At 38.2% G+C, this 144,179-nt stretch overlaps 7 protein-coding genes across 10 annotated transcripts in view; 3 read left to right on the top strand and 4 right to left on the bottom strand.

Moving 5' to 3' along the window:
- The window catches only part of ptn (pleiotrophin), a 61,006-nt gene extending 32,537 nt beyond the window's left edge, over window positions 1-28,469 (bottom strand). The window contains exon 1 of the mRNA XM_059326253.1: window positions 28,313-28,469. The gene's annotated coding sequence lies outside the window, so the exon portion shown is untranslated. The remainder of the gene's footprint in view (window positions 1-28,312) is intronic.
- Window positions 28,470-66,705: 38,236 nt separating this feature from the next.
- On the top strand, window positions 66,706-72,463 carry LOC131960661 (zinc-binding protein A33-like). Its single transcript, XM_059325923.1, has 7 exons — window positions 66,706-66,786; window positions 66,967-67,417; window positions 68,566-68,661; window positions 68,752-68,982; window positions 69,079-69,101; window positions 69,999-70,117; window positions 71,472-72,463. The coding sequence occupies exons 2-7, from the start codon at window positions 66,992-66,994 to the stop codon at window positions 72,014-72,016; spliced, it is 1,440 nt and encodes a 479-aa protein (XP_059181906.1). The 5' UTR covers window positions 66,706-66,786; window positions 66,967-66,991; the 3' UTR covers window positions 72,017-72,463.
- A 483-nt stretch (window positions 72,464-72,946) lies between these two features.
- On the top strand, window positions 72,947-79,887 carry LOC131960840 (protein mono-ADP-ribosyltransferase TIPARP-like). Its single transcript, XM_059326109.1, has 6 exons — window positions 72,947-73,226; window positions 74,398-75,201; window positions 76,080-76,248; window positions 76,332-76,519; window positions 77,477-77,731; window positions 79,352-79,887. Exons 1-6 carry the CDS (start codon window positions 73,219-73,221, stop codon window positions 79,782-79,784), a joined length of 1,857 nt encoding a protein of 618 aa, XP_059182092.1. The 5' UTR covers window positions 72,947-73,218; the 3' UTR covers window positions 79,785-79,887.
- A 2,045-nt stretch (window positions 79,888-81,932) lies between these two features.
- On the bottom strand, window positions 81,933-112,919 carry tulp3 (TUB like protein 3). Its single transcript, XM_059326267.1, has 12 exons — window positions 112,584-112,919; window positions 109,513-109,554; window positions 102,356-102,407; window positions 95,892-96,054; window positions 94,976-95,236; window positions 90,322-90,449; window positions 88,615-88,806; window positions 87,876-87,988; window positions 84,812-84,929; window positions 84,623-84,721; window positions 83,650-83,821; window positions 81,933-82,483 (listed from the first exon to the last, which is right to left on the bottom strand). Exons 1-12 carry the CDS (start codon window positions 112,637-112,639, stop codon window positions 82,350-82,352), a joined length of 1,530 nt encoding a protein of 509 aa, XP_059182250.1. The 5' UTR covers window positions 112,640-112,919; the 3' UTR covers window positions 81,933-82,349.
- A 6,259-nt stretch (window positions 112,920-119,178) lies between these two features.
- On the bottom strand, window positions 119,179-121,307 carry rhno1 (RAD9-HUS1-RAD1 interacting nuclear orphan 1). Its single transcript, XM_059326071.1, has 3 exons — window positions 121,169-121,307; window positions 120,817-121,010; window positions 119,179-120,487 (listed from the first exon to the last, which is right to left on the bottom strand). The coding sequence occupies exons 2-3, from the start codon at window positions 120,979-120,981 to the stop codon at window positions 119,753-119,755; spliced, it is 900 nt and encodes a 299-aa protein (XP_059182054.1). The 5' UTR covers window positions 120,982-121,010; window positions 121,169-121,307; the 3' UTR covers window positions 119,179-119,752.
- A 119-nt stretch (window positions 121,308-121,426) lies between these two features.
- On the top strand, window positions 121,427-130,003 carry foxm1 (forkhead box M1). Of its 4 annotated transcripts, XM_059326248.1 has the most exons (10): window positions 122,063-122,523; window positions 122,734-122,768; window positions 122,928-123,404; window positions 123,497-123,639; window positions 124,630-124,821; window positions 125,726-125,854; window positions 126,014-126,073; window positions 126,523-126,571; window positions 126,701-126,873; window positions 127,958-130,003. In XM_059326248.1, the coding sequence occupies exons 3-10, from the start codon at window positions 122,966-122,968 to the stop codon at window positions 128,777-128,779; spliced, it is 2,007 nt and encodes a 668-aa protein (XP_059182231.1). In that variant the 5' UTR covers window positions 122,063-122,523; window positions 122,734-122,768; window positions 122,928-122,965; the 3' UTR covers window positions 128,780-130,003. The 4 variants fall into 4 exon arrangements, with proteins under 4 accessions (XP_059182230.1, XP_059182231.1, XP_059182229.1 ...); XM_059326247.1 differs by lacking the exons at window positions 122,063-122,523; window positions 122,734-122,768 and adding an exon at window positions 121,427-121,581; XM_059326246.1 differs by lacking the exon at window positions 122,734-122,768 and having other exon boundaries at window positions 122,064-122,523.
- Window positions 130,004-130,155: 152 nt separating this feature from the next.
- si:ch73-352p4.8 (cystine/glutamate transporter) lies at window positions 130,156-137,843 on the bottom strand. Its single transcript, XM_059326250.1, has 13 exons — window positions 137,710-137,843; window positions 137,389-137,624; window positions 135,855-135,981; window positions 135,632-135,747; window positions 135,410-135,535; window positions 134,528-134,627; window positions 134,399-134,443; window positions 134,170-134,293; window positions 133,262-133,365; window positions 133,064-133,160; window positions 132,190-132,339; window positions 131,925-132,102; window positions 130,156-130,921 (listed from the first exon to the last, which is right to left on the bottom strand). Exons 2-13 carry the CDS (start codon window positions 137,612-137,614, stop codon window positions 130,857-130,859), a joined length of 1,458 nt encoding a protein of 485 aa, XP_059182233.1. The 5' UTR covers window positions 137,615-137,624; window positions 137,710-137,843; the 3' UTR covers window positions 130,156-130,856.
- Between the last annotated feature and the right edge of the window lie 6,336 nt (window positions 137,844-144,179).

The raw sequence follows: 144,179 nt of genomic DNA, 5'->3' as shown, positions 1-144,179 counted from the left end.
ATGTGTGTTAATAATGGTAATAATGAGTTTATAAGCTACATTAATATGTGTTATACATACATATATATAAATATTATTGTTATATAACTGAATATAGTAAATTAACATAGGGAGAAGGGGTGGGATTTAATAAGCTTTGGCTTCTTCCCACTCCTTTTGAACACAAATAAGTGTTGAGTCTTGTTGTTGTTTCATTTTGTGTTGTTGTCTTGTATTTATTGTTGTTCGTTTGTTTTTAAATGTTCATCTTTTATTTTGTGTTCAAATAAATTCTCAATCAATCAATCAATCAATCAATATGAACACAGTGTATGAATATAGTGCAGGTATGAATTGAATATGCTATAGGATATATACAGTACAGGCCAAAAGTTTGGACACACCCATCTCATTCAATGCTTTTTCTTTATTTTCATGACTATTTACATTGTAGATTCTCACTGAAGGCATCAAAACTATGAATGAACACATATGGAATTATGTACTTAAAAAAAAGTGTGAAATAACTGAAAACATGTCTTGTATTTTAGATTCCTCAAAGTAGCCACCCTTTGCTTACTAGAATATAAGACATGTTTTCAGTTATTTCACACTTTTTTGTTAAGTACATAATTCCACATGTGTTCATTAATAGTTTTGATGAATTTACAATGTCAATAGTCATGAAAATAAAGGAAAAACATTGAATGAGAAGGTGTGTCCAAACTTTTGGCCTGTACTGTACAGTGAATGAATATGTTATAGAAATATATACAGTAAAGAATGTACAGTAAAGCAGCAGTGCAGGTAGATGAATGGATGGTAATAAATAGTCATAAATAGTCAAAAATGTGTTTTAGGTGCTTTCCTCTCTGTTTGGGTGCCTTTTGATTGCTGGAAATAGCTTATAAGGTTTGTTCCCTTTAGATCCTGGCTGTCTGGCCACTGGACCTATTCAGTCTGATCCCCCTGGTAGCCGCTGACAGCCCAGAAACAGAGCTCCGTCCCTCAAGCCCCACGCTGTTAGCATCAACAGTCAGCGCCTCGCTCTCTCAGACGCTCTCTCCTGCCTCCTCTCCGAAGGCGCCAATTTAGAGGTGTCTGTCTAATTGAATAGGCAACATTTATCTTTATGTGAGTGTGCGTCCGTGTGTGAGTGCTGCTCTCAGGAACCCGCTGAAAGCATCTTGAGTCACTTGTTCATTAAAGTATGCTGGATGAGAAAGCCTTTGCACACAGCGTGGGCAGTTTTGTCCGCCTGTTGATTAAGCCATCCTCACTTCCTCCCCCTTTTCTCTCTTTTCCATCCTGTCTCCTGCTCTCTCCCTCTGTTCCTTTCTCCACTTCTTATTCATTGTATTTAGCCCAGAGATATAGAGGGAATTTGTATTTCCGTCCACCTGAGCAATGCCGTCCATATCTCTGCTTTTTTAATTTTGCTTGTAAACAGACTGTGGATTTTCTTATTTGGAGTGGAGCGGCACTGACAGCTTATTCAGGAGTGTAGAAATCACAGTCTCCTTAAAAGTGAAAATGCACTTAATATGCTGTCGAATGGGTAAATAACGCCGTAGCTGATATGACTCCTCCATGAATACCACAACAAAATCCAAAGTATTAATAACATTTTTATTTAGAAAGTTGAATATAACCCACAGGTTTGTTTGGAGGTTTATTTCAACTGTGTAGATGTGTTCATAAAGCATTTCTGCGGTCTCATGCTGACGTCAAACCAAACATTTCTGCTGCACCACTTGCTCCTTTGATGTTGAAGTTATAGTCCTGCTAAAATCTGTCCTTTGCAATAACTCCTCCAACCCATACAGCCCTTTTAATACAGACCTGGGACCTTTGCGACCTGGGGGCCACGTCCGGCCCGTATGAGGTTACACGTAAATTAGAAATCAATTCAACTATAGTGATTTTTTTACTGCTATATCGTCACCCTGTTAAAATAATCGCCAAACTCATTTTTTCAAGTTTCTCAGGAAACACAAAAACTTCACCAAAAGTGTAACATATGACATTTATTGATCATTTCACTCAAAAAGGATGCAACAAAGGATGGCTATTGGCTTAGTAATAACACTGTGTGTAAAGTATGTAACTTAAGAGAAATAAATGACTTAGGCAATTTTTTGAACATGCCTTTGTGACTTAAGCAAGATTTGGTAACACTTTATTTTGAAGGTGTCTACATAAGAGTCACACAAGCCTGTCAGAAACATGACATGACAAGTATCATGAGCATTAATGTTACTTCAAAGTGTCAATAATGTTCATGACACATCGCATGTCATGTTTATGATCATGTCACTCTTATGTAGACACCTTCAAAATAAAGTGTTACCATATCTTGCTTAAGTCACAAAGGCATGTTCAAAAAATTGCCTAAGTCACATTTTATTTTGACCTAGGCATAATAAATCCGCGATTTTACCATAGGTGGCCGGTGTCATGAGGAGATGATTTAGGCAAAAAAAACAATGCTGACAAAAAATGACTTAGCACTCCAAAATGCATTTTAATGAGGCTGAAAAGTTGACTCTCAGAGGCCGCAAAGGCCCCAAGTTGTCTATATGGTAATTACTTAGTGGTAATTTCATTAGTTACACATTTGTGGCCCTGCCATAAATAGCATCCCTGCGTCAAATCTAGTTGAACTACTTTTGATATTTCGGTTTATTTTAATGCTTGTATGGAGCATATCTTTAACCCTGCAATGTTTTTTTGGCCACTTGGGGGCAGCGAAAAACAAGCTGCAAACTAAACATTGTGGTAAAGTTGTTAGCAGACAGTTGTTTATTTGCACATCCAGCAGTTGTTCAATATGAGCAAAGGAGAAAGTCAGATGTCGTAGTATAAAGAGTGACAAAGTCACTCTCCTCCTTTCGCTGACTTTGTCACTCTTTATACTATGACATCTAACTTTCATTCATAACAACTTAACTTGTAATTGGCATAGTTATCAACATGAACAAAAAACATTGTCACTAATCAGCAGCCTCCAGGGTCAAAGTCCTGTTTCTGAATAACCATTCCTCCTTTAGCTGACTTTGTCACTCTTTATACCACAACACCTGACTTTCATTAACAACTGCATATCAAGGAATTTGCATGATTATCAACGTGAACAAATGACCCTGGAGGCCACTGATAAATGACAATGTTGAGTTATTTTAACAAAGTCCTGTTTTTGAATAACCATTCCTCCTTTTGCTGACTTTGTCACTCTTTATACTACGACACCTGACTTTCTCCTTTGCTCAAATCATAATTATAATGGCCACTAGAGGTTGCTGCCCAATAATAAATGTAAATATGTCTCATAACAAGCAGCTCTAAAGACCTATGAGGTCATTTTTGGGGGGAGGACAGTCTCGTCCCCACTTGGATTAATATGTCTGCAATAAAGTTTGTAGTCATGCAAGCGGTAATGAGGCGGCGGTGTCACAGAAGCCAGGTCATTTTCAGGTAAAACCGCCATATGGGCATTGCTCTCGCACATTCTCTGCTCAGGTCACCATTACTCCACTATATCTCCACCCAGTAAATATTCGTTAACTGCTGTATTAATGTCCTCAATGTCATGTACCCCACCTGTAAGATTTGTGCATCCATAAACTGAACACCTGCTCCTGCTGCACAGGAGAAAATTTGAGGTTGAGGTCTGTGTGGAGTTGCAGTTACAATAAATTCAAGAGCGACAACTTTTATGTCTTCCACAAGAATAAGAAATGTCTCTAGAAACTTTTCAAAGCACTCTTGCAGCATAATGCGACTCTGTGCTGTCGCTCTGTATGCTGCTTCCGTCTCAGTCATAACGCACAACTCTCTTATGATTACAAAAAGATGCATGTCGACGTGGTCGCCTCTTCTTTAAGAGAGCAGTTTTAGCTCTGCACAGCTTTTCAAGTCACTCTTAGTACAGCTTGGCAGTGCCAACCTATACCAAACTATTTAACACATTTAATTCTTTGTTTCTATGAATTAGTACAGAATTAACAGATTTTAGGCATAGACTGATTAAAAAAACTGGAGAACAAAGAGCTCGGGGACAAGGCTCGTGTTGGATCTTGTCTCAAAGAAAAGTTGACTTTGAGAAGAAAACTTTTTTGCCGTTGAACTCACTAGAGTTAAGATGAAGAACATGAATAAAAGTTTCCCCTCACACAGACAACAAAAGTTTGACTGATGATGATGCAGTCATATCAAAATAAAAGCACTTGCGCCAAATCAATAAAACTTTAACTATCTGCAGGCTCCAGAGCTTTCTTTGAGTGAGAAGCTGAGAGACTTTTTACTGCTTTAAAGTCTGTGCACCCATCCATCACCCCGATGTGCACAGCTGTGTTGTCCCAGTGTTTGCATGTGAGCGACAAAACCTATTTTGTCAGTTGATTTTTCAACAAACAAAACCTGTATTTAGTTTTTGGGATGTTATTCTTGTGGAAAGAACCAATATTCAAGCTTAACTATAAAGATACATCAAAATTCATAGGAATTCAACAGCATTAGCCATGTGCACTTTAGTTTAGTGCACACATTTGGTTCAGTATGGCACAACATGTGTGGTTAGAATCTCAAAATATGTTATTTAACCGCAGATTCTGAAAATAAAGTGTGGCAGCAAACAAAACTTCTACAAACAAAAACTAGAATTGAAAAACATTTTGGTTAACTGAAATAAAAATAAATATGAGTTTTTAAAAAATGATAATTAACTGAAACTGTATTTTGTGGTTACAAAACTAACTAAAACTAACTCAAATTTAAGAATGAAAATGATAAAATGTCCTTCACCCAACAAATACCCCATTACAAAAAACTAAAACTAATAAAAACTAAACTAATACTAAAGCATTTCAAAACATAAAAACAAATTAAAACTAGCAAAGTCACTCTAAAAACTAATTAAAAGTAACTGAATTTGAAAACAAAAATTAACAATGAAATTAAAACTAAAACTAATGAAAAATCCAAAACTATTATAACCTTGCAAGGGAATTCCCAATTCCAATGAGGGCCCTCACAAAGATAGAAGTACGTGTGTGTGTGTGTGTGTGTGTGTGTCTGTTTCTGTGTCTGTGTCTGTCTGTGTGTGTGTGTGTGTGTGTGTGTATGCCAGATATTCGTCCATATTGTCTGAATTTTGTTTTTGAAACTTCTTGTGTTGCTGCCTCCAGCTCGCCTGCATCCCACTTGCCTGTTTCTGCTTCTTCATTCCCCCTGCCACATTCCACCTGCCTTGCAAGTTTCAATGAACTGAGAGACACACTTTTTGGGGGAGATTTTCAATGAGCAGCCAAAATTAAAATGTTCATATCTTGCCCCGCCAGTGACCTTTAACCCTTGTGTTGTCTTAACTTTCTGTATACACCTCAAAAATGGCCCACCTTCACTAAACCCCTTAAATAAAACAGCTTGATTAAATTTTGAACCCTAATCTATTTTGCATGAAGAAACAACCATCACAAACTTTGTGAATATCGAGGTTTTCCCTCTTACAGTGCAGAAAAACTGGATTTAATCAGTGGAATCCATCCGTTTTAATTACAGCACACCTGTCATAATTGGTTGAAATAGGGGTTTATTTTATTTATTTTTTCATTGCTGAAGGTACTGTATAGGTGTTAACGTAATTATTTAGCAAGCGAGCATGCATGCATAGTTTTTATAAGACATGAGCCCTAGCCTCATGGAAATATGAACAAAGGCAATATTAACTTTGTCTCATGTTGGGTTCATTCTAGGAAAAGTCATTGAATTTCAAGTTGAAAAAAGGTAATTCGGGGGGTTTCCTCCACTGTTAACCCATAAGAACCCACAAAAAAAAAGGGATATACCACAAACCAAGTGAACCACATAGAACACATTAATGATGTTTTAAAAAAAAAATTCTACCCCTAAATGTCAAAGATCTGTGATGTGACATATACGATACATTGGACGTTTATGGTATTTATGTTTATGATATTTCTTAGACACCTTTTCTGCTTACAGAGACACAAGTTTGCCTTTTTCTTTGCATCTCCACAACATATATCAAAATTGTGACTTTAATTTGTTCAGGAAATATGGTCAGAGCAAGTTAAATGGAATACAGGACACCCTATTAACATATTAGAAATGTTAAATGGGTTTAAACTTAGCCTCGTAACAAAAAATAAGCTTTTTGAAATTAGCTACTTTTTCACATTTCTGTTTCCAGTCACAGCCACAATTTGCAGAAGTCACTTCTTGTCAAAGTCACATGACCACCACACCAGGGTGTTGAGTATGTGTCACTTAGGGATTTAATTAGTTAATGTGAAGCATAAAGCTGAATATAGGAGATTCTAGAAGATTTAAAGTGTGTGTTACACGGGTGTCACCATGGGTTCTTATGGGTTTAACATGGTGGCAGGTCATTTTTGCAACACAAGGGTTAAAATGTGTTATGGTCCCAACAAACCCCAAATTTTATTCAACATGCATAGGATGTTACTTATTCTAAAGCTGCTCACACACCAGTGTGGCAACTACCCTAAAAGTGTTCCCCCAAAAAAGAAGTGTCTTCAAAAGACAAATTTGTTAAAATATTTGCTGTTCCCCCATCTCCACCCCACCAGAAAAGGACATTTGGGGACATACTTCCATTATAACAAAACAATAATGGGATTTGCGAGCCCCCTGGCCGCTGTGGGATACTAAGAAGCAATATGTTTCCCTTGTGCAGGCATTTGAATAATAATGACAGCGGGCTGAAAGCTCGGTGCAACACTATATACAGTATAAGCATTGCATACCACACACCAGAGAGGAGTTATTGCTCATGCTCTGGATTTAACCGTGATTCCAGTCCCATAACCTACATCTACCACCTACACACACGCCAACATTTTCCCACAGAGGTTTACCACCCACTGCCCCCAAACCAGGCGCCACACTGCGAGGCTGAGAGGGAGCACGACTACAGCTGCTGGTGGAGAGATAAAGCCTCCAGTTACCTGTAATCCCACTCCAGCGCCTCACGCACAGCATCATGGTCACAGCAACACGTGCAGCAGCAGAGTGCAGCACCGGGATTAACTGAGACTGAGCATGTACTGTACGAGTCACATACAGTGAGATATTTTTGCTTTATACTCTAAGAATTCTTTCCTGCACTCCACTTCCCTGAGATCTTTTCTTTTGAATTTTCTCCTCAAGTTTGAGCTCCTGCAGGTGGCTTTCTTTTCCTCAGATCATCTTTAGTTTACATCAAACAAGCCTAAAACTTAAGCAGGATTCCCCGCCCCCCCAAAAAATCCAACTGCTCCAACAGATACCTGCTGTTCGGAGCAGTAAATCTATGCTTTTATGAGCCGAGTAAGGGTGAGGAGCATAAATCAAAAATAATTTATATGAAAATTTGACACATTATTACTTTGTAGGTGCACACACTCCCAGGAGGAGTTCTCTTTATTCTACCCACTGAGTTATGATGCTCGCATCAGGTACACATTTGCATATGTTCACATTGAGAGTTCTACAAATAATGTTGTAGTTTTCTGCAACATGACACACGTCACTACTGTGCCTCCTAGATGATGACGAGCCAGATGTAACATTCACTGTGAGGACATGACCCTGAGTTGCCAAGTGTTAGAGATATCCGCTGTAGAGATGTCTAGACGGTACTTCACTTGTGGCGCTTAAAGCAATGTCTCAATGTGCAGAAAGAGGCTTTTCTCATTCACTGTTAGCAGTTATACTGTACCTATGAAAGGAACCTCCTGGATAAATCATCTTGCCGTGAGCCAGGACTTAATGCTTATGACGACGCATGATATTTATTGTAGGACAATGACCTGGCTGTAGTAATTATGACAGGACGGGAGGAAATGAGGGAGTGAGGCAACATGGTATAAAGAGCAAGAAAGTCCGTTTAGGGTCGATGGTGGTTGGGTTAAACTAGCCCTGGATTTTGCCCCAGAAAACCAGTCCATTTTAAAATAGAAAAAAATAGAAATGGTTTGTTTATTGACCCTTGTATGGTATTTTTTCTACCTGAAACTCAATGGCCTTAGCTTATTTTCTGTGATAAACATGTACAAACAAATCAAAAATTTGAACACACATGCTACTTTGTTCTAGTATAGACTAATTGCAATCATTAAACAAATATGTTATCTTAATTGTTTGAAATTGAGATAAAGACAATATGTTAATGGCTTATGAAGTAAAATTTAATTTCAATATTGTTTTTAAAACCTCAAATATGTCCTGGGTCAAGTTGTCCCAAAAGTGAAGACAATACCAGAGTTAAAGGCATACTGCGCAGGAACAGTCGCTTAGCGTTTGTAAACATGACAACAAAAGTGAAAGGAAAACCCCAGGTTCACTCTTATTTTGCCGTCTTGTTTTGTGATTTTTGCATTTTTTTCAGTGCTGTCTTTGCTATTTTTGCCCAAAAACATTCCAAAATGCAGCCATATGAAAAGAGAAAAAAAGCGTAAAGTCTCTTCTACTGAGTCAAAAGTGATGATTAAGATGATTATTCCTATTTTAAGGAAAATCCTGCATAGCATACCTGTAATTTACCTGTTAATGACATCTGTAGATATGTACCTGTCAATGCCACCTACATTGCTCTGTCCATTAGTAGTTATTTCACCCCAAACCCTGATCTTTTTCCTAACCTTAACCATGTGTTTTTGGTGCCTAAATCGAACCACGTAGTTCAGTTGCACAATGTTAACCACGTGTTTAAAACAGCGCTTTAAATGTTTAAATTTAATTCAAAATGTGCGTTTCCAGAGTTTTCACAACATATCATGAGGATAAATTCTTCCCACTGCTCACAACAAGTTCTGTGGGTTATCTTGCAGTAACCAAGTCATGATTTCTGGAGAGATATATTGGTGTTGAGTGTTACTTGGCGCTCAACAAGCCACAAGCTGAGAACTAGACGGTTCTTTTGTTTTAGAGACAAGGCAGACAACTCCAAGGCTAATAACTCCGGCAACTCAGGTTATTATAGAGGGGAAAAAACGTACTGTTCCTTTTTGACATAATAAGAGAAAGACAACTTAATACAGATGTCATTTTGAGAGTTACACAGAATCTTCAATGCACACAGGGAAAAAAGAGAGCCTCACAAACCAGATGTTTCTGTCAGTGTGAAGGAAAAGGTGTTCTGCAGCGTGACGCCCACACGGTCTAAAGATCTGTGTCAATTAGAGCCAGCCACCACTGTTCACTTCATAGTGTAAAACAGAGCTTCAAGGTCAGTGGTTGGAGATTTCACAAGTGCCAAAGAGCTGTGGGTGCAGGATATGTGCTGCTCTCTGCAGACAGAACATAACATAACCTACGTCATTTGGTGGATATTTTTATCTGAAAGGCATTACAGCACAGACAGCTAGATTCTGCCAGACAGGCTGATTAAACAGCTTCATGCATCAGGTTTGTGCGGAAAAATGTCAACTAATACGAGACAGGAAGTTCCTGTCAGCGTGCTGTTGTTCTTTGGCATATTTAAAGGCAGAATAATCTGATTTATACACTTGTTTTCATTTCTGCTTTATTGTCTGGAGAGTCTCGCGCAGTGCAATATGCAAGTTCAGAGAGAAGATGTGACTGTCAAAGGATTCATTAATGTCTCCTCCCTTCCCCTTCTCTCACATTCCTGCAGATTTCATCTTTGGGGGGAAGCAGTGGTGACAGTGGTGGCAACATTAGCATGCTAAGCCGCGCTGTCACCGTGACACGGCGTGCGAGATGAGAAGTTTTGACTGTCTGACATCGATGCAAGACAATAACTGCAAATGTGTGGGCGGATTGTGTTCGCTCACTTTGGCAAAACAAATTGTTGTGGACAGTTTTGACAGTTCTTCCCACCATTTTTTGAGGACATGCAACATCGTGTTTACAGTATTAGTGTCACACTGCTGGCACGGAGACCGAAGAACAACATACAGTATATGCGATGTATATTTACCTATCACATTGAAAAACTGGTGCTCTCTCGAGCCCACGTACTGTGAATCAGAGATTCTTTAAGCCTTCTTGAAATAGGCATTAAAGGTGCAGGTCCACGGTCTCTGAAGTGGAATAACAAAGATACAGTATGGCGTGTTTGCTTTTGCTGAGGCTCTTCAGTCCTGTTGGTTCCCTTGTAGCTTGTGTGGCAGCGGAACAAAGCTTGACTGCAGATTACGAAAGCCTCACAAAGGCAAACAGTTGTACATTTCCCTGCAGGCTGAGGCTCACCTCGGATCACACGGCAGTGGAAAGTGGAGAGAAATAGTTACAGCTCAACATCTACACGTCACACACTCTCGGCCAGTCAAGCTCCCCCCCCTCCCCACTCCCCACATGCCTAAAAAAGAGCCTATTGATTTTAAAATAACAACAATAATCTGTCTCTACAGCCCTTTGAGTCGCAGCATTACCTCGATATCCGTCCAATTTCAGGGATGACTGCAACCGAGCGAGTTTAGGCCTTTTAATCACTAACCTGTGCGATTTGGTAGAGAGGCAATCATGAGTGGTCATTTTCAACTATTTTCTCCCAAGGACATCAGACGGTGACCCCTCAGTGTCCCCGACACATCGCTGTCAGCTAGTCCACACCAAGGTTATTATAGTTCACGAAAACTGACGAAATAACGAAAACTAGAATTGAAAAAACATTTGGTAACGCTTTATAATAAGGTCCTTAATAACCATTAATTAACAAGTAATAAGGTGTTGTTCTCGCTTTAGATCCGGTAGTTGCAAAAAGCATAGTTAACTTATAATAGATGAGCAATAAAGTATATTTTAACATTAATAAGCAAACAAAATAAGATTAATAAAGGCATGGCAAAGACATAATGGGTGGGTCATGGGTGTTTGTAATGCCATTATTAACACTTATATAAGCTTATAAACACACAATAATGTTAATAAGCATCTTGTAAGGACTTACAAGGGCCTTATTACTTGTTAACTAATGGTTATTACAAGGACCTTAACATAAAGCGTTACCAAACATTTTTCGTTAACTGAAATAAAAATAAAAACTGGAGTTTTTTAAAAAACGATTTTGAAAAACTGTATTGTGTGGTTACAAAACTAACTAAAACTAACTAAAATTATAGTGAAAATGTCCTTAGTTTTTGTTTTTGTCAACTTTTTTCTTTCATAATTCAGTGTTTCTATTTGAACATGCAACACATTGGTAAATATGTTTACTGAGACTGGGATGTCTACACTCCAACCAAAATTCAAAACACCTGGAACTGTAAGAGTTAATAACCTTATTGCGGCTGAGATGGATAAACCAAAGGAAATAAAGGCAAAATTAATTATGAACTCTTTGAATCTGGCACCCAACACATAGCCCATTACAAAAAAACTAAAACTAACACTAAAACTAATAAAAACTAAACTAAAACTAAGCTTTTTAAAAAAAAATTAATAAATAAACTAAAACTAGAAAATTCACTCTAAAACTAATTAAAACTAACTGAATTTGAAGACAAAAATTCACAACGAAATTAAATCTAAAACTAATGAAAAATCCAAAACTATTATAACCTTGGTCCACACACACCCACAGCCTCTCCTAGAGTCTCATCTCCCATGTCGGCAATGTTTGGTAGATTAATATTCATTTGCATGCTGCTCCCAGGTGGACCACCCACAGAGACGGGAGTTTTTTAGGTGTTCAGTAACGATGTTTCTCTGCTGCTGCTTCTTCCTGCAGTTTTTCTCCTCAAACATCCCCACAGCCTCTCTGAAACTACAACATGGCTAGACAAGAGTTGAGGGTGAAGTTTTATTTTTGTACAAGCCAACATTTTCTGCAAAATTCCTGGCTGAATATAACAAGCATGTGAAATGGATTTTTATTCCCTCACGAGGAGAAATAATGAAAATTTACAGCTTTTTTCTCCTATGAATAAAACAGCTTGAGATTTGAAATAGTGCCGGGAAAAAAAAAAAGAATAAGTAGCTTAAATTATTCATTTAAATGTCTGAATGAATGAAGTGAAAAACTTTTTAAACTTTTGAAATTGAAAGTTAAAGTTCTTTGTCTTTTTCCTTTTTTGCATATTTAAAAAAGAAATGGCAGAAACGGGGAAATACAGACAGAAATAAGAGATTGTGGGTGCGAAATCTTTCACAATTTGAGCAAAAATGAATATAAATGTGTATGTGTGTGAGGCTGAATGAGTCATTTGGCAGAGAAAAGAGCATCTTTTTTCCGCAGCTTCACACCTGTAAAAACGAGGCAGTGCAGGGTTAAATCACCGGTCACTCCTCAAGCCTGTTAACAGCTCCAGCATATTCATATTGTTATCTTTATATCTTCCACGCCTCCCCTTTGATCACTAAATCAGTACTTCATTTCTTTTACAGCAGTAGGTGGGTGTTTGAAATAAGATTTTTAGTGCTAAATGATGATTAGAATTTCCCAGTCCCACTTCAATTCTCCACATGAAGGAGAGAAAAAAAACAAAAAAGCAGCTTATTTCTGATGATTCAACCACGGAAAATAATCACACCTATTCAGTACAGTCTATTCTTCTTCTTAATGTGCGGCAGCAATTGGAAGCAGGGGACTTTGTTTTGATGGTGATATTGGTTTCTTTTGATTTAACTGTCAGCAGAGGGCTCTCATGATCTATCCATAATGGCCCTGACCTCTCATCTGCACTACATTGCAGCAACTGTATTCAATGACACCCACCATCAGTGTCCTTTCATGATACTTTCATTGAGCAGCTTTTCCCTCCCACTCACCGTGTTTTTCTACTTCAAACAATGGCGGTAGATGGCTTTAATGTTTACCTTACTTCACTGTCAAACACTATTTGTCTCTTTGTTTCCTGCTACTCGATGTCCCATTGATTTACTAGCAGTGATTCTGCTTAGACCGAACTAAATGATATGCATGCTCCCCCTCTTCACTGTGACCTCCACTGAAGGTGCTCAAAAGACTTTTTTTTTAGCTGTCATATAGAGTGGATGACCTCATCAGCTGCACACTGGCCTCTACTGGGTGATAGAAGTTATTGCCTGAGGAAAAAGGAAGCATAGAGATGCTTTTTGGGGAAATTCAAATGGGTTTTTTTTCATGATTTTCATGTTGATGGGTAGTTTTGCAGCAGAGCCGAAATGAGAAAACCACGTTTCTTTTCCGCTACTCCTTGTGAACCCCGCGCGTCTTCTCATCTCCCCAAAACACTCTTTTGGCAGGCTTTGAATTACCTGCACTCATCCCTGCCTAAATTGTTCAAATATGTTAGAAGTTGATCAAACAGAAAGGCTTTCGGAGCGCACGGCCGACAGAGCTTCCCCCTGTGGGCTGTTGGGGATCAGACATGAAAACAGGGAAAGAACAAAGGCTTGTCGGGACTGTTAAAGACGTCTGGACCACAGCAGCCCATCAAAATTCATTCAGTGAAACAGGCATGAAATACCCGCCAACTGCAGGAACCTCTCAAACATGTCAAAACTCTTCTGTCTCTCGGAAAATATGGTGGAACAGGAAGATAGTTACACATGAGACACCAAGCCCTTTCTTCCTATTGCTCTGAATAAATATATATATTATAAATAGAGTCTCTGCAAGTCGGGCTTTTTTAAATGAACGCTTCACAAACATTTACTCATCATTGTCATTTTAACTGATTTGTGTATTTTTGGGATGTTAAAAGGAAATTGATGCAATTCTCAAACATGCACTTTTAAGCTAGAAGTTAAATATGAACTAGGAACAAATATTTTTGATTTTAACAATCAATCAAATAACTACTTATTAGATCAAAGTGGCTTCTTGTTGCGACACAACTAAGTTGCAACCTCCGGTTTGAAACCTGCATTATTTCTTATGGCCAGCAGGGGGCAACTTCACTGTCTCGTTGTATTGGAGTCTATGAGAAAATAACCCTATATCTGACTTGATTTTTTACCTCAGGAAACATTTTTCTCACAAGTTTTAGATCAAAGTGGTTTTTTGTTGTGACAGTATTAATAGGCAACCTAAAAGTGAAGCCAAACCTGCATTATTTCTTACGACCAGCAGGGGGCGACTTCACTGTCTCGTTGTATAGGAGTCTATGAGAAAATAACCCTACATCTGACTTGATTTTCTTACCTCAGTAAACATTTTAGTTTATGGTCTAAATATCTAGTTTCAAGTCTTCTCCAATACAGCATGATGCTATTTTAGAAATTGATGGTCCCATTTAGAGTAAAATAGACAATAAAGCAGGGTTTGCTTCAAGATGTTGCTACCTTTGGAAACCCACTGTACACTGCTATTTGGTGGTGGGCAGGTAAACAATAAGTTAGCGACTAGATGGTGCATTTAAATGCTAAAAAAGCAGATGTTTCCTTCAGGAATTGGTGCAAACCAAAACAAGAGCTAAAAGTAGAGTGAATATTGGATTTACATTCATCAGGTGACCAGAGACATGTTGCTCTTTATCTGCTGGATGTCTGAATGGGCAAAAAGTTGCTAATATATAAGCCATTCCAACTTTATTTGGGATGATAAGTTTCTTTTTAGAGCTTATTTTTCTGCCCCCAAGTGGCAAGACAAAAATCTATTGCTACTTCTTCCAAATTTGTGATGATTTATAGGGTTTTTGTATTATTCATGTTGTTCATTTCTTTGTTTTTGTCAAGAATTTACTGGTAAATGTTGGGAAATATTCTCTCATATATAAAAGTAATTAAACAATCATTCATTATTAATTTCACCAGCAGAAGCGTTGTAATAATGAGCAGAAGAGTTACAGAAGTAGTCGACCTAATTAAGATGGAAAGGGCTACAACTCATTATAAGATCCGTGTCTTAATGATTTCTACACTCTCTGTGTTGCTGTGGTTCGTATACAATAACCTGCTTATCTTGTTCCTCAATGCAAAATGTGAGAATCTTCTTCTACGACAAAGAGAGACTGCTATTTTTAACTTGTTTACTCCAGTTTGCAATGATAGTGTCACTCAGTTGCTACGCTGCCAGGCTCTGCGCGACCCTCAATGAATCAAGCATCGCTTGCAACGCACTATATTCCCAGACCCGGTGACAGTCTTATTTCCAGCCATCGAGGAAGCAGGGGGGAAAGTTATTTACTGAGAACGGTGGACAGAGGAAGATTGGACATCCCTGATCTGTCAAGGACATGACTTTTGGCCGAAGCAAATCCTTCACTTTTATTGCATTGTCTTTGGGGCCATTTGGCACGAGTAGATGGAATTGGGAGGCTAACATGGCGCATTGCCTTCATCTAGCACTGTCTTCCACTGCTAAGTTTCCCGGACAGAGATAAAGTCCAGTCTATAACCTGTTGGAGTCTGGAAACACTCGAACAATCCCTCACACGGTCTGGCCTTGCTCTCCGGAGCTGAACTGCTGATCTGAAACTCACAATCGTTACACCAAGCAGTATAAGACCATGCACTTACTTGTGATAGCTGCACAAACATCTTAAGCAATAATCTTTAAAATATCTCTCATAGCAGCTGGCGGAAAATTAATTGAACACCTGTTTTCCCTAAGAGAAATCTTTGCCTTAACACCAAACTCAATAAACATGTTAATATCTCTTTTATACGTGATGTCCTTGACTCGGAAAGAGAGAAATAGATCTTTAAAAATAGATGGTAATTGTTGTGAATTCGGCATGGAGGTCCCAGAGGTTCAGCAATCAGCGTGTACGTGTGAGAGTTGGAGTTTTAAGTGGAGAGCAGTCACCGAGGAGGGCACGTGCAGCGCCGCAGAGATCCGCCGCCTGAGGTCCTCTGACGTCAGCTGCAGAGGCTGATGGGAATTCAATACACAGCATCCACACCGCCTAATTTATTCCACAATAAAAATCGGCTGCAGCTTGTTTTGTCTGCAGTTCCATTGACGGCTCGGGCCGATGAACGTCACTAAAAGTTCACTCAGAGATTCTTTAGCTAAAGAGGTTTCTGTGAATCTCCTTTCACTTATTTGTAAAGCTGCTAAAAACGAGTGCTGAATAGCAGAATACCCACTGAAAGCAACCGTGAATTTGAAATACAGTAAAGCCACGGTTCATTTAATGTGTTATGTGCTGCAGTGGTGTTATAAAATAGGACATTGAACAATCCAATATTCCAATAAGCCATATAACTAAAGAGTGTTGAAACAAATAGTCTCACTGTAAAGGTAGCCACTGTATAGTAATAAAGTTGATTTTGTCCTATTTTCCAACCAAACTCATTTAGTTTTTGTTCCTCACACACAACATAATGCCCTGTTTGCTGATGTCCACCCCACAAAATCCATCCAATCACATCCAATTCTCCATCACCCGGCCTCTGCAGTAAGCTATTTCCATCCATGGAGAAAGGCAACCCACCAGACTTTCTGCTGTCATTGTCTACATTCATCTGCACAAAACACTATTTGCTCCGGCTTTATTTACCAAACCGTAAACGTGGCGACACTGTATGTGGCACAATTTACGAATACATAACGGAGCCTATTTTACTGCATGGACAGATCCAATCATTCCTGTTTAAAAAAAAATGAAAACACAACTCAGAGGTGCTGTGCGAGTGCCAGTAGCCCGTCTGTGACAGGGCCAGGGCTCAGCTGTTATGTGTGGTGGGTGTAGGGCTGCAGGGGTGAGGGGGTTGGGTGGGTGGTTGGGAGAGGGGGGGGTTGTTCTTGCCCACAGTCACAGGCCAGGGCATTGAACGTGACCTTTCAACTTGCCACTGAGCATTAGGACAGTCAGACGAGACATCGAGTCCTCATGCACCAACACCACAGAGTAAAGGGCCTCTGACTCCGCCATCAACACCCTCTTTTACTTTGAAAGTGTGTCACACGAGCCTCTGCAGTCAAGGTAGTTTCAGCCTGATTTTTCTGCTCATGGATCCTAGTGTTATAACATCTTCTCTTTTATTTATTTATTTATTTATCTGCTACCATTTATTAAGTATATATATATATATATATATATATATATATATATATTGTCTTTTTGTTGTTTTGCTTCTCTTTTGGTCATTTTAAGTGTCTTTGTAGTTGTTTTGTCTCTCTTTGTGGTCATTTTAAGTTAATTTTAAGTAGATTTGTGTCTCTTTGTGGCCATTTTATGTCTCTTTGTAGTTGTTTTGCTTCACTTTTGGTAATTTTAAGTCTCTTTTTAGTAGTTTTGTTTGTCTTTGTGGTCATTTAAAGTCTCTTTGTAGTTGTTTTGTGTCTCTTTGTGGTCATTTTAAGTTAATTTGTAATTGTTTTGCTTCTCCTTGTGGTCACTTTAAGTCCCTTTGAAGTTTTGTTTCTCTTTGTAGTTGTTTTGCTTCTCTTTGTGGCCATTTTTAGTTAATTTGTCGTTTATTTGTGTCTCTTTGCAGCTGTTTTGGATCTCTTTCAAGTTGTTTCTGTCTTTGTGTAGTCTTTTTAAGTCATGTTGCTGTCATTTTATGCTTCTTTATGACAATTTTTAGTATCTTCTTTTTGTTACGTGTCTTTTTGAGTGACCAATTGTACATTAAGGCCGGGGATGGGGCTTTGTGCCTCTTGGTGTGTGCCTGTTCGATCCATCCATGACCCTGTGTAAAAAGAGCATGCAAGTGCCCTGAAGTGGCATGCAGTTAATTCGATAACTCAAGTGCCCATCTGGCTGTCTCTGCAGAGCATAAGTCAAAAGAGATACAGTAGATTGTTTTTTATAATAAAAAGCAGAATTGTCAGGCTTCTGACAAACAATGTATCATACTGACGGCTGGCAATAAACTAAATAAATGAGAAGTGCAACAGATGCTCATAACAAATTAATGCACTCCACAAGTTTTTTTGGAAATAAAGTTGGCAAAAAGTCAACTTATTTCCTTTGTGATTCTCTTGTCCTTTAAATGGAGGCAGTCAAGAAAAAAAATCAGATCTTAGGTATTAGATTTGGAATTAATAGGCCCTCAAGAGAGCAGATGTGTGCTTTTTTTATCGACCATGAAGGTACAAAGTAGTTTTGGATGCCGATTCAGCCTGAATTAAAAGTGACTATTAAATGTCATGTTCTTAATGTCAGTTAAAGCAGCACACTGATTGGGTAACCTGGGTGGTACACTGCAGAGATTGGGGACCAATTCTTGGCAGCAGTGCTTTGCCAATTTGCAGTGTTAGTGGGTGGGAAGCTGGTGAGGGATCAATCTCCTCTCTTTGTTTAGTTTACAGGAGTGGGAGACAGCAGCATCAAGGACTGCAGAGTAGGGGGAATTGGCTATTCAAATTAAGGCAGCACTCTGATTTCCTCCCTCATGATTATGTTTAAAGGTCACACGGGTACATAATTGAACTTTTCAAGGTACAAATGGCAGAGGTTCAAAATCTGAGATGCAAGAAAGGGTACTTTAATGCACTTGTTCAGGGTGCTGCCCCTGGGACGAGCCTTTTGTGCTCTAAAACAGTGCAACACTGCTGCAAGAGGACATCTCACGGTACATTTCCATCCACCTGTTTTTGGTCCCATTTTCAATTTGTGCTTTCGAGCCTGAGTGGAAATGACGGAAGTTCAAAGAGAAAGGACAAAAGCTGAGATGGAAAAGTTGGAATATTGAGAAAGGAAATTATGCAAGTGACGGAAAGTGATTGTGACACTGTCGGACTTGCTCCTGTTCCCTCTACTGCATTAATATCATGCTGCCACTCTCTGTTATATGCCTACACCCCACCACAAAGCCCAAAAGATATGGACTGAAAAGTGCATGGTGTTCTGGGCTGCACATCCTTATATTTTAAATTTCAGCATTAAATTATCTATCTGTTGTTATGTACTTATATATTTTCCCATATATGTTCAAACCAAGAAGCATCTAACCCCCCTTGTGCATGTGTCAGTGGTGTGATTTACTTTTTATTTATATTTAAGTCACATTTAGAGAGACATTTTTAGCTCTTGGTGGTTTTGAACTTTATGTTTACCCAAGGATTTCAGTTATCGGACTGAAAGTGACGATAAAGAAACATAACATGACAACAACAAGGCATATAAGGGCTACAAAGAGACCTAAACAAGTTGAAAGAGATTGAAAACAGCTGTAAAGAGACACAAATCAACTATAAATTAACTAAAATGACCACAAAGGGAAACAAAACAACTACAAAGAGACTTGAAATGGCTACAAAGAGAAACAAAATAACTACAAAGAGAAACAAAACAGCTACAAAGAGATTTAAAATGGCCACAAAGAGAAACAAAACAACTACAAAGAGAAGCAAAACAGCTACAAAGCAACTTAAAATGACCACAAAGAGAAAGAAAACAGCTACAAAGAGAAGCAAAATAATTACAAAGAGACATTAAATGACCACAAAGAGAAAGAAAACAACTACAAAGAGACTTAAAATGGCTACAAAGAGAAACAAAATAACTACAAAGAGAAACAAAACAGCTACAAAGTTTTGAACTATATGTTTTTTTTAAAGTTATCGGACATCTGGATCGCAAGTTCTTAGACAAACAAGCTGAGCAAACATAAATGGCAGCTCGGTTAGATGCCCCTCTGCTGACAAGCCAAACAGAATCCGAGAAACACAGATTTTTTGAGCTGAAACTGCTTTTATTTTTTCACCGGTTTTAATCACCTGGGCCGTTTGTTTTGGGGAGGAGGAGGAGACCTCGGAAGATAATTCTGTTCCCTTAAAAAACCTCCTGCACACTGAATGAATTCTAAATAGGAGAACTGACTGCAATGATGGTAGAAAATTATACATTGCACATTTAAATCTTTTGGGGGGGGCCTGGGTGCACGTCACCTCCATCTCTGTAAAGCATAAAAAAGGAACATTTGGAATCAGAAGAGACAAATTTATTCATTAAAAAAACACGAATGCCATCGTAGGTGAGAAGCAGCAGTGAGATGTCTTAATGTATCAGTTACTCATGCTCCATTAATTATATAATCTTGTCATCTCCTTATGAATATTTTCGCATAAAGGTAGTTAAAGCTCTCATTTACATTTGCAGATGAAACATTTTAATGGAAAAAGATGACGTCAAGGGTGCTGTCAAAGCCTCTTTATGCTCAGGTTTGTGTGTCAACTGCCTCCTCGTGGGAGCACTGGGACTTTTCAGTGATAAACTGCCGGGTAGGAAAGGGAAAAGAAGGTGGCGAGCATGTGAAGAGCGGACGTCTGAAGGGTGGAAAGATGCCCCCCTCCACCAGACAATGCATCAGGCTGCAGAGGGCGTCTATCTGAAATGCTCAGAGGACCAAACATCAAGAATTCACATTGTGTTTTCCCTCTCCCAGGCCGCAGCCTTGCACTGTACTGTCCTCGTCGTGTACCGAACAGCATGTGAAATGTTGCTTTACTAGCCCCGCTAACATCTCTAAACTCCAGCGGAGACAGAGGGCAAGGCCGCAGCCCTGGCCTGGTGTTTGTGGTCAGATGGAATGTGAACTCCGGGTGAGAAAAAAGAGGGGAAGTAATAATGAGGCATCCCCCCTCTGCTGGTTGTTTGTTTGGACAGACCGGCTGTCTCACAGCACAAGCTGTGGATGGAATACTAATGGATATGACTAATGATTCTCTCTCTCTCTCTCCCCTTTTCTCCCGATTCCTTCCCACTCGACTCTCACTCCTCCTTCTCCCTTTCCCTCCATGTGGATGAAACTTTCAGAGTCGCAGCTTCAAAATGCATAATTCAGTTAAAGGGACAGCTGTGACATGCACGCACATTTCAGGGTATTTAGGGCAAGTAACAAGTGCCTGACAGGACGTTTTTTCCCTTGCGGGCTCTGTTGAACACACCCCCGCCCGTACAGATCCTGGTTTCTAATCACTTATTGGTGGGTGGACATAAAACCATGTGTGCAACCATAAAGTGGGCCTATCTAATCCTCTGCACATCCATCTTAGGTGTTTAACTTTCCAAATCATACTTTCTCCAGAATGTGGTGCCTCAAGGGGGAGGGGGGGGCAGGAAGAGCTGCAGTAACTCTCCACTGGGCCAGATTAAAACCTGCTGAGATTTAACCAAGGATTAGACACCCCCTTTGGCGGTAGGAGGCTGTTTAAACTGTTTAAAATTATTTTCGGTATTAAGTATTGAAGATGTGGCCCTTTTAAGCAGCCTGGTAACCACCGCTTGGCCTAATAAAAGAAGCTGCAAGAAAAGAGGCAAAAAAGCTGATATTTTCTATCCTAAACATAATTTCATTGAAGAGAGTAATGTTGTAGAAATCGAATCTCTCTTTCATGTGCACTTAAACCACGATTGAATTGCATGATTAACTATTCAAACCCCTTCTAATCAGAGAAGTTTGTCACCCCTGTGCAACATTACCATTAGCAATCCAATTAGCAGTGGGATTGGAATGGAGACACTAAGTGGCAGACGGTGTTCCACAGTGATGCTCGCGATCAATTTAACTTTCCATTCAACATCAGTGGCCACATCACAACAAATCCCTGCATCCCTGTGTGTGTAAGAGTGACCTCTCTCTCTCTGAATGTTCTCTGTTTGTGCCTTGCAAGAATCAAATTCTCTCTCTGTAGAAATGATTATAATATCGCTGGCTAATAACTCTACTGGCTGGGTCGAATCCACTCCCGGCTACCTATCAGCCAAAGAAGTGGCTCTAAATAAAATGAGATTGCATTGATTGAGCCAATAGATTTCAGCATTTAGGTGGTGCTTTGGCAGCATATTGGCTGTATGTTATTTAAAAGTCCCCGCAGGGGTTTTACCTCTAAGCCATTTAGCAAGGTCCTTCATCGGGGAGAAAGTTTTCTGAGTCAATAACTTACTTTTATTCCTGCTGCACCTGTAATCATTAAGAGAGGGACTAGTGGAACAATGACTACATGGTCAATATTTGACCCCTGTTTTGGATTACAATAAGTCAATTTGTTACATAAATTTAGTTACAGAGTCTTTGGTAATCAACGTAAATAATTTAAAAGTTTACTTTTGGTTTTAACAAACAATAGTTTTCTGTCTCAGAGTCTTGTGTTTGTTTGATGGATCAGAAAGATTGTAAACAAGCCAATAATTTACTGCTTTATTCTAACTTTGGTTGGGAGCCTTGGCGTCACTTTTGAATGCACTGGGTAAGTCAATGTATCAAACTTTGTGTGCTCCATTATAGTCGCAGTATTAAACACTTTTCAAACAAATTCAAACAAAACTAGGCTTCTGGCTTAAGTGAAGGAAACAGGTCATGTTTTGGGCCAATAATGAGTCAGTTTGTTGCGTAAATTTAGTTACAGAGCCTTTGGTCATCAAGCTTAAAGTTTACTTTTACTTTTTACATGGGATATGAACTGTGGTCTTCTGTCTCAGAGTCTTGTGTTTGTTAGTTTTACCCACCTATACCATCAGTCCACCTCCCTATGCGGACTTTCTCGCTCTTTATACTACGCCACTTCACTCCTGGAGGACTTGATCATGCACTTCAGTGTCTAATATTGCAGTGGATGGGTTTATTTTGGAGTAAGTTGAATCTCATACGGATGTGCAGCATCACTATCAGACACCAAGGTATTGTCAAAGCGTCTGTATTTGACGACCTGGGAATGAGAACGGTCTGTTTACTATGAGGTAAATCTAAAACTAGAGGCATCCAAAGTGGTGGTAATAATCCCCCATTGCACAAGAAAAACAACCAATTTCAATTTCCATACATAACACTTGGAACACGAAGTAAATGTTGCGAATTCAAACTAAACTAGGCTACTTGCTTAAGTTTAGGTCAGTTTGTTACATAAATTTAGTCACAGAGCCTTCGGTAATCAACGTAAATAACTTTAAAGTTTACTTTTGGTTGACACTTGACTTGAACAATGGTCTTCTGTCTTAGAGTCTTGTGTTTGTTAGTTTTACCCATTTGTACCCACAGTCTACCTCACTATGCGGACTTTCTCGCTCTTTATACTACTTGACTCACTTGACTCCTGGAGGACTTGCTCCAACTGTAGTTTCAGGCTCTGTCTCTGATGACATGGTGCGTGAGAGAGACAGCATCATCCCTCAGTTCATTAGAGGAATACAAACACTACCCTCTCCCCTGTGCTCTCTGAGGCCTGTGCACACACAAACTAGGGGTGGGAGGTGCACCCTCAGGTCCTATATTTCCTGTGTGACATTTGCTATACACAAATACACTGGCTCTGTCCAAAGCCTCTGCTGCAGCTTGTACTCTGCAGGAACTGGTTAAGCTGCTTGGGAGATAATCGAATAGCACACAAGCTGATACGTGCATTTGTAAGCCCCTTATTCAGGCTGTTCCCATTCACTTTTCTTACTCATACCTAGGGATAAAAAAAGTAATGCACTATATAACCCAAGGAGGTGCAGCTTATTACCACACATATTGATGTCTGTTGTTGGGACCAGTGTTCGCGTCTCAACATTCAGGTTTAAGGTGTAAACTGTATTGGGTTGTATGTAAAACTGGGATATAAACATATTAATTCCTACCCCTTTCATTATTTATATATACTGTATGTTTTTACTTCTTCTTACTCCTTTTTTGAATATGAAATATTTAAGTTTAAGTGCCTGAAGAATTTGTTTATTGGGAGTGACATCAAGGTTTCATACAGGCTTTCCTTTTTTGTGCTTTATTAGGATCGTTACATCATTTGTATTGTTTTTAAGCATGTTCAAAATAAAGTCACATTACACTACGCAGCTAAGGTTGGAGGTTAAAGCTAAGTCATCAGCTTGTGCTAACCAGGTAGCTTGGTTAGCGATGTGCAAAACCCAAAACAGACAACATGATTGAAAGTGACTATTTTACTCTTAACGGGACCAAAAATGTACAAAATTAACATCATGTTGCTTTGAAGAAGATTTGAAAGTAGCAACTAAGACCATAAACTCATTAGGAAAATGTTTAATTAGGTTAGTAAATCAGGTGAGAAGCAGGATAATTTTCTCATAGACTTCTATTTAATCGGACTTCTTTTTGTGACTGGTCGAGTCGCCCCTGCTGGTCATCAGAAAGAATGGAGGTTTAAGGCACTAATAAATGACTGAACTTAAACACAGCTTCCTTTAAAAAATACTGCAAAACAACAAAGTTAGTTTGGCAAAAAAAAACAAAAACCTGTGTATATATATATATATATATATATATATATATATATATATATATATATATATATATGTGTGTGTGTGTGTGATTATATATGTATATATATGTATATTTGTGTGTATATATATGTATATATATATGTATATATATATATATATATGTATATATATGTGTATGTATATATTTGTACATATATATCCATATATATATATATATATATAGTTGATGCCAGAAGTTGTATTCAAAACATGGCTTGCAAATTAAGTTATAAGTGATTTGTACTGATCTTGCAAAACTACTAGCATGCTGGTTTAAATGTTAATATGCCCCAGATCAACACTACAAACATCCAATTAAATCTTAGAGTCCAGTTTTATATTAGTGCATGTTTACTCTCTCAGAACTTATGTTCCAGCAACGTGACCTTTGCCCTCTCTTCTTTCAGTCACCTACCAGCAGGCCTGGGGACAGTCTGCATGTGTTCCTGCATATGTGTGTACGTGTGTGTGGGTGGCTGTGTGACTGAGTGGGACACTAATGAGCTGACTGATTACAGTGGAAAGCCTCGGGTTATCATTAGCTCTCCGAGGATCAAACACCAGATCACGCCAACAGCAGGGCGGAGAGATGCAGACCACAATTAGATATTTGTTTTTCCACAGGAAAAGCAGAAAATCTGTACAAATCTATGTAAAGAAAATAAGCTCCTTTTTAAGGGTGCAAATCTACATGGGGGAATTTTGATTCTGATCAAAAAGCGCCTGTGCACAAGTGCAGAGGCATGTTGTGAATCCCTCGATCACAAACCTCGACTGGCGTATTTAAATCATCCACAAAAGGAATTAGTAGCCCCATCAATGGGCTCCCTCAGACAATCGGGACCAGCACCACACAAGAGTAACAATCTCTCATCACCGGCTTAGAGGTTTTGCAGACAGCTTTGATTGTCTCGCCCTTGCCTGTAATGAGATAGCTGCTTGCTTGACGTCTCCATGAGAACGTCTGCATTTCAACACATTACTATTAACTCAACAGACTCAGGAGCAGTCAATGCCCATCACCACAGCTAAATAAAAGATTAGGGACATCAAACTCATGGCCTGTGCTGCTCCTGAAAGTCTACATGGTGGCTGAAGGTTAATTCCTCTTTAACACAACATTTTTTGTAGTTTTGGTGATCATTTTTATCTGTGACTGAATGAGTATTCTCACCAAAATTGATGGATCAGAAAAATTGTAAAAAAGTCAATAATTTACTGCTTTATTCTAACTTTGGTGTCACTTTTGATTGCACTGGGTACATCTAGGTATCAAATGTTGTGTGCTCCATTATGGTCGCAGTATTAAACACTTGGAACACAAAGTAAATGTTAATTGTTTTAAATGTTAATTCAAACAAAACAAGGCAACTTGCTTAAGTTTAGAATAAAGGTCATGTTTTGGATTACAATAAGTCAGTTTGCTATGTAAATTGAGTTACAGAGCCTTTGGTAATCAACCTAAATAATTTTAAAGTTTACTTTTGTTTTTTTACATGGGACATGAACAGTGGTCTTCTGTCTCAGAGTCTTGTGTTTGTTAGTTTTACACCCCTTCCACCTCCCTATGCGGACTTTCTCGCTCTTTATACTACATCACTTGACTCCTGGAGGACTTGCTTTTCTCCTTCAGTGTCTAATATTGCAGTTGATGGGTTTACACTGGAGATAGTTGAATGCCTGGTGCATCTTATACAGATTTGCAGCATCACTATCAGACACCAAGGCATTGTCAAAGCATCTGTATTTGACGTTCTGGGAATGAGAACAATCGGTTTATTATTATTGAGGTAAATCTAAAATCAGAGGCATCCAAAGTGGTGGTTATAATCCCTCATTGCACAAGAAAACAGCATATGTTCGTAACTATGGAAATTAAATGACAGAAAAGATTCTTCTGAGTTTCATTTTGGGAAGTGTGTTTTTCGAGCTTGGTCTATACTAGACACCATGATTTTAGCCTCTGCTGCCTTGAATTTGATGGTTCTGTTATAAAAATCTTAAACTTAAACTTAATGTTTCTTACTCCTAGTCCTTTCACAATGTTCCAAGATCTCAGTAAATAGCTTACTATCAATAGGACTTGTGACCTAGAACTAATTAAATAACACCAAAGTTGTACTATACTAGAATTGTCCTTTATATATATTGAAGTTTATTTTCGTAGGATAAGCCCCTTGAGTTGTCACAACTCATTTACGAGGGGGTCCTAACACAAAACATCAAGACATAACACAACTCAGCACAATACAATGAAAGGAAACAAGACAACACAATACAATACAGACAATAAAATAAAATAAAAAACAGATAAGACAGACATATACAAAAATCACTTAGACGAAATTGCAACCAGAGTTTGAACAAATATTAGATGAAATATGGTGACAGAGTTAATGAAAGCATGAGCAAGGTTTTTAATAGTCATGTCATTCCCTTTTCCAGTGCTGCTTTACTGCAACTTTTGAAGTTTCTGCGATATGACGCCTACAACTGGATGCAATGAAGGATGGTTCCTTGACAGGCCTCTCTCCTGGCATCTCTCCCCTCTTCTTTTCTTCTATTCCTCTCTTTATCCCGTCCTCCCTTTCTTTGGAGGCCCTCCGGACCCCATCAAGCCTCATTCTGTTCATCCCACATGTGAGGGGTCAGTGCGTACCCCACAAGAATAAACCAGCCACTCAATGTGAGGATCTTTGTGTATGTTCTCATCCCCCCTACCCTCCTTTTTCTCCCCCTCTCCCTCTCTCTCTCTCTCCCTCACTTACTTGTGCCCTATAGATGAGAATTGGCTCCATTCACAGCTCTTCCCTCCCCCCCGGAGCGGACTTCTCAGGGCCCTAACAGCGCAATTCTATGCCTTATTGCTCCAGCTCCTCCATGGAGAGGAGTCTGGTCAAAGCATTTGTGAAGACACAGAAGGAAATGAACTGGCTTTGTGCTTAGTCTTGACATATAGGCGTGAGGATCACGTGGTGGAGTTTGTGGGGCAAGATGTTTAACAAGGGAAAAGGGCAGAATGTGTAAAATGTCTCTTAAAGGCCTCCAAGTGGCCATCCCGGAAAGGAAAATGCCAGGACCTATTTAGAAATGAAGCAGTTTTATGAGTTTGGCCCTGCTGGCTGTCATCCAGCTTAATCCACATTGTGTTCTGACTTCCTACGGACCCAAAGCTGGTTTCTCAAGCTCATCTCCACCTCATGTTTAATCTCCCCCAGCTCTTTCATTAGGACCACACCATGTGTTGATTCTAAAGAAATGAAGCGGACACCTCATTTCGAGCAAGAATGAGCCGGAGAAAGCTTTTGTCCGCAGCAGGAATGCCCATAAGACAGAGAGGAACACTGTTTGGTCTGACTCGGGTTGCTATACCAGTGCTGAAGAAAGCCATGGCAACGCAAGCAGAAGGTCTGCCGGACCACATAGCTGATACAATACGGCTGCACCGGGTTTGTCATTCCAGTCAGGCCTGACCCAAATTACGACATCCTCGGCAAAAGTGCCCTACTTCAACCCGCACACATGCACAGACATACTTAATTGGGCTTGCATATATTTGGCTGATAGCGATAATAAACAAAACATATGGATGTTTGAAGTCTAATCACTGAGGAGACGGCCCTGTTAATGATTTAATACCACAGTCCATAGCCTATGGCGGCTGGATTATTGGGACTTTCCAATTGTTTACCCAATATGTCTACAAGCCACTTTCCCATCTGCGGTTATAATTCTCAGCATTTTAAGCTTAATAGTCTTTTATGTTTTCATATGTTTATTATCTCTTATCAACAGCCTCGGGGCAAAATCTGCTTAAAATGGGAAGAGCAACAAAAAAGCGATTAGGACCATGTCTACAGAAGCGTTTTGGTGAAATATGAAACAGTAAAAGGCGAAATATCATGAAAAACACAGAAATGTAAAACATGTTTTGATCACCAGAGGAACTTTAAATGAGTTTCTTTTCACCCAAAGTTTGTGAAATAAAAGAAAACTTGAACACACAAGGGGGGGTCGGGGGGGTGATGTTGGACAGTGTGAAAATCACACACACTAACGCACACACGCAGGGAAACACACACCAAAAAATGGCCTTGGAACCATCTTTTACTGCCGAGTCTTTCTGCACGGAACATAGTTGAACTCCAAACTTTTTCTGCTCAAGTAAGCACCTCACCATCACATTACACCTGCCCCACAAAAGCCATGCATCAGTAAGTGTGTTACCAGAAATGAAAAAATCCACTTACTTTATTTTGGAGGTCTGGTAGTTGTATATCAGAGCTGGAAGAAGTATTTTCTCTAGGCTCTTTTCATCTGCACCTCTGCCCCGCTGCCCTGCCTCTCCAATACTATTTCTCTTTGTGGGCTGAGCATGCGATAGCTGTGTAGTTTTTTTTCCCCTTTTTTGTGTGTTGCATGGGCCGAGGGGAGGGTGGTGGGTTGGGTGTTGAATGCCGGGTTTCCTGACTCGTGATCAGGAGCTCATTACCCCCAAGGTCACTCCAGGGACGCCCTGCCTGGCACTCACTGAGACACCAGAGAGTAGATGTGAGATTTGCCGACGAGAGTGTGAGAGAAAGAGAAAGGAAGAGAGCAGTTAAGAGCCAAAGTGCCTGGGAGATCCGTGGGGACGAGGAGAAAGAGCCGAGACAGAAAAGAGAGACACATAAACAGAAAAGAGACGGTGGAGAGACACCGATCCTAATGCCAACAGAGAGGCAAATGTTCAGGAGGAGCGAGCAAACACATCAACAAAATGCGGCTGTAGGAGCTTCGATGAGCCTACGGAGTGTGTGGTTTGGCTTGCTGCTGTTCCCAGCCTGCTCAGAGTTATATAAAATATCTTGTTGATCCATGGAAAAGTGAGTCCAACCACGGCAATCAATAAAATATTGACAAACACCAGCTGGGCTCTGCATTTGTTTTTCAGCTTTTTATACGGGCCGGCACTGCAAAAAACATATTTCCTGCGTCTTGTGAATAGCATCTGAGTATATTACTAAACGCTGAGTGTTTTAGTAGCTTCACTGAATGGTTGTCCAGCGTTATACAAGTTGTTTTTTATATACTGGTTGCAGTGGTGGAATGTAACTAAGTGCATTTACTCAAGTAACGTACGTAAGTACAGTTTTTTTTAACACAAGATTAAATATTCTGTTTCAATTGTACAAAGTGTCAGTACAAAACTTCATGGAAAAAGATCCAATAGTTTGATACAATCACACTGCATTGTCAACTAAACCTATGTGTTAAGGGAAATGTGTTTTCTTCCGGATTACTTTTTTTTTTTTGATGTATCAAATACACAGATTTTTCCCCTAAGAGACATTGTTTGTTTTTTATAACTTACATACATACATTATCTTATTTAACAAACATACTTGAACCATGATCTTTTACTAAACCTAACCAAGCAGTTTTGTCTCCCTTTACAACATTAACCACCTATTTATGTAAGGAATTTGTTTTGAGGCAGGCTTGTTTAACCCTCTAAAGAAAAAGTCACCAAAGTCAGTAGGATTTATCATCTTGGAACCATGAATGTTGAATATTACTCAAGATGATTAAAAACAACAATCTGATTTTCATGTAATACCAAAGTCAAAATCATTAGGTTTCCTCTTCTGGGGACCATGAATATCTGTACAAAATGTCATCGCAATTTATCCAATAATTTGAAACAATCACACTGCACTGTCAACTAGGCCTACATGTTAAGGGAAATGTCTTTTCTCGCGGATTACATTTGTTTTTGACGTATCAAACATGTTGATGGAAAGGTCAAACAAACACAGATCTTTCAACCGGGAGACATACGTGAGTTATCTTATTTAACAAACATACTTAAATCATGATCTTTTACTAAACCTAACCAAGTAGTTTTGTCTCAATTCACATTAACACCTATTTAAGGCTGCAACTGGAAATAAGTTTGCTTATTGAGAATGCAGTCTAAAGAAAAAGTGAGAAGATTACCAAAGTCAGGGATTTATCATCTTGGAACCATGAATATCTGTACTGAATTGTGCAATAATCCATCTCGTAGGTGTTGACTATTACTCAAGATGAGTAAAAACTTTGACCTTGGTATTACATGAAAGTCAGATAATTGCCAAAGTCATTAGGGTTCTTCCTCTGGGGACCATGAATGTCTGTATAACATTTCATGGCAATCCATCATTAACCAAGTGGAAGACAAGCCAATTACTAAAGCATGGTTGACCCAGAAGACATCTGATGTGGATGCTTTGGAGTTGCATGTTAGACATAATTAGTAATGTACAGTAACTAAGGACTTTTGCTTATGAGTAGGCCTAATTAGTAACGTTATTGATTATATTTTTCAAGTTACTTGCCCTACACTGATCTTCTGTTTGACTAATCAATGACTTGGCTAATGGTTTAACCCTGTGGTGTCTGAGCCTATTTGCCCTTTATATACCACATACAAAATGTGTACTATACCCTTGTCTGGTATCCATTTTTTCAGCACATCTTCACCATGATCTGACTCTTTTTTTCACTTTAACCCACTTTATTGACATATTGAGCCCGAATATACACAAAAATTATAAAATCTGAAATAAAATTATACTATTTTTTTTACAATAAAAACCACAAATATGCTCAATGAACTGTTTTGGACCTGTAAATGTAAACATAGGTTGCAAATATGAACATATAAAGATGAAATTCAAATATAAAATAACTATATACAATAAATTCCCATAAAAAAATGTATATTTATAGGAGTAGTGTTAGCTGATTTTGTAAAATGCACTGCCTGCCTCGTCCCATCCTACTTTTACGCTTGAATAAATATTGTTCTACTATCAGATTTAAACGATCATATCTTTGGTTTTACGTGACCGAGGAGCATCAAACAAAAAAATGATGAAAGTTTCAAGTCTGTAATTTGGAGTGAAGTTGAGAACAGCGATTCACGTGACCTCGGTTTTTTTTACCGCGCTTTCAAAACACGGCATGATCTGATCACGCCGATGCGATCACAGACCCCCGAGGATTAACCAATTTAATCCCACCAGTCACAATAGTGACCGTAAAAATATTTCTTAGTTATTCCTGAAGAATATGTCAAACAAAGCTGCCCTGAGCCAATAGATGTTCTCCTCCTCCCATCACATTGGAAATGTCCAAAAGTAAAAATGTTATGTCTGTTACAATAAAGGAACAATGTTGAGTTAGACTGATAACTGCTTTTTTTGTTTGCTCTATGTATTGTCCTCTCAGTATTCATATTGGTATAGTTGTATATTTGATAATGTAGGCCAAAGTCACACTAGAATGTTATTCTAGTGGCAATTTTGGAGACTACCAGTAACAGAATTCTACATTTGCTAATAACTGGAAAGGGAAATATAATATTTTTATGACTGCATAGGAGAAATATATCAATATAGTCTATAAATCAAATAAAAAAAACAAAATTACTTTATTTATCCCCGAGGGGAAATTCAGTTTGTCTGGTAACTCTGAAGAATGAGACAGCCTGATGGGTAAATGGTAGATACGACATCTTATCCCACCAGTCACTATTGTGACAGAACATAAAGCACACTTTTTTACCTATTTTTCCTTTTACATTTTTTTTAAAGTAACGGTTGATTATTTCAAAGGAGTACTAATGACACATGATTTGGATATTTTCATGTCTGGGAAAAATTTGGGATTAAATGGATTAAGGCAAACACACACAAACACAGTCCTGCTTGTTTATAGATCTGAGCAGCTAACTTAAAAGTCATCACATTTTACAGTAACAGTCACAGTAACAGTTATGAGGCTCACTTGAATTTAGACAATTAATCCTCATGTACAGCTATCTGACAGTTAATCTATAGTCTGTTTTATTCTGTCCTTGTCTTGTTGCATCCGTTTTAGTGCTCATTTGTGGCCCAATATCCTCTTAGAGGGAGTGTGGTAATAAGTTGTGTATACTCTCAGGGTGTTTGGATGGGCAGATGGCTGGAGATGACCCTATAGAGAAGCCTCTGCCGCAGCTGGACAAGCCCGGATTGACAGATTACAGCACACACGATCAATAAAGCGCACCATTAGTTCTGTCCACAAAGCCCTGTGTACAATACTGATGTCAGACCGCCTCTGTAAACTCTCTGTAGTCCACACACAGAGAAATGGCCTTATATTCCACCTTATAAGGCTGTCTTTCCTGGCTTGTGTTATTGATTGAGTGGCTGGCACGGATTCATTCTGCACTAGAGAGAAAAAATACCTCTTGGTGCCAAAGCAGCAGCTCTTAGCTCATTATTATTAGATAACCCATTTTAGTGCCGGAGTCTGTTGTTAAGGTGATACTCAGAGCTATTCACAATGTGATTATAATGCACCATTTCACTACTTTAATGGCCATTTACAGGTGGGAGCATATTCAAGAACCATTAGAGAGCGTGATGGAGCCTCGCCATTATTAATTCAAAGAGAGGGACACAAATTAGAATTTACTCTCACGAATGGTCAGCTTTGTTTCATGAAACTAAAAACAAAAATCTTCCCACCAAAGCTTTTTAAGTTTTTCAATCGAGTCGCAGTATACTTTTCCAATAAGACACAAATCCTTGAGGGTAAAAGTAAAATCCTGATAAGCGAATCTCTGAAAGATTACCATTCAAATGATGCTGAATTTGAATATTTTTCCTCTCAAAGATGGAGAAGTTGAGTAGACATTATTTTTTGTCAAAATCAGTTTAGCGGCTGTTCTGGAGCTTTTGATCATATCTCATTATGCTCATCAGGAGAAGGAGTTTGCCAAGAGTTGTCGTGACATTATGGATGTTCGTATTTAAATTTGTTCTGAGCACTTTAACCCTCCAGAGTCCATGAAAGCACCGGCACATTACTTCTTCATGACGTGAAGACATAAAAAAGAAGCAACATGTAGCCTCTCCATCAGCATCCCTCTAAAGTTCTGGCTTGAAACTCCATGATCCAAGATTTTTTTTTGATTATATTCGGCCAAGTAAAACTGGAGATGATGTCAAATATACAGTATTTAGTATAAAAATACAGAACTAGATATTATCCTCATTTTACCTGTTATATGTAATATATGCAACCTGTATTCATATTTGCAACATTTAAAATTCTGTGTTTTGAAATATAATTTTCAAGATCAGATTTTATGTTTTCCTTTGTTTCTTTTGGGTTCAACATTTTGATCAAGTAAGTCAAAGTTAAAAATAAATTACCAGGACATAGGTGAGGTAACGCTGAAAAAATACCAACATGGCATGGTAAAGATTTTTTAACAGATTTCTTAAAGGACATAATAGCCAAAGATTTCAGAGGGTTAAGGAACTGTCAACAATGTTCAAAGTTCATTCTTGAAAAATGTCAATATAGGGCATTTGTAAAGGCAGCAAAATACGACTCATATGAACGTATTAGACTGTCCTCTGCTGATATCTTGCTGACGTAGTAGTATTGATTGACAGCGATGTAGAGTTTAAATGAGGGATGCCACAATCAGGGAGGGACGAAAGTCGGACTTTCACCCAGGAGAATGGGATTACTACTTATGTAGCTCACTTTTTGTAAATCACGTTTTTTGTTTTTTTTACGTAACTTGTGTTGTTTACATAACTTGTGTTGCTTACGTAACTTGTGTTGTTTACACATTACACATTATCTTCTTCCGAAGATGGTACCGTATTCTTTCAATGCACAGACTTTGGAGTTAAATATCCAGGCTGTTCCCATTCCCTGTTCGTAATTATACTCACAAGTGGTGCAATGTCATTAATAATCCACGTAATTGTTAGCCGGGGGGCACAGTGTATTATGGCCCACATTGTAGTTGTGCTAGGCGATGACCTTTAATGGTCATAAGAATTATGACAGGAGGAAAAGAGGAAGTGAGCCGACCAGACCTGCAAGACCATCAGTGCATTATACAAAAAAAAGTTTTCTATCTTCCAGGTTAACTTCTGTGTTATGTGATTCTCTGCGCAGATCGTTTGATGGGGAATGATGAGCAGGGGACGTCCAAGTTCTTAGTTTTTACATTTTATTACAATGTGCAGTTACTGAGTCTCTGGATTCAATCTACACGTCCCTGACATCACATTAGGCTGGTCAGTTCATGGAGGTCGGACCCCCTTCTGTCCCTCGAACCCTTTTTTATAACCTAACAATGTTTTACTAATATGTGGGTAGATCTCTCCAGAAGTTGCGTCCCTCTCAAACCGTTGATTCGTCAGTTTTAATCAATGTTGTGGACACGTCATGTCACCATGTTACTGTAATTTCCCAGCTTGGGATAAATAAAGTCTATCTATCTATCTATCTATCTATCTATCTATCTATCTATCTATCTATCTATCTATCTATCTATCCATCTATCCATCCATCCATCCATCCATCCATCCATCAAGAAGAGAAGATAATTACAGAGAAGATAGTTACCTCCTCTCCTCAGCACACTGTGTCCATGACCTTGCCTGTTCCCAAAACATTCAACACAACATCCTGCCTTGTTATGACTTGCAGAGATATTAGTGGAGACACAGATGTTGCAATGTGCACATAAAATACAAAGCATACAATATATCTTTTTGTGATAACAGAATCTCAGTTTAAGCAGATGGAATAAATGTATTTAGAGTAATCATAGTTTTAAAACAATATTAGCACATGATCATTGTATCAAAAGCATCTTACATGATTAATATATAAATGCATAGAGAGAGGGCACACACACACTTAGTGAAGTGAATTACGCAGGCACAGACAGTGAGCTAGTCAATCAGATAGTGATACCCATGTACAGAGACAGAATAACAGAGACAGATAACAGAAACAGAATAACAGATTATTTCTAAAATGGCCCACTGAAGTAGTTATTTTAACCCTAACCAGGATCTTTTTCCTTCATATAACCAGGTAATTTTGTTGTCTAAACCTAACCAGGTAGTTCTATTTCACAACATTAACCATGTGTTTAAAACCATAACCAGCAAGTGTTGAAACGAGCGATCATTTGATAACTTTACAAGCTTTTGAACAAACCATTGCAGATATGCAATATCCTACAAACCGCTATGCCTGTTGCTGTTTTGTTTATTTTCATTGTTGTGTTGTTTTTTGTCACGAAATTAGAGACTTTTATGTTTAACAGCAGTCACGTAGCAGCCAAGTAAGTAGCACATTTTTCTGATATAAGTCTTCTGACTCAAGTCCAAGGCTAAAAGTCAGCTTTTCACTACAACACTGTAAAACTCCATTCAGGCGTGGTGTGGAAAAAGTATAACAGGGTAGTCTGAAGAGGTGAGAGCTAAAACTCGATGTTATATATTTCAAGAGGCCGCCACTCAATCAAAGGTATTCAAGCTTAAAGTTCAAAAAGGGGGATGAGTGTTGCAACTCAAACACATATTACCTCGCAAGTAAAGCTTGTTTTGCAAGTCATCAAAGAGATGCTGTGTTGAAAAAAGCAAAGCATAGGCCAGCAGCAAAATAATGGATGAGTTAGTAAAGAGCCTTTGGGCTGTTTGGTGCATCTGCCCCACAAATATATGTCTTCATCTAAAGTCTGAATTAAAGGCATCGATTTTTAGGCATGAGGAAGAAAATTGTGAACTTAGGCATCAATTCAGTGTGCCAACATGGCTAAAAAAAGCAATATTGTAGCATCCCTGGCTGAATAAATGAATCAATATTTATTCACAACTGTAGCACCATGAATTAAATATAAGACATTCCTTGGCCATCTTATGAATTCACCATAAGGGCTACGAGATGCCTACAATGCCGCACTTTCCAGTGTTTCAAATATTTTCAAATAAGATTGCCACCACCAGTGTAGGTTTAATTAATCTGATCTACTTGTGAAATTTAGTTTATGTACATGGAGATTTACATGTCTAAATACAATACGAAAGTAACACTGATGAGAGAAAGTAGTAAGATCGCTCGGGCGACACAATTCTTAAAGTACATCTTTATTTTTACTGTACTGTATTTTATTGTGAAGGACAGAAGTACGGTGTGTTAAAAACGATAGTTGATAATGGTGATATTTATTTGGCTTACCCAGAAACAACCAATTTCCCCCGAAAAACTCAGCACATCCAAGTGTCCATTGTGGGATACAGTTAGCACACGGCTAATTCACCAACGTTATCGTCCTTAAGCCGACTCTGGTAAACCCGAGCCTAACGTACACGGTTAAAACGATACACAGTTTGAAAAATAAGAAATTAGACTCTAGTTTCACACCACTTAATTAATTAGATGTTAATGTGAAATTTTGATGGAGTGTGGAACCAAAAACTGACAGAAGAAAATTAACTTCAACAAACCTTGTGCCCCTGTCAGCCAGGCACTAAACAAGGCACTACATTTTTGATACTTTATGTGGATAAAGAACCATACCGTTCATTTTTCATTTTACCGTTCCCCTTTTTTATTTCCTGTCACTACCTTTCAGAATAAAAGCACCCGTTTCACGCGGACACCACCATTTCAAAATAAAAGCATCAAAACATTGTAAAACAGAAAATATACAAACATGAAATACACAACCTTTCAAAATAAAAGCACCTGTTTCACACTGAATGGCACATTTTCAATATAAAAGCACCAAAACATTGTAAAACACCTAGACAAACATAAAAAAAAAAAACAATATCATACAAATACACCACGAAGAACCTTGCTTAAGGTCCTTTACAATATGTTTTCATAAATTCTACAAATAGAAAGTGAAAGTCTTTCCAGGCAACATTTCACATCATTCTAACCACAGTATGCATCACCGCCTTGTGTTCTTTTAATAATTACCCTGCACTTTATTCCATTGTTCATTCATGCCGCCCAGCCTTCGAATGTAATGGTGGAGCTGCAAACACTGCAGTTCCACATGTTGAGCATCATGTTGCACTGTTGGGGGATTTGAGCATCAGCCCCAGTGATGGCCAGTAATTAGTATGACTCATACCCCCCGCTGATAACGATATACCATTCCACCGCTGCCGTCTCATATTCAACTCATTAATAATACATTTCATCCATTTGCAACCCCCCTCCCGCCCTCCCCTAAGTGTGTGATATGCTTTAGTGCTATCCACCAGGAGCATCTCCAATGATATCATTTCCCTCATTTGATTAAATGAGATATGACAAACTATGAAAAAATGATGAAAAACGATCCTCGATGGCCGATAGATTTTCTGTTGAGCTGAAAGCAGAAAAGAAGCTTCAGAAAAACAGTTTTCAGATATAAAGGTTGAGTGAAATATGATATTTATATAGAATCCAACAGCTCTCCTTCTTATTTTTTCTCACTTTAGACTGGCTGCTGTCGTTGTGAGCCTGAACACAGCTGTGGATGAAGTCGCCGTTAAGCCCCACTAACCCTGCTCGTTGACTATATGTCCGACGGCAGCCCAATAAGAAGGCGGCAGTGGCTGGGGCCCGTCTGCGGTGGGAGTCTGATGAAACCAAATGAAATCAGCCTGTCAAAGTCAGCCACAGTCTCTTTTTTTTTAACCACAGCTCCTTCGGCTCTGCCCCTCAAACGCATCGTTCCCCGACACAAACACCACAAAGTATCCGCCAAGATGAGAGCACCAGGAAATGGCGGAAAAGTCATTTTTCCACACCTTTATTCAGTATTCAATTTGCGCAACATGTCCGGAAGGAAATAGAGAGAGTGAATTTATGGCTGTAAGAAAAGGACAGAAAATAGCTCTGTCTCATAACTTATATATAATCATACATAGCATAGAACCCTCCATAATAATATATACCAAAGTCAAGGGCACATATGTGTTTTCTTTACTGTTTGGATATATTTCATTCATCATACATAGATAGTGCATGAGGACAAACTGCAGGAACAATATGTCTCGTCTGTGGGATTCACAGGATGAACTCCGCTAGGCCACAAGTCATATCAGACACAGGACAAAACACACACAAACACACACACACACTGAACATCTGCGGGGCCATGACCGCCATTTAAATCTGTATCCGGCTAAACACTGTATCCAGCTGTCTACAGTACACCTAATGAAACAAGTCAAGTTTATTTATATCGACCTCAATCACAAGTTTGTCTCAGAGGACTTTGTGATATAGACAGGATATAACGGCCTCTACCCTCACACCTTTGATTCAGATAGTGCTGCACAAAAAGAAATCTCGTCAGAAAAATGTGAGACAGGCATTTAAGATGAGATTTTCCGTTATTAGTCCCACAAAGGGGAATTTCTAGTATGATAGCAGCAGCAAAGTGGATAGCAAGATAAAGAGGAGCTTCGATAAAAATGACAATAAATAGTAAACAAGCGGTATAAACTAGAAATATAAAAAGGTATTAGCAATTAAACAAGTAAGTAATGTAAAAATGTATAAACAATTTACAATTTAGACATGTAGAATATAAGCAGAATTAACAATTTAAACGAAAGGAAAATAAAATTTAGGAACATTATGTACAATGTAGACAGAGTCTAAACATTGTACATAACACACATTGAGAATATTGCACATATAAATTAGTGTTTATAGTGCAGTGATATACATATATAGTGCCGTGGTGAATAGAAAGAACCACCACTATCAGGAATTACAATATAGAGAAATTGAAATATAGTATACCAACTGTTCAAACAGCTGCAAGGTACAATGTTACAGACCGAGAATGTTAAACAATTTCAAACAAAGTGTGAAGGTGTGTTCACACCAGGGGCTAAGAACATGTTTACATGGTGCAATTATATACAAATTCAATGCAAATATGCATGCAATACTTGTGCAGTTTCATGCAGGTTGAAACTGTGCTACAAAAATCAATTTGCATTGATGTTGTCCTGCATAGTTTAGCTCTGATTGATCTTAACTTGGAAAACAAGCATTTTTTTTATAGTTATTTGAATGTCAGTCTTGCAGACAGACCCAACAACACAGATTTTTCACACATCTGCACTAAGATGTTATTTCGGCATACTTTTGAGTCAGTTATTGCAAGTACAGGGTGTCAATAAACTCTCTTTACAACTTGAAACATTGGTTACAAAAGCAAATGAACCGACAAATATGTGTAAATTATTTCAAAATCAGGAGTAGATACTTGAAGTTTATTTGCCTCATTTAATACATCTCTACCATAGACTGTATATAAATAATGGACATAGTCACTGTGACGTCACCCATTGGTTTGTGGACTGCCCGTTGGAAGCCTCGAGTTCAGCGTTACACTCGTCACTTTCTTCTAAATGGGGCCATTATTAGAACTATTGACATCAAATTGTCTTGAAGATGATTTTTTACTAATGATTGAGACCATAGTGTTGTCCTAAAAAAATTTCCGAGGTAATAAATCAAGTGAGAAGTTTTCAAATTTTGCACTGAATTGAATGGGCAGATTTTTTTGCCGCCAAACTTAACACCCCCTGCTGGAATTTTCGGTGGATTGCAGGCTTAAGGCACTTCCTGGCTGGCCTCCATTGTCAGACATGGAGATTGCCACCTGATGTTCACCAGCTTGTTGCTTATGTTGCCGGGTAGATCTGAGAACTTTTTTCACTGATATCAGCCTGCAGCTGTTCAAAGCTAGTATGATGAAATCAGTGAAAGAAATAGTAAAAGTTGTCGGCTGGAAAACCAAAAACAATGGAAACACTCCATAGACCTGAGGTTAATTAAAGATTTGGGTTATAATTTATCTTTACCAAGCAAGTAATTTACCCATTTGTTATCAAAAAAATTGATTGCTGCAGCTTTCAGAAATAAAACCCACTTTTTTAAGTAATAGTTGATCAGAATAAACACAATCTTTCACAGGTTTCTACCTTCTAACTCGACACAAACACCTCCGTGAGTCGCTTCTCATCACAAATCTTTATGAAAGCACAACCTTTATCTCCTGATGAAGTTTATGGGCTCTCATCTATTCAGCATGAGGAAATGAACGGTATCCCATTATACCCATTTAATTTCACAAGAAGCTCAGTTTCATTAATAAAGCATAAGCTCTTGGTTGAATATTAATATTTATATGCCTGTGCCCCAGCTAATAAAAGTAAAGAGATTTTTACTTTCCAAAGACTATCCTCGGCATTCCCCGTGGAGTATGATCAGGTTTTTTTTTTTCTGTTGTTGTAGCAACTTCAGGCGAGACTTTTTTTCACACTTTCGTAGTCAACCAAAGGTTTATCTCTGATGCTTGTACGACCGCAGCTGCAATTGTTATTCAGGCCTTAATGCCGTATTTAATCTCCATTTAAAATCCATTTGATGCTAATTAGTCATCATACACTTTTAGCATCAGCAGTGTAATGGTGAAAATGTATTGATTGGCAAGATAATCAGACTGTTAATGAATGAATGCTGATTTATTAGTCTGATACTTCTGTATGATAATGTGGCTCTCCAGTGATCCCCAATGGATCTGAGAGGAAAGTTTTCAGTTACTCTTGGACTTTGGAGGCTCGAACCAGTCATACGAATGGAAATCTGATACAATACAGGCAGAGGGGTGGACTCGATTAAGACTCAAGTCATGAATTTGATGACTTTTCACTCGACTTGATATAATGTAAAGAGACTTCCAAATCAACTTGGACCAATAACTTGTGACTTCACTTGGACTTGGGGCTTTTCGACTTGAAAAGACTTGCTACTTTCCCCAAAAACCAAAAAAGATGAAAAAGTATGTTACTAAGGAGCGCTCTGTCTCTCTGTGTGTAAATGTTTGTGTCTGACGTGTCCTGTCGGCTCAACATCCAATCAAATTCCATTCACGTTATTTTGATCCAACAGCATCCATCCAATCAAATTGCAGGACAACCAATGAAAAAGAACTGTCAAAAAACGGTGCCAGTTGGCAAAAATGATACCAAAGTTTTGTTCGGGTATTAAGTCACGTACACACGTACAAATGCTTACACACACACACACACACGAAAATACAGTGAAAGAGTCAAAGTTATGAGACCAAACCGGTAAACGTCTGTTTTTATATATATATGTATATAACTTTATTGACACGTTCACGCGTACTCATGGTTCTGCTTCTCTCCTGATAACGGCTCACCTTGTTAGTGACCTGTCAATCAAAGGTAGCCACGCCGCAAATGATACAATTCTTTATCTCCTATTTTCTTCTAAATGGGGCCATTATTCACACTCTTCACATTTTTTTACTAGCGATTGAGACCATAGTGTCCTAAAAAAAATTCTGAGGTAATTCAAATCAAGTGAGAAGTTTTTGCATTTTGTATTGAAATGAATGGATCCAAATGCTTCTGCAGCAGCTGCCATCAGCGCCCCCTGTTGGAATTTTCAGTAGAATGCAGCTTAAGGCACTTCCTGGTTTGCCTCCATGCTCAGAGCCAGAAGTTGCCGCCTGGTTTTGCACTTGTTTGTTTTTTTCATAATGTGTTTGAAGAATGTTCTTGCCACAAGACGTTTTAATGAATAAATACAGATTTTAAAAGCACACATGATCCATGTAAATATTATTACTCTGTTGTTAAAAGGACTCAAACTCAAACAGTAGGACTTGGGACTTGAGGGCAAAGACTTGAGACTTTCTTGTGACTGGCAAAACAATGACTTGGTCCCACCTCTGAATACAGGGATCATTTTGCTGTGTACAATACCTCAGAACTTTTCGAGCTGAATTTTAATGCGATTCCAAGCAGACAAATCTCCCACGCTCTCTCCTATACTCATGTATAACCACGTCAGAGAAAGCCCCCCGTCCTGGCCGTCCTGTTTGAACACCGCAGAACTTAATTTATGACTGACAATTAATCTGAAGGAGCCAAAACACTCCAGCGTGGCTGGCAGAGCGTGACAGGCAAAAACAGCTCTCCCCTGATTCGTCTCTCAGCCGTCAGTCTGGCCCCGTCGCCCAGCGTTTATCTGCCTCCATACGCTTCTCCCCAAAAACTCATTAATCTCTAATGGCTTAATTCTGTGTTCCCGGTATGGCCCGCGTATGTTCTCATTAATAGCTTTTCAATCTTATGCTATAGAGCAGAAGCAAGATTATAAAAATGTTCAGTTCTCGAAATAGAAAAATGTACGTGATCCTTCTTGTAGTTATTTGATGGCGGGAGCTGCAGATAATCGAGCATGAGATCGGGTACGGGGGGGATGATGACAGAAAATGAAAATGTAAAAGATCTTCAAGCAAGCAGCGGTTCAAACACCAAATTAAGAACTTGTGAAAGACACTGAAAGACACGGGCCGCAATAAGTTTATAGAGGGCAAGAGATTTTTTTGCAGAACAATATGTCTGGAGGGAAAAACAAACGTTTGAGCGATGTTGTCTTAAACTTTTCCTATTTCCTAAGTGAACAGATTCAAAACCTCGACATGAGGTGACGCATCTCTCAGTGGTTTTATGTCTTTTTGAGATCGTTTGTGTCATTTTTAAGTCTTTTTGTGCCCCTTTAAGGTAATTTTGTGTCCCTTCAAAAACGTTTTTGTCTCTTTGAGATCATTTTGTATTCCTTTGAAGTCATCTTGTGTCTTTTTGAAGTACTTTGTGTCATTTTGAAGTCTTTTTGTTCCCCTTTGAGGTCATTTTGTGTCCCCTTGAAGACTCTTTTATTTCTCTGAGATCATTTTGTGTCCCTTTGAAGTTATTTTGTGTCTCTTTGAGATAATTTTGTGTCTATTTGAAGTACTTTTGTGTCCTTTTCAAGTCTTTTTGTGCCCATTTGAGGTGATTTTGTGTCCCTTTGAAGTCTCATTTGTAATTGTAATTTTGTGACTCTGAGATCATTTTGTGTCTCGTTGACATCATTTTGTGTCCCTTTGAAGTATTTTAGTGCCCATTTGAGGTAATTTTGTTTCCCTTTGAAGTACTTTTTGTCACTTTGGGGTGTTTTTGTGTCCTTTTGAGGTTATTTTGTGTCTCTTTGAAATAATTTTGCATCTCTTTGAAGTACTTGTGTGTCCCTTTGAGTACATTTTTGTCTCTTTGTGATAATTTTGTATCCCTTTGAAGTCATATTGTGTCTCTTTGACATAATTTTGTGTCATTTTGAAGTACATTTGTGTCTCTTGAAGTCTTTTTGTGTCCCTTTATGTCACTTTGTGGTCATTTTGCATCCCTTTAAAGTCTTTTTGTGCAAACTTGAGGTCATTTTGTGTCCCTTTTGAAGTCTTTTTGTGTCTCTTTGAAGTAATTTTGTTTCTTTATGGTTGTTTTGCCTCTTTTTAATCATTGTTTTAAACCTCTTTGTGGTGTCTTTGCTGCTGCATTTTTCTGTTGTTTTGGTCTCTTAGTTGTCTTTTTGCTTCATTATGTTTGCTTGTGGTCATTTTTGATTCTCTTCCTTTTTGTTACATGTCTCTTTAAGTGCCATTTTATAGGTGAGGGCCAGGGCAGAGGGCGGACACTTGAGGCCACTGGGCCTGTACCTGTTAGGTCCCTTCAGTACTCCATCCATGATCAAATGGTCCAGAAGTAGGTCTGGCCTAAAAATACTTTTTAAAACAATACACGTAGTTCTGGTGTTTTGTTGTTAACTGTTGTTGGGATTATGGATTCTCACTCTCCCCTTTGGGTATTTGCTCTGTGCTGAAATAAACACACTCTTCCATATTTTATTCCACAGAAAATACATTCCTCCAGATTTCCGGGTTCTCAAAGACAAGTGCACAATTCAAACTTTCAGTTGTCAAAACAAACCAAATTCTCTAAAAGAAAGAAAGTGTGCGACTGAATGCATTTCTCATGCCTGGTAGCTTTGAGGCCAATTAGTGAAGGGATTGCTGTGGAAAAAAAAAAAGAAAAACTATAGACAGAATGTGGGCCGGAGTGAGAGAGGTGAGAAAAACTTAAATGACATATCATCTGCCCGGTTCTGCAAAAGAAAAACTTTGTGTCATCATCTAAAAAAACACAGAGCTGTGTGCTTGTGCTCGGAGCGTCTCCGTGTTCCCGGCAGTCACCTTTAACAATAGGATTAGTGCCAAGCTGAGTAGCAAAAAAGGCAGGGGAAGGGAGGATCAAAACTGCCTGGGATCACTGCTATCACTGATGGAGCCTGAACCCCCGAGGGAGCACTCGTCTTTCTGTTTGATTTGTTCTCTGTCATCTAGTCTGTAGCCAGTGGGCTGGGGGCTGTTTGCTTGGCACCACACAGGCCTTTTATCTGCCGATTGAGAGAAAGAAGGAAGGGGAAATAGCTCTGTGACCAAATGCTGAACCTTTCTCCTGCACCTCCTTCGAGGGAGCGCTGAAGGAAAGCCGCGCTGACCCGGGGACATCAGGCTCGGCTGCCACATATCTGATGTCCCTGTCGCCTCGCGTGATGATTGGACTTCTTTGTGTGGACACCGCACTGATGCAAACATCCGATTCCGTGTCATGCGACTTGTGCCTCGCCTCGGCATCCTTTACGAAGATGACCTACCTGTGGTACTTAAGTGAATTTAGATAGAAGTCAATATCCTCATAATAAAACACCTCTGTCTCACTCCAGCTGATCACCAGTTGTCAGTGTTTGGAAGGGCCTGCAGTCCCAATCGATGAGAAAATAAATTACCACTCGCAACCTCGCCAGATGACTGAGGAGAGAGGTTGAGCCACAGCTGCAACTCAGCCCTGTTCCCGCTTTCCAAAAAAAGATTGAGAAATACTTCCAGTAATGAGACAGCATCTGGGTGATAGGGACCATATGCAAAAGTGATGGATTTGACTCGATTTTTTTTCACTCTCTCTTCTTCGGGGGATTTAGCGGGACAGCTAAAGTGTTTGTGATTGGCACTGGACCCCTCGGCCTCATTTCTCCAGTCGTGGGCTTCTCTCCGAGGCGGCCAAGCGTGTAAACACACATCAGCTTAGCGGGCGCTGGTCCTGCCCTTTGCAGGTGCTCACTGTCAATCCAGGAGGTGGTAAAGTAAATAAAAGTCCATCTGACAACACAGCTCGGACCATCTGCAATCAGTGCTCTCTACGCAGCAGATTCTCCCCTCAGTTAGCCTCCATATAGCACTTGTAGTCATCACAGGAAGTACATTATTGAAACAGGAACAGCAGGGAATTGTCTGTCTTTTAATTAAACTTGAGGATCTGGTTCAGTCTATCTGCAGTCTCGACAATTTATTCCCTTCCCTCAAAATATCCAATCAATCTCGATGAACATGATGGATTTGTATGGAAGAAGGAGTAGGGTTGCAAAATTCCAGGAAACTTTCCATGGGAATTAACAGGAATTTATGGGAATTAATAGGAATAAACCGGGAATTTAATAAATTGAAGGTTGGCCCGTGACAGGGAACTTAAATATAGTTGGTTAAAATATATTTTAGCATAATTTTGACTAAAACAACCAGATTTCATGCACACAAGTTCACTTGAATATCTGCTATTCCTCAATCACATGCAGGGCTGCTGAGGCCACGCCCCCTGTCGAGGCCACGCCCCTCACATGTTCAATTCATAACATGTTGAATGGGACTTTTATGGAGGGAGAGGGACTCTTTTCATTTAAAATTTTTAATGGGACATTTTGGGTCATTTTACTTTAAATGTTCTGAAATGATTCTGAATATTTCCAAAATTCCTCAGCTTAACTTTCCATGGAAAGTTCTGGGAAATTGTCCAACCCTTTGCAACCCTAAGTAGGAGCCACATTTATCTACTTATAGATGAAGCTGGCAACTTCCACCATCTAGAGGCGCCATTGCATCAAAAAATACACTCAAGTAAAGTAATAACTTTAACTCAAACTATGATCTTTCCTAACCCTAACCAAGTGTTTATGACCTCAGCGCTGTTGCACCATGAATCTTTTTATTTTCTGTTCAATTTAACAGTTAATGTTAACGGGTTCAGGAAAATCGTAAGGCCGACAGTCACTTCACATCCACAACTCAAATGTGTATTTTTTGGACTTTTGGGCATTCGGAGCAATGAATTTTTGTTTTCTGAAAAAAAAAAAAAAGGTTGTTTTGGACTAAAGGTGTGTTTCGGGCCAATTGGACATTTTTCATACTATTGGAACAATGAGCAGTGCCCTTATTATCTGCCACAGTTAACAGCTAACTTTCCATGTTAAAAAGTAAAAATTCTGTCCCACTTAACATACGGCTGCAAAAGTTATGGTTTGACCGTGTTTTCATGTGAGTGACTGTGTTCATTGGTGACTTTCAACCACATTGTTGCTCATAGTAGGCTAAAAAAAGCCCCCAAAAATTAGCTAATTTAACTTCTGTCGGCTTAGAATTGATCTTTTCTGCGCAACAAATTATCCCTGGCTAAAAAAACTATTATATTATTGTTTGAGTTTTTGAAACCACTTGACATTGACATTACATCATTTTATGCCAAATTTATCTTGTTTTGCTGCCAAATTTGTCTTATTTTGCTGCATTCCCAACATCTTTTGGCATGCAATTCGATACATTTCTTTATATTCTGTGAAGTTTAAACAAACAATTAATGACATTTACAAACTCCACTCTCTGTCCATGGTGCTGAAATATGCATCAAAATAGATACGATGAAAGGCGTTTGCATTGGTCTCTCAGAGCGGACCATTGTCAGCAAACATTAGGCATTGTGAATGTGAAAATGAGCTATAATTATGATATATAATTACATACATAATTGTCTTTAATAGCATAGTGGGTCCACATTGCCATGCCGTGGTGTCTGCTGAAACGATGCCCCTGTGGTACGTCCCTGGATTCGTCTGCAGCCTCCATCCTGCTGCTGAGAGGAAGCTGCAGCAGCCAGAGAGAGGCACGACTGTCCGGCTCAAATTAGAGACGTGACAAAGTAGACTCTGTGTAAATAGGGACTTAACTTTGATCACAATACTCCTAGCTCATTTTGATTAACATCCATTTTTAATGAAGCCACATGCAGCAGCCGCGACGGGAATGTGCCTCAGCAGTGAACAATTTGTCATGGATGGAAAAGGACATTCTTGCAGAGATAAAGTGTAAGGATTAGCCTTTTTGCATTGCTGTGCCCCATGTTTAATGCTCGCTGATGAGTTTCCATCTATCACAACAGAGGTATACCAACTCTGTATTCTCATTAGCGAGCATTAAATGGAGTGCATTTTAATGCAGCCTCCTAAATAGTCTACATAATTGTAATTGGATGAGTGGGTTTTGTAAGTTTAACCACAAAAGCAACATCTTTTATACACTTTTTTAATTTCCCTGAAAACTTCTCTGGCTCTGAATGCTTTTTTATAAGATAAGCCTTTGACTTCATTCCGGCTTGCATCAGGCGTATGAATATTGATCACAGCATTAAAAATGAACCATTCTGAGCTATTTGCGTTTCACAAGTTACATTTTATGACTGGCACCGTGTGGAAAATCAACCCGAGCAAAGCAGCTGCAGCGACGTGCGTTTCATTTGTGCTTTATTTGGGTCAATTTTAGCCGAGCAGACGGGAGCAGAGCGCCAGCCACATTGATGTCTGTATTAGTGTCTCCTGGAATACAGATGAGGATTCGTCTGGTCCAAGAGGAGCTCTGTGATTTCCACTTAATGAGGTTGAGAATAGCCCCAGTCCAAGCAGGTAAGGCCAGACTGTTTTGACCTTTAACACCCTAAAACCATCAGTCACGAGAGCCTGACAGACTGCAAACAACTGACCCAAGCACTGGCTCTAGCTCATGCATATTACTCACAATGAACCTGTCAGCAAAGCAGAGAGGACATCAGGGGGAACTCAATTCCCAGTTAATCTCTATGCAGCTATTTATCCATACAGCAACTAAAAACCAACGGTACTATTTTATTTAAAAATATATATTGAAATGACATACTTTGAAACATTGTTGATAGGAAAATGGGTGTTCTAAACAAAATTTACATCTCACCATTGTCATATTAGAATAATCAATCTTACACAGCCACAAACCGATACATTATCCTGCTTTAGCTGTGTCAGGAATATTGGGGGAAAATTTGGTCTCCACATGCTATACATATTGAAGTATTTGCATTTTTGCAACCTGTCCTGTCCTTTCCTCTCAGATCTGTGAAAACAGCCTGCAGTTCTGTCATTTTTTTCAGTGAATATTTGTCACTATTTGTAACCGTTTCACCCAGCAGAATCAATCACGGCTTCCTAGTTGTGCTGAGGAGCGCATAATTTAATGTTTTTAACAGGATTTAGTTATTCCAACCGGTTTATTTTTGGCAACGTTTCAATTGAGACATGTAGAATAAAAAAGTGATTTTGATGTCCTTTTTGGTTCATTTTTCTAATGGAAACTATCATAACCTATAATCCATTCAAAACTGTTGGACAGTTCAAATTCACACGATGAATGCCCGTTTTTACGATTTCTTTCTATGATAAACGTTATATATTTTTGGCGATCTTTCAAGAAAACATATGAATAAAGCTATATAAGTTTCAAAGTTTCAATCTGGTGGGGTGATGGGTTTCAGGGGGTTAATAAAAGAAAAATAACATTTAAAATAAGTTGTCTTTCTTCCACTTGCTTTCGAAATAAATGCATGTGCTAGTCTTTTTACTTCTTTATATTCTTTTTTACGTCTTCGTACAAAACACTTTCTGCTGCTACACTACTGTGGAATATAAATATTCTATTTCTAACAGTTTTATATTTCATATTTATACTTTATTTATGACATGTGATAGTACAATCACTGTGAGCCAATGTTCTGGAATTTTGTTCAATGTGCATATTTTTATGTATAATTTAATGACAATAAAGTCGAAGTCTAGTAAGAAGAAAACACTACCGCTTTTGTCCAGAGGGGTCGCCAAAATCAACACAAAATTAAATGCAATATAGCTGTTTAAAAGGATCTTAGGGCTTAAAAATAAATATTTTTACTCTGATTCAATACTACCTATGTAGCTTATGGTGTCTCTCCCCCAGCTTCTGCTCCCGTGGCCTTAAATCCAATCGAATCTCCACTCCGCCTGTCTGCCAGCATTATGATAATGGGACTTTACAAGCCACATTTCCAACAGGCTCGCTGAATGGGCACCTGAAAACACTAAAATTCATTTCCCCTGACGGATTAGCTCCCGTGCCACCTCAAGATTTCACAAAGATTCTTTCTCTCTCTCTGTATATTTATGAGCCGTTTCTGCGCGGCGTGAAAAATATAATATTCCACGGCCACAAACAGCTTTGATCGATAACACTATTCCACGTAACTGCATGGTTATGGTTGCAAGTGCTGCCAAACACTCAATAAGGCACGACCTTCACCGAGGGCACAGTGTGGTCAGAGAGGGAACACCAACAAAACAATTACCTCAGCTCGTTTCCCCCACCGCTCACCCACCATACATCATTGTTTTATCAAAATCGAAATGGCCTGACTGAATACAGCTTCTCCTCTGTCCGTGGATCGATGGCTGATTATGGCTCCTGCTGTGGTTTAAGCACCTCTTATCGCAAGCCAAGTGCAGCACTACACCAGCATGAGTCAATACAGATGTTTGCCATATTATAAGCCACATTATAGCCATCATAATAATAGGGTGAGCTTGAGTTATTGTCTCCTTTATGTGAGCCTAAAACGAGATGGAAAAGATATGCTGCTGTAAAGAGGAAGTTGTGTTTTTCTGTTGTGAGGAAGCAACTGGGAACAGAGGAACCTCCTTCAGATGGATGGGGCATTCATTAGATTTAGGCCATCGCAAAATTAAATTATCCCTGGTTAAAAAAAACAATTGGAGCCTATTTATATTGCAGATTTTAGTTTTTGTGACCATTTCATGTTACATTAGTAATGCACAGCTTTCCACCATTTAGAGGCACCATTGCTTCAAAAAATTCACTTAAGTAAAGTAATCATTTTAAACCAAAATATGATCTTTCTTAACCCTAACCAAGTGTTTTTAACCCTAGCGTCTGTTAAATTTAACAGTTAATGGTAAGGGGGTCAGGAAAAGTGACACATCAACAACTCAAATCTGTGTTTTCAGACTTTCTGCGTTTTCTGAAGAAAAAAAAAGGCTGTTTTGGACTGAAGGTGTTTCGGTCAAATTGGACATTTTTCGTACTCTTGGAACAATGAGCACTGCCCTTATTATCTGCCACAGTTAACAGGCTGCCAAAGTTTTAGTTTGACCATGTTTTCATGTGAACTGACTTTGTTCATTGGTGACTTTCAACTAAACGCGTCCATTGTTGCTCATAGTCGGCAATAAAAAAAAAAAGGCTAATAAAGGAAGTAATTTCACTTCTGTCGCCTTAGAATTGATCTTTTCTGCACATCAAATTATCCTTGGCTAAAAGAAACAATTGTTGTATTGTTTGAGTTTTTGTGACTTCTTCATGTTACATTAGTAATGCACAGCTTTCCACCATTTAGAGGCACCGTTGCTTCAAAAAATTCACTTTAGTAAAGTAATCATTTTAAACCAAACTATGATCTTTCCTAACCCTAACCAAGTGTTTTTAACCCTAGCGTTCTTGCACCATGAATCTTTTTATTTTCTGTTAAATTTAACAGTTAATGGGGTCAGGAAAGCCGTAAGGACACTCACTGCACATCAACAACTCAAATCTGTATTTTCAGACTTTCGGGCATTCGGAGCTATGGATTTTTGTCTTCTGAAGAAAAAAAGAGGCTGTTTTGGACCAAAGGTGTTTCGGTCAAATTGGACATTTTTTTCGTACTATGAGCAGTGCCCTGAATGTCTGCCACAGTTAACAGCTAACGTTCCATATTAAAAAAGAAAAAAAAGTTTTTTTTGGACTAAAGGTGTTTCGGTCAAATTGGACATTTTTCCTACTCTTGGAACAATGAGCAGTGCCCTGAATATCTGCCACAGTTAACAGCTAACTTTCCATGTTGAAAAAGAAACAAAGGGCTGAAAACACACTCAATTACCTTAGCTTAAGCCTTTTTATTAGTAAGCCAAGACTGCGAAAAAATATTGTATAGTGGGGTCAAAAAATAAAGCAAATGCTTCACGAAACTTCATCATTCCAGGCAATGTGGATGTGAAAGAGAGCTATAATTATAATATATAATGATATACATAATTGTTTTTATTAGCATAATGGGTCCACATTGCCATACCTTGGTTTTTGCTGAAACAACGCCCCTGTTGTACGCCCCTGGATTTACACCAGCATGAGTCAATACAGGTGTTAGCCTTATTATAAGCCATCATATTAATAATAGGGGTAGGGGCTTGAGCTCGAGTTATTGTCTCTTCTTCATGTGAGCCTAAAAAAAGATGGAAAAGAAATGCTGCTGTTGAGAGGAAGTTGTGTTTTTCTGTTGTGAGGAAGCAACTACTGGGAACAGAGGAGCCTCCTTCAACTAGATGTGACATTCATTAGATTTAGGCCATCGCAAAGTTATTAATATTTGAAAAGAAAGGGGGGGGGGGGGAGCAGGACCACAACAAAGACTTCAAACATGGCATTGTTCTGACTCGCCCACACTAAACCTGTGATTTTTCAAGTCGAGAACTCAGCCAAGCTTCAGGATAGTCTCATTATGCAATTGCTATCATCAAATGCACTCAGTCGGGGCTTCACTTGAAGAGTTTGCTGTGTCTCCTCTTCTTGAAAGGAGCCGCAGTGATAAAAAGAAGGTCTCTTATCAGTTTCTCCGCTACTTCCACAATCTGCAATTTCCAAGACTGACTTTTTTTTCTCCCCCCCTCCCACTTTCATAAGCATATTAAAACATGTCAAGACATAAAAATCATTAGCCCTTGTAGTCTGACATTTAAATGCAGCCAATTCTCTGAGTCATCTGGGGACACTGTCCTCCTCTTGTAGAAATGTCAGACTAACAAGGTACAAACAGCCGCCGTAATCCGATTCAGTGTACATCCATAAGCGTAAGATGCAATCAATGCATCCAGCTCTGTGGTTTCCCAGCAACATGTCTGTGTCTCTCTTCCCCGAGCCTCTAAGTCTTTTCTGCTAACCTATACATAAGGGAGTAGGAGGGGACAGGCTGGTTACTGAGAGGAATGCGTGTTCAATTCTGCCCGGCAGCTTCTGCAAACAAGATGTTGATGTTCAAAGGACTAGCACTTTTGTAAAACTCGGTCACTTTAACAGGTCAGGACCTGAGAATATGTCAGTGTGTGCATCCTCTGACATTTACGGCAGCAGTACTGGTACTGATGCAACACAAGAAGAGTGAAACAGTTTTTCTCTGGATCTTTGTTTAGCACCTCAACTACCAGCATGTTTATCAGTCTCCTTGAATATTCAATATATTATATATATGTCTAGTCGGTAACACTTTACTTGAAGGTATCGTTATAATAGTGACATGATACTGTCATAACTGTGACATGACACAGTCATAAACGTGTTCGGCATTCGGTTTTTGTCATGACAAGTTGACATTCCTTGGGTTGTCTTGATTATGACAACTTGACTTTAATCAAAGTGACATTACCACAAAATGTCTTTGTCATGGCAACTTGACATAAACAAAATATGTTTCTATATTTGTGTTTATGGCAAGTTGGCATAATGATTATTATAATTAGATGTGCAAGGTTACAGACCAATTCTAGCACTTGGTCATAGATGTTTGACAGAATACCGACAAGATACCCAAAACTGCTAGAATAAGAAATCTAATTATAATAATTATAATGTGCCTGTGATTTCCTCCAGGGTATTTTAAGGAATCCTTGTCTGGGTTGGTCCTTAATTTACTTTTTGAATATATTTCACTCTTGACCTTGGAAATGTCAGTTTGACAAAACAAAGAAATCCATCAACTCAAGGGCCACTTACAAGCTTTTCTGAAGCTTTCAAGTGCATCACACAGGCCTCATCGCCTCATCTCCCACTTACACTTAAAGATTATATATATATATATATATAAAACATATTCATATTCAAAACCAAGAGTAAAGTCAAGATAATTCAGTGTTAACTTTATAATCTGTCTCATTATTAGCATTATCTTTTTTTTATCTTTTTATCGAAATTTTATGGTTTTTACTTATTTTATTTATTAGCTTTTATCTGTTTTACCTATATTTTATTGTTTATATTAAATTCTAATTTGGGTAATCATCGACCAAAAAAAGACACAAAATTATTAAAAAAAGACACAAAATTACCAAAAACACAGAATTACCACAAAAGACACAAAATTATTTTAAAAAAGACACAAAATTATTAAAAAGGATACAAAATTATTTTTTAAAAAGACACAAAATTACCAAAAAAGACACAGAATTGCCAAAAAAGACACAAAATTATTTAAAAAAGACACAAAATTACCAAAAAACACACAGAATTGCCAAAAAAGACACAAAATTATTTAAAAAAGACACAAAATTACCCCCCAAAAAAGACACAAAGTTACCAAAAAAAGTATTTAAAGTGACCTTCCACACACAACATGGTAAAGTGACATTCATATAAAACTCACATTAAACTTTCATATCAAAGTTACAGCCACAAAATATCATCACGAGGGCTGCAATTGGCCCGCGGGCCGCAAGTTTGAGACCCATGCTTTAGGTGATACAGTGACAGCTAGAAAATCTAAGATCTACAATGTGCATATTTACTCTTGTGTTCGTGTATAAAACTCACAAGCACAAACGTTTGAAGACAAAGGAAACTGATTACTATTGAGCTCTAACAGTCGCCTGATGATTTGAGCCGAGGACAATGGGCTGCAGGGAGAAAGTGGAGCAGTGCGAGGTGGGATATGATGACAGACGCGCTGTGGGTGGAGGTGTTGCTGGTGTGGCTGGTGGCAGCTGTAGTCTTAATGGCAGCGCTGTGTTTCTGTACCAGCCTGTGTGCATTGTACATACTGTAGTAAAGACCTTTGCAGTGTTGCTGACTGCCCAGATTACAGGATTACTGCCGTCACGGACACTTCGACACCTTTAAGTCTGGAAAAAGCTCCAATTCTTTTTCCTGCAACGGGGATTTATTTCATTCAAATCCTCCCTGGAGCTAAGATAAAAAAATATTAATATAATCACAGAATTGTCACTGGCTAAAATCATTCTGATGTGTACAGCCCCAGGAATGTTAATTACCACTGAAATGAAGAAAGAAAGTTCGAGCTGCAGTTTCAGGCCCCTCATTCTTTCGTGAGAGTGCCACATAGTTTGCAGGATAAACAAATGCATTTCTACAGGAAATATGGCTGAAATTGAAACGGCGAGTCAAGGTGAATTGAGGTGTATTTTGAATGCTAAATAAAAATTATAGTGTCTTTTTAATTGCACAGTAAAATGAATGATAGATATTTCCATATTAAACATACTTTAAAATTGGTCTTTTGTAATATTACATTTTTTTGAGGCACTGAATTTTAGGTTTTCATTAAATGTAAGCCATAATCATTCTAATTAGAGAAAATTAAATAAATTAAGACATGAAATGTTTCTTTCTGTGTGTAATGGATCTATATAATGTGTTATTTCCACTATTTTAATCGAATTACTGACTACTGACTACTTATATAACTGACTACTGACTACTATATATATACATATATATATATATATATATATATACATATATATATATATATGTATATATATATAAATGTTGGTCTCCCATCTCGAAAGACAATCACATTTTTTATTTTCTTGTCCTTTTTGTTTCTTCTACGTTGTTGATGCAGGTTTCTGCTTGTTGTTGTGCTATTTGTTTTTGTCATTAGTCATTTTTGTCAGAGATTACTTTTTCTTACTTTCTGTAAAAAAACAAACAAAAAGGAGTCATCATTGTCGATTGTTAATTTCTTTGTTAATTGTCTGACTTCCCAATAAACATATTCAAAACAAAAATGACAACCCAAGCAGCTCACGTGCATCTTTATTCTGCCACGGTTTTTGTCCAGGCTATCGGGTCGTTTATCAAGCGAATTATGTGCATCAGAGTCTTCGACGTGTTGGCCTTTTATCACTCACATAACACACACATGTGCACACACAGAGGACTCGTAGGGGTCAGCGGGGGATTGTGCAGCTCCATCGAGCAATCCATATCTTATATTTGCCCCACAACGTGGAGCGATCGAGGGCGGGGTATTTGTCGCCCAGATTGGCTCTTAATGTGCGCTATCACGTGACACGGGGCCCTTTGGGTGTCATGCTGGCAGAGCAAGCACATCCATCTGAGCTTTAAAGAGACCCATGCCTCCCTCCAGAATGAAATGAAGGGAAGCCTGAGGCCAATTTATTCCTGGAGAACAAACCACCCCCCATATAGGCTTTTCACTCCAGTCCTTATAAAGTGGATTTTGATACACCAGATAAAGTCCACCGTGATGCAGGTGATGATCACAATTAGTCGAAGCGGCTTTCCGAGCTCGATAATGTCACGCTGCCTCTTCGCCACTTAGATCCCTAGCTTCGGCCCCGCAGCCTATCTTGTCATGCCACAGCCGATTTGACACATCGATGGTGACAGGCGGCTGTGGCCTGAGCTGAGCCAAATGACCCACATAGAGATGGTCAATGCATGATGCTCCTCCTGCTCCTGCAGCCACCACAACTTAAAAAAGTCCACTGTTTGATCTGGTTGAGTTCATTTTTTATATGACTCTTTATAGGAATGAAAGAAATTACATTAATAACCCATTTCACCTTCTCAAGATGATGTGAAATCCTGAGAGGATATTTAAAAAAAATGTGGTCAGACTGAATTGCAGATACAATTGCGTATAAAAGTTAAAGGGGACCTATCATGCTAATTTTCAGATACATATTTATACACTAGCGCTCAAAAGTTTGGGGTCACCCAGAAAATGTCTGTTGTTTTCAACAAAAAACCAACTTTATTCATGAAATGAGTTACAAAATGAATCGAAAATATAGTAAAGACATTGACAAGGGTAGAAATAACTGAAAACTGTTGAAAGAAATTTTGAGTGTGCTTGACTCTGGCCCGTGACTCTCACCTATACATTATTGACTGTCCGTCTGTGTCTCTCTGTCTGTGAGAGAGAAGGATAAAATGGCCGACATTCAAATGTATTATTGACAGTCTTTGTTATTATCTATGTATAAATTATTTCTGTAGAGTGGCATCTGCAACCTCGAGCGCAGTTTCCAAATTAATTTTTTGACACATTTTTCTCTCCCTCTCCACTCTAGCTATGATGTCATTCACTCTAGCCTCTCCATAAGGTAACATTGAAGGGATTTTTTGGTGTATTTTTGCAGAATAATTTGAAAAACGTTTGCTGAAGCCCTTAGAAAAGTTATAGCACACTTGTCATGGCCAAGCCAGTCGATTTGATACCTTTTTAGTGTTTGTGCACCCAAAACTCTGGGATGAGTAGTCAACCACGGAAGAAACGGAAGAATAATTGGAATCTTACAAGCACACTCAATAATTTTAACCTTTACAAATCTCCAACTTCACCTCTAGATACTCAACCAGCCTGAGGAAGGATCATTTTATTGCTTCTCAAATCAGTACAAAACAGTTTAACATAATACTCAGGTGTTATAATGACCAATAAGCCTTTCAACACTATAAACGTGGATTAACACAATGTGCCACTGGAACACAGGAGTGATGGTTGCTGACAATATATAATAGATATTTCATAAGAAAATCAGCCGTTTCCAGCTTTAATAGTCATTTACCACATTAACAATGTCTACACTGTATGTCTGTTATTTTAATTTTAAAAAATAGACGGCTGTGGCCTGAGCCAAGCCAAATGACCCACATAGAGATGGTCAACGCATGATGCTCCTCCTGCTCCTGCAGCCACCACAACTTAAAAAGTCCACTGTTTGATCTGGTTGAGATCCATTTTTTATATTACTCTTTATAGGAATCAGAGCAATTCCATTAATAATCCACTCCGCCTTCTCAAGATGACATGAAGTCCTGAGACGATATAATAATAAATAAAAAAAACAGTAACAAGTAACTCAATTCCAACAGATTGTGAGCAATTCCCAGACATGGGAACCATTTCCTGACACACTCTATACCATTTTAGATAGCAGAGGGGGTGAGAAAAAAAAACTTAATAAAGATTTGGGTCATCACAGACAGCAGATTCATCCGGCTAAAACAAAATTGTCATCACTCTGCTTTGCTGAGCTAGAGTTTAAAGGGAAGGGAGGAAGCCAGCAGGGGAAATGGGTTAGCAAAGAGATAGAGAGAGCAGCTGTGTTGTGGTGTATTGCGCTGTCCCTGTCAGGCCGGGCTTATTGAATTGATGTCACTCCTTTAAACTCCAGTGGGTTGGGTCGCTGCGTGCAGGTGTGTGTGTGAAGGAGAGAGAGTGGGGGAGGAGGGGAGGGAGGGAGATACTGATAACTGTGGTTTTCCTGTGAATCTGGAGAGGACCTGGCGACCTTCCAGATACTGAAGGAGGTTTTCTGAGCCCCAGGCTTTTTCAGCAGCTTCTCCAATAAGATCGACTTTACCTTCAATTCAGTGCACATTTGTGTTTGTGGAAATGTCGGGGTACTTATGTGTCGGCACGTTCTCGTGTGTGTGTGTGTGTGTGTAGTTTCAGTCAACCCCTCCCACACACCTCCACACTAAAAATAGCTGCCAGGGAAAAGACCTAAACCCCCTCTCTCTTATATATATATTTTTTTACTACCCCACACATGCCTTGCAGTGTCAGTGTGTCATTACCAAAGGGGAAAAATCAATGTGACCAAAAAAGGAAAAAAGGGGTTCCTGCACTGTGGCGAGAGTGCCTTGCAAGCCCTGGTGAAATTGTGCATTTAATCCAATTTATATGGAGTACTCAATTCATGTGTGAAAGGAGAGACAAAATGAAAGCATCCTCTTATGAAATGTACTGTAGCCTTTCCCCTTTTTGACGACGATGGAGCTCGCCGCTCACGAGTCACAATGTGAAGAGCATGAAAATGATTTGTCGACGCGTCGCGAGTGTTTTAATCGGAAAAGATCAATTGTTGATATGGCGGAAAGTGTCTTTCAGTTCTGGTGCCCTTGTCCCTTCTCTCTTTCTCTTGTCTCTCGGGTAGCAATTACAATTACAGCTAAACTAGGAGATTAATCTTATAATGTGTTCTCTGGTCTAGTACGCACTGACTGCTGCTGTCTACTGCGGCAATTTCAATATTCAGAGGAATGGACAAGGAGGACACTTGTATAGTAAATGAGGATATTTCACAATTGGAGTCATAATGCAGCTAAAGTGTAATTTCATATACTGTGAATGTAGTGTGGTCAGACTGAATAGCAGACACTTCTATTATGTATAGTATAGTATACTTCACTTGCATAGAAAGTTAAAGGGGACCTATCATGCTCATTTTCAGATACATATTTATATACTAGTGCTCAAAAGTTTGGGGTCACCCAGATAATGTCTGTTGTTTTCCATGAAAGCAAACTGTTTTATTCATGAAATGAGCAACAAAATGAATTGGAAATATAGTAAAGACATTGATAAGGGTACAATAACTAGAACATTTCTAAAGAAATTTTGAGTGTGCTCGACTCTGGCCCGTGACTCTCACCCATACATTATTGACTCTCTGTCTGTGTCTCCCTCTATCTATCTGTTGCTGTCTCTCTGTCTGTGAGAGAGAAGGATAAAATGGCCGACATTCAAACTGTATTATTGACAGTCATTGTTATTATCTATGTATAAAACATTTCTGTAGAGTGGCATCTGCGGCCTCGATCGCAGTTTCCAATTTATTTTTTGACAAATTTTTCTCTCCCTCTGCACTCTAGCCATGATGTCATTCACTCTAGCCTCTCCACAAGGTAACATTTTGCCAAATAATTTGAAAACCGTTTGCTGAAACCCTTCGAGTCAGAGCACACTTGTCATGGCCGAGCTGGTCAATTTGATACCTTTTTAGTATATGTGTGACCAAAACTCTCAACGCACACTCAAGTACAAATCTCCAACTTTACCTCTAGATACTCAACCAGCCTGAGGAAGGATCATTTTATTGGTTCTCAAATCAGCACAAAACAGTTTTCAGCTGTGCTAACATAATGCTCAGGTGTTTTAATGATCAATGAGCCTTTCAACACTAAACGTGGATTAACACAATGTGCCACTGGAACACAGGACAATATATAATAGATAATTCATAAGAAATTCAGCCGTTTCCAGCTTTAATGGTCATTTACCACATTAACAATGTCTATACTGTATGTCTGTTATTTTAATTTTTTTTAAGTGCTTTTCTTTCAAAAATAAGGACAATTCTAAGACCCCAATCTTTTGGGCGGTAGTGTATGTTGGGTTTCTTTGAGAATATTTTTTACATTACAACTTTGTTTTTCTCATACTGCCCGTGGCTGCTGTTCCTTTTATCAACCTCTATCTGAGACGATGTGTTGTAGCGCCTGTCTCTTTAAGCCCCCCTTCTGGAAAAGCCCAGTCTTCTCTGATTAGTCAGTTTTCCCCGGTATTCTGTTGCTCTTGTCGTTACCGTACCTTCCAGCATTGCAGCTGCAGAAGCCAGCTGGTGGAATGACTATAAGAGTATAATATAAATTTTTCTTCTGTGAAAAATCAACATTTAAAAAGCCCCGAAACCAATGAGTGTGATGCAGAACGAAGGAGAAATTCTGCTAAACATCTGCAACCAAGATTAAAGGTTTCTCTCACGTTAGCATGTAGCTACATGTAGCAGTGGAATGACTGTTTGTGAAGACTTTCTGTGGTGAAAAATCACAAACAAACGCTTCTAAATCTGAATCAATCTGAATTTTATTCTTCCTGTAAGTCGCTTTGGATAAAAGCGTCTGCTAAATGACTAAATGTAAATGTAAATGTAAATGAATCAAAAACTACTTGTTCAAGCAGGAATGTGATCAGAAAAAATTGTGATAAATTTACAACATCTGCAACAAGACCGATACAACAACCAAATTTCCTGATGTTAGCATGTTGCTACATATTAGCATATGTAATATAAACACTTCAGTAAATTGCATGGAGCAGATATAAAGCAACCCGGTACAAACTAAAGTCAGTGCAAGCTGAGAATAGAAATACTGTTGGAGAGGGAGCTTTCAGAACGGTCGGAAATTTGAGGTTTTTGCTAACCGGGATTACTACGTTTACCACATTATTTGAAACTTTGGCCTCATATAATATAAGCATCTACATTGTATGTATAACAGAAAATAGGAAAAAGAAAATTAGGTTTGCTTTAGAGTTGTGATGCTACAGCTAATGTACAAAAAAAAAAAAAACAGACTGCAAAGTCAAATTCATGTGATTACAGAGAGGCAAAAATTAGCTTAGTTCTCAAACTAAACACACCTTTGGAGGTTTAAATGTGCTGCCTCTGAAGGGTTAATGAGTAAAAAGTAATTAAAAAAAAGTGATAATATGTTGGTGTTTTGATGCAGCTTGTTTCTGCTGCCCCCTAGTGGCCAAAAAATTAAGTTAATGCAGGTTTAACTAAGTTTTGTGTTTCAAAATAGCACTCACTTTCATCAACAATTCATTGACTATTAAAAAACCCATTAGTCACAACTTATAAAACCTTCAAGTGTGCATAATTAGGAAGTGGGGATGCCATTTTCACAACAGGAGCCAGAACAGGTGTTGTGTAAGCATACAGTCGATAATGAAGTGGAGCGAAACTCAGGGGAGACCTGCTGCCAGCGCCATCAATCTACACAATAAAATCTCTCTATATCTTTTTCTCTACCTCTCTCTCTCTCTCTCCTTCCCCGTACGGTCTCCAATAAGTCACAGGCTTTGCTTCACTTTTACTGTCCAGCTTAACTGTGCAGCACAGCAGAGTAATAGACTATTGACTTTTTGTCATATATTTGCAAATAGGCTTGTACAAGGATGAAATAAATATGAAACGGTTACGCTTCGCTGATAATGTTTTTAATGCACCTTCTTAGCCGCAGACATCAACGTGAATGGAAGGAGCAGTATCAGTCAAAGTGATGCTCTCTGTAAAGTATCAGGCCCAGAGACAGGTCTGACTGGGGTTGTCTCTGCTGTGTGTTAGCCTGCCCGTCCTCATTAGACGCTGAGAGATTGACACAGCCGCCCCCCTCCTCTACCCCCCTTCCCCCTTCCCCCCCTCAGCCCCGATGAAGCTCTGCGAACACTAGCAGGGTGTGAGCAATAATGAATCACTATTAGCCTGGGTCACACAGGCTGACAACCAATTTACAAGGAGGGAGAGGGTGCAGACTGTGACATCCAGGTAAATGTGAGCATTTAACCGCTTTATCCAGAGGTAGCTCAGGTATTTTCAAAGCACCTATCGTGGAAGGGGGAAGACAGATTACATCTTATCTCCTGATATTCGTCTGTTTACCTCAAAGTCATTTTTGATGCAAAGCAATTGGGACACTTCTGCATGAATGCTGCAACACAAGTTTAGTGGCTTTTAGCTGACTTCACCATCCGTGGGTACATTCTGACATCTAGTGGTGCTCAGAAATTACAACATAAAGCGAGCATGGTGGCTGGTTTTATTTCAGTATGAAAGTGGTGTCAGAGTTTATTGTTTGAGGTGTCATGTGATTAGCAAGAAATTAACTTTCCCTTCCAATAAAGTAGGATGCAAACTTGCAGTTACATGCATCAAAAGTGACAAATACTGCACGTTCAGAAAAGCATTATATGCTCCATGTAACATATCCTTTTAACGAGAGACACATATTTACATGACATGTGGCTCATAAAGACTTACGAAGCAGTGTGAGCAGTATAACAAGCATAATAACTTTATTTTATGATGCACAATGTCACAAAAATCCACTAAGCACTTATATATTCTAATTATAGTGATTGTGATAAATGCACTGGTGTGTGATGTAAATTACTGTACGGACAGGCTTGCAAATATTACAGCGTATTGACGATGTTCTATTACATCAACAAAGTAAATGCTTCATTGGTCCCACTAAAGCGGAGCTCAGCGTGCATTTAAAAAAAACAACTCTGAGTCATTCCAGGAGGGAAGTGAAGAAATTAACAACCAGAGCATCTGCTGGAAACTCAAAACCTCCTTTATGAATGACAAACAGACCATCTGCGTCCCTATACTCATGTCAAAAAAGCATCGAGGCCATAAGTGCCTTCAGCTGAAAAAAAGAGGGGAAAAAATGGAGCTCAATTAAAAGTTTGGAAAGCTGACTTTATATTTACATTCATCTGGAAGGCGACAGGATGGCCGAGTGCAGAATACTCCATCGAGTCAAGGGAACAAGACTTAAAGTTTGCAAGTCTGTATTCCAATCAGTCATTAAAATCAGCTTCTGCAGCTCTGGGTCAAAATGAAAAGTCTCCGTGGCATACCAAAAAAAAAAAAATGATGAAGAAGTAACTAATGAACCACTAAATTATTGCATGAATAACACAGCCGATAAAATAAAGATTAAATGTAGTAAAAGCTGAATTGTCTTGGAGGCTGTTCCTGGCTGACAGTGGAGGGTCGTTAGCTGATTAAGCTACCTGGGCCCTGAGGCTATAAAAGCTGGCTCATGTTCTCACTCTGTTTCGCCCTTCCTTCAGCTGACATCCACCCTGCATTACTTTCCTTTGATTTGCACCTTCAGCACCTCCTTAGCTCTGCTTTCCCTGCTGACATTGCTTATCTACTCACTCCCTCCTTGTTAAATTCCCTGAGCCAGTTTGTGAAAACAACAGCAATTACCTTGTTTGCTACAATAAGCATTGGCCACCAAAGCTACTGGTCATACCCCTAGAAATAAAAGCAGTGGATGTAGCCTCAGGGTCTAAAAAAATGAGCCAATGTGGAGGTGCCACTGCTTGGAAATTCAACTGTTTGCATAAAGAAGAAAGACTGTACAGAAGTCTATGAGAAAATTACCCTACTTGTCACTTGATTTATTGTCTTAGTAGAGACAAAGAGCAAGTTAACATAATTGAAAATTACACTCATAATAATTTGAAATTCGTGCACAGCACTTGGTGGCAACTTTGACAGTGCACCATGTCAAGGTTAGCCCTTCGCCTGATAACTTAGTGTTTGCTATATGCTAATGGTAGCCTACCACACCACCAGGTTTGTAGCCTTGGTCTGGTTCCAAAAAATCTAAATGATGACAGACAAAAAGCCACACCTGGGACACATGAATAGCTAAGCTAGTTTCAGCTAACCTAGCACTTTAAAGCATTTTTGAAAATGTGTGGGCGGCTTTAGCTGTTAACTTAGCATTTATTATGCTAACGGTACCTCAAGGTAGTGCCTCACCTAGTTGAGCACCATTGCTCTCTCTATAGGAAAACAATGGCACAGCCACCAGAGAGCAGTTTTACTACTGAAATATTGGCCTATTGTGTCCTTTAAAAAAAAAAATCAGTTAAAAAATCTTCACTGTGCCATGTTGGTATCAGTTATCAGTTTTTTCAGCGCAACTTCATCTATATGTCCTGATAATTCATTTTTAACTTACTTGGTCAACATTTTGAACCCAAAAGACACAAAGGAAAACATAAAATCTGATCTTGAAAATGATGTGTCACACACAGAAATGTACCTGTTGCAAATATGAACACAGGTTGCAAATATAACATATAAGAGGTAAAATGAGGATAATCTCTAGTTCTATATTTTTATACTAAATATATTTGACATTATCTCTGGTTTTACTTGGCCAAAGCTGATGGCAAGGCTCAATGTTGCTTCATTTTTATGTCTTCACGTCATGAAAAAGTAATGTGCAGGTGGTGTCATGGACTCCAGAGGGTTAAAGGAGCAGGATTAGTTATTTCCACTCCAAAAAGTTACGTAGTCTCCCATTACGATCACCTCATACCACATCCAAGCAATAAATTTAGACAGTGACTCACACCACAAATATAGCCTCTACAGAAAAAGACACATTTCCGCTAAGTCCGATTGTAAGTCATTAATTTAACTGTTTTCTGGGGGAAATGTCTTTGTTTTCCACATATTAAAAATAGCTCTTGTGTTTAAATGGAAAGCTGGTGGGTGGATCCATTATTGGGATGACTAACTGTAGCTTTAAGTGTTTTGTTTCTCTATAAGTCAGGTTATTATGGTGCTGACCTGGTGAGGAGTAAATGGATCTAATCAGACACCAAAGAGGGACAATAGGGCCAAACAGAGCACATCATCAGGTTTCAGCTTCCTGAGTTCCTGCAAGTTACAATCACAGAAACCTTTTTCCAGACTGTGGACGGGTACAACTGGACTGAGTGGACAGAATGGAAAGTTAAGATAAATAGAGTCTGCACACTGAAGTTATACAATACATTCATCAAGGAGCAAGAACCAACAGTGAGCAGACGCTATTTTTCTCTGTCTGTTTGTTGTTGTTCTTTGGAACATAAAAATAGCAGCACATACAGGAAAGAAAGGCTTTCTGGCCAGTTACAGCACACTGTGTGATAAAAGAGGATGAGAAACCTGGAGAGAAAACAAGAGAGAAAATAAATACCTCAGTGTGACTTTAACTCTATAACAGACCTATGAAAAGATACATTCATAGAAAAGTTTATAGCATTAAAACCAAACGATCTGAGTATAATTTGGATGCTACAAACTGCTGTATGTGCTGTTAAATGAAAAAAAACAAATTAGGGTGCACAGTGAACCATCATAATAAGCAAAAACTTAATGTGCAAAGTGATTACATTGCCCGTTCGACTGCATAATCTGTTTAGCAGTTGGTATTAGTTTTACAGTGACCATAAAGCTTTTACTGTAGTTTGCCACTAGATGGTGACAAATGCTGAAAGCCCAATAAAACCTTCCTGGAGACAGATGATCTATCCAATAAATAAGATCTATAGAGGCTTTACCTTTAGCTAGACTGCAATTTTGAATAAGAATTTGTTCTTAATGACTTGCCGGGTTAAAATAAAGGCCCAATAAACAAATAAATCTAATTTAGAACATTTTTTACAACCTTTTTGGCGTATGGACCCTTATATTTAAGTAGTGTCTTCTTGATCAGTATGAAGCAAAAAAAAGGGGATTTTTCTGTGATTTCATGTGAATAAACAGATCAAAAGGATGCTGAAATAACATGAAGCTGATGTGGGAGAAGTCTGAGTTCATGCTTTGTCAGGTCTGTCTGCAAGAACACTGCTGTTAAAATGATGGTTTTCTCAATGGAGTCTGGTTCAGCAGAGTTATAAATCAATGTATATATTAGGGAGGTTTTTTTAAGGATTGTTGAACAGTTTGAAGCAGTTCAGCAACATATTCACATCATATCACATCTTTTTCAGATAGTTTTATTTGATTTTTAAAGCACTGGAGAGGTGAAAAAAAGCTGTATTTTAAAAGAGAATGGAAAAAAAGAAAAAAATAGGGTGGGGGAATGAACAAAAATACTATATAAATACTATAATATATTTTTTAATCAATTTTTTTATTTAATTTAAAGATAAGTATAGATAAGTGTGTGCACATATTAACAAAAAATTGATAGAAAACATATATTCACATACATATACTTATATACACTGCAAGTAAATAAACAACTAAAATAAAATAAAAGTAAAAATAATAGGAACCATAAGTCAGAACCCCAAATATAACAAAATCACCTATTTGTACCTATTTTTGTATCTATTTGTACATACTGCCTCACTAATTACTGGGCAAGAAAAATAGTTTATATATCCCAATACATAGTAAGTCAAATATGCCAAAAATACAAAAAGCTCTACTGCATCCAGCCACATTTTGCATTATGCAAACCAGCACGCTTTTATTGCTGACCCACAATCCTCTGCACAGCACATATAAGTATTATGTCCTGATTATATGCAAACTGCATGCAAAAGTGCATACTTTGTAAGAGCAGCTTCACTATGAACTAAAAAAAATACAAATGAATGTTAAATAAGTGTATGATTTGAAAGGCTGAACAGGTTTTAACCCCTTTTTATTGAAAATTCACTTGTTTTCTTTACAGTAATAACTCTATTTATATATGATATGTAGACAAGCTGAGAAAGCCAGTTGAAAGTGCAAATCATAGGAGCTTTCAGTGTGCCATTTATGTTTCTAGACCTTTTTTAAAATGTGAATTTTCTGTCTACAATGAAAATTATAACTATTTTTAATTTACGTGCAAATAGACTGTTTTGTAGTTTTATTATATATTTAAAGATAAGTATAGATAAGCAAAAATTAATAGAAAACATATATTCACATACATAGACTTGCATACATATACTTAAATACATTGCAAGTAAATAAGCAACTAAAATAAAATCTTCTGCATTTTGTGTTTGTGTGTGTGTAATTCCTGTTGTGTTAAGCGACTTTGAGTACCTTTATAAGCACTATAAAAATGGAATGTATTATTATTATTATTATTATTATTATTTTTCTGCTGTTTTTGTGTGTATAAATGTAAAAAAAAAAAAAGGTACATTTCCATAGACACCTGTGTCTTTTGTTTGTTTTTTGGGTTCCTGGCAGCTTTATACTTTGTTAATTAAAACAAAATGGAAAATCTGACTGATAGCCAAGTTTGTGTCCAGAAAAAGGAGCCCAGCATGTGATGTAAGGACAGACTGAAAGTTGCTTAACAGAGACAGAAATGAATGCATAGGAAGTTGACAAATTTGAACCAAAATCTCCTGGACTTCTGAGGTTTAATCTCCTTGGTGAACCATTGATCTGCTCTGTGAGACGTTGGGGGTGAGTAAAGGGTTAAAAGTGGCTGCTCTGCCTCTAAGACTCCACCTCCTTTGGATGACTCAGCACAACAGGAAGCAGGAAGTGCTCTCATGTAAGCACGTATCTCTGTCACAGGGCTTTTGGTAGAGAGGTATGTTTGGCTCTAAGTTTCCTTCGATGACTGTTAATCACTTAAAAGGCTTTAAAGGTTGATTTGTTTTCCACAGGGTGAAGTAGATACACTACGCAGAAAGAGGTTGTTGTTATAAAGAAGGGCTTTCTCTGTGTTTGACCAGTGTTTGCTGCACCTTTGCCCTACTTTCACTTTCAGAGTAAACAAGGAGTGAGGTGTCAGAATGGCCGGCAGGATGTCTCTCCCAGAGGTGGACCTCTCCTGTCCCATCTGCTGTGACATCTTCAGGAACCCGGTGGTCCTCAAATGCAGCCACAGCTTCTGTGCACCCTGCCTGCAGGAGTACTGGAGCGGGACAGGGGCACGGAGTCGAGACTGCCCTCTCTGCAGGTCCCAGAATCTGGACGAACCCGTGCCCAGTCTCACCCTGAAGAACCTGTGTGAGTCTTACATCCAGGAGAGCGAGGGTCTGGAGGAGGCAGGAGCAGAGCTGTACTGTGATCCAGGGGAGATGTGTCCTCTCCACGGGGAGAGGCTCAAGCTCTACTGCGTGCCGGATAAGATGCCAATCTGTGTGGTTTGCCACACCTCAAGGAAGCACAAACAGCACGATTGTTGCCCTATCAGTGAGGCTGTGGCAGATGTGAAGGTAAATATTTGTGTAAATATAGTGTTAACTAGGGTTGCAAAGGGGTGGAACATTTACAGTAAATTTTTGGTAAATTTCCAGAAACTTTCCATGTTGGAAGTTAGACTGGAGAAATTTGGAAATATTCAAAATTTAAAAAACCATGACTTTTCAACAGATTTATTTGTGAGTAGAACTTTATCAAGTTTTTATTATTTCATTGAACAATACGATGCAAATTTATTTATAGAGCACATTTAAAAACATTGACTAAAGCAGTGCACAACAAAAGCATTGAATTACAAAATACAGAATACAGAATACAGACAGAGTAACACAAGGATTCAGACCACAAAGCAACCCTCTATCAGACAGAGACTTCGAAGGCCAGGGAAAACAGATGGATTTTTAAAAGAGATTTAACCCTTTATCAGGCGAAGAACTATATTTGGTAACTTCAGTGGATATCAAAATGAGGTCTCCATGTCTCTCTGTGAGACGGATTCCTTCCAGCTAATCAGCAAAGATCAGGTCACAGATGGTGACACCATGACATCTGACCAATCAGTATGATAATAATATAATAATAACTTTATTGACCTTGACCTCCAATGTAAAAATGAAAAATTTAGAAAAAAAATCTTGTACAAACAGAGTTATTCTTCAATGACTTGTACGAGGAGAACTTGACTATGACAGCATATTCGGGCCAAGTATGAATAAAAAAAATATATATATATAAACCCGGCGGAGGGGGGTAATATTTCGAGAAAAAAGTTGCAAATTTCCTAGATTAAAGTGGCAAATCTACAAGAAAAAAGTCGCAGATTTTAACAAAAACATGATTGTTGCATTTAATATTACTCCTTTGCTCGTTGACCCGACCCATTAAAAAAATTTGGTAAAATGACCCCCTCTCCCACCAAAAAGACCCATTCAACATGTAAATGAATTGGAGGAATGCACAGTTTATTCCCATAAATTCCTACTAATTCCTAATGGAAGCTTTCCAATTTGAAAATTCCCAGTATTTTGCAACCCCAGCGTTAACTAAGGTGGAATAATGATGTGCTTTTGCTTGAGGCTGCTTTTCTTGAACAGCTGTCACCAGTTTTAAAGCTGAACTTCAACAGGCCTTCAAATTATCTTTGTGCTAATTATCCTCTCAGGAGCAGATGAAGTCTGCCCTCAGCTCACTGCAGGAGAAGAGGGACACTTTTGACAAAATGAAGAAAAACTACGAGGACACAGTGGCACACATTCAGGTGAAGTGCTGTTTTTGTTGATATTTCTACTAAAAATCCTGCACCTCGTTGTCAGTTTGAAGCCGAGCTTAAAAAAGGGTTCTGTTTCAGGTCCAGGCTCGGTTTGTGGAGAGGCGGACCCGGGAGGAGTTCGAGAAGCTTCACAGCTTCCTTAATGCCGAGGAGGAGGCGAGGATGGAGGCGCTGAGGAGAGAGGAGGAGCAGAAGAGTCGAGCCGTGAGGCAGAAGATCGAAGAAATGACCAGAAATATCGAGTCTGTGTCTGAATCCATCAGAGGTTTAGAGGAGGAGATCGCTCTGGAGGGCATCTCCATCCTGCATGTAAGTTTGGAAATCTGAAATCTGAAGAGATGCGTGGATATTTGCATAAAAATACACTTTTTATCTCATTTGTTTCCTCTGTTTTTTGTTTTTCAGAACTGCAAGAGGACATTGGCAAGGTGAAAAGAGCTTTTATCTTTTAAACGGAGCCTGGTCAATAGGAGATTTTGAGGCTGATAACAATGTCGAAGAAGAATGTAATTGATTACCAATATTATGACGGGCTGAAAATATGACACAAATATGAGCTGAAATGAAAACAGACCTTCTATGTGGATTGTGCACCAATTTCTGCACAGACATGATTATGCAAAGGTACTCAGAAGGATGATTTCTCAAACAACTTATTGAAAAATCCATCCGTCCATCCATTTTCCTCCGCTTATCTGGGGTAATAGTAGTATGATATTATTGCGATTTTTGTTACATGCAAATATTACATATTTTGTTATATGTTGCAATTTAAATCCCCTTTTTTTTAAAAAAAACCTTCAAATTATATCCCCCAAGTAAAACTTTGTCAGTTCACTTCTATCGCTTTTATTGCAGCAAAAAAAAAAAAAAAAAAACCCAACTCTCACAAAATGGGATTATCAAGCAGCGAGACTGACCAACACTGTCATAATAATTTCTAGAATAAAAGGTACATACTTGGTGTTGATCAAGGTATTGATACAATATTGCTTGATTTTTTCCCCCCGCCCCTAATTATTATATTTTATTCGGCTACATAAAATGGACTACATTTTCAACCAATACTAGAAATTAAAAAAGAAAATAAAGATGAAAAATAAATAGCTAAATTAACATGAGTACTGTTTGATTACCATTTAAATAAAGAAAATTTAAACAGTCAACATAATTTCTAAACTATCCCAAGCATTGTTTTCTGCACTATATGTTCTTTAAAAAAGTTTTCATACGGTCACAAACAGTCAGGCTCTTCTTTGAAACTTTCCTTTTCTCTACTTTTATAAAAACAAAAAGCATAAACTGCATATTTCTGCTTCCTGCAGCGCTGAAAGCCCAGTGGAAGATCCAGTCATGGCTCCAGAAACACTCTTAGATGTGGCCAAATATCTGGGCTCTCTGAATTACAACGTCTGGCAGAAGATGCATAAAATGGTCAAATACAGTGAGTACAGACTGCTGTCTTTTACAGGTGCATCTCAATAAATAAGAGTATCATAGAAAAGTGTATTTATGTCAGTAATTAATTTCCAAAAGTGGAAAAAAAGACATTATATAGATCCATTACACACAGAATGAAACATTTCATGTCTTAAATTATTTGATTTCTTATAATTATAATAAGTATGGCTTATATTTAGGAAGACCAAAAATTCAGTGTCTCAAAAAAATATTAAAAAGTGTTTAATTGGAAATGTTGGCCTCTGAAAAGTATGTCCATCTATATGACTCAATACTTTGTTGGGGCTATTTGACTTGAACTACTGGAAATGGACTTTTCCATCATATTCTAATGTATTGAGATACACCTGTAAACTTTCATATCATGTGTTGCCAAGGCCGGATTAACCATATGGGCAACTGGGCAATTGCCCAGAGGCCCACGGCCTCTAAAGGGCCCAGGGCGGTCTGGGCACAAGCAACATATCTGCTTATCTCTCGTTTATATGTGAAACTGTCCATCGGAGCCGTTGCTCAACAATGAATTTTGAGGTGACAGGGTGATTTCTATTTAAAATGAGCTGAGGACCAAAATGCTACTTAATTCTAGATTCGTGCATGCATGCTGCTTTACTTCTCCAGTTCTTGCTTTCTGCAAGATTATTTATTTTCACGCCTTATTTCCCCCTCATGCCATTCAGCCACACACATCCACTGATTTTATGGTCAGTAGACGAGCTGCTGGGGGTCTCTGGGCGGCTCCGATGTCCCCCGGGTCGTAACGAGATCACCGGCGTTACAGCAGTGAGCGGTAGCGGGGCTAGTTGGTAGATTAGGCTTTGGCCAAACCTGTAAGAAGCAAGGCTAAAACATCCTTTTTGGTGGTTAAACAGGAGTTTAAAGTCAAACGTTGTTCTTCTTTTAAAATCAACTTTGGCTCTAAACTATAGACGGAACTCTGTCTACAGCTAGATCGAAAGAGAGTTTCGCGTCTGCTGCAGCCATGTTGGATCTGTAAGAAAACTACAAAACTACAAGCTTCTGTCTGTCCAGTAGTACGCGTCATCGTCTTGCTGTCCCTCCCCGCTCTGTGATTGGATCCCTAAAACAGGGCTAAGAAACGGCCGTCGTTGCCAGACTGTCTGCAGGTTTGAAATGAAATCGAGCGCACAAGGCAGTATGGGTATACCCAGGCTAGATATTTATTCTGGATTTTACCAGATTATGGTGATTCTGGGGTCATGATGATGGGGCATTTGAATATTGTTGCCCAGGATACAGCAAAGTCTTAATCTAGCCCTGTGTTTCGCTGATGTGAAGAAAAGCTTGTGAGTGACAGTCTGTCCTGTTTCCTTCAGCTCCAGTGACCCTTGACCCCAACACGGCCGCCCCGTGGCTCGTCCTGTCAGACAGCCTCGACAGCGTCCACGACAGCGAGGAGAAGCAGAAGCTGCCCGACAACCCGGAGAGGTTCGACCCCGACACGGGTGTCCTGGGCCGCGAGAGCTTCACCTCGGGGAAGCACGCCTGGGACGTCAACGTGGGGGACAACACGGCGTGGGTGGTGGGCGTGGCCAAAGAGTCCGTCCAGAGGAAAGAGAAAGTGTCCTCGGTGCTGAAGAACGGCTACCTGTGCGTGTACTTCTACCACAAGATGTACTTCGCAGGGACGTCTCCGCTAACGAGGCTGAACTTGAAGAGGAACCCGCAGAGGATCAGGGTGCTGCTGGACTGTGACAAGGGCCGGGTGTGTTTCTACGACCCCCACGACAACACACACATCTACACCTTCAAGCACGCCATCGCTGAGAGGGTCCTCCCGTACTTCTGGGTGGGCTGCCAGCAGTGTCCTCTGACGGTGGAGCCGCAGGAGCTCTCTGTGTGCCCTGTTAACTATTTCTGAAAGGAGAGGGAACTATTTTTGAATTTCATATGAAGAGAGAACTCTAGAATCTAAAATCAGATTGCATACAATTCACACTTTCTTTCCTGGATCAATACAATATCATACTTTTTTTTTCAGTTAAAAACATAATGAATACTTTTCCTGTGCACTTTACAGTACGTATTTGCATACTTCAGTTCTGATCTCTGCACTTTAAATCACTACAAAAATGTCCTGCTATTTCCTTAACATTGTTTTTGCAGTATGATAGTATAGTGTGTGTGTGTGTGTGTGTGTGTGTGTTTTTAAAAAATCGGAAATATGTCTGTTTGATGGATCAAAAATGACTCAGAATTTGCATGTAAAACTTTAAATGTTGCTTGGTTTAATTTGAAATGGATTGCAAAATATGCAGTGTGTGCAAATACTAGTGTTAATCTAAAAATAAATAATTTGCAAATATAATGACTGATTTTGATTTTGTGCAACCTGCAAGTCCTTTCTGTAGTCTAGACCTGACAATGAGTGTTTTTTTTAAGTAGTAACATGAAGAAAAATGTATAAAATTTAACTAATATATATCAAACTATAGATCAACTCCATAGTGCAATGGAAGACAATAGAATGAGGTTTGTTTTTGTTATTACAATTTAATGTAATAACTAAAGATAAAGCTGGCTTTTTACAATATTATTACAGTGGACTTATTCTCACTGCTGCAAAAAAGTAGGAATTTATAATCATAATAATACATTAAATATATTTTATGTTTTTCTAAACGTCTAGAAAAGCGCAAAATAATTTAGGGGGGGCATATTTTTGTATATTGATATATTGAAGAAGATTATTTTTTAGGGGATCTGAATTATCGTTTTATTCTGACATATTATATGTTACATTTTATTTTTTATTAACACGTATAGATACTGTTAGTTTACTTTAAATTGATAGTTAGATGTTGTATAAATGATTGTTTTTCTTTTCTTCCTTAGTTTTTTTTTCTTCCATTTTTTGAATGATGCCCTCCTGTGAACGTAACTGGGCACGTCACTCTGGTCTTTTTCGCCGAGAGCACGCTGCTGCAGCGTCCTTACACTCTTTAATGAACTTTTTTGAACAAGTCGTGAGAAATACTTAAATTTGTATGACTTTCTGAGTGCAGTTACGTTTTGCAAAGCTGCCTTTTTCACAGCAAAGTTCACCGTGAAAGGCCTCAAAAGATGTCACGGTAAGACCAGCCAAATATCAACCTGTTATTAGCGTCAATTAGCTCGTTATAGTTGAACGTGCATGAACGTGCATAAATTTAAGAAAAGTTAGCTGTTTCATAAGTTTCCATGTCCAATTTAGTGCATCAACCCTTTTCCAGCAAAGGTTAAAAAAAAACACCTCGACCAAATGTAAGTTTTTGCAGAGGTTTTTCAAATTTTGCAGTTTGCATTCAGCATTTTTAATGCAATATTTTGTCTTTAATGTTTTTTTGTGTTATAATTGTCATTTTTTGTGTGTTTTTTGTAATTTTTTTGTGTTTTTGTGCGTTTTTTGTGCTGAAAATGTTGATCTAGTAAGTCAAAATGAAAAAATGATCATGGTGTGTTTTATTTGCAAGGATCTGTGCAACACAATCTCTGCAGCACCAAACACACATATTTTGCATTTAAGAATTATTGGGATTTTGATTAAAAAAAAAATTCAATTAATTGTGCAAAGGGTTGCAAAACTCTGGAATATTTAAAGTTGGACATGTCCATACATGTGCCTTCCTCCATCACATGCACAGATGATATCTAGATCAAGAATATTGAAGCCACACATTTGAACCCATGGACTACAGAAAGTTACATTTAACCATTTTTGTTTACATTTATGTTTGGATATGATACAGTTTGCTTAAATTACCCCCAATTTCCAGTTTCTTCCCATAAATGTCCATACATTTCCATAATTCACATTTTTAAGATAAGATCAGACATTATTTATCCCGCAGTGGGGAAATTTAGTTGTCACAGCAGCTCCAGATACAGACATAGATTTTAAAAAACAGAATAAAGAATATAAAAATAAGACATATACATACATTCTACACACATTATATACATACATTTCTGCTATTTGACATTTATTATTGATGTATATTTTTGTGTTTGTTTGTTTTCCTAAAAGTACTTTGCATTTTACAGATATTGCACATTAGAAAAAATATATTTTAGCATGTTAAATATTTCCGAAAAGTCCGCAGCTTAACTTAAAGTTTCTGGTAATTTACCAGAAATGTTCCACCCCTTTGCAGCCCTAATCGTGCAGCCCTGATTTAAACTGAGCGAAACTCAGTTAATATAAGCTTCCATCATGTCATTTGTGCTGCTCCTGTCATTAAATGTTCACAATATTTCTTACAGGAAGCCTCCCAAAAGAGGGGCGAAGAGAAAGTTAGCAGTCAGTAATGTGATTTTAGAGCAACAGTCCAAATCATCCAAAGTCACCTTCCTCAGTCCGTCTCTGATCCTGCTGGAAATCCCCCCCGACACCAACACCAGCCTCCCAGTGTGGGAGGCCATGAGGTCCCAGCAGGTCCATGTGGCCTGGACTGTCCACCCTTACAGCGTCAGTGTCCATTTAACCCCTGAGACCCCACAGCGAGGGACGACTTCCAGCAGCCGAGGTAAAAACACTTCGAGTGGAACCTCAGTGCCTTCTCCTGGGACCCTGCAGCCCCAGATGGTCCTCCAACCGGTCACGCTGCAGCACGGAGTCATCCAGAACTCCTGCGTCCTGCTCACCATTCCCCAAAACACCACCCAGTTGCTGCCGAGCCTCCCAGTCCAACCACAGCCCATGCCTCCAGCCCCGACGCCAGCCACCTTCCTGCCTCTGGTCATCACCCAACCACAGCCTGCCGTTCAGCCCAGCACCCCTTCCAAGAAACTGGTCCCCATCATTTCAAAAGCCACCGCCACCAACCCGTCAGTCCCCGCTGTGTACCACACCAAGAGCTCCCCTGACATCGAGATCTGTGACCACTTCCTCCTGGGGTCGTGTAGTGAAGCGGCGAAGTGCAAGCTGCACCACACGCCCTACCCCTTCCACTGGCAGCTGTGGTGCCTCAACAGCCACCGCTGGACCAGCATCCCTCCGCCCTCCCAGCTCCTACTGGAGAGGTTGTACTGTAATGTGGACCAAGAGTCAATCAGCATCAAGGACGGGTGAGTAAAGTAAAATAACTACGGTAAATGTTACTGCATGTTACTATAAGACATGGGTCTCAAACTCGCGGCCCTCGTGACAATATTTTGTGGCCCCCACCTTGATATGAAAGTTTAATGTGAGTTTTATATGAATGGCACTTTAATGTGTTGTGTGTGGAAGGTCTCTTTAATTACTTTTTAAAATAATTTTGTGTCTTTTTTGGTAATTTTGTGTCTTTTTAAAGTAATTTAGTGTTCTTTCAGTCATTTTGTGTCTTTTTTGTAATTTTGTGTCTTTTTTGGTCATTTTGTGTCTTTTTTTTTGCCATTTTGTGTCTTTTTAAGTAATTTAGTTTTTATTCTGAAATTTTGTGTCTTTTTTGTAATTTTGTGTCTTTTTTGGTCATTTTGTGTCTTTTTAATTTAATTTTGTTTTTTCTTCTGTCATTTTGAGTGTTTTTTTTGTAATTTTGTGTCTTTTTTTGGTCATTTTGATACTGTCTCCAACGGCCCCCAGGTAATTAGACCCCTGCTATAAGAAGATATTTTCTACTGATAAAGATCATTATTTTACTGATAACTCCAAACCAAACCAAAAGTTAGTATATTTGTGTGTTTTAAACTCTTCAAAGGGGACGGAATTAATTAATATAGTTAAAAATGTAATTCTGGGAACTGACATCATGACACATGGACAAAATTGAGCTCACTGGATCTTTGTATCAATAGGACCATTTTCATTCAGACAAGGTTTTCCATCACCAGAAATGTTGCGTGACTTTGGGGGGTTATTTCATTGGTACCAATGGATCTCCTAAAGGTTCTACTTTCATATCGTTATCTTCCCTTTCGTTTTTGTAACCTTACAATGCTGTTTTGTCCATCACTCCCTTCAGGCCACATCGCTACAATCTCCACTTTGACTCAATGGATCTGGAAGAGTTTGAGAAGTATGATGCTGTCAGACGACTGACGAACTCTGAGAGTCCTCTCAAGAACCCTTACTTCCCCAGCAAGTGGAAGCTCTACTGGTGGGACATCCATTACTGGGCCGAGTACGGCCAGGTGAAATATTTTCTTTTTTTTTTTTTCATTTTCGTTTCTCAGCAGCTTCTATCTTGTCCACTGATTGGTTCCTCTGTTCATAGGACGTGTCCACAATCCTGCTAAACAAGATGAAAGAAAAGGAGCCCGAGTGTTCCTTCTTCATCGGCTCTCAGCAGTACAAGGTGGACTTCACCGTCATGACCCAGACCAACGTCACCACCGGGTTCAAGAGAGAGATCCGCTGCAGACCCGTATACCGCTCCCCTGAGTCCATGAAGCCTCACCTGCAGTCAGTATCCTTTCCTCTGTCTCCTTTTCACTCAGGCTTTTAATTAAAAGTAAATAGTTATTAGAGGTAGACCGATATTTGCGTTTTTTAACTGTATCCACATTGGCCGATACATGCGATATAGCATAGTATCGCAATATTTTGCGTAGCAACATTATATCGATTCATGGTCGCCAAGTATCGATATTTAGCGTTCCGGTGGCCGTCAGTATTTAGGCGTTTTTTTGTTTGTTTTGTTTTTCAAAGGTCGTCGCGGGCTCACTTTTAGGAATATACTGGAGATACTGGCACCATGTGCGTCAGGATATATTGTCCGGGAGTTGACGAAATAAATCTGCAAAGTTAAGTTAAATATCTACTCTTTCTTTTTTTGATTATTTTTTACTTATTTTCTGTTTAAGTTGTTTGACCTCTTCTTGTTCTGTAAATAAAAATAAAGTTGTCCTCCAAAAGTGGGGTGTTGGTGGTGGGCCAAAAAAAAAAAAAAGGAAAAAATTAAATAAAATAAAAAATAAATGTGAAAGTTCAGCTTTTTAAAAAATGTTTTATTCAAAAAAAATCTGAGAAATTAATCTTAAAGTTTTTGAAAGTTTGATAAAATGCTGCAGTTATGTGTGTGCGTTCACCGATCAATAAGCTCATTTCACTTTTCAAATTTTTGTTTAAATTGAGACTTGTGTAACATTTGTTATCATTGTGTCATTTTTATCATGGAGGGAGAAAAGGCAATATCGGCTTCAAGAATCTGCCCAAAAAAATCGGCAGCACATATCAGGGACCAGTTAAGACTGATGTCAAAATAATCGGTATCGGCCTTAAAAAACCCGTATCGGTCAACCACTAATAGTTATTGTGATTGTCCACAGCTGCTGCTACATTGACAGTTAAACACAAAGGAAATGGTTTGGGATTTGTCTTGATCACATAAACACCGTCCCTTCCTCTCTCTCTACCCAGGACGGGACTCCGTACTGACCCCCCTCCTCCAGGGAACAACTTCAGCCTGGACCCTCTGGCTGAGTTCAGCTGCTGGTACCCCCCAGTGTGGTGTCTGGCCTCGGAGCAGGACTACAGCCTGGTGGAGCTTCCAGCCGGCTCCAAGGCCTACCGGAGCGTTCAAAGTTTCTTCTATGAGAGTCTGCCCGAGACCAGGGTGGACATCGTCAACATCCAGCAGGTCCACAACCGCCTCCACTGGGACAAGTATCAGAGGTTAGTATGAGGTATGAGGTATAGTATGAGGTACTTACACATAATCAGTTTGATGAAGGGGGCAATGTATTTTAAGCTCCTTTCAGAGTGCTGTTTCAGGCCGCTATATTTACGCTCCCTCCAGTCTGAATGTCCCAGAGGTGTAATGGGGGACGTAAAGGGCCGTTAAATTGGTGAGATGTGATCAATGCTGGGCTGCAATGTGAATGAACGTCAATATTACAGTCAGTATGAACGTCATAAGGCAAAATGGCAGCAGAGCTCATCACAGCACTTTTGTGGAAATGTAGTATGAAAAGGGCTTTAGCTGCGTAAAAAAAACTTAATATGCATCTTTTTGAATAAGTAGTAATAAGTAGAGGCCGGGAAAAAATCGATACAGCAAAGTATCGCAATTGTTTGCAATTTGCAGGGCAATATTATATCGATTCATGGTCGCAAGTATTGATATTTAGCGTTCCGGTGGCCGTCAGTATTTAGGCTGTTTTTTTTTCGGAGGTTGTAGCGGGCTCACTTTTAGGAATATACTGGATATACTGGTATCATATGAAACTAGAAGATCTAGGATCAAGAAATCTATAGGCACCATGTGTGTCACGCTATCATGTCGGGAAGTTGTCGAAATAAAGCTGCAAAGTTCAGCTTTTTTTATTTTTTATTAAAAAAAATTCAGAGCAGTGAATCCTAAAGTTTTTGAAAGTTTGATAAAATGCTGCAGTTGTTGTTGTCCATACATGTTTGATATCAGTTCAGTTCAGTTTGACTGAATACTTTGTTGGTCAGTCTGTGGGTTTGACTCTCATTGTGGAGAAACAAAAAGAGATGAATAGACTGAGAATTTTCTCTTATTTGACTAAATTCAATGAAGAATTTTTTTATTTTGTGCACACAAAATGCAGTTAACCCTTTGATGCACAACATATGGACAACCCTCCTAATGCACAACATGGGTCAAAAATGACTCGTTCATCCAAATTTGATTTAAAATTAAATGACCTAATACTATAATAATAATAATAATAATTTGTTTCAAATAGTTACTTTCCACACTCATATATTTAACATGTTTATGTATCATTTTGTCACACATACACTGTGTCTGGAAGGTTTTCACAGCGCTTCACTTTTTTCCAAATTTTTTTATGTTTCAGCCTTATTTCAAAATTGATTCAATTAATTTTTCCTTAAAATTATACACACAATACCCCATAATGACATTTTTGACCCATGTTGTGCATTAGAAGCGTAGTGATAAAAAAAGGGTTTTTATGCAAATGAAAAACAAAAAAATAGGATGTATGATAATCAAAAACAAATTGATTGAGGAAAACCTGGAATACTGAATGATGAAATTAATTTATTGCAAAGATATAGAAAATTAAAAACTCAGTCGGGTCACTTTAGACCCATGTTGTGCATCAAAGGGTTAAACAGTTAAATCACATTATATTGTATCGGAATACTAATCGCAAAATGCTTAAAATCGCAATAATATCGTATTGTGACTCAAGTATCAGGATAAAATCGGATCGTGGGGCCTCTGTTGATTCACACCTCTCGTAATAAGTAAATGTGAAGTATCCTTTTAACTTTGTTGCTGTATGTGCATTGTCCTTCTAGGCAGAAAGCTCACATGATAAAGGAACACCACACAGCGGAGCCTCTGGAGAGACACGTGTTCCACGGGACGAACCAAGAGGCCGTAGAGGGAATCTGCAGGAACAACTTTGACCCCCGTATGGCCGGGGTCAACGGGACGTCTTTCGGCATCGGCTCCTACTTCACCACGGACGCCTCCTATGCACACAAGTTCTCACCAAAGACTCCATCTGAGGTCTGCCACATCTTCCTGGCCAAGGTCCTGGTGGGGAACGTGTGTGTGGGGCGGAGAGACTACCGCCGCCCGCCCAACTCCAGGTCCAAGAAGCTCACGCTCCACACGTGCGTGGACAACATTAACAACCCGACAGTCTTTGTCGTCTTCGACAGCTGCCAGTGTTATCCGTATTACCTGGTCAACTACAGAGACCTGCCCGGGGAGGTGGAAATATAATGAGGAGAGTCTTTGATAGCAGGGGAGCTAGTTGATGCTTATTGTTCAGGCATAGAGTCATGGAAAAAAATATTAGATCACCCTTTTTCATCAGTTTATTCTTCATTTTAATGCCTGGTACAATTAACTTACATTTGTTTAGACAAATATGAGCTATTTCTGTTGTTATCATGATAAGAGTTTAATTAAAGAGATGATATCTAGCCATTTTCCATGGTTTTTCTTAAAAATTGTTTTGGTTATTATCAAGGAAACCATGGAAAATGTCTAGATATCAGCTCTTAGATTAAACTCATATAATGATAACAACAAAAATAGCTCATAAGAGTTTAATTTAAGAGCAGATATCTAGACATTTTCCATGGTTTCCTTGATAATAACTTTTAAGAAAACCATGGAAAATGTCTAGATATCAGCTCTTTTATTAAACTCTTATGAGCTATTTTTGTTGCTATCATTATATATGTCCAAACAAATGTACCTTTAGTTGTACCAGGCATTAAAATGAACAATAAACTGAAGAAAACAAAGGTGGTCTAATAATTTTTGTATAGGTATCCAGTTGTAAGATGAGCTGAAATGTTATTAAAATATGCTCAGTTCGCTCAAAAATGTGCAATAAAGTTCCGCACAACAGTAAAGAAAGAGCAGTTCAAGCTTACGAGGCACTTTATTTTTTTCAAAATGCATTTATTTTGGTTATTCAAACATTTTACATCGATGGAAATAAGTACTTTTGTTTTTCACTCAAAGGTTTTTGTCTGATTTGAATTTACATCTGTTGTCGTGTTTATGAAAATAAACTGTTCACTGAATACATTCATCTCTTTGTATTTCCACATGATAAACAAGTTTTGATCGCCCAGTTTTATTTTCAAATGATAAAATACAGCCATATACTTTTTTTGCATTTTTTTTTTCAAATGTCAGACTGGAATGTGTTTCACCAAAGTAGCAAAGGCATACAGTATTTATTATATTTCAAAATATTTTTTTATAAATTCTTTTTTTCTCTCTCTGCAAAACACACAAAATGACAAAACTGGATTTTCATAAATTGCTGGCACACTTGAAAATATTTTTTCACATCAATTTCCTTAAAATTAGGTATTTGTATCAGTTTGAGTATTTTTTAACAGTAATTGAATCTATCCCTGAAATGTATTGAATGCTTTTATTTTGAAGGATCCAGATTAGACGGTTGACCCTGAATGTGTTTGTACCACACAGATGTTTTCTGTTTAATTTCCATGTCCCTCACAGACATACAGTACACTGAATTAGCAAAATATTAAGGACATTTAATGATGACGTAAAGGATTCTTTCCTTTATTAATTTCCCTTAAGTTTCCCTTATAATTAAAAAGGGAGAAGATGGAGATGAAGAGAAACAGGCAGTTATAGTGTTGAGGCTTTGAAAAAAATGTAGACTGTACAAAATTGCCTCCAACTCCATCTCCACTCAATAAAATGATGATAAAACTTATATTCTGAATACTCAAATTTAGGAATGAAAATATAAGCTCTCTTGTGTATCGACGCTTCACTTTAAAATTCCTTTCTTGAAATTAGTATTTTATGTTTAAAAACAGCTTGAAATGAGCAAATAAGAAGGCATTTTATATACAGAATGTTTATCCTTTCTATTTAAATGTGCAATTCTGCATTAATGTTTTCTTTTTCATGATAACCCAACTTGTTATGACAAAAAAATCACAGTCACAAGATAAAAATTACAATTATTCACAAGTAAAACACAAAAGCCATAAGACAGACAGGCCTGTTCTGAATAATAATGCACCTTCCACACAATAATAAAAAACAAGTGAGTTATATGGAGATGGCAGTTAAACCACGTAGCCACATTTAAAGATGTAAACAAGGCTGAAATTGTGTCGCTAGTGGAGAGAGTGATGCCCATGACTTTACTGGAAAAAAGACTGTTGGATGGATGGAAAAGAAAACTTTCTTCCTTTTTCTTTGTCCCTTATTACCAAATAACTCTTAAGTTTGGCCTGAAGGTGGCGCCAGAGGAAAGGTAATTCAAAATGTTTCATGCCCTGCAGAGTAACATCTCAGCAGGCATTTCCATCCTTTAGAGTTAAAAAAAACACTGAATGAAATCAAAATTAAAGGCAACAGAAAAGACATCACCGCCCTTTAAACAATGACTAAGTGATAAATTTAACATCAGTTCTGCACCAGATGTCTGATAAAGAGTCTCCAGCACAGATGAGAATGGTGTGATTTTCTTTTTTCCCTTTTTAGGTTGTTTACATTTGTACACACACACACGGTACAAAAACTGATATTGAAATAACCACACTAAAGTGAAAAAAATAAGGAATCCGTTCAGGGATCGAGGCGTGTTGGTTCGGCCGACAGAGCGCCAACATCTCAGATCCTCTCGCTCTTATTTTCAGTCTTCGTGTCTTGACTTCTGGGTGAACTGGGTTCTCCGGGTGATGTGAGCGGTGTAGCTGTCGGCCTCCAGGCGGTCCCGTGAGAAGAGATTCGGGGGGAGGAAAGGAAAGGTGGCGGTGGTGTGGAAGTTTGATGGGCGGTTCACTCACAGGCCAGCTTACTGTCGAAGCTGGACAGGCCGATGGCGAAGGCTTGGAGAGCGCACATGGGGTAGTTGAAGTCCAGAGTGAAGATGTCTTCAGCTACTCTGCCAAACTGCATGACGATGTAGTCAGCTGGAGAGAGAAGAAACAGTTTATAAACAAGATGTTAGTCATATTATTTCATGGTGTTGTTAAAACTTGACTCTGATTGGTCAATTACAGAATTCTACAGCTGCTTTTGGAGCCCGTTGGGATTTTTTTTTGAGACTGATACTGTATTTCAGAGTGAAAAATTACACTGTTTAACCACATGATGGCCAATTAAGTGAATTGGATTTTAAGTGAGCTGGACTGAAAATAGACAATTTCTTTGTGCATTATGTGGATAATGAATAAAAGAATATTCAACATAAGACATTACTATACATACAAAACATCACCATCACCACCATCACACCACCATCATCAGTGCTAATCAATTCTAGGAATGAAAACTGAGCATATACATTTTTTTTAAATAAATTCCCCCAAAAATGTCAGTACTCACCATTAAAATAAAGAATAAATTAAAAATAAAATAAATAAAAATCAGTGAATGTTCAGTAGCAGTGACTCGCTGACCATTTTAATAAGGAATATATGCATATTAATTATAAAATTAAATAGCTTAATAAACATCAGTGCTTGTGCAGTATCAATGGATTGCAGACCATTTAAAAATAAATGAATAAAACAAAATAACAAATATATATAACAAATAACAAAAAAAAATAGCTATTACCATTTTTGAATCATACCAAGCATTATATGTTCTGTAAAATATCTAAATAAAAATATAATATATATATATATATATTTGTAAATAAAATAAAATAAAAATTACCATTTCTAAATCACCCAAAGCATCATTTTCTGCATAATCTGTTCTGTAAAATATTTGTAAAAAAAATATTTGTATAAAAAAAAAATATCAAAAATAATAACACTTAAAAAAAAGTTGTAAATAAAAATATTAAAAAATAATTATATAAATATTAAATTTTATTTATTTTATTTACTAATATTTGCTAAAAAATACAAATAAGCTATGACCATTTCTAAATCACCTCAGGCATAATTTTCTGCATTACATGTTCTATGTGTTATATGTTCTGTAAAATATTGAAATAAAAAATATTTTATCCACCAAAATGTCTTTAATAGGCCAATATCAGCCACTAAACATTATCCCTGACCTGTAAGCCTGACCAGTTGAGAAGAAGTGTAAGGACAAACAGTAAATAGTTGGCAGTACTTACGGTCGTTGTCGTGAACTATCTGAAAGTTTTTGACTGATGCTTGAGTGACGCGGCCGTGGAAGTTGAGCACGTACGACTGGGTGTCGTCGTTCCACACCGGCGCCTTGTTGTGCAGCTCGATCAGGTTGTCCAGCGAGTGATTCTGCCACCTGCTCAGCAGGCTCTCCTGCTCCTGGAACACAATCACATTCATGTTCAGACCATTCACTGGGAGCTCGTGGCTGATTCTCATGAAGCCAGTCTAAGTTATGTCTGTGAACATTATAAGGACATACTTTATTAAACTAAATATAGTTCACTTTTATATGAGTGAACAATATAGCCAAAATGAGGCACAATTCATTGTTTTGTGTTAAAATAACATTTTCTATATTTTTAAACATATTTTTGATTCACAAATTCATTACTGTAATGCGTCCAGATAAAAATGTCATGGTTTCCCCCACACTTATATACAATAAATATTTAATAAAATGTATTAAAAAAAGATATACATTTGTTTAAAAATGTGTAATTTAACAGAATATAATCAAACATGATGGTTTTTAACAATGTATAAAGAACAAAATCTGAATGAAAATTGATGAGAAAAAATGGTTAAATGTTACGGTAATGATAAAATTGTTTGCATTAAAATATGTGAATATTTTAATAAAAATACATTTTGATGATACCTGCTACCTTTGAGCATATTTAAGTGCATGCAAAAGAAAAAAAGACCTTTTGTTTTTATCTAAAAATATGTTACGGTAATGAATTTTGCTCACAGTGTCTCTAAAAATGCCAGAAAACACCTTAATATTTTTAAATAGAATATAAATTCATATTAAAGAGTGACTTTAGATTGTATATGTTATAAAGGGTCAAAGAAAATATGTATTCAATGCTCTTGGATTTTAGCAATGAGCTGTACCATCTTCATGAGAATTACCCTTGTGTTCAGAGTGAATGACTCGGGCACCATCAGACTCACATTTTGAGGCCTTACGGGGACTCGTTCAAAGTTCATGTTCATGCCCGGGATGATTACAGTCATCTTCCGTGGGCCTTTGAATCCCAGCACGTTGGTTTCCTGCCAGACGGTACAGAGAGTGTGACAATTTAATCTAACGTTATGAACGAACAGGGAAATCTCTTGTGTGTGTCTTTGTCCTTTACTCACGTAGCAGACGGCGGCTAGCTCCTGCCGTGTGTTGCTCTCCTCCAGCAGGGTCCCGGGGTTTTTGCAGGGATTGGTGCCGTTGTCATAAACTGTGAATTTGGTGCCCATGAGGTTGGACCTGATAGAAGAAAAAACATCATGTGTAGTTCAGGGTTCGTACCAGGCGGCAACCTCCGGGTCTGAGCAGGGAGGCAAACCAGGAAGTGCCTAGAGCTGCATTCTACCAAAAATTCCAGCAGGGGGCGCTAAGTGTGGCTGTAAAAAAATTCTGTCCATTCATTTCAATGTAAAATGAGAACACTTCTCATTTGATTTATTACCTCAGAAATGTTTTTTAGTAGGACACTATAGTCTCAATCGCTAGTAAAACATTTTTTTTAAGAAAATTAGATTTTAATAGTGTGAATAAGGGCCCCATTTCGAAGAAAACAGAAGATACAGAATTGTATGATTTGGGGCGTGGCTACCTTTGATTGACAGGCCACTAACAAGGCAAGCCATCATCAGGAGAGAAGCAGAACAATGCGTATCCACAAACCAATGGGTGACGTCACGGTGACTACGTCCATTATTTATATACAGTCTATGGTTTGCACACTTTAGCAGTGGTCAAATTCAAGCATTTTTCATGGACTTTCAAGGTAAATTTTCAAGCTTTTCCAGTATCTTACACCTGTTGTAAATTGCATGTTTTAGATGAGTACTTACATACTAAAAGGGGGAGATTTTACTGAACCACACCAACAGTGATGGTATTACACTTTTAGGAGGAACGGTCTTCATTTCAGATAGGCTACTCATTATTTTTTATATTGAACATGTGATTATCTATAGTCTATAGATGGATATAGTCAGATTGCAGGAGAAATACTGTTAGAATTTCAAGCATTTACAAGCACTTTATCCAAAATCCAAGCACTTTTTAAAGTTCAAGTTCAAGTTACTTTATTTGTACCGAGAGGTAGATTTTGTTTGCAGTATAGAACTTAAGACAGTGGGAGTTAAGAAATGGCAAATTAAATAAAAATTAAATTAAATTAAATTAAAAATTAAAAGTTCTTACAGGTCCAGACTATACTTAGATATTGATGTGAACTAAATTATGAATAACAAAAAATAAATAAAAAAAAATTAAAAAAGAAGAAGAAAGAAAAAATAAATAAAAATAAAACAGCAAAATAAAATAAAACTTGTTTAGGTTGTAAAAACATAGATAAAGGTTAAAATGTATATATAGAAATAGTAAATACATACATAAAAGCAACAATAAATAAACACCTGTGCAAAGCATAGCTATGACTTGTTCCTCAGTGTAATGGCTGAAGGGACAAAACTGTTTTTGTGTCTTTATGTTCTACACCTAGGGATTGTAAACCTACGCCAAGAGGGGAGAAGATTTTTTTTTCAACATTTAAATTTAAGCATTTTCAAGGATTTCAAGCACCCGTATGAACCCTGATAGTTGCACTACGGTTGCTTAAAACCAATCAAACTACCACTAAAATGTGTAATTTCATACTTTGTGCACAGTTATGTAATCACAACAATGACTGAGAGTTGCTCCCAAAGGTCTGAAAGCTAAACATAAGTATAATTAAGTCATCAGCAATCAGCAGTGTTTATTTCCCTCGTTCATTTATTTAACCACCACCGTGACATTTGCACATATCCAAGAAACCCTGTTGATATTAAAGTCTTTATTGTGATTAAAAGTAGGAGGAGTGTTTCTCCCTCCAACAAGAATAGTTGGCTTTTGTTTTGGGCATGCATCTCCACCGCAGCCTGCAAACTGTTGGCTAGCTGGTTTGTGTACAACCTCAATAGCTACAGACAGAGCTGACTGTAAACAAGCACAAGGCAGTAAGCTCTCCCACACTTTCATAAACAAGAGACAATTGAGACATATATTTCCGATTCAACTTAAAAAATGTCCAAAATAAATGCTCCTAATACCCAAATAATATCTGCATAAAATGCTCAATTGATAATAAAGTCTGGATATTCAATTGGTATATGCTGTATACATAATCTCTGTTAGCTGTCACACACTTTTGTAAACAAGACCCAGTTGAGACACATATTCTGAGTCCACTGCTTCAGAATCAATTTTAAGATTCTTTTACTGGTTTATAAATCTCTTAATGATCTTAGTCCAGCCTATTTATCTGATTTACCTTTATCCTTTGAACCCTCGAGGACCCTCAGGTCTTCTGGGAGCGGCCTTTTAATAATAATATTATAATATAGTAATAATAATAATACGTTTGTGGAACAGGCTCCCTGAAGACCTGAGGGCTTCAGAGACTGTTAATATTTTTAAGAGCAAACTTAAGACTTATCTTTTTAATTTGGCTTTTACTTGAACCATTTTAAAATATTTTTCATGTTCATGCTCATGTATCTTAGGGTTACAACATTTTCTCATATATATATATATATATATGTATATATATATATATATATATTATTATGCTTTACTTTAAAATCTTTTTTATCTAGCTTTATTACGTTTTATTGTTATTATCATTATCATTATTATTATTATCATAATTTACTTTTGTTTTTATTTTATCTTACCTTAGTTTTTAATCATTTTTTAAAAATCTTTTTTATCTAGCTTTCTTACTTTTTATTGTTATTATTATTATTATTATTATTTACTTTTGTTTTTTATTTTACCTTACCTTACTTTATTTTTATTCATTTTATCGAATTAATTTCAGTGTTTCCTCAGTGCTCGACGTTGAGATGAAGCTTTTTCAGTTTGTGCTTTGTTTATAATGGGATGGGATGTTTTTTTTTATGTGAAGCACCTTGTGTTACATTTCTCTTATATGAAAAGTGCTAAACAAATAAAGTCTCATTGATTGATGATTGACTGTAAAATATCCAAAGAATACTCCTAATACCCAAATAATATCTGCATGTTCCCCACCTTTACTGAAAAATGCTCCATTCAGAATAAAGTCTGAATATCTAATTGGCATAATGCAGTTTACATAATCCCTGTTAAATTCAGAATATTGTCATATTGGGAATAATAGAAGATAAAGTGTGGTTTTACCTCAGTTTACCTATGAAGCTCTCCCCCTCTCGAGACAGATCAGTGGCATCCACTGAAATCAGGTAGTTGGACGTCTTACTTTTCTTCCTCTTCCTCCCCGCCAGCAAAAACACCTGGAAAAGATACAGAAAGAAACACACGTATCTGTGGCTGTACTGGAGATGAATTTCTGAATGTATCTTTTATTTTATTTAGTGACTCTTTAAGATACATTTTATTAGATAAGATTAGATTATATTAGATTATACTTTATTGATCCCACAATGGGGAAATTCAATTGCCACAGCAGCAAAAACAGAAGAAAAAGGTGTGAATATAAATTACAGGAGGAAATAGTAGTAGTTTGAATGAAAAATATAAATACAGATCAAGATTATATAAAAGCTATGGTGAGTAGTTTAATGATAAGTGCTGGAATATATGTTAAACTAAGTTTCACTGTTTGCCCTGTTGTTGTTTTTTGCATATGGTTGAAAAAACACACCTAGAGCTTCAGCTAATGATTATTTCAATTGTGCATAATCTCCAAACTATTTCTCAATTGATGTATTGTTGATAAAATGTTAGAAAACTTAATCGACAATACGATTTTAAAGGCCTGGTTTAACAAAAAATCCAAGGATGTACAGTTTACTATAAAAAACGACAAAGAAAAGCATTAAATCCACACATTTGAGAACCTGGAACCAGCCAAAAAGTTTGCCATTTTTCTTTTCTATACCCCACAGTCCTCACTCACCCTCTTGCCATCCTCTCGCTCCATGTGCATGAAGTAGGTGGGGTAGAGGCCGCGGTCCATGCCCTTCTTGTCCCGGGTGATTCGACATTTAACGGTGACGCCACGTGGAGCCGGACGCAGGACGAACTCCTCTAGATTTGCCACGTCCCCTAGTGAGCCCTCTGCTGTGGGTGATCCGGGGGTTACCGCCTCCTGGGTGCAACACAGTGCAGGAACGATCGTTAAAAACACAGCTTTTTTACACAGAATTCAGTTTGGGGGTTAGTATTAGGGAAGGGAATAATTAATTGATGAATAATGGTCATTAAGAATTTGGTCGATCGTGTGGAATTTTTAATAGATCTGTGTATTTTTTAATTTTAATTTTCTCTATGACTGCGCATCAGTATCAGTGAACTGAAACACGGCCGATCGTTCAGTTCTGCGGCCGTACGTCAATGAGCCAATGAGCTGAGAATTAAGTTGGATAAAGCTACAGTTTGCAAACTGAAAGTTGCAATAACAATTATAAAACACTCAGAAATACAAGAGGATTAATTTGAGCAAAATGATCTTACTGTATCAAACCTTGCTAGCATGAATGATTAATTTTATCCAAAGGTTATTTAAACACAAAACACATTTAAATATGCAAGATTACTGTGAAAACTAACCTCGTGCCTCTTCAGGGGCTAAAACATAAAACATTGAACTGCTTGACTTTATCTTTACAGTTTAATCTCACTTGAGTTAGTTTTACAATCGACAGGATCAAGTCTCTTTTCATCCTTTTAAAATAAAATCGTCCGTTATCAAAACAGGCTTTTGCATAGTGCTGTCCAGTCATGGAAAAAAATATTAGACCACCATTGTTTTCATCAATTTCTTTTCAATTTTCCATTGTCCCACGTTTTTTTTTTTTACAATAACCAAAATTATGCTCAAGAAAACCATGGAAAATGTCTAGATATCAGCTCTTAGATTAAACTCATATGAGCTTTTGTTGTTGTTTTCATTATATTTGTCCAAAAGAATGTACCTCTAGTTGTACCAGGCATTAAAATGAACAAGAAACTGAATAAAACAAGGGTGGTCTAATAATTTTTTACAAACATAAAACATTGAAGTCCTTGATGTTATCTTTACAGTATCATCTCAGTTGAGTTAGTTTTACGATCGACGGGATCAAGTCTCTTTTTGTCCTTTCAAAATAAAAGCATCCGTTATCAAAACAGGCTTTTGCATAGTACTGTATATATATATATTTTATTTTGCCCATGTATGCATGCAGCGATTAATTGATTAATTGATCGTTAACATTATAGATAATCAAGTTGACAGGTTTCGGTAACGCTTTATATTAAGGTCCTTGTAATAACCATTAATTAACAAGTAATAAGGCCCTTGTAAGTCCTTACAAGAACATTATTGTGTGTTTATAAGCTTATATAAGTGTTAATAATGGCATTACAAACACCCATGACCCACCCATTCTGTCTTTGCCATGCCTTTATTAATCTTATTTTGTTTGCTTATTGATATTAAAATATACTTTATTGCTCATCTATTATAAGTGAACTATAATTTAACTATGCTTTTTGCAACTACCGGATCCAAAGCGAGAACAATTCCTTATTACTTGTTAAACTTCCAAATGCCCATCCCTAGTTGGGATTGTTTAGTCTGTGTTAGAAGTTTATTGGTGAGTGCATTTATTGCACTACTCACGTCCTTGCCGCTGGCAGCAGAGGAAGGTCTGGTGGTGTCTGCGTTCGGGGACAGAGAACGCACTCGATCTTCCTCCGCGTCGTCCTCGTGCTCGCTGGATTCATCAAAGTTCATGCTGCCAGACAGACCTGACGGATAGGAAAAGATGTGAGAGAGCTGTAATGCTACATGAAGGTTTTTACATATTCACACAAAACAGAAGAGGAAAATAAATCCCAGAGGCTGTGTGTATTTTTCCCAATAAAAAGGAATCTCTAAGACATTTTAATTCTTCCTAGGGTTTTCTTAGTTTTGGAACCAAATTGTCCCTTAGGTGGATTTCACAGTTTTTCAGTTCATCTATCGTCTTTGATACATGAAAACTAATTTCCCCAGAGCTGATGCAATATTAAGCAACGGTTGAAGCAAAAATAGTTGAAAACATGCCTTATTTCTTTTACACGAGGGAGACTTATGTAAACTCTTTACAGCCAAAGAGGAGAGTGGATAAATCCTGGTGAATCTAACCGAGCCATCTCTAAACTGCTTTCTATCAAACGGAACAATAACTCAGTTAAGATCCACTCATCACTCATCCTCCCGAAAGGTCACATTTGGAGCATGGCCTCAATACCTGTCACAAACAATGCATCTTTTCCCCTTTCAGTCCCGTTCTGCGAGGGTGAGATTAATGTGAACAGATGAGTCTGACGTCCCCCCATAGCTGGCATCTGTGTACTTGTGAGGAGACAGCTCCATGCAGTCATGCAGATGTAAAACCGTCCTGGCTCACTGCAGCCGGTCTAGACTGCTTGAGACATCTGTCTCTTCATTGATAATTGGATTTATCAGCCAGGATGCAACTCTTGGCTGCAGCTACAGCCAGTTTTCGTGTGCTGTCAGAGGATGATAGTGGTCCACTGGTTATGGAAAGGTCTCAGTGAGCAGTGTGTTTCCCCGCAGCTTTAAAGAAATGTAAAATTATGACTGTTTCAAACTGTGGTTGAAATTCAGCTCAAACTAAAGGTATAATGTGTAACTTTTATGCATTCAGAAGTTTAAAAGCATCTAGATTTTAAATATATATTTTTCGTTTTCAATGAGAACACAGCTGCCTTGTCACAAGCTTTTTCAAATTAATCATCAATACATCTTGATTCATATTTGTTCAGCGCTGCCTAGCGTGACAGTTTGATCTGACTTTGATGCGTTTCGATAGATGTCATTCCATCCCGTCTAGGGGTCACAACGGGTAGAAATCTGTCTGACGCAACTGCCAGAGCAAATAAAACACGAGCTTTGCAGATTCCACTGGTTCCGAGGCTAGTTATCTCCCAGAAGCTGTCATCATATTAACTTTTTAATCCAATTTTAAGCCTAATTTTTAAGAAACACTTTGAAGATATTGGTAATTTCAAACTATATGTTTTAACTGCATGAAGGATTTTAGCAATAGGATGTTCGGATCCTAAGTTATCAGAGAAACAAGCTGAGCTAACCTTAGCAATAGTTCAACTGTCCACCAAACAACTTTGGAAAAACAGTCATTTTAAAAGTGAACCTGCTTTATTCAGTGGTTTTCCACCCGGTTTTAATCCCAACCCGTTTGTTTCAGAGAGGAGACCTCTTCAGATAATTTGGCTCTCGGTAAAAACCTCCTGAACAAGGAACACTCAAAGAGTCCTAACCAGGAGAAACTGTGATGAATAAAATAGTGGTTAAGACAACAACTCCCACGTGATCCCACGCTACCTCACCAAACCCCCCAATAAATTTCATATTATAAGTTTAATTGGTGAACCAGAAATGACACTACTGATAATAAAGTGGTTGGTATAAAATGATAGAGCATGTTAGTCAAGTGTCCCTAATTACTGCAATCAAAACTTTATCTTTGAACTGATGAAATGATGGTGATTTCTTGGCCCACCACTGGTAAAGCCTTGCCTGGGTCCAGACCTTTAAATCCACTGAGCTGACAGATGGAATTGGAGAATAACAAGTTGACAATTCTGTCTGATATCAAAGCAAAGTAAAGTCTACTTTTTCACACAGACAGAGCATTTTCTACTTGGCACACAGAAAAGTAATTCAGCTGCTTCCTCCTTCCACCTGGACCAACACATCTTGGCCAGGTTAGAGAGCATGGAGGAATGGGAGAACATTGGCCTACACAGTATTGAACAAGGATAATAATAACACGGCCAAACACAATATTTATACAGGGATATTTACAAGACATGAACCCAGGATATGCAGCGATCCCTGTGAGAAAGCGAGTACCAACATGAAATACAGATTGCAAATGTTAGCCTCCCTCTAACGGTGACTCCAGGGCTCCAATTAAAACACCAAACAAAGTTGTGTGAGCCAGTGGCTTATTAAATCAACCATCTGGAAATGTCACAGAGGACTCATAATTGGCTAACCAACAACCTGCTAAATAAAACCAGAAAAGACACACATTCACGTAATAATCACCACACAGCTGGTCAAGAAAATTACATTTTAAAGTGAGTCGAATGGATGAGTTGATCAAATATGAATGTACCTCAGATTTTCTATTTCTTCCGTGTCCTCGAGGACTGAGATATTATGCGAGGACGCGGAGCCAAAAATACCTGCTGTAAGTCCTGAGGATATATTGCTCTGCTAAACTGGGCTGACATTAACAATGAGGCCCTGCATTATTGAGAAGGACAATGACATTTGCTACTGTGGCGTCCCGTCACACTAAAGCTCAGGAAAAAGATATGATAATTAGAGCAGCTTTGGGTCATTTGACCCAGGATTCAATTGTGCTTTTGCAGAACCAACATTATGTCACCTGTGGAGTTGTTTTAAAGGGATAGTTTTCTTTTTAGATTTTTTGTGAAGTGGGGTTGTATGGGGTACTTTTCCATAGTCAGTGTTTTACCTACCGTAGAAAAAGGCAATGTACTGTTGTAGATCAGGGCAGCTGGAAAGCCACCATAAAAAATCAGAAGTGTTCACCATATGACAGATATTTTCACAGATTTACCTTGCCCTAAGTTTACCTGGGGGTACTGCAGCAGTTACCACCCTACCTCTCTTTAAAGCAACCAGACTCCTTTAACAAAAAAGTAATTTTACTAGAGGTGGGGGGAAAAAATAAATTCAGCATAGTATCATGTTATTTTGCATGGCAAAAATTATTATAACATACCAATTTCTAGATCTAGAAAATCTAGGATCAAGGAATCTACAGGCACCATATGTGTCATAATATCATGTCGGGAAGTTGTCGAAATAACGCTGTATTTTTTTTATATTTCATGGTGATTTTCACCTCATGTGACCTCTGACATCATGCTATCTCAATGAAAACAGGCTCTCTGGGGTTTTTTTCCACGGACACAGACGTATCGAAGCTATTCAGAGCAGTGAAGCTTGAAGTTGAGTAAAGTTTGATAAAATGCTGCAGTTGTTGTCGTCCATACATGTTTGATATCAGTTCAGTTCAGTTTGACTGAATACTCTGTTGGTCAGTCTGTGGGTTTGACTCTCATTGTGGAGAAATAAAAAGACTGAAGGTTGATGAATAGACTGAGAATTTTCTCTTAGTTGACAAAACAATTCTTGATTGAATTTAATTTTGTGGACACAAAATGCAGTTAAACAGTTAAATCACAATATATTGTATCGCAATTCTATCGAAACCTGACTCAAGTACTGGGATAAGAATCATGGGGCCACTTGTGATTCCCACCTCTAACTTTTACATCACAGTACACAGAAAAAGTTGCAAAAGTTAAACAATAACGCAAACAAACTAAAATCAACGTAGCTGTGTAGACCAGCAATTCCGGGTCTCATATACATTTTTTAAGGTAAACCTTTTGTGAGTTGCCCCTTTTCACAACTGTACATTACTTAGCATCCATGCAAGTACAAAACATCTGAACTATTCCTTTAACTCTATCGCTTTAACTGATGGAGAAATGTGTTTTTTCCACAGTAGCAGGTGGATCAGAAAAGTAAAGAAGGTTTTGATGCATATTGGGTGAACTTTAATAATCCCTACCAGCTGGCTGGTGAGTGTGGGTGGCAGTATCTTTAATGATGCCATAGATGAGCGCCGCAGTGTGAACAATGCCCCGGCCTATTATTAAATGACCCATTTCTCACTGCGCCACCATCAATCACACCACTGTCTGCATCCCCTGTTCCATACTGCAGCAACAGAGTACTTAAAATTCTCAGCGATGTGAAAAAGAAGTCTGACTTTGCTGAACGACAGCTGATCATCTTAAGCAACTTACAGCTACAAATACATTAACGCATAATTGATTGTAAAGCAGGGGATCAGAGTCAATGATGAAGGCAAATAAAGGTACCCCCATTAAACCTGAATGGCTCTTATATTAGACTGATGAAGACTTATAATGGGCTTTATTGATTTAAATGTTTAAATAGAAAATGAGTGCCTCACTAATGTTTTATGAGGTGAACTAAAAGGATATTTAAGCCATAAACTGTTGTTTCTTATCAATTAGTATTCTTTGACTGAAAATGAAAGGTACAGGAGTGTCGGCTATTATTGTACTTCTGTGCTTTTTACTGTCTCTGAGGCTTTGATTCAAACACTTTTTAAGTATTCCTTCACCAAAAAACATAGTGTATTCACTCTTGGTATCGTGCTGCCAGAACTCACCTTGTTTCTGCAGTAATTCATGGATATCTGTCTTGGGCTCTAGCAGCGACTCTGTGTCTCCATCTCTCTCGGGCTCCTCAGCAGCAGGGGACAGGGGCTGAGGCTGAGGCTGTAGCTGCGACTGGAACTGGGACTGAGACTGGGACTGGGGCTGGAACTGAGACTGGGACTGGGACTGGGACTTGGACTGGGTCACTGACAGGATTTTCATTCCAAGATCAGGGGCTTCTGAACCCAAGAAAGCCGCCGGGCCATCGATTCCTACAGCAGGGGAGAGCAGCCAGTGTTTTAATAGCTGTAAATGTTCTCGTGTGGTGGTAATTACATAGAACTGTTGAGTCATAACGTTCACTGAAAAGCTACACCACATGAATTAGCTCAAAATAAGTGCCTGACACATGATTTGTGTCAAAGCCTATGTTTTATGCACAGGGGAAAGATGTCTTCTTTTCATGACCTAGCACAGGGATGGGCAACTTAAATGCTGGAGGGGGCCACAATCTCTCATCGCCACTACAACAGGGCCACATATAGGACCGTGCACTTCACCAGATATGATGAAACTGCAATTTTAAATATGTTTACAGTGCAGTAAATTAACATATTTCATGCTCAAATGCATGTATAACAGTATAAATAGGAATACAAAAGGTTGGAAGCAAATAAAAAATAACCACTTACTGTGATTTCTTTTTTTTTCTGTGCATGAACAGCAGACCAACATTAATTACAAGAAGTAATTTTGTGCATTTTTACACTGCACTTTTAAGATTTCATTCTCAAATTCATGTAGTTGTACTGAGGGCCACTTCAAGTGAGGGTGCGGGTTGTATTCGGACCCCGAGCCTCCAGTTGCCCGTCCCTGACCGAGCATAAAAAGAAATAACGCAACATAACAAAGAGGTGTTTTCCTCACCATCCATGATGACATCGTTGGTGATGCTGACTTGAGACTCGACCAGAGGGGCCTGTTCCTCACCACGCCGTGTCCTGGAGCGCCGGGGCCGAACCTCTGTGTTGGGCTGCACCATCAGAGGCTCCTGACGCTTCCTCCGCTGCTTCTGCTCCAGTAGTGCCCTCTGTGGAACAAACAGGAACAGAAACGGTGTGAAACCTCGTTCTAAGTACGTTCTAAGTATGTGCACAAGTTTTACAGTAGAGGTGGGGGAAAAAATCAACACATACGATACGTCAGTATATTCGTTGGTTTTGAAACAAGAAGATCTAAGGAATCAATAGGCACCATGTACGTCATGATATTGTGTCAGGAAGTTATCGAAATAACGCTGAAAAATTCTGCTTTTTTGTATGTTTTCGTTAAAAAAAATCAGAGCAGTGAAGCTTAAAGTTGAGGAAAGTTTGATAAAATGCTGCAGTTGTTGTCCTCCATACATGTTTGATATCAGTTCAGTTCAGTTTGACTGAATACTTTGTTGGTCAGTCTGTGGCTTTGACTCTCATTGTGGAGAAATAAACAGAATGAAGTGAGATAAATAGACTGAGAACTTTGTCTTATTTTACAAAACAATTCTCGACTGAATTTAATTTTGTCGACACAAAATGAGGTTAAACAGTTAAATCCCATTACAATGTATTGCAATACTCACCATATCGCCAAATGCTTAATATCGCAATAATATCGTATCGTGACTCAAGAATCTGAATAAAATCCTATCTGCTGATTCACACCTCTAGTTTCCGGGCATGTAAATGAAAAATTGCTACATAAATCTAGATGTAAGGCTTCGATTAAATGTTGAGGTTGAGAACATTTATCCAAGCCGTAAAATATCAACTCTATGAGCTCAGAGTAATAACATTAGTATGCATGATGAGTTCCAACCTGTGCCTATCAGCAGATCAGTAGGTGTAGGAAATGGCCAAGAGGATCACATTAAAGATGAAGACCCTGTAAAAGACAACTGCCTTGCACAGTTAGAATTTTTCTCAAAGAACAGCTCAGGCTCATGGGGATCTGCTTATTATTTTTAGATGCATCGTGCAATAAACTGTAGATTCCTTGACTTTAATCAGCTGCGACAGGTCAATTTTCACTTGTTCTTAAAGTTATTAATCCTCTAGGGAACAGGGATTGTCACAATACCAGAATTTAAGCTTTGATCAATACTAGTATAAAAATGATTACTTGTGGGTAACAACAGCAAACACAGAAAAGTCAGTGGCACACAAAAAGGATGTTTTTTGCTTTTTCTTGCTCGTCTCTCTGCCTCCAGAAAAAATATAAAAATATGGATACTTTTGAAAACCACTTGACCACACCAATCTAAGCTGCACAAGTAATTTATTCGCACAACAATGCAGTCTAGTTCTTGTGGACCTCCTGGTCAATCACTCTGAGGAAAGAGGGCTACATCCTGTCTGGCCGACAGCAGGATGAATACAGCACAGCTGCATTGTGGGATAAGTGACTTAAAGTGTGAATATTCATGCACAAATGGCAACCTTTCAAGGTTTAGAAAACTGAAAATTCTTTATTTGAATAAACATTGAATACACGATGCAAACACACTGTACAGATGCTTTCAATACAAGATGACTCACAACAGAAAAATAACCTTAAGAGTGATGCAAAAAAAATAAAAACCAACCATTATGCCATGGCCTGAATACCTCTGAGTGCACTGAATGGACAGGCTGAATAGCCGAAAATAATGGATGTTTCAAAATTCCCTTTTGGTGTTTTTCTGTATTCTATAGTGAAGAATGGCTGACATTCCATCTTGGTGATTTGGCAAAGAAATGACGCACGGTCCAATTAAATGTAATCGGCTACTTCCTTAACTGGAAGTGATTTGTGATGAAGTGTCAGTAAGGGCAGAAAATAATTCATCCTGGTCTGGCTGAATGTCCACTCCCCCCCCACCACCAAGCCCCCAGTCTTTGTGGTCGGAGCGGCCGATGGATTACGCAAGCACGTTAATTAGCGCGTCAGCTGCACAACAAGTCCTGTTTAGTGATGCTGTTTAGTGAGCTTGAAGAGACCAGGAGGCCCTTAGTCTCTTATGTGCCAAACCAGAAAGCTTTCATAACTCATCAATCACTGAGGAAATATCTCGAAGAAATCTGTCTAACTGTTTCTTTCCTTGCTGTACAACTACAGCAACGTCTGCATAACAGAGGCACTGTTATGAGTGAAAAGTTGCATGAATTAGGGCTGGGCGATATATCAATATAAAAAATATATATTGATATATATTTAAATGTGACATGGAATTAGACCATATCGCATATATCTATATAGTTTGATTTTTTTTCTTTTTTATATATATATATATATATATATATATAAATGCTGCCCTTACTAGGGTTTGTCATATTTAGTTATTTTGTAATGTTCGTTGTTATTTTCTCATATAAATATACTTATTTCAGAAAAAGATTGGCCTATTTAATTTCATAGGCCATTTTTATTTAGGATATTTTTTATTTAAATGTGCACTTTATGGAGCTTTGATTTAAAAAAAAAAAAAAAGGCACTCCTGTTATACAGTATTTATGTTCACTTAAATAAACGGTTTCAATAAAACTATTTGTGACATGTCATATTTGGCTTTGACTTTGACTGAACATTTGCTCTCATTTTGCAATAAAAATATCAGGATATATATCATATATAGATATTCAGCCTAACTATATCGGGATATGACTTTTGGTCCATATCGCCCAGCCGTAGCACGAATGTGACTTTTTTACATCGCCAGCACAGCAGCATTAAAAAATCTCCATCAGATGTGTAAAGCATTAGAAACAGAAAGTGAAATATAAGAGGCATAAAGAAATAAGTAAAAAGGATGTTTAAGAAATTGGATTATAGAATACATGAGCAAATATATAATATGTCTGTGAGTTTAACAATCTGGCCCTAGATGTGTTATAATAATAAGACTCTGCTTTAAGAGGACAAGGGATTTGCATGCTTGCTTTATGGCTATAAATAAAGGCGACAAATGAATAAAACATAAAGCAGGATTATCATAATGAACGTCATTACTGTTAGTGTAATAAATGGATGTGGAAATACTGCCAAATTTCAAGATGCGTAACAATGGTAATGAGGGGAAAAAACACACAGGACTACTGTTGTGACAGCATATGTAGAGATGAATATTAGCCTGAAGCTGAGCTCCACATTTGTCTTGGTGATTTCAAATTAAACATGAGATTTTCTAAAATTAAATTATCTTTTCTCTGACTTTTGTCAAGCTACTGACTATTGGATTAAGTCAAATTGCATGAGAAACAACTGAAAGAGACAAAAGGAAAGTTTATTGATTTAAGATTGAGCTGACTCTGGACCTGTTCTTCAAATAATCAAAGTCTGACCCGTTTGTTTTGTGTTCCCTTCTCGTTGCTATTTTAAGCCAATCCATTGTAATATGGCATTCTTCTGGCATTTTGAGACCAGGATGTGACTTCATTCAGGCTCCAGTTCTTCCTGTCTAAGCCAAAACATGAGATAAAGTGGACTAAAAATATAAATCTGATTGAAGAAACATGCTGTATTTTAATGTGTCTTTTCAAAGAATCTGCCAACAAAAGTTGAATAAAGTCAGGCAAAGATTACTGTGTGTCTGAATCTACCTACGTCAGACAAACGAACCAAAATCCTTAAAAACAGTCAGCCCGGGTAAACAGCCGCACACTTATGTCACTCATACAAACTCAGATAAATGAGAAGAAATACATCAGAAAAAGAAAAATGAGAAGTTACCAACCCGCTCCATTGACATCCTGAACAAGTGTGAGACAAAGTTAACTGCTTTCTTTAAAGAAATAACATCGTAAGTCCCGTTTGTCTTTAGGTCAGATGAAAGTGCGTTCTCCCCCACGGAGCAGCTCTCTCACTGGGCATGACTCTGTCTCCCTGTCCCTCATCCCTTATCTACAAGAGTTTGACAGCCGATAAACCCGACAGCCTCCTCTGAACTGTGTTGGTCCTCTGACAGACAAAAAAAAAAGGGTCTGGCTCTCAGGCAAAAGCTGAGCACCAGTGTGCGTGTTTGTGTGAGCGTATGCGCGGTCACCGTTGCTAACTGAATCAGCCGTCATTAGTGCTCCAGCAGGAGAGAGAGAGAGAGAGAGAGAGGAAGAGAGGAGGAGAGAGAGAGAGAGAGAGAGAGAGAGAGAGGGGGGCTGCGAGTGTGGTCACAACCACACTGCTCCTGGTATTATTGGTTTTTATTTTACTATTTGAAATGCAGTGAGAAGCATTGAATTAAGTACAAAAATGTCCCATAACCTGCATGTGATCCCCTTCTGGGCATGAGAGCATGTTTGTTTGTCCTCACGAGTTACATAACAACACAAGACTCAACTGAGGTTGTTTGGACTCAACTAAAAGTGTGCAGCATAACTGAGCCCCAGTGGGACCAAGGGACACACACACACACACACACACACACACACACACACACACACACACATTCTTGTTTTTCTATCTTTGTGAGGGCCCTCATTGGAATAGTAAATTCCCTGGCAAGGTTATAATAGTTTGGGATTTTTCATTAGTTTTGATTTAATTTTCGTTGTCAATTTTTGTTTTCAAATTCAGTTAGTTTTAATATAGTTTTTTGACTGAGTTTGCTAGTTTTAGTTTAGATTTTTATTAGTTTTAGTGTTAGTATTAGTTTTTTGTAATGGGGTATTGGTTGGGTGGGAGATTAAAAGAGGTCACAGTAAATTTTGCCTTTATTTCCTTTGTCTTATCCATCTTGAGTATGTATGGAAAAAGTTGACAAAGACGAAAACGAAGGACGTTTTCACTATCATTTTAGTTTTGTAACCACACAATACAGTTTCAGTTAATTATCATTATCATGTGACCTTTAACCCTTAAAACAAAATATGAACTCTCAAAAAAAGCCTTTAAAGAAGTGAGGACCGGCAAAATGTCCTCACTTTGCAAAAATGTCCTCACTCTGTTGGTTAAAACGTGTTCTGGTCCTCACTATGGAGGAAGAACAAGAACACACACACACATTCTTGTACTTCTATCTTTGTGAGGACCCTCATTGGAATTGTGAATTCCCTTGCAAGGTTATAATAGTTTTGGATTTTTCATTAGTTTTAGTTTACATTTTCATTGTGAATTTTTGTTTTCAAATTCAGCTACTTTTTATTAGTTTTTAGAGTGAGTTTGCTAGTTTTAGTTTAGTTTTTATTAGTTTTGGTGTTAGTTTTAGTTTTTTGTAATGGGGTATTTGTTGACAAAGATGAAAACGAAAGACATATTCACTATAATTTTAGTTGCTTTTAGTTAGTTTTGTAAGCACAAAATACAGATTCAGTTAATAATCTTTTTTTAAACTCTTTTTTTTATTTCAGTTAACGAAAATGTTTTTTCAATTCTAGTTTCCGTTATTACGTTTTGTTTTCGTTAACTATAATAACCTTGTTCCCTTGACCCTAAGTTAACCCTTAACCTAACCTTCACCATCACAACTAAATGCCCAACCCTGACATAAACCTAATTGTAACCTTAACCCTAAAACAAAGTCTGAAATCTCAAAAAAGCCTTTAAAGAAGTGAGGACCGGCCAAAATGTCCTCACTTTGTAAAAATGTCCTCACTCTGTTGGTTAAAAACGTGTTCTGGTCCTCAATATGTAGGAAGTACAAGAACACACGCACACACACACACACACACACACACACACACACACACACACACAAAGCCCGGCACTAAATCCTTCCCTCTCTTTGAACTCACCAATCTGGCCCTCCCTTTCTGTTCCTTTCTGCCTAACGTGTGAGATAGTAGAGTTCGGCTTCCAGCTTAAATCAAAGCTCTACTCCGCGGCTCTTCGGCAGAGGTTTGGGATAAAGCGTCTTACAGGGACTCGGGGTGGAGGGAGGATAAAAAAGAGAACAACTGTGTGACAGAAGAAGGGCCATGTCAGGTAATGGGGTGGATAAAAGACAACAATTCAGCCTACCAGGAGTAAGCAAGCATTAAAATTCCGAGTGACTGGGCCGGTGGAAAACAGGAGATTTTCTAACGTTAATCAGTAAATTGCACACCACCGCGGTGATGCTGGAGCCGCTCCTGCCAACAGCTGGCACCCCTCGGTGACACCGGAGTGGCAGAACACAGGGTCATCTCAGCCCTTTCATTTCGCCGGTTTCATGCTAAATCTTGGCAGGTGCTTACAAATACAGCAGGCTAGCTCTGAAAAACACCATCGGGGTGTGAGTTAGGAGGCTTAATCAGAGTTAAGGCGCAGCATAATAGCCTCCAACTACACAAGATGTTCTTTGAGAGCACAAAAGAGTGACAAAGGGGTAAAGACATTAAACTCTGTGGAAATAATAAAAGAAAACAAGCAAAGTGTGGATTATCTCAAAGTGTTTGGCTTCCTACCTGTTTTTCCAGCTTCTGTTGCATAAGGCTGGCGCTGTCATCTTCAATGCCACTACAGAGGAAAAAGGACAAACCTTGTTTATAAAAAGTTAGACATTTCACACGTTATTCTCTAAAAGCATCTACAATTAATTTAATTTTCCTTATCAAACCAGCAGAGGTCACCACTGCTGTGGCACTTATACACAGCAATACATACTTTGTATAATGTATAAAATGAACCAATCAAGGGAAGACACTAGAGGTGAATGGGTTCAACATTTTTACTAACAGATGGGCATTATCTTATTAAATATGTACTAATTTACATACATGTTTTGGGAAAGGAATCTGAAAATTCTTGTCTCGTTTTGTTGACATATTAGGGTCAAAGGTTTCAACTTGTGGGATTTTTAATATTTCTTTTATCAGAAAATACTGTAGACAGCCTCATAAAAAAAGCAGTTTTCGCTCTCTTTTTAGGAAAAAAATGTTCTGTAAATCAGGCTATGAATTATAAATGAACAAATATTTCTGTAAAAATTTCTTCAGAATATAGATGGGAGTGAAACTGGAACAGTTGGCGTATGTTAAGTGTTACTAAAGTGGTGATGTCTGTCTGAAAGAAAGCTTACTATTGAGAAAAATCCCTTTAAATACACAAATAGACCTATAGACATTATAGGTAAATGGAGAAAACATTTTAACTAATAGATATAACCATTAAGCTTTCCCACTTTATTGCTTATATACTCTTATGTTGAGGGTCAAATTGACCCATTTCAAAGATTAAAAAAAAAAAAATGTAAAACAAAATTTAAAAAAAAATCAATGTCATGTAAAACCATTGTATTTTATATGTAGGTATTTCCAATGTACATAAAAAAAGTTTTAACCTGCATTTTTTTTTCAATTATCCTCATTGAACCATTATCTGTGAGAGGTAAAGAACACCATTGCACTAAATACTGATTGAAATGGTTAGTAATGGAGTTATTAATGAAATACAAACAATGTTTATTGGGATTTTTTAGTTTCTGACACTTTTGGATAATTGAACTGACCCACAATCATTATTGCTGTTCCTGAGAAACAAACATAGCAGGAGGGTTAAGACAATTGTTTTTTGTATTACACATTTTCAGAAATGTTATGTTCAATAATGCAAAATAAGTATTATCTATCTTTAGGTGAATTCAGTATAAATCTACAAACATAATGTCAAAACTGACCAGTTCAAGAAAAAAATAAAAAGTGTGTCGCCTTAAGTCGTGAATAGGGTTTAGTCACAGTACAAGGCTGGCTTTGAAATTGTAAATCAGCAGTGACTCCAAATAATGACACACCTACAATCTCAGAGCCTGTTGGTGAAACATGACATGACTCATTCTCTGAAAAGAACAAGAAAGAAAGTTTGTGGAAGAAAGAGAAAGGGTTAAGGGAGCAAGAAAAAAAAGATCAGGACAAAGCTCCAGCTGAGAGAATGCCTTGAAGCCTCGGTCCTCTGGGCATTTACCCTGGACACCTATCTGAAGGGACTGGGGCCATGTTGCTTGGCTACCAAGACGAGAGAGAAGGGCAACAGCAGGAGTCTGTACTGTGGGAGTCGGAGTCAGAGACCTACAGAGTCTCTACTCCTGTCTCGCTGTCACAGTCAGTCACATATGCTGATGTCACGCGTAGGTCACAAAATCCATTTCTCTCATCTCTTCCTGTCAGATAAATGGCTGATTCTCATGAAGCCAGTCTAAGTTATGTCCGTGAAGATTATAAGGACATACTTTATTAAACTAAATATATTTCACTTTATATGAATGAACAATATAGCCAGGTTCTAGACCAATTTCACTGTAGGGGCCAAGGAGGGGCCAGTGTTTAATCAGAGGGGCACATTTAAAAACTGCAAAGATGACATTTAAGCATTCAAAGCCTTTGTTTTACCTTATTTAAAAATCGAATTTAAGTATATTTGGAAGATACAAATACATAGGTTGAAACAATGAGACTTACCAACAAGAACAGTTATTTTTTGTACGACAATGATATTTCTAATCTTTGTCCACAATTACTTTTTTTTTTTGTAATATACACAAGGTTTTATTGCTTTTATTTAACTACACAATATACACATTTTGGGTTCCTTTTGTGTAAAATGCAATATTGTTTGAAGAAAAAATAGGTAAGAATTGTTCCGTCATTCATCGTTTTAAATTGATCATTTCACTATTAATTTGACACAGGGGCCACAACAGGGGCCAAGGGCTTCTTCACGGGGCAGTGGCCCCTTTAGGCCCCTGTGTAGAACCACCACTGAATATAGCCATAATGAGGCACAACTCATTGTTTTGTGTTAAAATAATATTTTCTATATTTTTAACATGTTTGATTCATAAATTCATTACCGTAATGCGTCCAGATAAAAATGTCACGGTTTCCCCACACTTATATACAATAAATATTGAATAAACTTTATAAAAATAAATACACATTTGTTTAAAAAATGTATAATTTAACAGAATATAATCAAATATAATAGTTTTAACCATGTATAAAGGACAAAATCTGAATGAAAATTGATGAGAAAAAAATGGTTAAATGTTACAGCAATGATAGAATTGTTCGCATTAAAATATGTGTATATTTTAATAAAATACATTTTGGTCATACCAGCTATCTTTGAGCATATTTAAGTGCTTGCAAAAGAAAAAAAAAAGAAAAAAAACCTTTTGTTGTTTTTTTTAATTTCTATTTAAAAATGTGTTACGGTAATGAATTTTTTTGCTCACAGTGTCTCTAAAAAATGTCAGACAATTCCTTAAAAAATGTCAAATAGATTATAAATTCATATTAAACAGAGACTTTAGATTGTATATGTTATAAAGGGTCAAAGAAAATATGTATTCAATGCTCTTGGATTTTTATTATGAGCTGTACCATGTTCATGAGAATCACCCAAATGTATAATATCACATGTTCTGCTGGGCTGAGATGAGTATTTTAGAGGAAGGGATTAAGAGTATAGGATGAGAAGTCTTTAAATCATCTGTACGTCAGGTAAGCTCATCAGATATTATCTGACTCGCTCAGTCCATCTCCCTCAGTTCCTCACATCCTTTACACAGCTCTAGTGTGTAGGTGATGACACACACAACTCAAGGACTTGGAGTCAGATGCTGGCTGACATCACAGCTCGTCTCTGAAGGACAGTCACTGATGTCAAAAGGTGACTTGTTCCGGAAACCCATTTTACGCCAAGACGAACACAAGTGCGTTAATGAGCCCGACTGTTCCGCTTTACTTAAGGTCACACAGTTACAATCAACATCATCTTCTGTTACCCAACAGCCAGCGAGGGCTTGAGTCATGATCTGCAGACTGTATGTCAAAATTCATCATCGCACCAGTGTGTCATATCAATATTAAAAACCCTTCTGTGGCCAGGTTTCCATCAAAATGTATTGCAAATTTTAACCGAAATAAGCCAAAGAAAATGCAAATGAATGCTTGTTTCCATCCACTACCATTAGCCATGTTAGGAGTAGGTGGTGCTAATTCTCCGTGACAGATGGAGGATGGGGGTGACAGAATTAAAAGAACTCCAGTTTAATCTTAAATGGTGAAAAACATGTAGAAAACGCAATGGAAGTAGGAGATTTTGCTTTTTCCGAGTTTGTGCAGCTTCACGAGTAAAATTCAAGCACTTTCAAGGTGCCTAAACCAAACATTTTCGGAATCTTGAAGCCTTGATCATCACATCTAAATATGCAGCAATCTATGTTGTTTACAAGCTATTTATATTAACTTTGAATGTGTGTTTTGATCATGATTATTTAATGCTAGTTAACTTCCAGAGCAGTGATCAACAGAGGACTTATCTAGCTCTATTTCCAGGAAGGAACAAACAAATGTGACAATGGGAATCCAACATGAAAAGACTTTTGGTTTACATGAATGATTGTGTAGATGAAACGACATACTATGTTGAAAATCCTCTCTTTTTCAAGGAGTATATTCAAAATCAAGTACATTCACAAACTTTTAACCCGTTATCAGGCAAAGAACCATATTTAGTAACTTGAGTCTTGAGACATCTATAACAGGTCTCCTCGCTCTCCGTGAGCTCATAGAACCACATGGATTTCTACATCACAGATAGTGACACTGTGGCATCTGACCAATCAGTAAATCATACAAGATTCAAGCTTTCCTTCATTGTCACTGTATTAAAAAAGTATGCAACTAAATTTACGTGTGCTTCTCATATGCCTCATATATTCTCCACATGCCATCACACTGTACAATAACAATAACAAATAATAGTCTGGTTCATTACATACTGTCGCTCTGCACTTTATGTGTTTTTTATGCACACCTTATTTGTTTCACAGCACCAATCTATCTATCTATCTATCTATCTATCTATCTATCTATCTATCTATCTATCTATCTATCTATCTATCTATCTATCTATCTATCTAAGGTGCTTTAAAAAAGACATTCAGACATTACGCATATGTAATAAGTAGTCTAAAAAGATAATAAATAGTTTAAAGGTAAAATATAAAGTGGGGATGGATGCAAATGATGTGTGATTGTCTATTTAGGGTTGCTGTGGGAAAGAGACTATAATAAATATAATAATAATAATGACTCAATTGACCTCGATTTGCAATATGAAAATGAAACATTTTGCAAAAAGTCTTGTAATATCCTCCAAGAACACTTCAGGGTTGACATTTTCAATTTCCAGGAGTGCCCTATAAAGGGTTAAACATAGTGTTTTCCAAACTTGTTCGACTTTGTATGAGCCCTGATTGATGTGAGGAACATTACACCAGGTCTGCATGGATAGACTTTTTTTCATGTACAAGGAACAAACTTCTTACATGCTTCATGGTCGATCCACCAACTGTACCACCTCAGCCAAGTGGAATAAAGCAAAGATTTTATTTCAAGATTTACTTGATTTTCGATGGTGAGGAAAGAGATCTGTTAAAGTTCTGCAGGTGAACAGCCAGAGAGGGGAGGGATTGTGATACTTCTACCAAAAGACTACTATAAGTCCAATAATTAGACTAATGGAATAGGTTAGATTCAATCTTTTTTTTTTTTTAAAGTTCCATTAACAACAGTGTTTCCATGCTAAAAGCACAGTCTCATTATTGTCTGTAGACACAGCCTCCGGATCAGACATCAGGAGTCTCCCTGATGTTTTCAACCTCAAACACAATCTTTCTGTGGTAATGTTACTGTGGTTAATCCCTGAGGCAAAATTTGCCAGAACATTGTGATTAAACGTTTTTACGGTGGCTGCGAAATAGCAGAGAATGTTTCCCCAGACAAAGACACGCCATTTGGTAGCAGCAGATGAAGCACATTAAGTTTGTTTGTAGCCTCAGAGAGCAATCATCTTAACTGATGAAAGAGTTTTACCAGTGAAACACCTTTGACATGCTGTAAAGCAAAAAAGAACCCATAGTTTGTTTGTACAGGCAGCAAAATACGACCCATATTTATGTTTTAGACTGTTATTAAAGTAATTGTGAATGACAGCGATGATAGAAGTCACACTTGGGTTGGGTGGGTCGAACAGACATTGAACTTTCACCCAAGAGAATGGGTTTCACTTCAGTATTTACTGTTTAAACTGTCTTTTATAACACCTTACCAGGAAGTAAACCTTTGCCCTAAACCTAAGTCACTAAAAAAGTGATTTTCTTGCCTAAATTCAACAAAACTGCAGCCTTTTTTCCTTCACCATAGGTACGTTTATGAAGCAGTCACGTCCTCATAACTACTTTACTTCCGGTATTTATGTTAATTTATTTAATATTTAAACTGTCTTTTATAACATCTTATCAGGAAGTAAACATTTGCCTTAAACCTAAATCACAAAAAAAGTGATTTTGTTGCCTAAATTCAACGAAACTGCAGCCTTTTTTCTGAAAGTCCTGTCATGTCCTGTCATGTCATGTCCTCGTAATTACTTTACTTCCGGTATTTATGTACATTTATTTAATCTTTATATTGTCTTTTATAACACCATACCAGGAATATTTTTCCCCTAAACTTAAATAAGTGACGCTAGACTCTTCTCCTCTGTAGTGCCCCGGTCATGGAACAAACTTCCAAACTCCATCCGATCTGCTAAGTCCTTATCAATCTTTAAGAAGAGACTGAAGACCCAACGCTTTACTTAACACCTTCACACTTAAATCTACACAGATGAAAACAATAAATAAATAAAATAAAACAAACTGTTGGCACTGACCGCTCGTGCAACCTAAAAGCACTTGCGCCTAATTGATTCAAAATTAACCCATGGCACTTACATTGTGTTGTTTCTTGAAATCACCTTTGCTTGTGTTGTTTTAACTCTCAAATGTACATTGCTTTGGATAAAAGTGTCTGCTAAATGACACTGTAGAATTGTAGAAGAGTTTTTCAGCCTAAATTTAACAAAACTGCAGCCTTATTTTTTACAACAGCAAACCATGAGTGAATTTGAAATCATGTGCGATATTTTTAGAATGATCCGATTCGTACCGCAAACAGCAAAACGCTCATATGGGTCAATGGGTGGATGTGTCCACTAGGGCTGGGCGATATATCGATATATTTTTAAATGTGATATGGAATTAGACCATATCACATATATCGATATAGTTCAAATTCTTACAAGGGTTTTTCATATTTAGTATTTTTGTAATGTTTGCTATTCTTTTCTCATATAAATATATTTATTTCAGAAAAAGATTGGCCTATTTTATTTTATAGGCTATTTTTATTTAAGATATTTTTTTTATTTAAATGTGCACTTTATGGAATTTTGACTTTTTTTAAAAAGGTACTCCTGTTGTTATACAGTATTTATGTTCACTTAAATAAACTTAAATAAACTGCTTGTGACATGTCATATTTGACTTTGACTGAACATTTGCTCTCACTTTGCGCAAAAAATATTGGGATATATATCGTATAGCGATATTCAGCCTAAATATATATGACTTTATGACTTTTGGTCCATATCGCCCAGCCCTAGTGTCCACCTAAATATGGTGTTTACATCCTGGATAAAACAGCCTTCAAAAATGAAACTGAACTTCTGTTAACCTGGTAATTCAAGTCACACATTGGTACAAGAATGTGTGTGTTTGGGTGAGTGTATCGCTGTCTACCTTGCTGTTGTGTTAGAGGAGAAGCTGGCAGAGCTTGAGGGTCTTCGGGGAAAATTGCAATTTGGCACCAAGGCAGCACAGCACATGTGGAGAAAAAAAAGAGAGTGCAACAAGTTCAGCAACAGGTACGAAACTAACAATCTATCAGATGTGAATACGACTCCGATTTACTCATTTGTAGCTTGAATGAAAGGAGAAAGCCACAGCTGCCTTCTAACAGAGGTTATGCTTAAGGAGGACAGTAATTATCTAATAAAGTCAAACAAGCTGATAATGATAAGACAGAGGACAGCTGAAGAGCAGGTGCAACATCAAATTAAAGAGCACATCCTTCAGAGTATTATCATAAATACTTCATCTGTCGGGGGCTGAGAGAATGTCCTCTACCACAACTGTTCTTGGAAACACACACACACACACACACACACACACACATGGACACACTTCCAGGGTGCCTCATCACAGCTGTGAGTGATCAATGTTTCATTAGTCCGTCACAGCTTGGGTGACAAGAGAAGGACACGCCGCTGTTGTCCCTTCCTTGTGTGTCAGACGATGGTAACCATGGAGATCTCAGCTCCGTCAACAGCGCACCTCCACCAGCATTGATTAAAAACCTGCAGCCAGTTCTTGGGCTTGGCTGTAATTGGAGGTCTTAGCAGTGTGCTGTAAGGATTTACAGAGGGAGGGGTCGGCGAGGGCGTGTAATTTCTGTTGAGCTGCGCATGAAAATGAAAATATTTATTCAAGACAACATTTGCTCAGAGGCAAATATCAAGTGTGTGATATAATACCACAGACAATAAAGAGAAAGTGTGATTAAATGCTATAAATAATGACATGATAATAACAGTCTATCACACCACTGTTGATTCAGGGGGTGAAAGAGGACAAGCGACGACTTATTTTCAGATGATGGTATCAAAGCTATTAGGAAATTGCATGGCATTAACCAGAGGGATCTCATTATCGGAACACAGTCCATTTTCGCTGTTGTTCGTTTTAATTAAAAGCCGTCCCACTTTGCCACTTCAAAAAGGGAATTTGAAAGTTGAATGAGCGTAACGTCGTAAAGTCTGCCACAGGCAATTCAGCTCACAACTATGAGAGGAGACAGAATAGAGGAAGCACTGATAAGATTAAATGCTTGACTCCCCGTGGGTCAGCGCATTGCTACCAATGAGGGAAAAATGAACCGAAATACATGCTGATAGAATAAAAGAAGGACAGTATCTGCCCTCTCTGTGCATGAGGCTAGGCGTGTCTAATACGATTTTCACCTAAATAGTCAAACAAATGCATCCACACCCAGTTGTTTGTTGTGCAAGCATAAAACTGTGATGCCTATTCTTCTGCTCAGTACTTCTGTGTAGCGTCAATGTGGTTGTCACATCCATCTGTGAGCACATATATGTTTAGGCTATGGTCTCTATAGAACTGTTGTCTGTTAAGCTGTTTTCACAACATCACTTGTCCCTCTAAAGAGTTTTTTCCCACCTCAGCTATGCAAAAAAAAAAGGGTTTGACAAAGGGAAACCCTTTAGAAGTGTGGGAAGCATTTCCAAATACAAGGTACAAAGTTGAGCTGAAGCCTTAACAGATTGGATCACTACTACAGGGTTCCTAGAGCTGAAGCAAGTTTAGTTATAGACTTTTTAAATGCCACTTGGAATTAAGTTTAAGACCAAAATAATAACCAAAATTCTGGTCATATCTGTAGCTGCTGACTCTGGTACTGCTATCGGAGATGGGAATGGAGGTGTGAAGGAGACGAGAACAGCGCTGGTAAATGTCTGTCGTTTGTAGGCTCTTTTAGGAGATTTCATGTTTCTCACTCTGGAAGTCTGCATGTGGCTTTCCACTGCCTTGAAGAACTTTTTGCATAAAATACACGCAGCCTTGCATGCATTGCCTTGTTTCAGTTTCAGCCATGCTGCAAAATAGCTAAATAGTTTGGTTTAATATTTTGGTTTAGTAATATTTGCACTTCCCCATGTAATACAGCGTAAAGTGACAGCTAGAAAACAGACAGTGGACCCTCAACAACAACGAAAGCAACAAGTGTTGTTCATTCTGCAATCTAGATCTACAGGACTTCGATGCAAGGCTGTTGTTTTTTTTAATGTTACTACTTATCTTGAGATTTTACTATGAAGAATCAGAAACAATTTATAAATTCCTGTTTTATATAGTTTTTTCCGAATTTTAAGGCTTTTGAAAGATTGATTTATGACATTTTCATATCAAAAAAGCCTTTTAAGACCTTTAAAGGATCCGCAGGAACCCTGTTATTAAGGCATAAGTTGTTACAAATGCAATACTGCCATTACATTTTACTATGAAAAATCAGAAACAATTTATAAATTCCTGTTTTATATTGTTTTTTCCGCATTTTAAGGCCTTTTAAAAGGCTTTTTTGATATGAAAATGTCATAAATCAATCTTTCAGACCTTTAAAGGATCCGCAGGAACCCTGTTATTAAGGCAAAAATTGTTACAAATGCAATACTGCCATTACATAAGAATATAAACATCTCTGAGCCTTGACAAAGAGAATGCTAAGTGGACACATTAAGCTGTTTCAGTAATCAGGTGCATGGATATTCTAGGCACATCCTTAGTTACATGAGTGTTCCAATCAAGCAGCCAACAGGATGAAAAAAATAAAAAAAAGCTTGAACACACATACGCAAATCACCAACTCTGGTTACAGCGCAGTCACAGCCTGGTGCTCTGAATAAGTAACGACACGGTGGCAGAAACATGAGCAAGTGGCACATCTTCCACTGCAGCTCAGCCATTCAGGCTGCCAGAGGGATGGAGCAGCGGCTGGAAGAAACATTATAGTAGCGCTGACCTCTCGTCCTGGCACAGGCCACTATGCAATTCTCAATCCCGAAAAGTCAATAAAGCTTTGGAGAACTAAAGCAGAAAAAAAATGTGTGTACTGTCGGAGCCAGTTTGTCCTGCTGGAACAAATAAGTCTTAGAGAGCAAACAATGAAAGCTATTTTCAAACAGCCTCTTAAGAGCAGAATATATGTATGTATGTATGTTTGTATGTGCAGCTACCTGTATGACCAGCGACTGTAGACAGGCTGAGATCCCCCATTCTTTATAGTGTCCATGGATGCAGCTGCAGGAATGCTAGTCCAGGGCTCTCCTATCTACAGTATCACAGATTCTTCATTCACACTGGAGCTCTGAGTTACCGTGCAGTCCTACCTAGCAGTAAGCCCTGCAGGCTCCAAGATCTCTGCTATTATGTCACTGACAAAGAATAGCTATGTCCCACCCAGGGGAGTGACAGCTACCAGCGCTGAGGCAGACTGAGGTCGGGAGGCTTGGAGCCGTTACCATGACTTCACACTTCAGGCAGCCCACAAGGATTCAACCAGGGGATAGGTATGAAAGTGACAGGCCTAAATACTTGGAACAAAGTCTGAATGAATGCCAGCAAAAGTTACATAAACAGGACTGACACGAGTGCAGAGGTAAGCAGTTTGAGTCTGTGTATAATTGATGTAAGGTTTCTTCTTTTTCGCAGTAGCTGGATATATATCTAAAGAAGATCGTGCTATCACCTAAGTTCCCTTATTCTACTGAGCGACTACTTTCCAGTAACTTTGTGAAAGACTCAGCAGCTCATTTCCTCTGACTCATAAGGGGGCACTGCATTTATCAAACCACAGATGCACATTCTGTCTGGCATCTCGGTTACATGCAATAGTGGGAATTTATTGAGCTTTAAATAGCTATTTTCAAAAGTAATGCCCAGTCACATTACTGGATTACTCTGTGTTAGGATATGAGTAACATATTCCTGTCCGTGTTCCTCATAATATGGAAAAACATGCTGTTTTTAAACTCAATAAACTGAAACCTATAGATTACCCTTTCTAAAAACAGACATGGTGTGGGTACCTTAATCTAGTTGCTAGGAAACCAGATCCTCCCATCGTTTTTTTTTTGTGTGTGTGTGTGTGTGTGTGTGTGTGTGTGTTTGTGTGTGTGTGTCTATTTGCAAGAGCGACAGAAAGACAGCTGAGAGAAATGAGGAGTGTGTTTGTTTGTCCTGAGAGACAGCAGTAAAATGGCATGTAAGTCAACTGATGATAAGCAGGGGAATCTTTCACCAGAGGGAGTAATTATTGAGCTCAAAACAAATGATAGAAATAAGCTACAAGAGTTGATAATAATACCATTTCCCTCGGGGACCCCAGGGGGCACGCTCTACTCATGACTCTCCTGAAATGATGCTTCACTTTGTTGGGGAAGCTTTGAAGAAATGTCCAATTAAGTGTTTGGCAATTTCAACCTCCTCACGGTGAAAGAAGCCACTTGGCGCTGATCGTAACATGCAGAAACACAGATTTAACATGAACAAATAGCAGAGACTCAACAAAGATAAAGGGAGTCCATTACAAATACCAGGGATGTTTTTCAGTGTCTCAGTGATTGAGCAACACGGTGCATTACTCCGGCCAGCTGGACCATATGTGTTTGGAATCTACTGGACTGTAATGCAACCACTGTCCTAGTTGATAATTATTTTTAATTGAGTCATTTATAATGCTGGTGTTACAATAATCAACTAAGATGAGTACTGAATTCATTTTCATAGAAATACATCTATTCCTCTTTTGGCACTAGAGTCATTTACACATTTGGCTGTTTAATAGGGGTGTAAATCACAAGTTGCATTTTGATATTATATAATATTGATTCTGTGAACAACAATGCAATATATTCTGATATGACAAAGTCTCTCACAATATGATTTTAATTCGATTCAGGGGCCTGCAGTCGATAGGAGATGATATCACATGCCCATAATTTCACACAATCAGTTCCATTTATATCAGTTCACAAAAAGCAACTCGAATATGATTTGACTTGTTTTTATAAAAAGAATAAATACAAATTGGAAATTTCTTGAAGATGATTACATGTATTGATATTTTCAATTTCCATCAATGATATTGGATCGTAATCATTGAATCAATATATCGATCCAGATCAATACGCCCCATTCCAGCTGTATTCAATTTTTCAACCATGCTGACAAACCGTGTAAACCAGAGGTTCTCAGTCTTCTCTTAGTGTAGGACCCATTACAAGACAGAGAATAAACCCTGAGCTAGGGTTGGGCCGATGGCTGACAGTCATTGACCACTGAGCCCAACATTGGGATTAAGACATGGTGCCTTTTATTACTTGTTAAAAGTGACAATTCAATCAACAGTGCACAGATTTATTTCGTAACTGCAACTGAGGGTGGGGTGTTACCACTAAGGCTGAGTCCTTCATACAGTGGATCCAGATTCAAATATGTTTGCTGCATGTCTTCCACTTCCATTCTTTCTGTCACTATCGAATAAAGCATGATTTTTTTTTTTTTAAATGCAACTAAAGGAGGACACTAAGGATGTTAGTTTTTCCCAAAATCAAGGTCGAGTTAATTGCTTGCTAACTCCTGTGGCAACAGAGAAGCTTATTTGTTATCTTTCTGACCTTGTTCAATGCTTAACTCTGCAATGCTGTTTGTGAACTGTCACTTTTCAGATGTGTCAGCCTTAAGACAGTCTCCAAAGGCTGTAACTGCTTCACTCTGAGGCCCTTGTCCTTGTGGAAAAATCTGCAGTGACACACTGCTACTAGGAATAATAGTAATGCTACCAGTAATTAATACCCTTGTGAGAGATTCATAGAGAGGCAACACGACGAAGAAAAATGCCACTTATTCAACCATCTGTGAAAGTAGACACAACAAGTATGGGTTGTTTGAGCCTACAGAGAACTGTGCATCACAGCATGTGTGCAGAGACAGAATGAGTCCATTGCCTCAAATTTCTAAACTGACACAGTCACAAAGCCAAGAGTTTTCCTTGTGTAAAACCCCAAGTGTTTGTTGGACATCTGGGGAAAAACATGAACAGCCGTGTAGCTATTAATTTTCCAAGTCATGAACCAACTGAAAACTATGAATATCAATCAGGTTATGGCTATATGTAGTGCAAAGACAATTTAACAAGAATATTCCACTACAGAAAGTAACACACTTGTTATAGTGTAAAAGGCTATTTTAAAAATCCTTCAATATCACAACAAACATAATCTAGCAATATGGTTCTATGCCTTGTGCGAGACATCCAGTCTACAAACTGGAAAAAAATTAAATCATCAGACTGGGACTGTTACAGGAAAGGGTGGGTGCTACTTTGATTTTTATCTCCATGCAAAATGAAAGCAGACCTCTGCTCCAGGGCTCAACACTGTGAACAGTAGCTTCTATCAACTGCAAGCACACACACAAGCACGCACGCACGCCAGCCAGACACACACACACACACACACACACACACACACACATACAAGATCCCTTTTCCGAACACCTGTTTGCATGAGGAGCAGAGTGAACATCAGAAGGAAGGTAGGAAGCACTATAGTGCATAATGTTGAGGTGAATTATGTGTATGTCATGTTACTTTCAAATGTAGAATAAATGTTGAGAAAAAAAATCCATGTTTAGCATTTATTGACTAACTTACTGCAAGCCCTGATTTACAACAAAGTAGGTAAATAAGTAACAGGTACCAGGTTGCCATTGGCAATTGTTTTGAGAAATTAGCAACCAATTTGTGACCTTTGATCCAAAGACTAGGAACTGCACACAGCAAAATCTGCACCTCTAAATACATGATATTAAAATATTGCTGTTACAGTCCGAACCAGAAGCAGACAACGCTACATTGCATTAGTGCTTTTGCCTGCATGCACACAGGCATCTGTTTGCATATTAGGTTGTCTGACTGCTGGGTGAAAAATTCAAATAATATGTCAACACCACAGACGAATGTGCAAATTGATTCAAATGACAAGTAGTTTCAGCAGACAAAGATCTGCACAGTATCTCAGTTACTCAAAATAAAGGATGTATAGTACTTTACAGGAATGCTTTGACACGGAATAGACAGAGGCTACAGAAAGGCATGCTCAAACATGACAGGGAGCATGTTTTTCTGTATCCCTCTCGCTTCACTGTATTCACATCTAAACCTAGTCACATTGTGGAGTGGCTGAGTGCTCTCCACCATCTGATGCACATCACTTGTAATTAAACACTGGATTTCTGCTCCTGTCATCCCACATTCCAAAACTCGACGGAAAAAGAGTATTTTTTCAAGGAGGTGGGGTGTGATTGTTTTTGCCTACATCGTACCGTCGGGAATTCCTCAGGAAATTGCTCGTCACAATACACAAATCGTCACAATGTTAAAATAATCGCCTATCGCCTACAATTTTGCTTAAATCATCTCCTCATGACGCAGGCCACCTGTGGTAAAATCTACACCTTATGTCTACATAAGAGTAACATGAGTGTGTCATAAACATGACATGGGATGTGTCATGAACATTAATGACACTCTGAAGTAATATTAATGTTCATGATACTTGTCATGTCATGTTTCTGACAGGCTTGTGTGACTCTTATGTAGACACCTTCAAAATAAAGTGTTACCATATCTTGCTTAAGTCACAAAGGCATGTGCAAAAAATTGCCTAAGTCATGTATTTCTCTTAAGTTACATATTTTACACATAGTGTTATTACTATTCCAATAGCCATCCTTTGTTACATCCTTTTTGAGTGAAATGATCAATAAATGTCACATGTTACACTTTTGGTGAAGTTTTTTGTGTTTCCTGCAAAAATGAGTTAGGCGATTATTTTAACAGTGTGACGAAACGCTAGTTTGTACCAAAAAGATTCTGTAGAGGTTGAAATAACACAAGGCTACAAGGCGCAGGCTACCTTAACATTTTTTACATTATTTGACGAGTATCTACACTATTACAAAATATATGCGTTGTTCATCAGCGAGAAAGCCCGGTTATTAACGCATGCTGGCCATTTCCAGTAGCGTTAATGTAGCTGAATGATTTATTATTTTTTCCCCCATTGTTCAGCTTTAACGTAAGGCATTTTTAGGCGATTCTGTGCCGTGACACTCCGCCCGTTAGCTCGCTCACAAAGCTTCACATCAAATGCGTATTAAATATCGTCAAAATAAATAAATTAGACACAGTCGTTTGTGTTTATCTGCCATCTGTGTAATGTAATGTTATAGCTAGCTTGTTATCATTAGAAGCTAGCGTTAGCTGCCTCAGCCCAGCCTCTACTGTATAAAAGTTGTGGGCGACAGTGAAGTTTTCTCCGGTAAAAGAAAACCGTAACGACACCGGTTAGCTTCTCGTTCATCAGCTGACCCAACAGAACATATACTAACACAACATACCTGCGATATTTTGTTTTATTTTACCTTATGCTGTAGTAACTCATGTTTATCCACGGTTGCTAAGGAAGATCCTCGTGCAGCTGGACACTTTTCTTGTGGACGCGGTTGAGGAGAACTCTGTTACTCGGTCCTTAGTTACCGAGCACACGAAGAACGGGCGTTCCTATTGGTCCGCCGATTACTTACGACGATGCTGATTGGCGGACATTGTGGCGAAGGGTGGAGAGTTGTCCACTGTAAGGAGCTGGCTTTTTTCTCATTGAAATATCGTCACCCTGTTAAATAAACGCCTAACAGATACAAAAAAATCTTTCCTGCCACATGCCATCACACTGTACAATAACAAATAATAACCTGGTTCATTACATACTGTCTATGCACTTTATGTGTTTTTATGCACACTGTTCATTGCACCTTATTTGTTTAATAGCACCAACATTTTTATACTGTATATTCATATTTATTCTGCACTGGAATTCTATTCTACTCCTTCTTTAGACACTTTATATATTATTGTATTTTTATTGTTTTTTTTTTATATATATTTTATTGCTTGAAGTATGCCTAGGTTGTTCTTTTTACTTAATTGTGTTGTTATTGTCTCTGTGTGTAATGCTGCTGCTACACTGTAATTTCCCAGCTTGGGATAAATAAAGTATATCTATCTATCTATCTATCTATCTAACTCATTTTTTCAAGTTTTGCAGGAAACACAAAAAACTTCACCAAAAGTGTGACATATCACATTTATTGATCATTTCACTCAAAAAGGATGTAACAAAGGACGGCTATTGGCATAGTAATAACACTGTGCGTAAAAGATGTAACTTTAGGCAATTTTTTGAACATGCCTTTGTGACTTAAGCAAGATATTAACACTTTATTTTGAAGGTGTCTACATAAGAGTCACACAAGCCTGTCAGAAATGACATGACAAGTATCATGAGCATTAATGTTACTTCAAAGTGTCATTAATGTTCATGACACATCCCATGTCATGTTTATGACACGCTCATGTCACTCTTATGTAGACACCTTAGAGTAAAGTGTTACCAATATTAGTGTCAACAATAAAACACTGATAAACTAAACTGATAACTAAACAATCTCCCTCTAGCTCTTCTTTGCTGGGTTCTTATCTGATGCCTGTGAATGTGGCAAATTGTCAAATTATCAATTGCTTGATAATGGGAATGGGAGATCAGTTAACAGTCCATATGGATATGGCTTTTCTTCCATATACATCTACCATTAAAATGTTGAAGCAGAAGAATGAAGGACTTTTGGTTCTTTGGTTGCAACATAATCTATAACAGCACAGTATGGACTCAATCCAAATAGATTCTCACTTGTTAAAAAAGCTTGTCATTTGGAAGTTGGTGTATTTATTGCAATTTGGAAATTTCTTTACGTATTTATTTGATTCTTACAATGATTATTACCATGGCATGAATAGATAGGCCTTCCGTCTAGCCTTTACCTACAAAATGTCACTCAAAGACACATGTACCATCCAGAAAGTGACTTTAAAATGACCACAAAGTAACATAAAAAGCCTGGACCAAAACCAACAAAGAGTTAGAAAACAGCTGCAGAGTCACACAAGAGACTCACTATAACCATGATATTTGCAAAAAAAAAAACCACAAGGAGAAGCAAAATGACCACAAAGACACACACAACAACAACAAATAGAGGTTAAACAGTTATAAAGTTTGTGTGTCTTGCACCTATGTAGGCAAGGTGGTGTTTTATTTGCATGTCTGTATCATATAACATCCTCGTCTCATCATTATGATCGATCTTCAATCAAAGTAAAGAGTCAAAATGCAGCAGCTCAATTCAATGAAATGAAAACAGTTAATAGAAAGAAATCTGGACACAAAAGTGGTCAGTGACTGTTGACATCATTGCCTTATTCTGTTCTTACCAAATATCTACATCAGCTGTTAATTAACACATCTGAATCAGAGAGATGGCCCCTCTCTTTTAACCGCAACATCTCACTCTTTCTCCTCCGCCATGTCACCTTCAGCCCATAATCCCTCTCTGGTGTGTCAGCCACTAAAATGTCAGGTGGCTGATTACATGGTGGTGTACATGGCTGAGCCTGGAGCAGGTGTAAATAGGAGGAGGAGGGACAACTATTTCCCTCTTGGATTACTTTTGGAGTGTCCACATCAGGTGGTGGACTGACACTGCTGGGGCTGAACACATTGGTGGCAGGTGTTGAAACACCACCTGCTGGAGTTCTGCATTTCTCTGTCACTTGAATTGGTGGAGTTTCAGGCTGGTCCACACATCTACTGGAGGTTGCAGCACCATCAGAAAATCTCTCCACATTACGTATTCTGATTGAGGTTGGCGGCCTTTTTGGTGTGTCCGAGTGCTGTGCGCTTGAAGCTGTCCTTTTGATTTGGCATGATCCCCGAGGTTGATTTCCCACATCAGACACAACAGTAGCCGCTGCAGATTTCTTTGAGCGTTTGCTCTTTGGTTGATGAGATTGGTCTCTTGACCTTGTCTGAAAGGATAATTGGGGGAATTTGCACACGCTGGTTTTTTTTCTGGACAGCTGACTGCAACTGTCAAGGATGCTTGTGACAGATTGGCATTTTCTCCTCCCTCGTCTCACTGGAGCTGCAGCTTCAACTGAGCAGTCAAATTGCGGACTTACCTACAAGAATACAGTAAAAAAAAAAACACACAAAAAAAAAACAATTAGCATTTGACCTAAGTTTTATACAACTAACACTGAGTGATTATTGTTCGATTAATCGAATAATTGTTGCAGCTCTAAAAAATATATCAATATATTTTTTATATTTTTATATATATATAAATATAAATATATTTATATATATATATATATATATATATATATATATATATATATATATATATATATATTATATATATAAATATATCAATATATTTTTTATATCGATATATCGCCCAGCCCTATGTTGCACCCCAAAAAGCATTCAAAATAAATGTATAACTTACCCAAGAATTAAGAGCTGAACTGTCCTGTGTTTGTGACTCTGAGAAAAAGTCTTTGGGGTTGAGTGCTGCTCGGACTTCAGGCACATTTTGGAGTCTGGCTCCACACACAGGCCGCTCCACGAACAACAGGGCAGGCTTATCTGTGTTTCTGGCTTTACGGGGCATTAACGTGAATAGATATCATTCCTGAAAACCTGGTGAAAAGAAAACATCACGGAATCAGTGTAACTGTCAGGTTCAAATAACAAACTCATACTGCTCCTAGTGTAATTATCACATTGTTTACATTGTTAACAGCCCGCTGTATACCTTTGAACACTTAAATCCGAAGCTACTAGCCTATTATACTTACCTAAATGTAATACTTCGCGTAAGACACAGCCATCGTTACAAACTATTACTAATACGTATAAAAGCTTAGTTGTTCAATTATCGCTGTCTACTATGAACTTATTTTGTTGTCCGTCTTCTTCTTACTTATTATTTCCCGGTTTCCACCCATGCCGTCTCTGATTGGTCACATCTTTGGCTCTTGCTATTGGTGCACGTTTGTACCACGTGGCCACGTCACGGAAGTGACAGCCACAGCGCCAAAATTCAAAAACGTTTCAGAATCGACCAGACAGCATGTAAATAACACTAAATGGAGGAATATAATACATATCATGGATACTTTGATTTAACTTCGATTATGAACCAAGTGTTTCTACTACAAGCAGGAGTTCGGTCGAGTGGAATTGCCTGAACCATCACAATAATATGAAGGTTTGGCTTTGTCTGGCTTTGCTGTGTTACAATAGCGTAGTTAGCATGCTAGCTGTTAACCTCCCTTATGTCTGGCCACCAAGCTAACTTAGCTTAGCTTCCAACCACATAGAGCTGACGTTAATGTTCGCTGAGAGAAAGTTGCTGACATTTCATTCAGATTTAATGCGTCAAAAAAGACCATTCCTCGCCGAAATGTCCCTCCGAATAAATTAAGTTTTCTTCGTAGTCCCGTACATGCAATTCAGAATGTCAATATGCAATATTAACAAATATGCCATTGTGATGTTTTCATATTTTTTTTACTCTTATGGAACATTATGTGACATGTTTTTATCGTTGATTAAAATCAAGTCTTTAATTCGGCATGATTCACACAAATCATGCACCGCTTTTTTCAATAAAATGTTAAGAAATCATTAATGTACTACTAGTTCTAGCAGCTATGTTAGATAACATAAGGAGCAGTGTGAATCGCCTGTATAATTCGTCATTCTTTTTAGATGGAGCGTTGTCAGGCAGTTTATCTATCAGCCGAATTTTTCCCGACAGTTTTTTAATTCTATTTCAATAAATCAGTTAAGTTAATCCATAAAACGTTAAACGTTGGATCTCTGCCAGGGAATAAGCGGTAAACGTTACATTAACTGCAAACATGTAACGACTGTTGTTCTGGAAGGCATTAGTCGCCTGGAAACAAAACTAACTGGTCTGTTTTTTTTGCTGCTAAACTGATTAATTGCAGGGATAAAAACGGATACAGGGACATTGTGGAGCTGAGTTTCATATTGAGTTTCATTGTTCACATAGTCCGTCCCACCAGTGTCTTCTAGCTCTGACTGGTGTTTGATATTAATTGATTTCTTCGTGTCAATCTGTATTGATCAACGTACGGAGGAGCGGTTTGAATCCAGCCTGGTTTAACTGTTGACAAGCTAGCCGGTAACTTTGCATTGACATTTGCATTTTTAAAACTCATCTTAAAACCTATTTTTATTCCTTGGCTTTCAACCACGAATGAGACTCTGCTCTTGTTTTTAGTGTTATATGGTTTTCTTTGATTTATTGTTTTGGTTTTTTTAAAGCAATGACACTATTTATTTTAGTGTTTATTCCTGTTTAATTCATTGTTCTTGTTCTGTTTATGTACAGCACTTTGTTGCGGCTGTGGTTGTTTTACAAATAAAGTTGAGTTGAGTTGACATCCTACCTTCTTACAAGTAAACGTTATACATGACAGGTATTTGTACTTAGCAGTGTGTTGTGATTGCAGTGATACAATCTGGATATTTTCTCCCAGTGTTTAGGAGGTTTATAACCTATCCAAATGTGTCATTTTTGTACAGAAAACCAGTGAACGCCAAGGAGTACGTTCAATGATTTGATGACCATGAGACGGAGCCCAAGGAGACCCCTGATCCTCAGAAGAAGAAAGTTGCCTTTTCAGCAAAATGACCCCCCAGCAGCTGAATCGCCAAGCCAAGCCGATGCGTCGGGCATCAAAGAACCTTCGAAACCAGCTTCCAGTCAGAGCTTCCCCGATGGGATCCGCATTATGGATCACCCTTCCATGTCCGACACACAGGTGGTTGTCATCCCCAAAACAGCAGACCTTCAAAGTGTCATCGGGGCCCTCACCGCCAAAGGCAAAGAGTGTGGAGCCCAGGGGCCGAACAAGTTCATCCTTCTGAGTGAGAACAGCAGCCGTGACACTGGATCTGCTGCAAAGGAGGAAGAAGTCTCGACAGATGGAGAACCAGTGAAAGCAGAGACGACGCAGCACGGCTCCCCAGATGCTAAACCTCTCACTGCTATCAAAGCATGTATGGAAATGAGATGTTTTTTTCTAAGATATTATAAATATAATTGTGGAGTTTTCATTTTATCCCCCTAAAATATATATATTTTTTCTTAGTGAATAAGGAACTGGAGTGTGGTCCTTTAGATGACAGCCTCACCAATATTCAGTGGCTGGGCAGGATGAACACATGTGCCTTCGAAGCAGATCCTGCCAAGCAGATGGCCAACAAGGAGAACCAGAACCCACAGACTTTTCAGGTCAGCTGCTCTTCCTTGTCACCTCAGTGTGTTTCTACTGTCAGTGTGAAGACATATGCATGTGTGGAGGGGACACTGATCTCAGGCATGTCTCAACATGTCCCCAAACCACCAGCCCTTAACTAGCCTGTCTCACTAAAGTGTCACCTCATTGTGATTTAGTAGTATTTGGGATTGCAGAAACCTGCAGTGCTGCTAGATTTGAAATGATTTTATGACCATGAGGTTAAATTGAAAGTTTTTATTTTCTGGTTTCAGTTTGTTTTAGTAATTGCTGATGTAGACATTTTCACACATTCAACAACAGAAAATAAAGTAGTAGTAGCTCATTTAAGAAAGTTTAACATCATCAAGCTGCAAGATTACAGAAGTAACATGCTAACATATTAAGAAATAATGAGCCGGGCTACTCATTGACTTTGGAAACACCATGCATTTATTGAAAACAAAGCAAATAGGTATAATTCCACTGAAAAATAAGTTCATTAATTCAATAATCAATTTAAATAAGTAATACAAAAATAATAAATTGGACCAAAATAAAAGAGATCACATATATTGTAGTGCACTGCTACAACCTAAAGAAAACTCCTGAACATATATTCTGCATTTTGCTAAGCTGTATTCAACATATTCCAGTCAGGAACTCAGCCAAAATGGGCAGAAGCAAAAAATCAGGAGCGTCATTGTGATCTGCAAAATCTTGCTTCTGGAATTGTTGAAAGCCAGAATTGTTTGCCCAGCCCTAATAATAAAGCTATTGTTATAGCTGAAGTTGCAAGTTATTTCATAATTGGATGAAATTAGATGTTTCCATGCATATAGATGTAATCACTACCTCTGTATTTTCTGTATAGTATTATCATGTTTAAACTAATCAAGTTAATCAAAGATAATTTCTCTTCCGTTTATTACATGTACCCTGTATTCAAGCCTTTTTTCTTGTTTTTTTCTTCTCTTTTTTCTTTTCTTTTTTTGTTTTTACAACAGGCCCAAACTGCACAAATCGACACAGAGGCTGTTCAGCAACCCATGTCAGAGAGGCCACCGTACTCCTACATGGCCATGATCCAGTTTGCGATCAATAGTCGGAAGAGTAGGAGGATGACGCTGAAAGAGATTTACATGTGGATCGAAGACCACTTCCCATACTTCAAAGAGGTGGCCAAACCAGGATGGAAGGTAAAACAACAGATAAATATATATACACTAGCACTGGGGTCACCCAGAAAATGTCTGTGTTGTTTTCCATTAAAAAAAACTGTTTTATTCATGAAATGAGTTACAGAAGGAATCGAAAATATAGTAAAGACATTGACATGGGTAGAAATAATCATTTTAACCTGTACAGATCTCCAACTTTACCTCTAGATACTGAACCAGCCTGAGGAAAGATCATTTTATTGCTTCTCAAATCAGCACAAAACAGTTTTCAGCTGTGCTAACATAATGCTCAGGTGTTTTAATGATCAGTGAGCCTTTCAACACTATAAACGTGGATTAACACAATGTGCCACTGGAACACAGGACAATAGATATTTCATAAGACAATCAGTCGTTTCCAGCTTTAATAGTCATTAACTACATTAATGTGGTAAAGTTTTAAAAAAATGTGTCTTTCTTTGAAAAATATGGACATTTCTAAGTGACCCCAAAATTTTGAGTGGTAATGTATATGGAGTGCCACAAAGCTCAATTCTGGGTCTACTATTTTTCTGTTTTCATATAGCAGTAAACACAAAAATAACTTTTACCGTTATGCAGAAAACACCCAATTTTATTCAGCGGTTTCTCCTGATGTTATTAGCATATTTTAGTATATATCAAAACTTACTTTCTAATCAATAATTCAACGTAAAGAGCAACAGAAACAAAGTATTCTATAGCTTTAATAGTCATTTACCACATTAACAATGTCTACACTGTATGTCTGTTATTTTAATTTTTAGAAATGTTGCTTTTCTTTTTCAAAAATAAGGACATTGCTAAGTAACCCCAAACTTTTGAGCGGTTGTGTAATTCATGGGCACATATCTCATCTGCTGAAACACTCCTTTTTTTTTTTTTTGCTTGTTTATAATTACAGAATTCCATCCGCCATAACCTCTCTCTGCACGACATGTTCATCCGGGAGACGTCACCAGATGGTAAAGTTTCTTTCTGGACGATCCGGCCCGAGGCCAACCGATGCCTCACTCTGGATCAGGTGTACAAGGTGAACACAATGGTATCTCTGTCACCAATTTAACACTGAAACTGACTTGATTTTTTGTGTTATTGTTCATTTGTCTTCCATGGTGTCAGGAGATTACTAAGATTTTTGTTGTCCAAGATTCATGGTTTTCTTCCTCTTATTCCACATCTTTTTCTCCAGCCTGGTTGTGACCCAGCGACCACTCCCGTTCCTGTGCCGATGCTTTTATTACGCCAGCAAGTAAGATTGTTTTATCGTTTGTAATCCTCTAGGAACAGTCTTCATCTCTTCAGTCAGGCAGAAGGAAGCAGAAAAGGGACAGGGAGTTTCTCTTTTGTCACCAGACCCTTTGACCCAAAGAGTGAAGCTGCAGATGGAGGTCTAAGGTCTAGGGAAAACTTTTTGTTGCAGGAGGAGATGATGTGAGCAGCAGGGAGGCTGAAGTCCCACTGAAAGACTAGTCTGCCTTGTCCAACAAGGAATGTGTACACTCAGATTTGTATCCACAATCCCTCTATAAAGTGACAGTAAAGGACAGTAAAGACAGTAATAAGATGTTTAACTTTGACTTTTGTCTGTTCAAGCTTGCCAAAAACTGAAGTGCAGTCAGGAATGAGAGAGCACAGTAAGGCACTGAGGCTGATCTTTTACCTGCATAAAGTGATCTTATGCTGTTTAATTTTTCACAGCAACAAAAGAGGATGCTTCCTGATGCAAGAAAGACTCCAACTAGTTCTGGTGAGTTCAGGAGCACTTTGAGTTAAATGGGGAAAGGGGAAACAGCAGTTCAAAGTTTGCAAAAAATTTAAGTAAATGTTGTTTTTTTAGTTTGAAAATTGTTGATAAGTTGTTCTTTTCTGCGTTCAGAGAGAAGGATGAAGCCTCTTCTCCCTCGAACCGACTCCTACCTGGTCCCCATCCAGCTCCCCGTCGCCTCCTCGGTCTACCTGCCGTCCTCAGCGGCCCAGTTCCCCCCGTCTGGCACGCAGCAGAAACTGAACACTTCACGGGGAGCCAAGAGAGTCCGGATAGCTCCTAAGGTACAGTCTCAAACATGCAATACAGATTTAAAGCCAAATCTACATTTTAGATTTTTTTTCTGTTTCAAAATTCATATGGGCAGTGTTGTCCAAGTTCACACTTTATACAGGGGTTGTACATAGTTTATAAAATGCTTACTAACAATCCTGTTACCATATTTGGGAATGGAATTCAGTAAACATTATTTTTCACAATTGTATTTATAGTGTACATTTACGTAAATGTGATAAATGATCTTAGGTTTAGGTCAGGCTGTCTCAAAGTTCAGTATACACAGATTAAAATGGACTAGTTCGTGTTCATAGTTTAACTAAGTTCAGAGTCTCAAACCATGAATAATTTTTTCCCCGTGTATTTCTTCCATCTTTTTAGTGCTTCAATTCGATGTGTTGTTTCATATTTGTTGCCGATGTGGACATGAGGACATTACCTCAACCAAATCTAACCTAGAGGGGAGCCCCACATTAAAGTTCAACTTGTTGCAATTAGTTGCAAACTGATACTTTCAGTTCTATGTTGACCAACAGGAGCGCATTCATGCACAACATTGCATATGGGATCAGCTGTGCACGATATAATTTTGGACAAGTTTGGCCAGAGTTTTCAATGCCACTCGACAGGATATCGTGTTGGGAAGTCGTCGATGCTGCAAAGTTCGGCTATTTTTTGATGTTTCATGGTGATTTTCAAAGCGGTCATGTGACCTCTGACATCATGCTATCTTAATGAAAATAGGCTCTCTGGGTTCCCACAAGTCTCCTCTTTACATTCATGGCTGCCACCCAAAACAGAACTGAGAATTTTCTTTCATTTGACAAAACAATTCTTGATTGAATTTAATTTTGTGGACACAAAATGCAGTTGAACAGTTAAATCGTAATATATTGTATCGCAGTACACACCGCAAAATGATTAAAACCGCAATATTATCGTATCATGACTCAAGTATCGCGATAAAATCGTATCATGGGGCCTCTGCTGATTCACGCCTCTAGTAAATGGGTAACTTTGTGATGGGTTATGTGTCTGATGGAAGCGGTTACTGCTGCTGAATTGTAAAGTTCCTGCTTGTATGTCCGACAGGTGACACAAAGTGACGCCCCAGCTGTGGTAATGTACCCTCAGAAGAGCAAAGACATCAAGGTGGAGGTGAAGGAGGAGCAAATATGCGTTCCAATTAAACCCGAGACCCCTAAAGCTCCTCCGAGGAGACAAGCCAGCAGCTCTCGCCGCAAACAGCGCCTGGTCCACTCCGTGCACGAGGAGCCCGTCCTCCTCTGCCCCGACAACACTTTCTTCGACTCCGGCGTGGTCTCCGACGCCTCAACGTTCCAGGAGGTGCGAGACACGGAGCTGGACGAGCACCAGCAGGAGCAGCACAGCCCCAGCCGGGACTTCTCCTTCAAGACTCCCATAAAAAGCAGCAGCAGCCACGTGACCTCCTCCACGCCCAGCAAGCCTCCTTCTCACGTGGCGCCCGAGCCGTGGAAGGTGACCCCGGTGGGTAAAGGGGGCCAGGACGTTCTGGGTTTCAGCCCAATCCGCACGCCGGGCGGCCCCGCGGTCACGCCGCGCCACGACTACAACACCTTCAGCTTCAACAGCACTCCCTTCAAAGACTGGCTCAGCTCCCCCAGGGAGCTGCTCACGGCCGCTCCCCCCAGGGCCGCCGGCCCGACGGACTCTCCCGGCGGCGGCCTACGGAGCGGCTGCTCCAGAGAGCTGCTCCAGGCGGGAGGCGCCGCAACGCCGGCCAACCGATCCATCACGGAGGGCCTCGTGCTGGACACGCTGAACGACAGCCTGAGCAAGATACTAGTGGACATTAGCTTCTCGGGTCTGGACGACGAGGACCTGGGCATGGCCAATATCAGCTGGTCCGAGTTCTTCCCGCAGTTTAAGTAGCACGAGGGCCAAAAAACGTGACATTTTCCAAAACACTAGAGGAGAAAATGGGAATAAGTAAAAGGAAAATGCAATGACAGGGACACTTTAATTTAGGTCAAATTTGCAAGCTGCTCACTTGTGGTCCCTCACATAAGATCTTCCTCTCCAGCTTTTTTTTATTGGTTCCATCACTCATCAACTGCTTTGTCTTTTTTTGTCTTATTTCTATCTGTTAAAACTATTCACTGGTATTTTTTTCCTTGATCATTTATCCATATGTGTCTGTAGTCCTACAGAGAAATTTGTCTGTATGTATGTACATATACACTTATGTATGTTGATTTGCACATTTTAATATATAATTTAGCTTTTTGCATATGTAAATGAAAAGACAATATATTGCCTGATAAGCAAGAGATGCTTCTGCGCCGTTTCGGTTCAGACCGCCTCCTGGAATTGACTCTTAGATTGTGAGATTGTTAGCAATAAACAATGGGGAAAAAAAGTAATAACGAGTAGCACTAACAGCAATAGGATTGTCTCTGTACATTAATCGTAGAACTGTCTTCGCCACTTGATCGTTCCTCAGCACGCCATCAGTAGACTCCTGCAGAGAGGGACGTTTTAAATGCAGTCAACACCGTATTTTAAGGTCGTCTTTGGGAGCATAAACTGAATATTTTGTATCTATCTAGCACAGATTTATAGTTTTCAGTAAAAGATGCAAATGTATTCTCTGTAAGCACAAAAAGTGTTTGATTCCAGTTTTTGTAGCACCATATTCAGAGGGCCGAATGGGAGATATTCCTATTTTTGAGAATGCCACAGAATAATGTATGGCTTTAATAATTCCTTCAGGTTTCTTAGCATGTGTGTTTATATGGGAAATGTTTTTGCATTGCAGTGTGTTGCGCTGAATGGCATGAAAGAGTGAAATGTTGTGGTTTCTAGCAAACAGTTTTCAAAGCATGCGCCTTGTTCTGTTTTCTGGAGTTGGTGTTTCTATAACTGTACAACAAATGTGCTGTTGTTGGTGCCTCAGACAGAAGGAAGGACTTTGATTCATTCAGGTTTTATGGATCACAAGTATGCTTTTATTTGCCTTTGCTCTGCTCCAAAAATCGAAATTTTACATTAATTACAACACAGTAATGTAGGAAAATATGTACGTTGTATCGTATCTGAAAAACTACATGAGGTTACCTATTTTTATTCATATTTCAATAAAAGTTAAAAACATTTCTAGATTGTCTGTGATGATGTTCATGATGAGAATTCACATAAACCACCTGTTTCCAGCATATAATTGACAGTTTTCTCAAAACAGCATGTTAGTATCAAAATCACACAAAATATTTTCAGCTGTCAAGAGGCATCCCTCAGGGCTCCCCTATCAGCCCACTGCTATTTCCCCTATCCATAGAGCCCTTATCCATTACACTCAAATCATTACCCTCGTTAAGTGGAATCCAAAGGGGGGCTGAAGAGCATAGAGTATCTCTGTACGCAGATGATTTATTAATGTATGTATCAGACCCTGTATCAAGAGCTATCTGAATTTTAGCAAAAGTGAATGTTATCCTGTTAATGACCTGGCTCTTCAAATACAAGACAATGCTCTACCATTCCAAATGTTTAGGAATGGCTTTAAATATTTGGGCATTAATGTTCCAAGGGACATGCAGAAGCTTTACCACGAAAATTTCTGTCTGCTATTTGAGAAAGTCAAATTAGACCTGAAACAATGGAAGACACTTCACCTATCCTTAGCAGGAAAAGTGAATTGTATAAAAATGAATGTGCTTCCCAAGTTTCTTTATTTGTTTCAGTGTATTCCACTTTATCTCCCTAAATCTTTCTTCAAATCTGTTGAACAGGTCTTTATTTCATTTATATGGGACTGGAAGAAACCTAGAATACCGTTAGAACTGTTACAGAGGCCTAAAATGCGGGGTGGCCTAGCTCTTCCAAATCTTTGCCATTATTATTGGGCCTCAAATGTTCAAAAAAAATCACACAAAATAAAAACAGATTGTCGGACTTGTTCGAGTGAAATCCTGGAAGTCTGTCAGTAGAAAGTGCTCTTTGGAGGTCTTCAGTATGTCCGCACTTCTTGTTGAATCACTTCTAGAAGGATCTGAAGCTGCTTGCTGCAGTAGTCTGAATATGGAAGAGAAGCAGAATTATGAAAGAGTTATTAAGAGGATAAAATGTCTAGAGTCTGGGTTAGGAAGCTAAAAGTTGCTGAGGACTAGAGATGCACCAATCTGACTTTTTTGTCCAGATGCTGTTAACAAGTGTTTAATTAATTAGCTGTATGGCTCACAGTGAGGCAGTGGCTGGGATCATTATTTTATGAGTAAGGCAACATCAGGCACAAAATGTACCAAGTTACAGGTTCATCATTTATTATATTAATAATAAACAAAAAAACAAATTTTTATTTATGCATTTATTTGTTAAATAAAATTCCCAATTCAAGTGTAAACCTTGTAATTGCAGCAACAATTTGGTCAAATCTTGGAATTAGAATTCAAGTCTAGAAGATGGAAGCATATTTTTTTTAAAGGCTCAGTATCGCATAATTATCTGAAAAGTTTATTGTTATAACAACATTTTTTTTTTTTTACATTTTAACAATATAATTATCACTATATATTTATGTCTAAATATTCACATAAATTACATAAAAGCAGATTTTCCCCAAATAATTGTGGGGATTTTAGTACTACTACAAGCTCCAATAGTGTAGTTATTATGTGTTTTATGTCTAAAATATTCACATAAGTTACATAAAAGCATATTATAACGTGAAAATGTCTTGAAATAATGTGATCATTTGGACCAAACATTTTAGAAATTTGGACCATCATTTTTTTGTGTGTGTGGCAACAATAGGTTTCTGTAATCTAGTACTTTAAAAAAAAACTATTTCTTTTTTTTTGTTACAAACAACCTTGTCCATGCTCAGAAAAGCTTTTTTCCCCAGAAAGGACACATCAAATCAAGTTATTTGCTCAAAATGTTTCACCTTCTGCTCTAATGAAGATAGGATAACATCTTAGAGAACAAAATGGGTATTAAATCCTCCATAAACTCTTACTATTTAGTGAATTCTCTCATAAAACCTTTAAAAAAATGTCAAGATTGTGTTGGGACTTACTGAAGAAGCGTCTCCATTTGGGGGGCAGGCGATACCGGTAGACAGTCACGTAGTAAACGGGGACCCCGGTCAGTGTGAGAGCACAGCTCCGGCCCGTGTTCCAGGGGTCCGAGTACAGAGACAGACCCACGATGAAGAAGCAAACCACCGTGAAGGTGACCGCGATGACCATGGGAACCTTCAGGTCATCAAAAAGAGAAAATAAAACTCGTTAGTTTAGTGAACACAGTATACTGGAGAATGCTCTGTAGTTTGACAAACTAACCTTGAAAGGTCTTGGGTGGAGAGGGAAGCGGTATCGATGGATGAGCATCCCCATCGTTGCCAAGGCGATGAAGAACCAGCGAGCAAAGGAGGCAAAGTTGATGAGCTGGTAGATCTCTCCTGTTATCAGCATCAGCACCACCAGCGGGTACTGGAGACAGACAGCACAAAGCTAAACTCAGACTGTTATATATGAAGTAAAGCACATTTTATTGTTGAAATTCATCATTTAAGCACTACACTGTTAAAAATAAATAAATAAATAAAAAATACATATATTTTTAGGAAATGTACTATATTATTTTACAATGTTTTTCTTTTTTTTCCTTCTCTCTACATTGAGTAATAATAATTGACTTTTTAAAAAATGTAATTTATTTAATTAATAATTTACACAATAAAAGGTAAATTACTTCTCGTAGAAATATTAACCAAAAAAAAGTTTTAATTTTTTTTTTTTTTAAGTTGTAAATCGGTAATTTAATATAATGCGACATTATAGATTTTTTTTTTCAATATCATTCAATTGCATAATGGTCTTAAATGCTAAATTATAGTGAATTCTATGTATAAAAAATACACATCATATTGTTGAATGTAATAAGTGAAGGCAACTTTTTTCTACAGTAAAACTTTAAATTAAAGTACAAAAAAATATATATAATAAAGTAAAATATAATAATATATAAATGTTTAAAAAAAAATAAAGTAAAAAAACTTTGGTTATTCTACAGATATATATTTTTTTAAATACAGCTATTTCTTGTATATTATCCATATTCATACCCATTTATATACGTATTTGTCTGTTTATGTGGTGACTGGTCTATAGATCCAACATTACCAGCTAGTTTAGCTGGTTTAAAGTACTTTACCAGTAACAGAACAGCGGGCAGAGGTGTATGTCTGCGGATGTGGATCATAGAGAAGATATGAGGCCAGTGGCCCTCTCTGGCTCCCACAAACAGCATCCTGCAACACAAACAGCACCACTTCCAATTAGGCTGTCAGCAGCTATTCTGATTTAAAGCCTCAACTATTTAACCATTTAAACCATTCTGTGCCCAGATTACCTGGGTGACCCAAAGAAGCCACCGTTAAGCGCTCCGAGGCAGGAGAGGGCCACCAGAAAGGGAATCACAGAAGCCAATCCCTGGAGAGCCCGAGCTGCAAACGTCTGCAGAGACACAGATTACACCAACATTTAAACAAAGTACGTATTTATTAGTAATTTCCTTTTAACCCTCTGAACCCCAAGCCATTCAGGGTGTTTTTTTACTCTTTTTACAGTTTACTCACTGTGGCCTGGTATTTATTTTGTGCAGGAAAAACACAGTTATAATGACATAAATCAATAAAAAAAAGGGGGGGGAAAAACGCAATTTGAATTTCTCTGATACATTTTTTTTTAAATTGGAATAAATTCGAAGTTATATAAACAACATTTTTCCAAGTGCTCACGAATGTCATGGGTAACAGGGAAAAAATTGGATATCCACATATTATACATAGTGAGCTATTTGCATTTTTTACAACTTCTACTTGCAACCTCTCCTGTCCTCTCCTCTCAGCTCTGTGTAAACAGATTCAGCTTCAGTGAATATTTGTCATGTTACAGTCAATCAAAGCTTCCTAGTTGCACCTAGTGCATAATTTAGTGTTTTTAACAGGATCTAGTTATTCCAAATGTTTTTTTGGTGATCTTTTAAATGAGACATGTAAAATATAGTGATTTTGACATAAATATCACAATTTTAAGCTTTGTTTTGGTTACTTTTCCTAATGGAAACTTTCCTTGCCTATGATCCATTCAAGGGCTGTTGTAAAGTTCAAATTTCGACGATAATGCCTGTTTTTACAGATTCTTTCTATGATAAATGGTGTATTTTTGGCATCTTTTAAAGAAAACATGACATGTTTTTCGCCAGCTGGGGTTCAGAGGGTTAAATGCAGGCCAGTCTACATTCAGTACAGCACTGACCACAGCCACAGCATCAGACATCAGCAGCTCAGCGGGAGTCATCATGGTGTAGTAGGCCACATTAACAAGCACATAAAAGACTGTCACTGTCACCATGGAGCAGATTATTGCCAGCGGGATGTTTCTGACGAGACAGGAAACACACTGAGAGATATGACAGTATTTTCAAGGCAACAAGGCTTTTAAAAAAACAGACTGGAGAGGAGAGCTGGTGTCACGTGTAAAATACCTATTTGGATTTATGACCTCTTCTGTGACAAAGTTCAAGTAAAACCTGAAGGAAAAAGCATGTAAAAAATATTATTGGAATAATAAAGAAGTCAAGGCAGTGCTCATACTGCAATAAATGCTCACTTACCATCCACCATAGGCATAAAGGCCATTATAGAAGGCTAGTGGCAGTCTATCCAGAGTTAATGAGTCAACCTCAAAGCCATTCTGGAAATTCTCTGTTTGTCCTGGAAAGATGCAGAGAGAAAGAGCGAATATTAGGGATGGGAATTAATCTATGATTGATTAATGGTCGTTAAGAATTTGGTCGATCACATGGAATTTTTAATTGATCTGTGTATTTTTAAAAAAAATGTTTTATTATATCTATGGCCATACCTCAATAAGCCAATGAGCTGAAAATTAAGATGGATAAAGCTACAGAGAAGAGTATTAATTTGAGCAAAATAAGCTTACTGTATCAAACCTTGCTAGCATGAATTACTAGGTTTAATTAGATCGAAAACTTATTTAAACACAAAACACACTTAAATATGCAAGATTACTGTGAAAACTAACCTCATGCCTCTTCGGGGGCTAAAACATAAAACATTGAACTCCTTGATGTTAACTTTACAGTTTAATCTCACTTGAGTTAGTTTTGACGATAAACAGGATCAAGTCTCTTTTCGTCCTTTCAAAATAAAAGTGTTAGTTATCAAAACAGGCTTTTGCTGGTAAAAATAAAGGTACATTTGTTTGGACAAATATAATGATAACAACAAAAATAGCTCATAAGAGTTTAATTTAAGAGCTGATATCTCGCCATTTTTCATAGTTAGAAAGAAGAAAGCCAATGAAAATGGCTAGGTATCAGCTCTTAAATTAAAACAGTCACTAATAATAACACTAATAATTTTTTTCTGTAGATAATTGAGTTGGCAAGTTTCTTCTAAACGCCCATCCCTATCGAGTATTATCATCAAACGAGGAGCATTTGACAGGCTGAAAGTCGTCTACATCCTCTCACCTTTTGCAAGTGCGATGACACCAGGGATGATGATGAGCACCAGAGCAAACATCTTAATGAAAGTTAAGGTGATCTGAGTGCGAGAGGCCATGGTCACACTCCAGCAGTTGAGTGCCACGATGAACGCTACAGAAACACAATGACAAACAACGATTAAAGGAAGAGTTTATGGATATTTTTTGCACTTTCTGGACATACAGGCGTCATATAAAAACCACTCACTCACTCCCAGGATGCTGACCAGCTTGATTAGCACTGTGGGAGCAGCACAGGGCGCGAAGAATGGCTCCACCACGTAGCGGCCAAAAGCCAAGGACACATAGGAAGCCACAGCTGGTCTGGAGACAGAAAATATGCTTGTTATGTGTATTCTACAAGAACATTTTTACATGCTTTTGTGTTCTCGCTTTTTACAATATGGGTCAGGAAAAATATCTACACAAACCTGATAAATAAGAACTCGGCCCAGAGTCGTAAAAAGGCAGGCAGGGGCCCTAGTGTCTCCAGTAGATAAATGTAGTGGCCCCCTGATTTTGTAAAACTGGTGCCCAGCTCAGCATAACACAAGGCACCTAATGGAACAGAGAGACCAGGAAAAAACATTAAGTTATGAGTTTTAAATATTCTTAATCAGTGTTTACATTGGAATAACATAATGATATGCAATACAGGTTGTTTTAATTACAATTTTGGCCATGCTGGGATGGTATTAGGAGGTTGATATTTGGTCAGTGCCATATTATATCTTGTAAAAACATGGTTTGCTGTGGAATTTACCGGACAGATTCATGACCCCAGTGGTGGAAAGTAACTAAGTACATTTACTCAAGTTCTGTACTTAGCCTAAGTATAATTTTGAGGTACTTGTACTTGACTTGAGTATTTCCATTTTATGTAACTTTATACTTTTAATCCAATATTATATATTTGGAATATATAAATCAATCTGAATGGTTCCATTCCGCATCAAGAGTACTTTTAAGTACATTTTGATGCTGATACTTTTGTACTTTTACTTCAGTAACCTTTGAATGTTGGACTTTTACTTGTAGTAGAGTAATTCTGCAGTGTGGTATTATTATTTTTTACTTAAGAAAGGGATCTAAATACTTCTTCCACCACTGCGTGACCCCAACAGGATGAATCCTTTGTTGATCCCCTAACTAGCTCCACCATGATGCTAAAATGAGCCATTACTCAAACAGCTGGTTGATGACGTTGATTACTGACATTTCCACCATGTTTAGTGCTAATTAGCGAGTGTTAGAATGCTAACACACTAAACTGACATAGAGAACATGGGAAATAATTTAGCTTCTGTACATCAACATGTTAGCTTTGTCACATAGAGCATGTTAGCATGTTGATGTTAGCATTTAGCACAAAATATAGCCTCACCAGCATGGCTGCAGACTCTTTGTCTTGATATTGTGTAACTCAGTGATTCTTTAAGTGGCATTCGGCCAGGGGGTCCCTGAAAAGGTTTCAGATTGAATGTATGAAATATGATATATGAATGTAAGGTTTGTTACAGCCTGGATTTATTTAATGATTTGGTATATATACATCATTACATCAACTATTGCCTTTACGCAAACTAACTATTTTGTAGGCCTGTCATCTTCATCTTTAATTTAAAAAAAAAGTTTTAAAACTTTTTTCATGATTTATATTTTATATATTACCATATACTTTTTATATGTATTTTAAGTTATTGATTTTGACACTTTTTGAAAAACCAGTGTACACTGTCAAAATGCATCGACAGACCTATTAAGCAAATTAAAAATGTTTACTACATCAACATGTTTAATTTCTTAGCTTATTACATATATTGTTTTCCTAATATATTTGACTATGTGCCAGTGCCAAACACATATTGCACAATAAGTAATAAATGTAAAATTCAGTTCAAGTAACACATAGAAATTAACAATTTTGAGGTTTTACCAAGACAGTTCTACCATCAGACATCTTACCAAACAAGGAGAGGACCCCACACAGCGCCCACACCAGCAGAGAGAGGCCCACGCTGCCACTGTTCATCAGGACACCCTTGGGTGCGATGAAGATCCCACTGCCCACCACTGTGCCGATGATGAAGCACACTGCCGGCAGCAGGCCGATCTCTCTCCGTAAGTGCACCACCTCCTCTTCTGTCTTCTCATTCTTGGCATCCTCTTTCTTCACTTGTGCCCCGTCCATCTCTCTGTAACTATAGGTCCCACTTTAACACCTCTAACCAACTACCTACTGCTAATTTAAAGTTTTATATTAGTCCTGCAAACTTAACTTCTTACCTTGTATTTGTGTCCAAATCCTTTCCACTTCTCCCACGATGCTTTTCCCAAAACAGCAATCAACAATCCTCTTTCTGCTTCCTGTTAACCCTTATGGACTCACATTTGCAGCAGTTTAGTAAATGTGCATGAATCTGCAGTAGAAAGAGACAGCATTGGCCTCAACAAGGCCCCCCTGACTTGGACTGCATGTTTTTCTCCCCTTATTGGCTCTCACACCACCCGCCCAGCCTGAGCAGGGAACAAAGCCAGTACTCTTCCAAGCTTCAGCAAGTAATTACGCAGTTTGAAGGCTCGACACTTTCCTGCATTGTGCCGTCGGGTTTGTGTGCATGTGCTCTTACATGTGTGTCCAGCTTGATTGAGGCCTTTTTTTTTTGGCCTCTGGGGGATAAAGGGTCAGAGTGATGTAGAGGCAGCTGCACAAGCTGCAGGAGGGCTGCTTTCAAAGACATTTTCATCTCGTCCCATCCAAAGCACAAATTCCTTTATTTCAGTCATTCTTTTTCACAGCTTTCATGCAGTCATGACTACGTCTAAACCGTAAATATTTATGCAATATTTCTGCCAAGATCAAACAGGCCAGTAGAGAAAATCACAGCGGCCACTCTATTAGCTTGTTTTTCCTTATTTCCACTTGACTGGCCGCTATGGATGTCAGTTTCACTTCATCAGCGATAGCTCTGCTTGTTAAAATTCCTCCACACGCAGTACATAACAAGAGGTTCCTCTGGTTAAGATTTATGAAGTGTGACCAATTGCATCTGCAGTCAGATGTTATGAGACGTCATCTTGATGCATTCAAAGCCAAAATACAGAAGGTGTTGGGTTTATTTTACCGCAAAGTGGAGCAGCGCTTAAGGGGGTCTCACAGTTCAAAAGTGTGTTAAATTGGCTATTGGAAGTTATTCATAATTATCCAAATGTATTATTAATTATATAAAATAATATGACTAGACTGATAGAAAACATAGACAATTTAACTAAATGAGTCTCATAGAATTACTAAACTATGTATTTGGAACTTTAAATATGCTATAAATAACTTAATTATAAATAACCAAATTGATATGTCAATATTCATTAAAGGTTGAAGGTCTTTTGAGTTCTTTGCATAGAAGAGGTTGAATAATACCAATAATTGTACGCAAAATGTGAAATATTTTTAAGTTAGTTGAAAAAGGGTATGATAAATTTGAAGTACACAGTGGAGGGATCATATCTCTCGCCTGGTTTGGGAACGCCTCGGGGTCCCCAGGAGGAGCTGAACGTTGTGGCTGGGGAGAGGGACGTCTGGAATGCCCTGCTTAGCCTGCTGCCCCCACGACCCGGCCCCGGATCAGCAGAGGAAAATGGATGGATGGATGGATGGATGGATGGATAGAAAAAGTACTGAATCATGGTTGAGGAGAACTGGTGACAAAAACACAATAGTAGTATGTGGAGACAGAGGTCCCCAAAACAGCTTAACAGCAATACCCCAGTCAAAAATGTTGAGAAACTGATATAAATGTGGACTGTAGTCACACAACAACACAATAGTTGTATGTGGAAACAGACATCCCAAAAAAAGCTTAAGAGCAATAAAAAGAAATGGAGAGAAAACAATTTAAATGAAGGAAGTTGTCTAAAAGTGCTGAATCGTGTTTTTTTTTCAGAGAACTGACAATATAACGAAATAGTAGTGTGTGGAGACAGAGGTCCCCAAAACAGCTTTAAAAATTATAAATGCTGTTGCATTTTTCATTAAAAATTTGTCCAAGGTGCCCAAATGAACTAAAATCTGTGGTAAACCTGTGATCCCAACAATGGATATAGAATATAGCACATGGTCTTTTATCACACTCGTGTCCAGGACTCAACATAACAGGATCATGTGATGTTTTTGTTTTGTTGAGAGGTCAACCAGTTGAGAGATGCAGAAATGGGGGAGGGTTGTGGGGATTTCCTGCTGCTAAAGCCAATAAATATGTAACATTCTTCAAGTGAAACGCTGAGTTTAGAGGTTTTTTCTTATAAGGCAAAATATATTGCTTCATATACAAGCACTCATAACATAGTAGAGATAGACATGTATAGCATGGATGTTGGACATTATTACATGTGCATGTGTATCATTCAGTCAGGCAATCCAGGACATGCACACCAAATTACAGCCTTTTGCATTTATTGCAAGATCCTGCATAGAATGTTGTCTTAATGTTTGCACTGTAGCAACACAAACAAAATTTTTTCATGTCTTTGTTCTTCTGGAAGTCTTTTATTTATATTTTATCCCTGTGCATGATGCAAAACTCAGTCAGGAAGACTCTTTACATGGTCATTCATTCATAAATCTCCGTATCTCTGATTCATAAATCAGCTGCAGTGGTTTAAAAAGTATTTAGATCCCTTTACATAAGTAAAAGTAAAAATACCACACTGTGAAATTACTCCACTACAAGTAAAAATCCTGCATTAAAAACTTACTCTGGTAAAAGTACAAAAGTATCAGCATCAAAAGGTACTTAAAGTATCAAAAGTAAAAGTACTCGTTATGCAGAATTGAGCCACTCAGATTGTGCTATTATTGGATTATTATTAGTATTGATGCATTTATGTGAGCAGCGTTTTAGTGTTGACAAGGTAGGACTCATTTTAACTACTTAATAAACTGTTATGAGGCTTAATTTAAAACATTAATGACTGTGTGTTCACTCGAAGTCCAACCAAACAGGTTTTGCCACGATCTCCCTAAGCCAGGGATGGGCAACTGGAGGCCCGGGGGCCGCATACGGCCTGCACCCTCACTTGAAGTGGCCCTCAATACAACTACATGCATTTGAGCATGAAATCTTAAAAGTGCAGTGTAGAAATGCACAAAATGACTTCTTGCAATTAATGTTGGTATGCTGTTCTTGCACTGAAAAAAAAAAAGAAATCACAGTTTTTTATTTGCTTCAAACCTTTTGTATTCCTATCTGTACTGTTGTTAAGTTACTGCACTGTAAACATATTTAAAATTGCAGTTTCATCATACCTGGTTAAGTGCACGGTCCTATATGTGGCCCTGTGGTAGTGTCCATGAAAAACTGTGGCACCCTCCAGCATTTAAGTTACCCATCCCTGCCCTAAGCCAATCATATATTTCCTGTCAAACTGTCAAACATTTCTTCTTTCTGTTGCTGTCAGCTGTCATTATGAACTGATCACACCCTCCATAATGGTGTCATCATGTTGTTCCCAAGGGTCCTATGTTCCCCAGCTCTATATACCACATAATGGGGAAAAGATGCCCCCCAGAAAAGAGGTCTTAATTCACATTTCTAAACAGGTTAAGGTTAGGAAAAAGGTCAAAGGTCAGGTTATGAGAGATCACTGTAACACTGGCTTTTCCCATCTCCTAATAAGTAAGGTTAACTGGATAAAATCTATAACACATTTTTGTGTCAAACATGTCAAATTTGACCTGGAGACAATTGCAGGAATTGCAGAATATTGAACTGGGGGAAAATAGCACCATACAAACTAAGTATCTAGCTTTTGTACTGTGGGTTGAAAAAAAAGGATATGTTGATGCTGCCTTTAAGGAAAACAATATTTTAAGCCTCAAATCTTACCTAAACAGTCTCAATAAAACATTATATTTATTATTTTCTGTATTGTATGCTACATAATAATGCACAGATGCTGCATACTTTTAGATGCTGTATACTGTTCCTCTCTCTTTGACCAGCAGAGGGAGATAAATCATTTGTTTTCCTAAAGGATTCAATTGACTCAGAGCTGGCTGCACTTTTTTTTGTCTTCATTGACAATTAAGGAACATTACAATCATGAGGTCAGACAAAAAGAGATTACAAGAAACAAATGTCACGAAACAAAGAACTAATCAGGAGAGATAGTAAAAAAATAAAATAGATAAAAATAATAATAATTTAAAAAAAAGAAAAAGAGGTACATACATTGGTCACGCAGAGAGTACGAAGTACAGAAAGTCTGTGCATTCACTGATAATGATTAAAACATCATATAGTTAATAGAAATGAAGGTTATACATTCATCAGGCTGTCATAATATTGAAGAAATAGTTCATTTTTTTGTAGTTGAATTCAAGTAGAAGTTTCTTTCAAAGAATTCAATTCAAGAAATAGTTGAATTCAAGTAGGAACACTTTAAACTTTGGCTTAGCTTTGAGAAATCTGTGTTTGTTGTTAGAGAAATGCATTGAGGAAACCTTTAAAATTAAATGATCTGTCTCCAACAGTAAATCCTCTCACCTATTTCTCTGCGCAGGTCGTTTGATGGGGAATGATGAGCAGGAGACGTCCAAGTTCTCGGTTTAACATAATTTTTATTACAATACGTCAAGAAATGTGCAGTTACAGAGTCTCTGGGTTCACTTTACACTTCGCTGTTACACAGAAGACTGGTCTCAGGTCATGAAGTCTGGACCAGTCTCATTTCCCTCGAACCCCTTAAATACTAATAATGGTTTACTTAAACATGAAGGTAGATTTCTTCCAGGAAGTGCCGCCTTCTTAATCCGCTGATTCGTCAGTTTTAATCAATACAGGGACACGTCGTGTCACCGGGCAGCAATCTTCTCTGCCCGGCACATCAAGTCCGTGTCCTGACCTGCTAACAAACTTGTTAAGACAAACATTCTGCCTTGTTATGACTTACAGAGATATAATTTGGAGACACAGATTTTGCAACGTCTACATGAAAACTAAAATCTAAAATATGAAACATAAAATATATATTCTTTGTGATTATAGAATCTTAATCAGTTTAAGCAAATGGAATATATGTATTTAAAGTAATCACAGTTTCTAAACCAACATTAACACACAAACATAATCATTGTATCAAAATCATATTGCATGATTAATCCATAATTGCATAGAGAGAGATAGCACAAACAAGGTTAGTGAATTACGCATTCACCACACAAAGACAGAAAAACAGATTATTTTAACATTGTGTTTAAAGAACTTACAAGAGAGAATTAAGAAATTGGTTACAAATTCAACAGATTTGTTACAATCAGAGCTGGCTGCACTTTGTTGTCCTTCCAGAAGATGGCGACGTCACCTCACACTAGATATCAATTATCCCTCACTGAGGTGCCCATCTCTGCCTGGTAAGGCCCTGGGACATCCACAGTGAAAGGTCTGGATTTAGCCCCTCTCCCAGTGGGTAACCCTGCCCCGAGCTCACACACTCCGGCCCCTGGAGACGCGAGCCTGACTCCCCTGCTGTTTTCCACCTGACCTCCCAGGATCCCTGCCCAGTCAAGTGGAGGACCCGCCTCAACCGCTCACCCCCGACTGTTTCTCCCATAGGCTCATCTCACATAGAATACAAAGGGAATATGCTCTGACATTTCCCATGAGCCTCCCACAGGAGGGTCCCCGAGGGTTTTCCTTTTTTGTAAATCACTGGTTTTCAGTAAAAGTGCACCGAGGCTTTGCAGCAAAATTTACATTTTGATTTAATAGGATTTCCCTCAGTAGATATCCCAAAGGAAAAAAAGGTATAAGAATGATCATTTAAATCACATTTTTCTTTTATTAAATATTAAGAACAGCTAGAAATGTGAACATGTGGCTCTACGATTCAATCTTTGGGGATCTGGATTTGATAATGTGTTCGAACCCTTGTTGGAGATCTATAATAAAATAAAACATCACCATTATTCATCTTCCCTCCTTATGGATTATCCCTTTCAAGGTAAACAAGGAGAGAAAAGTCGTCCTCCATACTGTCTTCATGGAGGGTTTGCCCTTGGCAACCAGCTGAGGTCTTTGCATGAGTGGAACAAGTCTTGAATCCCCCAATTACAAGCCCTATTATCACATATAATGTGTGTGTGTGTGCAGCTGTCCGGGGAATTAATTAACCCTCACACACACAGATGCATACGCACACACACACATCAGTCCTGGGATGGAAGTAACATTTACTCTCGTTACTGTAACAAGGTCATTTTTGTACTTTTTTGATTGATTTTTTTCAACAATATTTTATTGTTGTAATGTTGGATGGTGTGCAGTTACGGATATACAGACATTTTTATACTTTACAGTATTCCAACTGCCCCTCTATTAATACTTTGATTACATTAAAAAATTAAAAAATAAATACAAGGACAGTACAGCAAACAGACATTAGGTAATACAATAAGATAAAAGAGAAGCAAAAATAAATACATTTAGAATTAAGACAAATATAAATAAAATAACACAAATACCAGTAAAAAATATTAATAAAAAATTGATTGATTTTTTTAATCAGACATTTTACTTTTACTTAAGCAGACCTACTTTTAATTTAGTTTTTTTTTTACTTAATTAGCATTCATAATTCATAGCATCAAATTCATTCAGTCTTATTCATTATGAATCATTTTAAACACAATGATTTTTTGTTTTTGCGTGGTTAAAAATGTTTGTTAAAGTTGTAATTCCAAAAACTCAAACTTAAAC

This window comes from Centropristis striata, chromosome 22 (assembly GCF_030273125.1).
Source record: "Centropristis striata isolate RG_2023a ecotype Rhode Island chromosome 22, C.striata_1.0, whole genome shotgun sequence".
NCBI classification, from domain to species: domain Eukaryota; kingdom Metazoa; phylum Chordata; class Actinopteri; order Perciformes; family Serranidae; genus Centropristis; species Centropristis striata.
The sequence above is the reverse complement of the archived record's forward strand: the minus strand, read 5'-3'. Positions and strand labels throughout refer to the sequence as shown.

What these genes read in the sequence shown, in the direction of transcription:
- rhno1 (XM_059326071.1), bottom strand. Translation starts at nt 120,981, where the DNA reads ATGCCCCGTAAAGCCAGAAACACAGATAAGCCTGCCCTGTTGTTCGTG. An exon ending in GTTCAGCTCTTAATTCTTGG is followed by an intron (nt 120,488 to 120,816) that starts GTAAGTTATACA and finishes GTATTCTTGTAG; the next exon opens with GTAAGTCCGCAATTTGACTG.
- foxm1 (XM_059326247.1), top strand. Translation starts at nt 122,966, where the DNA reads ATGACCATGAGACGGAGCCCAAGGAGACCCCTGATCCTCAGAAGAAGA. An exon ending in TCTCACTGCTATCAAAGCAT is followed by an intron (nt 123,405 to 123,496) that starts GTATGGAAATGA and finishes ATTTTTTCTTAG; the next exon opens with TGAATAAGGAACTGGAGTGT. An exon ending in CTCTGGATCAGGTGTACAAG is followed by an intron (nt 125,855 to 126,013) that starts GTGAACACAATG and finishes CTTTTTCTCCAG; the next exon opens with CCTGGTTGTGACCCAGCGAC.
- LOC131960840 (XM_059326109.1), top strand. An exon ending in ACTGGGCCGAGTACGGCCAG is followed by an intron (nt 76,249 to 76,331) that starts GTGAAATATTTT and finishes CTCTGTTCATAG; the next exon opens with GACGTGTCCACAATCCTGCT. An exon ending in TCCATGAAGCCTCACCTGCA is followed by an intron (nt 76,520 to 77,476) that starts GTCAGTATCCTT and finishes CTCTCTACCCAG; the next exon opens with GACGGGACTCCGTACTGACC.
- LOC131960661 (XM_059325923.1), top strand. Translation starts at nt 66,992, where the DNA reads ATGGCCGGCAGGATGTCTCTCCCAGAGGTGGACCTCTCCTGTCCCATC. An exon ending in ACACAGTGGCACACATTCAG is followed by an intron (nt 68,662 to 68,751) that starts GTGAAGTGCTGT and finishes GTTCTGTTTCAG; the next exon opens with GTCCAGGCTCGGTTTGTGGA. An exon ending in GCATAAAATGGTCAAATACA is followed by an intron (nt 70,118 to 71,471) that starts GTGAGTACAGAC and finishes TGTTTCCTTCAG; the next exon opens with CTCCAGTGACCCTTGACCCC.
- tulp3 (XM_059326267.1), bottom strand. Translation starts at nt 112,639, where the DNA reads ATGGACACTATAAAGAATGGGGGATCTCAGCCTGTCTACAGTCGCTGG. An exon ending in CAACGATGTCATCATGGATG is followed by an intron (nt 95,237 to 95,891) that starts GTGAGGAAAACA and finishes CCCCTGCTGTAG; the next exon opens with GAATCGATGGCCCGGCGGCT. An exon ending in CTGCTGCCAGCGGCAAGGAC is followed by an intron (nt 88,807 to 90,321) that starts GTGAGTAGTGCA and finishes TGTTGCACCCAG; the next exon opens with GAGGCGGTAACCCCCGGATC.
- si:ch73-352p4.8 (XM_059326250.1), bottom strand. Translation starts at nt 137,614, where the DNA reads ATGGACGGGGCACAAGTGAAGAAAGAGGATGCCAAGAATGAGAAGACA. An exon ending in TGTCATCGCACTTGCAAAAG is followed by an intron (nt 134,628 to 135,409) that starts GTGAGAGGATGT and finishes GCATCTTTCCAG; the next exon opens with GACAAACAGAGAATTTCCAG. An exon ending in CTTTATGCCTATGGTGGATG is followed by an intron (nt 134,444 to 134,527) that starts GTAAGTGAGCAT and finishes TTTTTCCTTCAG; the next exon opens with GTTTTACTTGAACTTTGTCA.